The 133,732-nt window shown below is 40.7% G+C and overlaps 2 protein-coding genes and 1 pseudogene across 12 annotated transcripts; 1 reads left to right on the top strand and 2 right to left on the bottom strand.

Moving 5' to 3' along the window:
• The first annotated feature begins 25,122 nt into the window (after positions 1 to 25,122).
• Positions 25,123 to 26,754, top strand: LOC311490362 (E3 SUMO-protein ligase ZBED1-like; annotated as a pseudogene). The gene has a single exon. The product of its transcript is annotated as an E3 SUMO-protein ligase ZBED1-like (transcript).
• A 4,290-nt stretch (positions 26,755 to 31,044) lies between these two features.
• Positions 31,045 to 56,299, bottom strand: rubcn (rubicon autophagy regulator). 8 transcript variants are annotated; one of them, XM_084548746.1, is made up of 20 exons: positions 55,990 to 56,222; positions 53,790 to 53,943; positions 53,190 to 53,273; positions 51,502 to 51,661; positions 51,210 to 51,316; positions 50,741 to 50,954; positions 49,934 to 50,353; positions 46,301 to 46,393; positions 45,351 to 45,665; positions 44,967 to 45,074; positions 42,141 to 42,215; positions 40,191 to 40,251; positions 39,815 to 39,947; positions 39,528 to 39,673; positions 38,744 to 38,808; positions 38,267 to 38,505; positions 37,777 to 37,838; positions 37,515 to 37,668; positions 37,296 to 37,389; positions 31,045 to 34,394 (listed from the first exon to the last, which is right to left on the bottom strand). In XM_084548746.1, exons 1-20 carry the CDS (start codon positions 56,025 to 56,027, stop codon positions 34,258 to 34,260), a joined length of 2,859 nt encoding a protein of 952 aa, XP_084404872.1. In that variant the 5' UTR covers positions 56,028 to 56,222; the 3' UTR covers positions 31,045 to 34,257. The 8 variants fall into 8 exon arrangements, with proteins under 8 accessions (XP_084404872.1, XP_084404870.1, XP_084404871.1 ...); XM_084548744.1 differs by having other exon boundaries at positions 50,729 to 50,954; positions 55,990 to 56,221; XM_084548745.1 differs by lacking the exon at positions 42,141 to 42,215 and having other exon boundaries at positions 50,729 to 50,954; positions 55,990 to 56,221.
• A 15,580-nt stretch (positions 56,300 to 71,879) lies between these two features.
• On the bottom strand, positions 71,880 to 128,288 carry tsc22d2 (TSC22 domain family 2). Of its 3 annotated transcripts, XR_014699162.1 has the most exons (4): positions 125,423 to 128,288; positions 91,620 to 91,696; positions 74,402 to 74,453; positions 73,993 to 74,065 (listed from the first exon to the last, which is right to left on the bottom strand). XR_014699162.1 is itself a non-coding variant. In XM_084548315.1 (3 exons), exons 1-3 carry the CDS (start codon positions 126,997 to 126,999, stop codon positions 73,766 to 73,768), a joined length of 1,929 nt encoding a protein of 642 aa, XP_084404441.1. In that variant the 5' UTR covers positions 127,000 to 128,288; the 3' UTR covers positions 71,880 to 73,765. The 3 variants fall into 3 exon arrangements, 2 of the variants coding, with proteins under 2 accessions (XP_084404441.1, XP_084404442.1); XM_084548315.1 differs by lacking the exon at positions 91,620 to 91,696 and having other exon boundaries at positions 71,880 to 74,065; XM_084548316.1 differs by lacking the exons at positions 73,993 to 74,065; positions 74,402 to 74,453; positions 91,620 to 91,696 and adding an exon at positions 115,249 to 117,573.
• Positions 128,289 to 133,732: the final 5,444 nt, after the last annotated feature.

Genomic DNA, 133,732 nt, shown 5'->3' with positions numbered 1-133,732 from the left:
AATATCATTATGTTTCGGGGGGGTTGGGAAGTGTTTGTGTGTGGTACCGTGTTCGTTACCTGTTGCCCCTTGGTGACTGATGTCAACGTCGGTCTTGCACATGGTGCAGAACGCGTGATTAGGTAGTCTTGAACTGTGGAGACAAGGCTATCTCTCCCGATAGCTTTCGAGAAACTGCTGTGGTTTCCGAAGCTTTTTCTGAGGCGGTTCAGCCATAGCACGCAAGCCTGCAAGTTATCCGGCCAGCCTGGCTTGCGAAGCATTTGGCTAAGATGGGCAGGTGGGCGGAGGGTTAAAATGCAGCGCTCTGTTTGGCCGAAAGCTTTTCACTCCACTTACACGCTGTGGCTCAGTGGCAGAATCAACGTCATAGATTGCATAGAAAGTTCAGAAACTGAAACCGGCGAAATGCGAGGTGCAACAAAATGCGTACCAAGAGAGCAGCGAACCGTACAAGCGTACTTAAGGGTCAAAATGCGTGCCGAGTACGAAAAATGCGTACATGTTGGCAGGTCTGACAAAGAATAAATGCAAAAATGAATGACACAAAACAGAAAGAGGGAGATTACATACCTGTGCAAAAACACGTTAATGTTAGTACCGCAACTCCTTATCACAGGGATTAACATTTACACCTTCAAAAGAAAAGAGCAGAGCGCAAAACCTCTATGAGAAACCGTCTAGCTTAGCTTAACCAGAGATCGGTAGTTAGCATACTTCTTAAAAGTGCTGCACACAACAAAATACATCTACGTTATATACACACACGATAAAAAGTACTCCAACAATGTGCGACAATTTTAATTGCCCACGTAAGGTTTTTTTTTAAGCTCCGTAGAAGTGATTTTACATGTTTTACCCACTACTTTCAGGAGCATTAACGTAAGCTTACCTTTCCTCAGCGGAGCGTAACGCAACTGAGGAAAGTGGCGCTAAATCACTATGTGTACCAACATCCGTGACTGTCAAAATAAAAGCACATTTAACAAAATAAAATCCCCCCGAAATAAACTCACAATAAAGGATAAATATGTCAAAAAAATATGAACAAAGGTGGATTTTGGTGAAATATAAACACAATCTACACACCTGTTACATCCACCCCTCCTAGATTTCATCAAAATCCAGGCCGTACTGTACCTTGAGTATACCGATTAATACAGTCCCTGACAAAAGTCTTGTCACTTATCCATTTTGTAGAAACAACAGTTTATAACCTGACTTTTAATTAATCCATTGGTTTTAGAAATGGCTCATATGAAAGCTAAAACCCTCCCAAATTATGTTTGATATACTAAAATAAATTTGCTTCACTGAAGAAAGATTGATCATTTAATGAACACAGAAAGGTCAGATTTTGGCAAGACAAAAGTTTTGTCGCCTACAGAAAGTAATGTGAAAATTGAACAAATCATTTACTTCAAATACAAAAATATGATGCATAACATCAGTGAATTAAGTACTGGTGCTGTGAGATCCATATTTAATATCTTGTATGACTTCCATGAGCTTGAAGGACTGCATCCATGCGGTTCGACAATGATTCATACAATTTATTGATGAAGTCATCAGGAATAGCAAAGAAAGCAGTCTTACAAGAATAAGAAAAAGATTTGAAGAGACTGGAGATGTTTTTGACAAGCCCAGGTCCGGCAGACCCCGCAAGACAACTGCTCGGGAGGACCGTTTGTTGGCTCGAAAATCCAAGGCCAGCCCCTTTTCCACTGCAGCAGAGCTCCACCAGGCCTGGTCACCTCAAGTCCCCGTGTCAACCAGAACAGTTTGTAGAATCCTGTCTCGAAATGGCCTCCATGGTAGAATCAGTGCCCAGAAACCAGCACTAAACAAAAGGCAATTAAAAAAACGTGTGGCATTTGCCAAGGCCCACAGCCTGCTAAAAGGATGGACGCTGGAAAAGTGGCAGAAGGTGGATTTCTCAGATGAATCTTCTGTTGAATTACATCACAGCCGCGGCAAATATTGCAGGAGACCTACTGGAGCTTGCATGGATCCGAGATTCACCCAGAAAACAGTTAAATTTGGTGGCGGAAAAATCATGGTCTGGGGTTACATCCAGTATGGGGGTGTGCAAGAGATTTGCAGGGTGGAAGGCAATATCAATAGCGTAAAATATCAAGAAGTATTAGCTACCTCTTACATTCCCAACCATAAAAGGGGTCAAATTTTGCAGTAGGATGGTGCTCCATCGCATACTTCCATCTCTACATCAAAGTTCCTCAAGGCGAAGAAGATCAAGGTGCTCCAGGACTGGCCAGCCCAGTCACCAGACATGAACATCATTGAGCATGTCTGGGGAAGAATGAAAGAGGAAGCATGGAAGACGAAACCAAAGCATCTTGATGAACTCTGGGAGGCATGTAAGACTGCTTTCTTTGCTATTCCTGATGACTTCATCAATAAATTGTATGAATCATTGTCGAACCGCATGGATGCAGTCCTTCAAGCTCATGGAAGTCATACAAGATGTTAAATATGGATCTCACAGCACCAGTACTTAATTCACTGATGTTATGCATCATATTTTTGTATTTGAAGTAAATGATTTGTTCAATTTTCACATTACTTTCTGTAGGCGACAAAACTTTTGTCTTGCCAAAATCTGACCTTTCTGTGTTCATTAAATGATCAATCTTTCTTCAGTGAAGCAAATTTATTTTAGTATATCAAACATAATTTGGGAGGGTTTTAGCATTCATATGAGCCATTTCTAAAACCAATGGATTAATTAAAAGTCAGGTTATAAACTGTTGTTTCTACAAAATGGATAAGTGACAAGACTTTTGTCAGGGACTGTACATTAAGACAACTCACACAATACATGAATACCTGACAGGGTTAACAGAAAACTCTAAGCCTTCCCATCGGCTAAATAAGCCACCAACTATATAGGTTCAGGGGGAACATAAGGGTGATCATGCCTGAGTCCCTCTTAGATTAATATAATGCCTTGTACACCATACAAACACCCTGACAATCTCTAACACAACACATGCTACATGTGAAACCATACCTCGGTCGCTTTGTCTCTCAAATATATTTCCACTAAATCACAAGTACAGAGAATAAACAAAAAAACAGCAATGTGTCCTCTTAAAACAGCGTAAGAAGGGACTGAGACCTCCTGCTAACTGAACTTGCAATATCCCTCAAATGAAAAGGCTTTTGAAGCATGGATTCAATGAGTCGATTAACCCTTTTACTAACCTTGCAAGCCCGTGTTCTAACTACATGTTCTGCGTCTGAGGATGAGTGTGCCTGTGGGTTTGTATCATGACCTGCATCATTCAAAAGCACCTGGGTGTCAGTCTCAGAAACCAGGTTCGTTGGTTGTGATATGGTGTTCAGGTGCTCTGAAAGTATACCTGATACGAGTGGTGAACCTGCACCCTCTGTTGAATCTGTACTATTCAAGTCACTGTCTCTACTTGGATGGTTGCCATCATCGGGACGGAACTGACTCTGATCATCTTCGAACTGCTCCTCACAGTCCAACTCTGGATCTCCTTGACTCGATTGGTCCAGCTCAGACGAACTTCTGCACAGATCAACTTGACTGTGAGTTTTCTCTGATCCACTCATTATCCATGTACATGTCCTATCCTACGATTCCTCCTTGTCCAAGAAATCCAGGGAGTCATCTGTACTCAACCCCTTTTCCAACTCAGCATCACACGAGTCTACTACACCCGCCACGACAGGTAAGAAACTGATGTCCAAGATCAGGTTGCGATGTACTATCTTCGTGTCACCTTTACTGTCCTCCAGCTTGTATGTGTGTGTCTGTAGGTTTCTGTCTTTGACTGTGTACGTCGTTGGATTCCATTTGTCAGCTAGTTTCTTTTTTCCACGTTCGCCTTTATTCGCAACCAGCACTCAGTCCCCTATGTTCAGGTGAGTTCCTTTGACTTTGCTGTTGTAGCCTTTTGTTTGCTTGTCCTGTTCTTTGATAGCGTGTTTTTGGGCAATACTAGCTGCTTCATGTAGATGTGACATAAGTATTCTCGTGTAACTTTTGTAATTGACAACCACCGGGTCGTGTAGCACTTGCTTGAACATCACATCCACAGGTAGCCTTGGGACTCGACCAAACATGAAGTGGAAAGGGCTCTGTGAGGATCATGTTCTTTGATTTCTCCAGTGCTTTTAACACCATTCAGCCCTTTCTGATGAGTGAGAAGCTGCTCAGGATGGGTGTCAGCTCTTCCATTGTTTCCTGGATTACTGATTACTTGTCTGACAGGCTCCAGTTTGTGCGGCTGGGGGGCTCCCTGTCTGATACTGTTGTCAGTAATGTGGGGGCACCACAGGGGACTGTCCTGTCTCCATTTCTGTTCACTCTCTACACCTCTGATTTCCAGTACAGCTCTGGGTCCTGCCACCTGCAGAAGTTCTCTGATGACTCTGCAGTGGTTGGGTGTATTAGAGATGGACGGGAGGTGGAGTACAGGACACTGATTGCAGACTTTGTGGAGTGGTCCCAGACAAACCACCTACTCCTGAATGTGGACAAGACCAAGGAGCTGGTCATTGACTTCAGGAAGAAGAGGACACCAGTGGAGCCCATCTCCATCCAGGGTCTGGAGGTGGAAGTAGTGGACCATTATAAGTACCTGGGAGTCCACATGAACAGCAGACTGGACTGGAGGGACAACAGTGATGCTGTGTACAAGAAGGGACTGAGTAGACTCTACTTCCTGAGGAAGCTTAGGTCTTTTAACGTGTGCAGCAAGTTGCTGGAGATGTTCTACCAGTCTGTTGTTGCGAGTGCCCTGTACTTTGCTGTGGTTTGTTGGGGGAGCAGCACCAGCAAAAAGGACATAAGTAGGATCGACAAATTGATCCGAAAGGCTGGTCATGTGATTGGCAGTAAGTTGGAGACGTTTGTCTCAGTGAGGGACAGGAGGACACTGGACAAACTGCTCTCCATCATGGACAATCCGTCACATCCACTACACCAGACAATAGAGGGGCAGCGGAGCTCATTCTCCAACAGGCTGATCCAGCTCCGCTCCCACACTGAACGCTACAGGACTACTTTCATACCATTCTCTGTCCAGTTGTACAACAACTCACCTTTCTGTGACAGATAACTCATTGTTATTAATGTTAATGGATACTACTGCACCTTACACCTTACCCTGTATATATAATTTATATTTATATTCTTCCATTTCTTGTACATTTGTTCATATTCTAATATGATAATTTGTACATTTTGGCTTATACTATTTCTATTTTATGTTACTAGCTCTTATTCTACTTATTTTTTATTTCTATTTTATTTAACTTAATCTTTTCTTTTTATCTGAGGTTCTTAAGAGTGTGTTTTTTATGACAACTAAGCTACTGTAACCAAGCAATTTCCCTTGTGGATCAATAAAGTTTATCTAAGTCTATCTAAGTCTATCTAAGGAATGGAGCATATCCTGTGGTCTCATGTACTGTTGCATTATATGCAAATGTCAGAGTTTGTATCTGTTGGGGCCACTTATGCTTCTCTTTGAGGGGAAGGGATCGCAGCATACTTCCAAGCATTCGATTGAACCTTTCAGTTCCTCTGTTATTTGTCTTTCCCTGTAGGCTGAAGTTGGTAACCAGCACAAGGCATGCTTTGCAAACAAGGTAATGTTTATGTTCGTTTTTAATTTAAAGATGTATCCATTAAATTTAATGTTGATAATTGTCTATGCTTTTAACTGTATTTTTTGGTGAGGCCGATGATGCAGTTTTCTATGTTTAAAGGGATAAAAGAAATAACTATGAAGGCAAATGTCGTCCCTAACTGTTAAGAGATTAGATTAACTATAATAAAGGCTAGGCTATATATGTTGCACAGTTGTTTAGTCTTTTTCGTCAGAAAAATAGCTTAGTCCACAGCATTTAACAAAGATTGGAAAGGGTTCACAATCTGTGTCTTAAAATTTATAAATTACTTTATTTATTTTTAGCTAAAATATTCTAATTAGACATTTGGACTGCATTATTTGAGTGGTTTCAGAGTACTATTTTATGTCATCCCACAGGATCAAACACCTGAGACCAGTGAAGAGCACTGAGAGCAGTGAATGGCACAGAAGCTCTATGGTTAACGTTGATGTTGAAAGAAAGACGCTGAAGATGACTTTTGTTTGAATAATTGAGTGGAAGTGCATAAATGTTTGCAAAGATTTATGCACAGATTTAGCAGATATGCAAAGATTTATGCAGACATTTCTGGGGACGTGCCATGTGGCATATCTTAACTGTCATGATTAACTGTATCTCTATGTTTTGGGCATCTCCTGTTTTATTTTGTAAGTTACAAAGATTTATGCACACACCCATGCAGATGTTTGTATGTGTTGTTTGTATGCTTACAGTTCTGTTGCTGTGTCCAAAGTGGTTTGGAGAAAAAGACTCCTGTTGTGTGAAGAAGTTTATTTGAGTATTCTGAACTTAGTAGTTTAAGAGCTGTGTAAAATTATCTTTTTGGTTACAAACCAGTATATTTTTTGAGTTTACAGATGTTGATCAATTTGTATTGTTATTGACGCTGTATAAATAAAATTGAATTGAATTGAACTGAATTTACTCCATGCAGTGCCATCATTTCATTAACTAAAAAAGACTGAATACATGTCACACATACAACTGGAAATGTGAAAACACTGATAGCAGTGATACAGTGACATGTGGACAGATAACAAAATGACAAGTTACAAATACATCCTATGATGCTTCGCCTTCATCCAACTTGAGTGAATGTAGCCTTGGCCAGGAGGATTTGATGTTGTCAGGTGGTACCCATCGTTCATTGGGTGTTTTCGACCCTCATCCACAACACCCTCTCGATGGTGGGCCGGCAGTGGTGGCCAAGTCACTGCCCATCTCCTCCTCCTGGCTTCCAGCTTAACTCCTCTCTCCTGTTCCATAACCAGCAAGAGGCCCTTTCTGCTGCCTCCCCCATCCTGCAAGCTGCTGTCTTCCTCTCCTTCCCTGTCATTCCAATGGCTGTGAGCATTCTCCACACTGACTGGGCAGGGAATCCTCTACAGCCGACCTCGACTGGGAACAGCCATGCCTGCCATACTTTCCCCCTGCAGTCATGCAGAAGGTCTTGGTATTTGGCGCTCTTTCTTTCAAAGGCCTGATCACACCCCTCTTCCCATGGGACTGTTAGTTCGATGAGGATGATCTTCTTCGCGTTTTCCGACCACAGTACCACATCCGGCCTCAGGGTTGTCTGAACAATCTGGGGAAACTTCAGCCTTCTTCCCAGGTCAACCTTCATTTCCCATGCTTGGGCCTTTTGTAGCAGACTGGTTCTTATTGTTGCTGTGGTTGGTGGCTTCTCCCCCTCCCTTACAAACTGGATTGATGTTGTTTTCCGGAGTGGTAGGCATTTCTTTTTTCTCTCCTGCTCTAAAGTGTTAGCCAGTGTCATGAGCACCTTGTCGTGGCGCCACCTGTACCTTCCTTGGGTGAGTGCTGTTTTACATCCAGACAGGATGTGTGCCATGGTGCCCCTCTCCCCACAAAGCCTGCACAATGGGTCCTCTCTCAGGCCCGACTTGTACAGGTTTATTGGGGTTGGGAGTGTGTCATACACTGATCTCAGCAGGAAGGAGATGCGGAACGGCTCCAGTCTCCATAGGTCCGCCCAGGTGATCTTCCTCTTGGGAAGGTCCCTTTTGGTCCAGGCTCCTTGGGAAGCTAGCTCCACTGCCCTTGACCTTCTTCCTTCCTCCTCCAGATTCCGTACCTCCTCTTGAATCATGGCTCTTCTGTCACTGGTTCCTGCCTTCCTCCACTGTTGGAAATGGGAGGTTCCAAGGCCCTGTCTTCCTATGCATGGTGCCCCAATGATATCACGAAGCTTCAGTATGCTCTCAGCTTGTGCAACAGATGAGTCAGCTGCCCACTTGCGTCCTGATCTTGTAGTGACGCCTGCATGTCTGACTTGTTCATCCTGGGAGTCTCTGTATGTCATTACAACTCTGCACTTTGCCACTTTGTATTCCTCAACCATGGATGACAGAGGGAGTTGGAGTTGCCCTGATCTTATGTAGAGGCCTACTGAAGTGAAGCTTGGAGGGTTTCCCAACCACTTCCGGAGGTACTTATTGATCTTCCTCTCCATTCCTTCAACGCATGTAATCGGGACTTCATACACAGTCAGCAGCCACATGAGTCTTGGCAACAGTCCATGTTGATAAAGCCATGCTTTAAACTTTCCCGGGAGCCCTGATTTTTCGATCCTCCTCAGCCATTCCTCCATCTGCTTTTACATACTGCCGATGTTGTTTCTGTCAGTCAGTGATTCATCAAACCACTTTCCGAGGCACTTAATTGGATTCTCCTGTACTGATGGAATCACTTCCTCTTGCACATGCAGCTTGAACCTGTTGGTCACCTTCCCGTTCCTGATCACCATACTCCCGGATTTCTTTGGCTTGAACTTCATTCTGGCCCACGTTGCCATGTGGTCCAGAACAGTTAACACCCACCTCGCCTCCTCATGGGTTGTGGTCGTCACGGTAAGGTCGTCCATGTAACCTCTTATTGGGGGTTGCCGGATGCCTGACTCCATTTTTGGGCCTCGGGCTTCCTTTTCCGCAGCTGTTATTAAGAGGTTCATTCCCATGACAAAGAGGATGAGGGAGATTGTGCAGCCAGTTACGATTCCTTTTTCCAGGCTTTGCCACTGTTTTGGAAAATGGGCTGTCTTGAATCGTAGCTGGATTCCGCCAAAGTAGCTGGTGATCATTCCCTTGATGTGCTGAGGGATGTGGTAGTGGTCTAATGCCACATGGATGAGGGAGTGAGGGATTGATCCGTAGGCATTGGCCAAATCCAGCCAGAAAACAGTCAGATTGCTGTTGCTGGCTTTAGCTTCACGGATCACAACTCCGGTGTGTTCCAGGCATCCTGAGAAGCCTGGAATTCCACCTTTCTGGATAGCGGTGTTTATGTATCCATTCTCTGTCATGTATAAGGTCATCCACTTGGCCAGTATAGAAAAGAAGATCTTGCCTTCTACACTCAGCAGTGAGATTGTTCTGAATTGGTCAGTGGTTGAGGAGTTCTCTTCCTTTGGCACAAAACAGCCCTCTGCCTTCTTCCAGCATGATGGAATTGTGCCCTTTCTCCAGATCCTCTGGAACAGCTTCCACAGCCTCCAAAGGAGCATTGGGCATTTCTTATATACCTTGTAGGGTATACAGCTTGGGCCAGGGGCAGATCCTGTTCTGGCCTTCTTCACCACCTCTTGGACTTCCTTCCAGGATGGTTTGCTGATGTTGAGGTCTTTTTCCGAGGTCTTTGTGTTGTTGATGCTTGGGTTGGCATCCAGGGCCTGGTTTCTGGAGGCGTCATTGTGGGTCTCCCTCAAGAACGCCTCCACATCTTCTCTGGGGCTGGTCAGCCTTCCAGATTTTGCTTCACCCAGATGTGTTCTGGTGAACCTGAAAGGGTCTTTGGTGAACTGGGATATTTTGTTCTCCCTATCCTTCCTCTTCTTCCAAGTGCTTTCTGCTCTTCGGAGTCTGCAGAGACGCTCCCGGAGTTGACTCGTCAGATCCTTAATGCCTTCCCTTTCATCCGCAGAGGCTCTTTTGAACAGCTTGTTGAGATTCTTCCCACATAGCAGAGACATATGGGCCAGATCTGGCTTGAAGCCGGCACAGGTGGCGTTCACTCGGCACTGGCATACGGCATGTGAGCCGGACATGGCCCAGATGCGGCAAAGGCGGCACTGTCTTGACTCCGGCAGACAGATGTGGGCCACTTGTGGAGTGCCGAATTCGGCCCACATACCAGCTTAGACCTCTGGGCCACATATGTGAGGCCGGACTCATCCCACCCTTAAAGTTATTTTTCGATATTTTTGAGTGAGTTGTTGTTTAACATCACAGATTTAATAAAAATAAATAAATAAAATATTCTTGATATATTATCGATGTCAATCAAAATCAACTATCACCCTTAACAATAGCGTTCTTGTCGAAACAGGACAGATATCACAGTTGATCTGAAATTTTAAAGTTAAATCTTGCAACAGCGGACTTTCAACGGTCAGCCAGCTATCCACTTTTTAAATTCATCAGCCACTCAACGGAAGTAACGTAACCGTCCAGGTGAGTGACGCGACCGACGTCACTGTGGCCAGAGCTGATGGCTGCTCATGCACTCCGGTGAGACGGACAACAAAGACGTGGTGAGTGAAATGCATCAGTTTTATGTTTACGATAACGTTTGTTTTTGAGACAATGCGTTAGCAGTTGGTATACAAAGACAATTTCTGTCTAGAGTTTAGAATGTTAACAAGGGGCGTTAACGGTTAGCTATGTGGCTAATGTTTAGCTATGTGGCTAACGGTTAGCTGTGTGGCTAACGCGTGGTTAGCGTTAGCTAACGATTACCGTTAGCCTAAAATGCGGCTCAGGAAAGGATGGACTGCACTGTTTTGCTGTTAAACTTCCCTATTCGTTTTGAATAAATGATATAGACAAACTTAACACAGCGGATGTTTTGCCGAAGGGGTCGTTTTCTTTTTTTCACGTTTTTTCCGGCTAGTTAAACATTAGTGCTACTACCATAGCTTCTGCTAGCTGACCGCTGGCGTTTTTTCCGCTGGCCTGGCAATTGCAGATATATATCGTGGTTCAATCCAGCATTTAAAAAGGCAACTGTGGACTTGTAGAGTTTTATTTATGTATGTGTTATGTGTTTTTATTTTATTTTTTTGAGAAGACGCTTCACAACTCATCTGAGTAGCTTCTTCAGTTCTAGGGGACTGGTGGGAAGTTTGAGGTTTAGGAACTTATACTGAAACTATTGTTTGTAAACAACCATAAAACGGGTCGGTTTGAATGTTGTTTACAAACCTATAGACTCTATTTTTAAGAATCTTTTTATTGATTACATACTGATACTGACTACTCACAGTTTGTGTAACACTGTAAGTCCTTGTTTTGTACATAAATTAAACCAAGCAGATGTAGGGAAAACACTATCTGACACCAGAATATTGTCATGAGGATCAGTTTAATAGAATTACTGTAGCCATATTACCTAATGATACAAAAATGTTAATTTCCAATCATTTGTGCTTTGTGTGTATGTTTCAGCTGCTGTTGGCGTAACTGACTAACATCTGGGGCCACAGACCAGGAAATAGACTGGACCATCAAAAGATGTTTACATCTCTCTCCAGGTAGAGATGGTGGCAGACTGAAGAGGATGAAGAGAAAGCAGGAAATGGACAGCACCATATCTTAAACTCGTGCTGAGAGTGGGGAGAATACAGTTTTCTCTCTACTGCCATCAGGTCGGTGTTTCCGATGCCTGAGGACAAAGACTGAAAGGCTGAAGAACAGTTTCTATCCACATGCCATCCGCCTGCTCAACTCTGAACCTTAACCATACTTATACCACTGCACTTTACTCACATAGCTGCTCAATACCGTAAATGTGTGTATATATACAAACTACCCCCCCTCTAAGTTTACACTTGAGTTTTACCATCTATATTTTATTCTATATTACAGTCTATATTTTATTCTGTTTTTATCGGTGTACATTTACACTTATATTGTTTACCTTGTGTGTTAAGGAATTTGCAATTACTACTGTTTTACTGTAGTACTCATTTTTTTTTAGTACTGGCTTCAGGTACAAGAATACATTTCACTGTGCATTGTACTATATATAACTGCATGTGACAAATACAATCTTAAACCTTTATTGACATGTCTAGAATCATAAATGTACAAATTTGTTAGATGTTTGTTAAATGTGCAGGTGTGTGTACTGTGTTAACATGACTAAAAAAAATAAACATTTGCTTATAATACTGTACTTGTTTTTATATATATATATAGGCCTATATACATATATATATGAATAAATATGGCACATAAATATAGTGGCTGAGTTAAGGCTGACATCAGGAACCACTTCTGAAAATGATTTGGCCCACCTTAGGGCCAGATTAGGGCCAGCTCTGGTTGCAGTGTGGCTGAGATGTGGGCCTTATCTGGCACACATGTTGGATGCCGGATGTGGCCCACATAAGGGCCGGAATTCTTTCAGACATGTGGGCCGAGCGCAAGTGGGAGGTGTGGCCCAGAGGTGGGCCACACCAGTTTTGCTATGTGGGTTGATTTCTCCCCTCAAACGGTGAATTTCCCTTTCTCTTCTGCTTGGCTGGTATGCAGACTTGATGTTACCTTTCTTCTCCTCAATTCCAAACCGCTCCCTTGCCAGGTTGTAGGTTATTGTTGCGAGAGTACTGACTTTCTGCTCAGCCGTTCCTGCTAGAGTGAATAAGTAACAAAATCTGTGTATTTGTAATGAGCTGAAGAAGCTACTCGGCTGAGTGGTGAAACGTCTTCTCTAAAAGTCCAGTTGCCTTTTTTGAACCTTTTTCGGTTAATAATGTGAGATACACTAGAAAGAAATGCATACTGAAATACAAGATGCAGATGTACAATTTTTTTTTTTGATGTGTTAGTCTTGGACACCAACATATTGTTAATGTTCTGGTGAAACAAGCTTATTCAGTTGAAATAAACTATGAAAATAAATGTTACAAAAATGAGTAGCTCTCGGCCATTTTCATTTTTTAAAGTAGCTCTCAGAAGAAAAAAGGTTGGAGACCCCTACCTTAAAGTCATATGAAATGTTTCCGTGTCACCTGTAGCGCCCCCTGTTGACGTAATGTCACACAACTTGATGGCCGTCTACAAAATATGTTACAGTTCGTGTATGCCAAATTTCATGAAGTTGGCTATTATAGTTTTTGAGATATTGAAATGTTGCTTTTGGCCTACGATATTCCTATGCCTAAGGGCTGCCTGTGATTGCTGTACTGCCTCTTTTGGGTTCCACTTCCTCCCTGTCTTAACCGTGGGCACTGCTCTCCTAACCACTGGATCCTTCGACTGAGTAAGAGTAATTTCCAGTCTAACCTTAGCACACTTAAACTCCTCTATTAAGCTAGTAACTGGGAGCTCCAATATGCCTTTCCCATACAAAGCTGCGCCGTTTAAGCAGCGTGGGACACCAAGCCATTTTCTGATAGATGAATTAATCATCCTTTCTAACTTTTCTACCTTTGAAAGAGGAACCTCATACATGTTAGCGGCCACATTAGCCAGGGCAGTAAACCAAATTGCAAGCACCATAATTTTAACTTTCCTGGGAGTCCTGATCGCTCTGTGCTTGAAATCCCTTGAATCATATCCTGCCTCAACCATTCAAACTGCGCCTTATCACTGAGACTTGCGTCATACCATATCCCCAGACTCTTCACTGGCTTCTCTAGCACTGTGGGCACCACCTCATCATTTATAGCAAACTTCTTATCTGCTACCTTTCCTTTAACAATTTAAATACTTCTGGATTTACTAGGCTTCACTTTCATCCTAGCCCACTGCAGGTTGCTGTTTAACTTATCCAGCAATCTGCTGGTATAAGGAGCAGTTGATGTTGTAGTCGTCATGTCGTCCATGTAGGCCCTAATTGGAGGGAGGCGAAGCCCTCCCTGCAGCTTTTCTCCACCTACCACCTATTTGGAAGCCCTAATAATGACCTCCATTGCCATTGTAAAGGTTAGTGGAGAGATTGTACACCCTGCCATGATTCCTACATCCAGCTGCTGCCATGCTGCAGTGTACTCTGCTGTGGTAAAGCAGAGTTGTATGTCTAAGAAGTAGGCTTTGCAAGTATTTTATACTACCTGGGACCCTAAAGAAGTCGAATGCTTCCCATAACATACTATGTGGTACTGACCAAAAAGCATTAGACAGGTCTAAGAATACAACAGGCAGGTCTCTCTTGCTTTGCTAACTGAATTTGGTGCCAAATCATACTGGTGTGCTCTAAGCATCCCGAGAAGCTGGGATTCCAGTATTTGTGTGCCGATACATCAATCATTAGATTCATCGTGATGTGACACATGGCGATTCGATAACAATTCATTAATGTTCAAAAACGATTATTTTTCATCAAGCGAGACTGCGAGAAAGCAGGGATCCACGAGTGAAGCCACGAGCTGCCCGCAAGCAGGAATCCAGTTATGAGTTATGAGTTATGAGTTATGAGTTACGGTTACGGTTAGTAGTCGGATAGTTTTGGTTTGGATCCTCTAGCGGTCATGAGTTAGGTGCGCGTTACCCTGCCAAGTGAGATTCAGTATCACAACGCTACTCACAGTCTGGAAGAAAACAGACTTTTCTGTCTGCGATTAAAGATCTAAATATGGTCAGTTTTTTTCGTTTTTATACTGGCTGTAGGCGGAAACACATTAAGAGCATTGTGTTTTCTCTGAGACGAGAATGGCGCTTCACTCACACTTCACTCTCTCGGCAGAGAAAACGAAACTTAACCCTGTTCTCGGTTAAGCAGGGATCCAAGCAGCAGTTATGAGTCGGTTAAGTTTCGTTTCTCTGCATATTGTGCATAAGTGAATGAGCGGCTGAGTGCCTTAGTTTGCGCTGCTTGCTCGAGGTCAAGTACGCTTTGTTTCTCTGCTGAGTGAGATGTAAGATGTTTGAATGGTGCCGTTTATTGATTATATATCAATTGAACGTGGTAGGACTCAACTGAGCCAGTTAAATAGATTCCAGCCTTTTGCTCAGACGTATCAATTAGTCTGGGTTTTTTTTCCAAGTTACTGGACAACCTCTGTGCCACAACACTGAAGAAAATGTTCCCCTCAACATTAAGTACACTAACTGGTCCAGATCCGTGTATCATTCGTTCTTTCCATTTTCAAGTGGCAATCAAAAACTGACTGATTATTTTATTATTTGTTTTTTAATCTAACACAAAAAACAAAAAAAATGCCTGGTTTTTAATATTTCAATTTTAGGCTCATATCAAAAATACAAAATGGAAAAATGGGCCACAGAACTGAATTTAATATTAAATTGGTCTCGTTTACGTGAGCCAGAAGTTTTGTAATGAGCATTAACAAACATACGTTAGCTTGCTAGCCGCCCAGTCAATGTTGCTGCCACGATCGATCGATGGATCTTGGCGAACACTTCCACTTTTTAAAGCACGAGCATCACCTGAAGCTGGAATTCATGGTGTGGCTGATGGAGCTCTCTCAGGCTCCTTCCAACCTTCTCCTGCATGCAGCCCCAGTGTAGACAGATAGCCATTCATGAACTTTGTGCTTTAAAAAGTGCAAATTAAGCATATAATGACAACCACATGGATACCTCACGCGTGGGACTAAATTAACAGCTGAGAAACAGACAAACAACATTAGCCCTCGTGCTACCTTCTTGCATAATCTCTCTCTGTCTATCCATTCACTTGGGGTCCCAGAGACCCCAAGGGTAGCACGAGGGTTAAATATTCTCCTGAGATTGTTATCATGAGAAAGCAAATGTTTTGACAACAGCGACCCCTACTGATAGCTTTATATGAGTGTGGATAACTGTCTGTCATTGTCAATCAAACCTTAACAGTTATAATCTATCGACAGAATCTATAGCAATACAACTGTGTTTTATGTTGTGCTCGATTTTACAAGTTCAACTGTAAACATACAAATTTCCTGTTATTTGCGATCATGGCGGCTAGCAAGCTATATGTTATATCGTATGTTTGTTAACGCTCATTACAAAACTTCCAGGTCACGTAAACCTGACCAATTAAATATTAAAATCAAATTCAGTCCCATTTTTCCATTTCGTATTTTTGATCTGAGCCTAAAATTTAAATATGAAAAACCAGCCATTTTTTTGTGTTAGATTAAAAAACAAATAACAAAATAACCAGTCACTTTTTCATTTTTTGATTTATTTTTTTTTGCCATTTGAAAATGGAAAGAACGAATTATACACGGATTAAATCTAAACTGGTTAATTTCCAACAAGTCCCTCTCTTTGGGAATAAAAATCCCCCCTGCCCTGCACCATGCCTTGGGAATAACCTGTTTCTTCCATATTAACTTCATCAATTTCCACAGGAACCTCAGCGCATCTGGTGCACTCTTATACAGCCGGTAGGGGACCCCATTAGATCCAGGGGCTGAAGAGGCTCTTGCACGTCTTACCACCTCTGTCCACCTTGGTGGGCTGTCATCATACTGGCTACCTATTTTAGGTGGAATATCAGATTATTAATATTAATATTGATATTAATATCAATTTATGCACCTCGTCCTAATACTCCTCAAGCTTCTGTTTTGGTACTGCGAGGCTACTATTCTTTTCCTTGCAAATAGCAACTTTACAAATCTAAATGGATCCTTATAGAATGCTATTCTAGTCCGCTCTTTCCTTTCCTTTTCCTATTTTTCCTAATGTTCTCCACCCTTCTTAATGCTGCCAACCGCTCCCTCACATCTGCCTGTAAGCAATTAATACCTTTCTTCTCCTCATCTGTAGCTTTCCTCCACTGCCTCTTGATGACTGACGCCTAGATCTGACTACCTGTCCCTCTAGTTTCTTCCGTTTTTCAACCACACCAAATCTTTCCTTACCATAATCGTAAATGAGATCTCCCATTTTGTCCATCTTACTCTCCACCGTCCCTTTAAGCCTACCTAGCGCACTGGCCAAATTGTTATTGATGTCCTCCCACTTCCTACTTTCTGCTGCACCTGACCATTTAACCCTCGGTTTCTGACCGCTAATTTTCTCCCTCTGCTAGAACCTGCCTCAACATTAGGGGTGCTGATGTCCTGCGAACAGTGCGTTACTTCCTGTCGCTGGACTTCAACTGACTGACTTAATGCACGTCTTAGGAAGTAGCTATCAATGCGGGGTCCCTGTGTTTCCTCTGCCAAGCACTTTTTCCTCCCTTGATGGATTCTGAGGCTCTTTACCGTTGTTACCTTTGGCCAGCCACACACACAAACCTGCTGCTTCTTCTCACCTCCATCTGAACTAGTGGCTTCCAATAACATCCTTTGGGACGAACTTGACACTGAGTAGGCAGAGTCAAAAACCGTATCAGTCAAAGGTGAGTCATCTTCCACCTCTCGCTGACTCTAGGGGTATTTTATCAATATTCAAGTTTGTAGCGAAATACGTAGCCCATGGCTTATTAAAGTGTTTTTTTGTTTGTTTGTTTTTTTGTAATTTAAGTCAGGAATATATTTTATTTATCTAGAAGTATCAGGCATATCTAAACTAGTTGCAATGAAGCTTGGTATTGTCATTCATTATTTAAAGAGAAGAGGTGGGAGTTTATAAGTTATTCTTCTTCTCACTCCTTTTCGAATATGTATTTCTATGTTTAAATGTTTTGCCTTTTCTTTTTTATTTTGGTTTGCATATTCGAAATAAACACTTCAATCAATCAATCAATCAAAGCCTGGGCTACTGCCACAATGAGCTGCTAACCCATTGTGGCCCCTGCGGGGGACTGTTCCCTCTTCTCAGCTGTCTTTCCATGCTGTCACTAGGTCTTTCCCTAGTCAGCTGCACTATTCGCAACAGTCACTAGCCTAGGCTAGATATACTGTAGCATTCGTTAATACACAGGATTAGACGTTACAATCCCTTGTGCCAAGGTCCCAGGCAAATTCAAACCTTGTGAAATATAAGCTAACCAAATGCTGCTGGCTTGTATGGCCTGCTCAGGAGCTAAACAAACAAAGAAATATCGCTACCAACCAACATGAAGACATCAGGTACCTGGCCTAGTCAACAACAGTATGCAGCATGTCATTGGGGTTTTCAAGTGGGCACCTCCCTTTATGACCGCATGCGATCATTTAGTGTTTTTTTATGTGTCCATGCAACAACGTTGCAGGATTCCTATTGATTTTGTTGCAATTTTTATTCTTCTTCTTCGCCTTGTGTTCCTTCTGCTTAGCTAAAAGTGTCTGCCCAGGACAAACTGCTAGGGCAAAAGGCATCAAACCTGGTAACTTGGAAGAAGTCCTGGCATTTCACTTTGCCAAGGTGTCAATACACATGCGTACAGCTAGGTGGCGCTATAATAAGTCAATTTGCGTTTTGGCTCATATCTCGAGAACGGTGTGCCCCAGAAACAAAATTGCCATTTTGAAAAAAATTGTACTTCAAAGCAAAATCAGCTCCTCCTAGCCCAAGGGTTGGCAACCCGCAGCTCTTTCATCCCTCTGCTGCGGGTCCCTGTGGCTTTGGAAAATAAATAATGAGTATGTTTTGTTTTTTTTTAACGTAATTTTAAATTTAAAGATTGTGGTAATCTTGTAAAATCAAAATAAAATGGGTTAAATTTTTTTGTTACTCGTGATATAATAATAATAATAATATTTATAAGCGCCTTTCAAGACTCGCAAGGTCACTGTACAAAAACATAAAGACACAAAACAAGACAGAATAAACAAATGGAACAGTGCAATCAAGGTGGATAGGCTATCTGGAACAGGTGGGTTTTGAGTCTGGATTTAAAGAGAGGGAAGGAGTCAATGTTTCTGATGTCCGGTGGGAGTGAGTTCCAGAGTTGGGGAGCAGAGCAACTGAAGGCTCTGCTCCCCATGGTACTGAGGCGAGCCGAGGGGACAGAGAGGTGGATAGAGGAGGAGGATCTGAGGGAGCGGGAGGGGGTGACAATATGGAGGAGATCCGAGAGATAAGGGGGGGCGAGGTTATGGATGGCCTTGAAGGTGTGGAGAAGGATCTTGAAGTTGATGCGGGATTTGACTGGGAGCCAGTGGAGATGCTGAAGCACAGGGGTAATGTGGTGAAATGAAGGGGTTTTGGTGATGATGCGAGCGGCTGAGTTCTGGACCATTTGGAGCTTATGGAGGGATTTGTGGGGGAGGCCGAAAAGGAGAGTTGCAGTAGTCGAGGCGGGAGGTGACAAGGCTGTGAATAAGGATGGAAGTGGTATGGGGGCTGAGAGAGGGGTGGAGCCGATTTATATTGCGTAGGTGGAAATATGCAGACCGGGTAACGTTATTGATGTGAGATTGAAATGACAGTGAGCTGTCGAGGATGACACCCAGACTCTTAACTTGGGGGGAGGGGGAGATTAAGGAATTGTCGATTGTGAGGGGAAAACTGTCAGCTTTGGAAAGTGTGGATTTGGTGCCTATGAGGAGGAGTTCTGTTTTATCACTGTTTAGTTTTAGAAAGTTTGAGGTGAACCAGGATTTTATTTCAGATAAACAGGTGATGAGGGAGGGCTACTGCCACAATGAGTCACATCCGCCAATGTGCGACACCCGCCGGTGCGCTTTTCTTGAACTTTTCAACCCCAGGTAAGCCAACTATGGATAAATCGAAGAAAAGAAAAGTGTCTGAAGAAAATAGAACGTTTAATGCTATGTGGGCAGATTCATTTGCTTTCACTGCTGACGATACTGGTTTACCAGTATGCTTGATATGTCATGAGAAATTAGCAAACAAAAAGTCAAAAAGTCGCAAGACCTTTCCAGAATAAGCACGCAGCCTTTGCTCAAGAATACCCGGATGGAGATGGGAGAAAAAAAGCCGTTTCGGAACTGATGTGGACAGTTGATCAAAGCAAAGTGGATGAAGTCTGCAAAATCAACTATATATGCTAGTTTTGTGGCCGCTCAGGAAGTAGTCAGGCATGGGAAGCCGTTCACAGATGGAGAATACATGAAAAGAATCATTCATTAAGATTTCAGAACATCTATTTACAAATGGTAAATGGCCTTGCTTTTATACCTATTGGTACTCAAAGCACTTTACAGTCACAGACACATCTACCCATTCGCTCACACAAGCACACACCAGTGCCACGCACTGGGAGCAACTCTGGGGTTCAGTGTCTTGCTCAAGGACATTCGGCATGTGGCACATTCCGGGGATCGAACCGCTAACCCTCTGGTTCATGGACAACCTGCTTTACCTACTGAGCCACAGCCACCCATAACAAGAGTGAAATTGTGCAGAAAATCAGGGATATGCGTCTCTCCGCAAAGACTGTCAAAGACAGAACCATAAAAATGGCGGAAGACATCACTAAACAGCGAATTAAAGACATCAATTCAGCTGTGGCTTACTCAGTTGCCTGTGATGAGTAAAGATGAAGGTGATATCGAACAAATAGCGCTGTTCTGCCAATATGTAAATTCTGCTGGGCCACAGGAAGAAGTGACTGAGTTAATACCACTAAAAGGCCAAACACGGGGGGAGGACATCTGTGAGGCTGTTTTGGATTGTTTGAGAGCCAAAGGAATAAACACCGCCCACCTGGTGTCAATGGCCACTTATGGGGCACCGAGTATGACGGGAGCGCAGAAGGGCTTTGTGGCTTTACTGCAGAAGTCACTGGACAAAAAGCTGTTAACTTTTCATTGCATTCTGCACCAAGAGGCACTGTGTACGCAAACATTTCCTCCAGAATGCACAGAAGTAATGAATGTTGTCATTCAGATTGTCAAGAAAATAATGGCAAAAGGTTTAAATCACCATCAGTTCCATTTGTTATGGATGAGGTAGATGCCATTACCAACCAGGAGAGGTGCTGAAACGCTTTGCCGCGTGTCTAGAAGAAGTGAAAACTTTCCTGGGCAGCAAAGGGCTCATCCGTCCAGAGCTGGAACAGCCAGAGTGGCTGGAAAAGCTACACTTCATGGTAGACATGACAGCGCACAGTCCTGTGTGAAGACGAAGGTGACGTCATACAGCCCCGATGTGCAGGCGCAGTGCACTGAGGTTCAGGAGCAGGAATCACTTTAACCAAGTATGATATATATATATATATGTACGTATGTGTGTGTGTATATATATATATATATATATATATGTGTGTGTGTGTGTGTGTGTGTGTGTTAATTTATCGTCATTTTTATTGTTACCGTGATAAATACCAGAAATTAACGGGATACATTTTTTAGTCCATATTGCCCATCCCTAGTCTTGGGTTGCCCTTCATTTAAAACAGTCTCAAACTTGAAACTGGTCAGGAAGTCTTTGTGTTTTGTTACAAAAAAAGCATATTAAATCATGTCTCAGGTCCTTATCACTCTGTTGCCCTCTGGGTAGCCCCACTTTAATAGAGCCATCATGCTGTTTTTAAAACAAAAAAACAAAACAAAGAACATAATAACTAATAATGTTTATTCTTTTATTATTTAGTTGAGATATTGAGTTATGTTTTAAATAATCATGCTTATTTCTTCTTTTCGCCCATGCTGGAGTATGACTGTCGCTCTATGCTATCCAAGAGGGAACTTGTGTCATTATTCGCCAGCCAACAGTGGACTTGTGTCGTTAAACACTATTTAAGTGTGGACCTTTTGCTCTAATGTAAATTAACAAATAAAATAGATTTCTATAATTATAGAAGATCTGTCTATAAACCATTTTATTATTTTTTCCTAGGTGTTTTTCTTTTCTTTCCCTATTTTTAGATTTTCAGGTCCTTATCACTCTGTTGCCCTCTGGGTAGCCCCACTTTAATAGAGCCATCATGCTGTATTTAAAACAAAAAAACAAAACAAAGAACATAATAACTAATAATGTTTATTCTTGAATTATTTAGTTGAGATATTGAGTTATGTTTTAAATAATCGTACTTATTTCTTCTTTTCGCCCATGCTGGAGTATGACTGTCGCTCTGTGCTATCCAAGAGGGAACTTGTGTCATAATTTGCCAGCCAACAGTGGACTTGTGTCCCTTTTTTTTTTTTTGGTAATGTGTATGAGCAAATATTGTAGCCCTGTATGTGTAAATTACTATGTGTGAATTATTATTATAAATTGGAATCCAGGGCTTGTAAAATCTCAGCAGCAGTTTTTTGAGATTTGGATTAGACAGCTTTGAAGGTCTAATAAAAGTGATCAGAGTGATTAAAAATAAAAATAAATTATGTTACACCCGCCCATATTATTTGTAACTTTATCCTGGTTGTTTTTCCTTTCCCTCTTGTTTAGTTTTTTTTAAATGGTGACATCCTCTTTACAGTTGTGCCTCTTGTTGTACTAGCTCTGACAGAGATTGTAATTGATTCCATAGGAGGACAGATCAGATCAGGTTGGAAACATGTTCTAATGCAGGAAAGAGTGATTACTATATGCAAAGACAGATCTACCTTGGCTCAGCGTAACTCAAAATGACTGCCTATTCCACATCAATATATTATGGCTTCTCTTGCCTGATGTGTTCTGGCACATTTTGTACACAAATTTGGGAACATTACTACTCTGCACCAGTGGTTAAAAACACCCAAGATGAACTGCACACTTATGTTTAGTAACTTTGAGAATTATTTTTAATTATTATGAATCCCAGAGAAAAGTCAATTTTCCTGCTAATACTCCAGCACTTGAGATTAGTGCATGCAGCGAAATTACTCCTAATTTGAAGATAAACATTTTTTATTCTCAGAATTCCAGTGGCCATGATTATTTAATATTTGTATCACAGAGAAAGGTTTAAATGTTGATAACATTAAAGTTAAATTATAATTTGAAAGAATCAAAGGCTTGGCAGTAAACAGACACTCATTAGGTGAAACAATGGCTGCAGATAGTGTCACTGTAGCAGTGGGAGGTCCCCTGCTTGATAGGTAGAGATCGCTCAAAGATGCAAGTCCCCTCTTTGCTTTTTCTTCAAAAAAGATTAAAAAGCACATTTTAAGTAATAATGTGGTAAAAGGCCTTTAAAGTAAATTTTCTATGCAATTGTTTTTGTTTAAAAATGCCCAGAAACCCAAGTCCCCTGTTAGCCAATGAAGAATGGCAGTGCACTGTTAGCCTGGTTCACGTGTAGTGGTGTGTGTGTGTGTGTGTGTGTGTGTGTATATCAGGCTTGTGCACAATTCAGAATTGAATTGAGAATGACTCCTAAATTCCAATTCAATTCTTGAATTTGAATTGAATTTGAATTGATGTCAAAAACAGGATCTAGAATTACAATTCGAATTTGAATTAAAGGAAGCAGAATTGCAATTCAATACAAATTCAAAGAAATTCATATACATAAGTGAAGTGTTTAACAATGAAGCTTTACAATATATGTCAGATATGATTTCATTACATATTCTATAAATGATATTAGTTTGAACTACTTGTACAGATTACATTAACAGGAAATGTTTCCCCCCAGCAATGAACGTTAAAAGCTCTAGTCACAGAACACATAATTAAGTTTGATTTATTGGAATTGTAATTTTGTGGAACACAATGGAACGTGATTCCATATCCCAGAATGCTTTGCTTTAACCAAGTATTTAAAATGGTTGCCAAACAATTTGAGGTGGACATTTGTTTGAAAGCTTCTTTTCTACACAATTTGATGGTCAACACCGGACTTTTTAAGTTTCAGAAGTCCCTTACAACTTCAGATTACAAACGTTTATAGATTTAACACCTGTAATAACAGCAACATGGAAAATAATAGCAGGCCTAAAAGGTAATTTGTACTAGTTCATTTTGAAGAACCAATTCCAACAAGAACACCAGGAAACCACAGAGCCATATGCAAGCACTGCAGTGCTCCAGTCTGTGGCTCCATCAAGGCTACTTCAAATTTCAAAAGGCATCTACAAGTAAGTTAACAGACAGACAGTCTTTTATTTTGAAAACCATCTCTTGATGGTATTATGCTACTGATATTTGATATCATCAGTGTTGGGGTCACTACTCAAGAATGTGTAATACACATTATTCACTTAAAAAACATAATGCATTACCTTACTTGTTATTCTCTATGGATAGTAACTCATTACTCTACTCATTACAGTAGTGCAACACAGCAAGAGCCTGGCATATAGCTCATAAATGCCTTAAACACACCTTCAACTCACAACAGTAACATTAATGTGTTACATTACTCAGTTACAGCCAAATGTGATTATATTATGTTATACCCAAGTTACCCCCAACACTGGATATGTGTTTAAAATAGGGGTGGGACTTTAACGCGTTAATTACGATTAATTAATTACAAAAAAAATAACGCATTAAAAAAATTAACGCATTTGATAGCAGTTTGCATTCCAAACAATGCGGAACGTTTGTTAGTGCAAGATTTCCTGGTACACCAATTACACTGATGCACACGTCAGGGCTCGGCTAACGGCTACCAAAACGGAGGAATCGGATGAAAGCACATTGCCAGGACTGATGGAAGGTACCACCGAAGCATAGACATATATACAGACGCCTCATTGAGCGGGTTGGTCCGTTGTTGCGATACGTCAACGTCGCCGCCATATTGGGGGAGGCAGCTCTGTCCCGCGAACCAATACGAGTCAATGGAGTGAACTTTATTAAGCGTCTTCTACAAAGTGCTGTAAGTTAATGCCTCTCATTTACATGTTCACACACGAACGTATATATTGAGGAAACCGATAGGAACCAAAAACAACGTCTGTAACATTAACTACTCAGAATGTAATCAGACGTTGTTTTTAGTTCCTATTGGTTTCCTCAATATACGTTCGTGTGTGAATGTGTAAATGCTTATAGTACTTTGTAGAAGGCGCTTAATGAAGTTCATTCCATTGACTCGTATTGGTTCGCGGGACAGAGCTGCCTCCCCCAATATGGCGGCGACGTTGACGTACGGTCCAGCGCTCAATGAGGCGTCTATGTGTCTATGCCACCGAAGCACTTCAACACTACGGTGCCATCTAAATGGAAAGCATGTTGCAGTGAGCACAGAAACTGTCGGAGCTGTTAGCGCTAGCAATCCCCGTCCGAGTACAGACAAGACATGTTGGCAGCCCAAACTGTTTTTTTTGTTTGTTTGTTTGTTTTGTTTTTTAACCATTTAAAACCATTTCTTTTTCCACTGTTTTGAATTGAAATGCAATTAAATGCATTTTTCCAGACATCAAAAGAGCTTGAGTGTACAATATTCACGTCCGTGTCTATTATTTGATTCAGTCATCCAATAATATCCATTTAAATTGAAAAATGTTGGTTTTTGGGGCAAATATTGTTATGCGATTAAAATGCGATTAATCGAGATTAATTAATTACAAAGCCTCTAATTAATTAGATTAATTATTTTAATCGAGTCCCACCCCTAGTTTAAAAGCATGCAAGCACACTTTCTTTTTTCTTATGACTTGTTGTAAATTAAGAAAACAATTCTTGTCAATTGTGGAATTAATAGAAATATTTGTTCTCTTAAAGATTGATCTGAGGGACTTTTTTTCTACAGAAGAAACATCCGGAAATCTTGATGGACTGTGAAACCAACAGTTACACAATCCAGCCAAACCAGAGTGAAGATCATGGTAATCCTTCTGAAACAGCGAGTTCCAGCTCTAAGTGGTCACCAACTAATAGACAACAAGTTGCTCTGACTGACAGTGTTGTTACATATATTGCAAATGGTCTCCTCCCTCTCTACACTGTTGAAAATAAGGATGTCATTAATATTTTGCATTTGGCCCAACCCTCCTTCACAATGCCCTCCCGAAGAGCTCTCAGCCAGGATCTCATCCCTCAGCGCTCAGCTACTGTAAAATCACATCTGATTAATCTGATGGAAAAAACAGAGTATATTTGCCTGACAATAGATCTTTGGTCAAACCGATCAATGAAGTAATCTTTTGGAATAACTGGCCATTTCATTATAGATTTCATGTTACAGAGTGTAATGCTGAGCTGTCAGCGTTTTAAAGGGAGGCATACAGCAGAAAACATTTGTAAAATTTATGAGAATGTTCTTTAAAATTACAGTATTCAGAACAAAATCTTATTCATTGTGACTGATAATGCCTCCAACATGGTAAAGGCATTCACCCTCATCCCATCAATACAAGTTGCTGAAAGTGAAGAGGAAGAGCAGGATGACACATCTGATTTTGAAGTGGTGAATGTTGAAGAGGAGATGGTCTACTTCCCACCAGAGAGAAACTCATGCTTTGTCCACACCCTTCAGCTTGTGGTTCGTGATGCCATGGATGAGGCTGGCTCCATAAAAAACTTATTGTGCAAGGTCCAAAAACTTGTTTCTTTTTGTCACAAGTCCACACTGGCTACTGACGCCCTAGAGGGAGGGCACAAACTTCAGCCTGCAAATGCCACACGCTGGAATAGCCAGTTAAAGATGCTGAGGTCTGTTCTCAATGTTCCAAGTGATGTACTTGCTGAGCTCCATTGCCCCATCCAGCTGGCATCATATGAGCTGAAAATAATCCAGGAGCTTTGTGAAGTATTGGAACCCTTTGAGGAGGCTACAGACAGATGCCAGGCTGAGAAAATAGTAACCTCCAGCCTCATCATCCCTTGTGTCAGGGGCTTAAGGCATGCTTTCAAAAACATGAAGATGACCGGTAATAAAAAGTTTGTGTCAACTCTACAATCCTCACTTGAGAGCCGTTTAACAAAATTTGAAGAGATGGAATGCTTCCAGGTGGCTGCCACGCTCGACCCAAGGTTTAAGTTGGACTGGTGTATTGGTGAAGCGCAAAAACCTTCTCAATGCAAAAGTTGAGTCTGCCTCCCCAAAAGGGAATGCAACCATGAATGGCAGTGCTCAACCAAAGAAACGCCCAAAACTGTTTTCCTACATGGAAAGCCATCTGCCATGCCAGCTGACACAGCCCCACATGAGGTCCCTGTGTACTTCAGTACCCCTTGTCTTACAGAGGATACTGATCCTTTGGTCTATTGGAAAGAAAACCAAAGTCGTTTTCCTACCCTAGCTCAACTTGCATGTAAATATCTTGCCATACCAGCTTCCTCTGCACCTGTTGAGAGAATCTTTAGTGTTGCAGGAAAGATATTCAGACCAGAACGGTGCAGACTCAATGATAAAATATTTGAGGAGCTATTAAGAATTAGATGCAACAGTGTTGCTCAATGAGTTTTGCATTGGAATAAATGCATTTACAACGACTTTGTGTTATTTGATTACTTTGAAAAGAAAATAACATTTTGAACAAAACTAATCAAACATTGAGGGAGTAATTTATTTCAAGAATTTGATCATTATCTATATGTTGGAACAAAATGTATGCAGGGTTGAGGAGTGACTAGTTATGTGTAATGACATTATGCTATTAAATTACAAAATTAATGTAATTGTATGTGAGATTCAACACATTCTTTCTGTTGTATGACTGTGTGGAATTTCTTTGAATTGCCATGACTTTAATTCCACTTCCTGTCATTCCAACTCCAATTCAAATTCAATTTCCTGTGGGGTGGAGTCAATTCAATTCAAATTCCAACTCATGAATTGAATGGCGGCCAATTCTGAAATTCTGAATTGTGCACAAGCCTATATATATATATATATATATATAGAGAGAGAGAGAGAGAGAGAGAGAGAGAGACAGAGAGAGAGAGATACTGCTAGATTTGGTATCGATCCGATACCAAGTAAATTTGAGGCCAGTATCACCGATACCGATACTTTTTAATAATTACGGTGGATGCATTATCAGTCTGAATTCATCTAAATCTGAATGAATTTTCATGACATTTAAGTGTTTTTGTGATTTGCCTTTTAGATTATTAATCAGTTAAAATCCAGTACAGAATTTGGGCAAAGTTTATAAGAAAATAGAAAATACTTTATTATCTTTATTATATAAAAAAAACACAAAATGATCACTTGTGGACAAACTAACTACAAACTACAATACAACTATAAAACTAAATCTCTCCCTTCATTGCATGTCTTTCTGGATTTGGATGTACAAAATTATCACTCCATTACAAATATTATAAATAATGTAAGGAAATAGTGTAAATAGTGTAGGAAGTACAATACAATACAAAAATAAGGCAACAATTCTCCCCTTTAGTGCACTTCTTTCTTCTTTTCAGGGATCTGTCGGGGCCAGGGGCGTAGGGATTTTAAAAATTTCCATATGCTACAGGTTTGTTGTGTTACCCAAGCCTGAAATCTGGGCACGTGCCCACGGGCCCTTGGGCAGAAAAGGGCCCTTCACAATCCGAGGTTTTTTCTCCCCGAGGTTTAAACGTGACTTGTCCTTTGTGCTTGATTAGTACCTAATCAGGAGATAAAAATAGTTGTTTACAAAAATTCAGCCTCCCGATTGCCTGTTTTATTTGTCAGTTTGTTGACTGGACAGTAATGATTGGCAGCAGACTGCAATGCACTGTGTTGATTCAATCAACACAGTGCATTGCAGCCAACCTTTACCACTCGCCAATCAACTTGATTGCCGTGTGGTAAAGGTGGGCGGGCATAGAGCGGGTGGTACGTCTTGCTGGTTCAAGATCAGTTAAAGTGTGCGCAGAAGATGGATAGCGGTATTGACGGAAACCAAAAGCCCAGCGGGGCTGCAAAAAGAAAGAAGAAACAAGAAAAGGAGGAGAAAGAAGCGGCTGCATTAAAAAATGTCCCGCTAATAAGTAGCTTTTTCAAAAAAGCGAGAAATGAAGAGGAGGAGGATGTCGAATTAGACAACGTTAGCTCACCCTGCTCTAGCAGCGATGCTCAGCCTCAGCTAACAGCAACTAACGTTAGCGGGGATGCGGAAAAAGAGAGAGATGACGCCGGTCAGCAAACTGAACAAGGTTACGTGACTTCCTCAGGGTGTGGGTGATTGGGAGGGGAGGGGGCCCATGAACTTCAGTGACCAAAGGCCCCTGGGGGTACTGATCCGGCCCTGGTGTTACCACTGTATCTTAAAGCCTTTTTACAAATAGTACAACTTGCTATCGTTTCATTTTCGGCCAGAAAATATAACCAAACAGCCCTACTCTTTCTCTCTCTGTCCTGCTCCGTCTCTGCATTGTGTGTAATGCGTTGCTGCTGGTTGGGCCTGGCTGGTAGCGGTGAGCGGTGTTCGGTCACCTGGCGTCGCGGAGTCACGTGACGGTACAACAAACACACAAGGGGGGAGGAGGAGCAAAATGAGCCTGCTCTGCTCTGTGACAGCAGCAACATTTAGACAGAGTCAGGTCGCCTCTTAAATGAAACGAGAGAACTTGAAACTTAAGTATCGATCTCATTACATTGGTATCGATCAATCTCGATACCAACGTTGGTATCGATATTATCGATATTTGGATCGATCCACCCACCACTAAGTGAAATAGTCCTTTTATTATTCAGGTTGACAGCTCCAGTAAAAGGATGACGGCACACAGAAGAGGACGGCATTTTTGGTTTGCTGCTTTCGGCTTTTTTTTTTTTTTTTTTTATACATACAAAAAGGACTCATAGACATTGAGTATTTTATTGAAAGTAAGCTTCGACCCAACACCTTTTTTTTCGGAGTTCAAAATGTTTTTGTTGCATGGAGAAATGCAATTTCGTTTTCTCTGTAGCAGTTCATGGATTTCATAAATGCACGTTTATACATAGCATAAAGGTAAAAAACGTTATATGCGGTGTTATTTTTATTTTAAATGTCAAAAGGGTTTTGTGGCTCCCAGTGTTTACTTTTCTGTGGGAAACGGGTCCAGATGGCACTTTCAGTGGTTAAGATTGCTGACCCCTGTCCTAGCCCGTTCATCCAATTTTCACCAAACTTGGCATGTATCATTTATGGACAAAGATAATGAAAAGTTCTCAAAAAAACTTTAGCAGTGTTATTGATTACAAAGTTAATGGCTAAATAATTTTTACGGCGTGGAGCAGTATAACTCCAAAGCTCATATTTTGTTTAGTATATACCCAAACTTAATCAAACTTCATATCATTGATATTATTCTGTACAAGCACCCAACTTTTGTTACCCTTAGTCTCTAGGGGGCGCTACAAAAGCAACATTTCAATACGTCCAAAACTGCAAAAGCTAACTTCATGACATTTGGCATACACAATCTGTAACATATTGTGTTACGTGCGTGACATTACGTCTACAGGAGGCGCTACAGGTGACATGGAAACATTTCATATGACTTAAGGCCTATAACTTTTGAGGTATTCACCCAGTCCTTATGAAACTTAGCAACCATCATTGTAATATGCTTGCGTACAATCATGCCAAGTTTCGTGACATTCGGGCTGTAGGGGGCGCTACAACCACTAAATAAATGTCTAAATATAACAATAAAAATGTATACACATTACCATATTGTTTCCACTAGATAGCGCAAGGAGATTCAGGTATACACACCAAGTATTACACTTTGGAAAAAGCTTGAAAGGTCTCCAAATACACAGATTAGCCACAACATTAAAACCAGTTGTTACAGGCAATGCTTTGCTGAGAAATCTGGTCCAGTATTCATGTAGAGGTTATTTACACACATACTGCCCACCAAAACATTGTTGCCGACCTGGCACCCCCACCCCGTAGCGACGACACTCCCTAGTGGAAGCAGCCATCCCAGCAGGACAGTGTCGTCTCTCACAACTTCTAAAAAAAAAACATGAATAATAGTCCAAGCTGCTGACTCCGCTTCCAAACTTCCCATACCAGAAACTGATCGAGGGTCTGTGGGATGCTCTGTAACAAGCCTGAGCCTCAGAGGCCTCTCCCCTCAACTCATAGGTCAAAAGACTCCTCTACCAACGTCCTGGTGCCAGACACGACACCCTCAGAAGGCCTGTGTCCAAATCCCAATGCACCTGAACTTTGTGGGAGGAAAAGGGGAGAACTAAAAAATATTAGGCAGGTGGTTTTAATGTTGTGGTTCTTGAGTGTAAGCTTATAATACAAATGAATTTACCTGATTTGGAGGACTGCCAGTGATGTGCTGTCTCACTGCATTCTCATTGTAGAACATTCTGTAGATGTAGCAGAAATATTTTAATGGAAATCAGTTTCTAAAATGAGTGGAACCAAAGTGGAACCAAATACAGCTCATCTTTTAATCAAAGCAATTCTCATCAAAGTCTGTATCTTATTAACAAAAGTAGATTTTATGGTATAAAATGTTTTGCCAAGGGTTAATATATTTCTAATTAGAACAGATTCAAATTATGGTATCTTAACTTGACCTGCAAACAGTTGCCTTGATCACAGTAATAAAATAACAAGTTAATTCATTTATTACCTTCAATGATTGAAGCCTTTTTTCAATAACCTAGGCTCTCAAGTGTGAACATCTGCAGCTTTTCCTCATTTTACCTTAATTAAACTAAAGCCCATGTAAAAATGCTATATTACATGCTATATTTGCATCTAGAACATTGAACAACACAACTATGATAAATTATGAAATAAACTTTAATACTTTTAACTACAGCCTACCATTTTTTATTTTTATTTATTTATTTTTTTTTTTGCGGCGCCGGTTGAAGCCGGAAGCTGCTTGCAACAGCTCTTACTCTGTCTCTCTTTTTTTCCGAATTTAATTCACTTTTTGTTTCCCTTTTTGTGGAGATTACTTTTGTATATAGTTTTTCAGACAGCATTGCACTTTTTTAGTTTTGTTTTTTATTGGGACTCTCGCCATAGCCAAATATTTTTAACAACATCCAGACCGGCCGGCGTTACTATGCAGGAAGCCGGCGGCGTATGCAAGAAGCGGCCAGCGTGCGCATTGGTTACAGGAGGGAGCGACTGATCGCGCTGCGTGGCACTGTGGTGTTCCCTCGGGACGGACATGGGATCCCCCCGGAGATGCTTCGTGGGACCCGCCGTGGATGCCAAGCAGGAAAATAACATCGAGAAGAGAAGAGACGCTTCACTTCTCAGCGCTGTTCTCCCCTCCGTTACCATGGGCAACGTGAGATCACTGCCATATAAGACGTTCGAACTGGCCGCACTCTGCAGGCTATGTGGTGGCGTCGGCCATCCTGTATGGAGTGGTCTGCTGGAGCAGTGGCATAGCAGTGAGGGAAAGGAAGAAGCTGGATAAGATCATCAGGAAGTCCAGCTCTGTCCTGGGCTGCCCCTTGGACTCGGTGGGGGATGTGGGTGATGGGGGAGTTCTGGCTGAACTGTCCTCCATGCTGGACGATGAGTCCGGCCGCCCTCCATGGTGACCTGACGGGACTGAGGAGCAGCTTCAGTGAGAGACTGCTTCACCCTCGATGTGTGAGGGAAAGATACAGAAGGTCTTTCCTTCCTGCTGCTGCTGGGCTCCATGGCGAACACTCCTAATATGTGCAATATTATTACACCTTATGGTGTAATAACACCAGTCTGTGCAATATGTCTATAATCTGTTCTATCTCTGTCATTTCTGCATGCTGTTGCAAACTGCAATTTCCCCATTGAGGGACAATTAAAGGTTTTCTTATTCTTAATTAGCATTCAGAGAGAAAACGTCCCATTAACAGTGACACTTGTGAACAGTCTAGCCAGTCATTTATTGTCACGATAATTATAGAATCAAAACAAATGTAATAATCATAATAATAATTAACATTTTTAATAGATACATTAGTCTGTAGTGCACTTTAAACCCCATCACTCTGTGTTAAAGGCAGTCCAAGGAGGAACAGTGAGCTAAGTGGAGGTTTTTACTTCGTCGGTCAGTGTTTTTTTTAAAACAGTCGTATTGGGTTCATCTGACAAAGGTTTGTACACATAAATACCAGTTTAGAATAGAGCCTATCCAATTAAAATGATGGTGCCCCTTTTGTATCCCATCTGTAATCAATCTGACTCAGAACTATAAGATGACGCCCTAAAATCAGCCACAAAAATCAAGAGACAAAAGTTTCAAAATCAGAACTTCTGATTCAACAAAGTCAAATCTGAGGGGTCACCAAATCATTGAATGTGCAAGAATATTAAGTAAAATGTTCTGATTCTGTCCTCTCCACATTCATTGTATTATTTCTCTGAGATATTGTGTACTTTTTTTTCTCTTTGGGCTTCTAAAATTCCAAATAAAATAAGATGTAAAAATACTGTTTTGTTCAACTGCTCAAAACTCCATAAGCACTAGTCTGGAGCGGATGTTGCTTCAGTTTAAAAAAAAAACAACAACAACAGTTCAACATGTTAGGGAAATATGCTTTTTGTTTTTTAAGCCAGCTAAACAGGCTGCTCCCTCAAGACGTGAGAATGAAATTTAGTCCATGAAAGAATTTGGATAAGAATTCAGCTATACACTTCTTATTTTGGACTGAAGTCTCCTTCACAATGTTGTGCAACCCAGGTGATGGGAGCTTAATTAAAGAAACAGAAGGTCAATTCTCATGTTCTTATAAGGAACATCTGAAAATTCCCCAAAAAGTGAAATTATCCCATCCAAAAAGACAAAAAAAAAAAAAACAGAAAAGCAACCAAACCCCCCCCCCCCAAAAAAAAAAACACAGGATCAGTGCAATTAACCTAAACTCCATTATTTCAAAACAGCGTTAGAAAAAAGACAAGTGCTGATTAGTGCAAGCCATTTGTCCATGGCTGCACATCAGGCAGCTATTTACGCACGTGTGTGCACACACACTTAAGAATGCAGTTTCATTTATAACATTTCCAAAAACTAACCCTGAAACCTCTTTCTGAAGTCCAGTACTATAAAATCATCTTTTTTCAATGTAACTCCACTATCTCTGCCTGTCTAAGTTCTATGGTACCAAAAGTACACGCTAAATCAACTTAAAATGGACAGTAAGGAGCAATGAAGAGAAAGGATTACTCAGACATTTCCAGAAATTTCAAATTAAAACCACAACATAACTGAAGGTCTGATTCAAATACAGTATCTGCAATAAAAATCAAACAATAAAAAGATCTTAACAAATTTCCAGTTTCATTCTTTAAAACTCCTGTCATTTAAAGTCACAAAAACAAGCTTGAGCCAAGTGGCGAGTTAAAAAAATAAAAATAAAAAAATCACCAGAAATATCAAACCTGGAAACAGTCTGAGCAAATACTTTTTTTGTTGGCAGACAATCTTTGGCTCTTTTCAAACAGATATCCGATATCGGATATCTGTGTAAGGCAGACGGTTTTCTCATTCACGGCGATTCTGTTTGTATGGGAATGATTCAGAACTGCATATGGAAGGTGAAACAAGAAAAACTGTAAGAAAAGTTAGCACATTTGTTTGTCTAATTTGCTTGACTGTGAGAATTGTCTGGCCATAATTATAATTTCTTATGTACAAAGAAATAGAACTATCAAGTAGAAAACAAAATATAAATGTGCAAAACTGACAATGTTCTTTGAGAAAAATTATAAAATTGCCACATGATAGAGAAAATGCTGGGTATTTTTATATAATAATTATCAAACATACTTTTCAAGCAGAATAAAGTGCATGTCTGAAAGGGGCTTACAGAAATCTGGAAATCAACAGTGGCCATGTTCCTCTAGACATGTAGGAACCCCCCCCCCCCAATCTGGCACTATAAAAACAAAACAGCTGGAGGGTACTGTCACCCAGGTCAGAGAGGGTTGGTTGGAAAGAGAGATGCTCAGTGACTACAATCATGGTTGCGTTGTGCTCTTCTTTTCTGAGGTTTCTCCTGTTACCAGCACTAAATCCCACCTCCCTCATCTTCTTGTTCCTCCATATTTTTGCGCGCCATCCTCTCCCTCCGCTCTGCCAACCGCTGACACCGAGGGCAATCTTTACCTGCCTGGAAACAGCTGCGATGGTAACAAGCATGACAGTCTGCAAAAAGGAGACAAACATCACAAAAGCAAAAGTAAGTGGTTTAACAGTCAGCGTATTCACAGCCCATTGGTGCCAGGATAACCGAGAGTGCTGACATGTTCATAACAGTGTTCACAACCAGTTTAACCAGTTTACTAACAATGAGATGAGATGCACAAACTGTGCAGCCAATCACGATAAGATCTCAGGGAGGCCGGGTGGGAGGAAGAGGTATAAAAGGCACAGAAGTCAAAAGCAGCAAGGCAGAAAGCAGGAATGAGCAGCTATGGGAGACAGCTCCTGTCCTGGGAGACACACCCTACAATCTAAACCTGTTCAGACACATCCTGTTCCTCTAAAGCAGACCAATAGAGTTTCATAACTCTTCAGTCTTTTCTCTTTCTTTATTAAAATAAAGGGTAATAATGGATTAATGGATAATGGATTCATAAAATGACAGGAAACTCAAATTCAAAACTCAAAAGTGTTTATTCTGTGTTCACATGAAAATGGAACTTAATAGCAAGCAGACGTAGAAGCAATTAAATGCATAAATTACACATTCATTCTGCAGTCATCTCCGTTCAACATAAAAAAAAAATCTTCTTTCAGCAACAATCAAAATAAAAACAATGTGGCTTAAAAACAAATAGATGACGCAGTGAAAGAAAGTGTAAGGTTTCGTTAAACAATGGCTTAAATCACATCCAACGGTTTTAAACCTCCAATGGCTCAGACATGTGTGAAAGACTGCTGTGGCTGAAATCCATTACCAGAACATACTGAAATGTAAACGTTTATGAGCGATGTACCACATTGCAGTGCTTTGCCAAAATCTAAATTTTTACAAAAACAACTATTAGCAGCAATGTCAGTCTCTGTGACAAGCAGCCAAGACAGCAGAACTGCAGATATCAAAGTCCAAGAGAGGAAAGTATAGCACCAACACCAACAGAGACCAATGCAAAAAAAAACTCCAGTACTAGATAGCTAACCAGATAGATAACGAAATATCGATCCTCCACCAGCAGTGCAAACTGTAAGAACCCGAAACACACCACTACAGTGCCATGGACAATTGGGACAGGAGAAGGGTAGAAAAGCCTCAGAACACAATATGGCTGAAAGAGTGTAAAGAGTTAGTAAACTTGAAAATTTGAAAGGGATAATTCAACATCTTTGGTTAACATTTAGGAAATGGTTTAATTTGCCGGCTTGAAGAAAGTTAGATGAGAAGACTGATTTCAGCAAAACTGATATGGAGCTAAAGCAATGTGATCACCCATAAAACCACAAACGACCATTTTGTGTGTAGATTAAGCAAATGACATGTCATATGTTCATTTGGGAGCATTTGACATTTGACTTGTTTCCAAGTCTTTATGCTAAGCTAACCTATATAATCTGCAGCTTGTAGCCTTGCAGTTAACAGGTAAATGTCTTCTCACTTAAAGGGGAACTACTGTTTTTTTAACAACCTGGACCTTATTTCTAGCATAAAATACGATTGTTTACTCACCCATATAACAGAAGTAAAACAGAAAAGTCTCTCTTTTCTTTGATGCCACTTAATTACTATAGCACTACAAGTTAAGATAAACATTTGTGCCAGGATCTTGATAAAAATATTCAAAAAGTCTGATCTGTCAGGACTGTCAGTGTAGCTGTAATTGTGCAAAACCACAAGAAAGAATTTGACTGTTGCTTGAAGTCAGCTAAGGATATTGTCCAGATCTTCAGTCAAATAATTTTACTTGGGCAAATCTCAGGACACAGAAGTGCTTAATTTTTTATGTCCTGGATACTGCTCTTACTTGTGTCCTCCTCCTCCCTCATCACAACCATCTTTCTCAGCATTCTCTCCCCTACTCTTTGTGTCTTGTTCCATAATCTTATTGCCTCTTGTTAATCTCCTGGCTTTTCGAGTTTTACGACTTCTCCAGTTACTCTGGGCTACATCAGCTGGTTCTTCTTGGCCTTCCCCCTCCTCAGTATTCATCCCTCTTTTTCCATCACTCACACCACTTCCTCTATCCTGTTCTTCCTTGCTTCTCCCTCTGCAGAAAACGGACATCCACTGATGTGGCTGCCGCAATTTCATAGCTGTAACTTTGTCTGGTTCAGTTTTTACCATTTCCGCCAATGTCTGAACATTCCAACACTCCACTGTTCCCTCTCTTTTGTCCAGTGATTTTTTGTTAATCTCTTCACTGTCATCTTCCTCTTTCACTTCTGTTTTCGTTTCATCCTCCATCTCTCTTTGTGAGGAACCCTTAACCCAACTTGCAAACCCTGATATCTTTTCACATCCTTTCCTCTCGTGACCTATTTCATCCAAACTTTCAACACTGCTGCATGTTCCACTGTCACTGTCTCTTCTGTCTCCTTTTGCGAGGCTTTTCTTTAGTCTGTCTATTTGTAGAATCTTTAATAAGTTGACTTTTTCCCTTCTTGCATGACCATCTCCCCTGTCATTACTCTTTTCCCTCTCTTGGACATACTCCCCCTCATGTTGACCATCACCTTTCTCCTCTTTGTCTTTGTTAATCTCTTCCTCCCTCTCCAATTCTGTCCCTCCTGTCATCTCCCGCTCTTCCTCATTAATCTTACTCCTGAAAAAAGCTTTGGCCAGTTTTCCAGGAGTGAAAGCTTGAAATATGCCCCGTCTTTCATGTCTCTCTTCTGTTGTGTCCTTTGACTCTTCTCCACCCTCTTCTTGTGCTATACTCATCATCTCCTGATCTACTTCTTGCTCTAAATCCTCTTCCCCACCCTCACCCTCTCTCCTGTCTTGGGAGAGGGCCTTTGCTAGCCTTCCAGGCATGGAGATTTTCCAGTCTCTCAAGTACAGTGGAGTGGAGGAGCGGGAAAAGGGAGCTCTTAGGCTGCCGAGGCCTGCCATCAGTAGAGAGGGCTCACCTTCACATCGCTGGCACTTGCTCAGCTGGAAAGGGAAGATGATGTCTTTCTCGTTGCCGCAGAACTCGCAAACAAAGCCCTTCGCCTGGCACAGCTGGAGAACATCAGAGAAAAGGAGACAGAAAATTGTTAACATGGATTAAGAAACCTATGTATTTGTTGGTATTATTATATGAAAGTTGAATTCAAGAACAAAAATAAACCTGCTCATTATCTTACCACACAGCCAGATACATGCATGGTACCAAGTTTAAGCAGCTCCTTCATTTGCGGAGCCAGTTCGCCGTTGCGCACAGCAGTGAGGTCGTTGAGGGAGAAGAGGTGAAGGTCCTCGGTTAGGTGTCCTGGCAGTCTGTCAAACTGGTCCAGCACCCTAAGGGTCAGATGCACAGGGGGGACACACTGGTAATGTCTTCTTTGGAATTTTGTCCCCAGTGTTTGTGAAATAACTGCAGAGCTGAAAATATAAATTGCATCTTACTCTTTAGCAAAGCGACAAGTTTTGAAGAGATTTTTTATGTGGAACAGCTGCACTCTCAAAACCTAAAAAAAAATAAAAATAAATACTGGTTACTTCAGGGTACAATAAAAAAAATACAGTTATCCAGTGTGATGCACAAGGATTAGGAACAAAAGGCCAATGTCACTTGCCACTCATACCATCTGAAATGTTTAAGTAATGTGGGCCTGCCAGATGTATCAAGTCAGCTGGCAGCAAATTTCTCATTATAACCACTATGCAGCAACATTAAAGTTGTCAAATGTTTGGCTGCCTCTATTCAACCTTTTCTACTCAAATAGCTACTTGTTGGTTTACTATTTTAAAGTTTAGGTTACTGCATGCTCAGCACACTGCTGTAGGGTTTTGCTTCTTTGCAGCTGACTGAATTCAATGTCCTATGCCCTGTTAAAAAAACAACCACTCTAAAACTGGTAATTCATTTCCATCCTGCTGCTGCCTCTGAACTCACTCTAACAGACTCCAGTGCCTTGTTCTTCTTGTACAGGCCGCTGTTGATGTCATTGGGGTTGAACAGTGGATCTCCAGCTATCTTGCTCAGCAGATCCCGGGCAAAGTTGCTGACATAGTACTTGCTGAAGTCCCACTTCCTCAGCACTCGGCCGGGAACCACTGCCTGGGCGTTCTCGTGGCAGCACTGACAGAAGTAACGTCCGAGGTATTCACAGTAACGCAGTCGCTTAATATAGTCTGAAGTGTGGATAGACACAACGAGTTGGAATAGTTGGAAGAAATATGGTTTTAAGCATGAAACTTCTGCATGTTGCAATTGTGAAAACAATTGTAAAAACAATTAGTTGTAATTTAAATTGTAAATGTTTACAGAATAACTGTCTTGACACTGCTTATTTAACAGAGGAATATTTAAACTCATGTCAAAAATCTAAAGAAAGTTAAGCAAGAGAATTTTTGTGGCTGCTGGTCATACCTGGGTCAATGCGGGTGCCACATCCAGCGCAGCGGTAGTTCTGCTTAGCCACAACTATCTTCCTCCTGAAAGGAATGAGTCAGTAACAAACATTCTGCAGGACAAAGTGTGAGGACAGGGGACTGAAGTTTATTAAGGTAAAAAAATATGTGCACATTAGAAATAGCCATGGTAAATTTTCTCAGTATTTATGGTAGTTTTTTTTTGTTAAAAGAAGAAATAATAAATACTGTTCTGCACTTTACTTGGAAAAACAAACATATTTACAGACAAAAGGCACTTGAAGGTCCTCAACTATGAACGTGGCTGATAATATACATTAAAATCAATAAAGAAAGAAATTGTTTCATTTTGTAAACCATTGTTGCTTTATTTGACATACTCCATGCAGTAGTCTTGTTGTTAGTTCTGAAACAGAAATGTTGTAGGTTGACACCAATTCAGCTGTAATTTGCAGCTTCTTAAGAAACAGTTTTATCACTCAAGTACTGCTACATTTATGTAGGCAACAATAAATGAATGGCAAAAATTGTCACTGATGAAACTACTGTGTATTTTCTACACAGCATGTATGTATGTATATGTGTGTGTGTGGGTGGGTGTGTGTGTGTGTGTGCGCGTATGTGTATATATACACACACACACACACACACACACACACACACACACACACACATGCTAGATAGACTTATCTATCTATCTGTATCATATAAACAGCATAGTGAAAAGGACACAAAAAAACGAGGAAGACATTGAGGGTAGGCAAAACTTGTTGTGGACTCACTTGGGGGCAGGATGAATGTTGAAGATGATCTGTGGTCGAGGCGGTGCCCACTCAAGGTTACCTCGGACACGAATCCTCAACTTGTAGATGTCTGCGTGTTCGCCATCATCAGGAGAGATCGGCAGAGAGTCGGGTATGGGCAGCAACTGAGAGGTGGGCGAGATTAAAGTTTGGTTTGGTCTGTATGTGATACAACTAAAAGCACTACACACAAGTTTTTAAATGATGTTAATTAGTAATTGCATGTTGAGTGCCATGTGTAGTAAACTTTCTTATATGCCAAGTACTTTCTGCGGAGCGTCGTGTTCTGGGACCAGCCAGTCGAGCTCAGAGGCTGCAGGAAGTTGCATGCCTTCGAACTGCCTGAGTAAACCCATGGCTACTGACTCAGCTGAGTTAGACTGGAGGAAGGAGGGAGAGCTGAAACAAGAGAATATGTTTTAAATATGTGAGAACGGGTTACATTCAGGATCCTCTCTCTATTATTAACTATTAGTAATATGAGCCACACTAGGGATTTTATGTCAGTTCACTGTCAATATGTAAAACTGTAGAGGACAGCCCCTGGTGAGGTAATTTTTTCTGTGAATAATAAAGAAAAGACTAAAAACAGACTAAAACATATAACATATAGGATGATGGGAAAGAGAAAATGTTACTTACATGGACTCTGAGCTGAGAAAAGACCTGCAGCTAGAGCTTACACTGTGCTTGATGTCTGCATCTAGATGACAGAGCAATAGCACAGAAAAAGACGTTTGAAGAGAAGAAAAAAAAGGAGAGACATATACGTGGTAAAGAAACAAGCCATCATATTAAAATATTTGCCATACTTAAAATCCAAAATTTCAGAATTTTAAAAATGGAAGGAAGTTTAAGATAACAAAAGATGTCCAAAAGACAAAGATTGATTGTTTTTTGGCAAGCAATTGGCTGTTTTTCTCACCAGATGTCAAATAGCACTACTTTCTACAGCAAAGTAGTTGACAGGTGAGGAGAAATGATTTGAAATGGATGTGTTCATGAAAAAATTTAAGAAAACTTTGAAATATCCCTTCAAAATATTCAAAAATCAAAATCTGAAAATCTAAAATCCGATTAAATTCAATCATACAGTAAATCTAAGCAAGCAGGAAGCATGCAGTAAAAGCTACAAAGATTCAGTGACAGAACTCCACAAATAACAGCAAAAGCATAAGCAGCACGGGTTTGGTAGAACAGGAGACCATCTGCATGGATTTTTGTTTAACAGCTTATCAAGAGATTAACGTTCTCGTTTTTCCACATGAAGCACAGGTTATATTCAGACTTTCAGGGGTTACTGTTTTTAAAAGACTGCGGGAGAGCAGCAAGAGCTGGATAAAGATGTCAGTCAGAAGCCGAAATCCAGATATGAACTGCAATTATTCTGTGGACGAAATTAAGCTTCAGTGAGACCAACAATAATCATATTGGCACGAATGCAGTCTGAAGACAGTTCTGTTTCTACTGATAGTTTGGGCAGATTGCAAACTGCACAATGACACCGTAATCAGTGCCACATAGCAAAAAGCACATGTTAGTAGAAGCCTCGACAAATTATTTTTTCCATTTTATTTTGTGTCGAGAAAAGTGATGTGCAATCGTGGCACAGTTAGAAAGCTGATGTTATTTTGGGTAATGTTTTGTCACTGGTGTTAACTGATTATTTTTCTTCTCCAGCATTCCCTTCAAGCAATGTACTATAAATAAATCAAAATAAATGAGAAGCACTAAGACACAACACTAAGATATCTGAATGAAAAGACTAAATTCTGTGGTAATCCTTGACACACCTCTCTGCCAATACTTCCCCTTCTCGGTTGTAGCACACGCTCACTAAATAAAACAGACATGGTTTGGCCGATGGCATTGATGCAATTTCTGATATCACTACAACTTGATAACTTTAGTCTATAAAAAGTAAGACTGTGCGTATGACAACAATCGCACCTCATCATCCCTGGACACGTGTTGGACATAACGAATGATAGTTAATAAGTGACTGTTTATGCCTTACGTTACAGTCGCTGCTTGTTAACTCACTCTTCTCCTACACTCTAACAGCTACAGGCACATCCGTCTCCTGCACCACCAAAACCCTTAAGCACTGAGCAACAAGAACTGACACAAACAGCTAAGCACCCAATTCAACTGAGGTGAGGGGGAAGCTGGCTCATCACCAAACTGAGAAGTTGTGGGAAGTATTTGTAGGATGAATGAGAAAAATTTGCTTTTTCATTTGTATATCACAATCCACAAACAAGCAACTAAACATTATTTGGTAAAAAAAAAAAAAAAAAAAAAAAAGAAGAACCAGGCAGCTGATTACCAGGTAAAATAGGTTGAAATTTAAATATCTAACTAAAGCGAGATAAGTGTTTTAATAGTACATCAACCATTATGACTAAACTAAGACAGGAATAAAGGTATCAAATGTAATTGGCAAGAGTCACACTTGACACCTGTTTAAATTAAGGATGACAAGTGGAAATTGAAGGCAGAATTTGTAAGTTTGGAGTGGAGCCACAAGCTTCCTTTAAATGGTCTGTATGCAGCCGTGGAGCCTCGCCCTTTGATCCAGCCTACAGATACCTGAGAAGAGGGAGGCGAGTGACAGGGAGAGGCCGTTCTGAGACACCACCAGCAGGGACTGACCCTCACAGCCATCTGAGAGACAGAAACTAACACTCAGCACAACGGTGCCCATGCAGAAACATTTTACCGCAAATCACAGCTGTGTATCAACATCTCAGGCAAACATACATTATGTTGCACTGCTATGTTAAGAAGTGCATGTGGAAGTTGTGAAGTTAAACAAGCTCAAGGTACAACAAACTTTCTGATTACTTAGAATTGTACACATGAAATCCACAACCTATGTTAATGGTATCAAAGCATTAGATCTTAGAGGAATTTAAAGGTAATATGAAAGGGGCCTTCCGGATCAACCGCATCCTTTAAAATTAGTGTGACCACACAAATTCTTGATGTGCTCAATCACATCGCTGTAGCTAGAAACAACAGTTTGCACTGCAGGCTACCATTCAGTGACCTATGTACTCAGACCTTCAGGTTTATGGTGCATGGCAAAAACGTGACATGCTTGGTGACTAGACATTGTGGTGATGAGGTTTTGAATTATGACTGCAACAGAAAACAGCACTTTCATACTGACAATTGATAAAATCAACATAGGCTTCCGCTGCAATTTGACAATTTAAGTTAAAAATAGATGTAACTGTTTTGTTCAAAGTTAAAATGTCTTAATGTTGGCTGCAGCTGGAACAGAACCCTCTGGGGTCAAGGGTATAATTGGCCGTTTGGGATTTTATTTAAAAACTGTTTACCTTGCCTTATTTGGTGTCATTTTTTTTCAGCACAACCTCACATGTGAAACTTGTTATTTTTTCATTTTGACACCGTATTGTATTGACTGTATTAACGCATTGGAACGAAAATCACACAAATAAGAGCCGAGTATTAAAAAGTTTTTTTTTGTTTTTTTTTTTACTGTAATTTTTTTTAAAACACACACGTTTAACAGGCCATTTTTATAAGTTAGAATGCAAGTATAAGTTGTACATTTCCAAAACTTTGTACAAATATAGCTAACAATAAAGTTATTTACAATTATTTACATTACTATTTACAACTTTATTCCCTCCATTGGCTTCCAGTCCATTTTAAAATTGATTTGTAACTTTTAATATTTGTTATTAAAGCTCTTAACGGCCTCGCCCCATTTTATTTGTCTGAGATGTTAACCATTCGTAAGTGTGGTAGGACTTTGAGGTCGTCTAACCAACTCTTGTTGGTGTTGACCGAACCTTTTCATTTGCTGCACCCAGGCTCTGGAATAAGCTCCCCACTGACATGCATCTCATCACTTACCTGGGTCTTTTCAAATCAAAACTTAAAACTTAATTATTTAGAATGACTTTTAGTACCCGGTAGTGTGGTGACACTTTTGTTTTCTTTTTACTTTTTATCCACTTATTTATTGTTTTCATTTTTTAATCGTTGTTTGGTCTCTTGTAAAGCACTCTGGTTCACCTGTGGGTTGCTGTAAAGTGCTATATAAATAAAGTACATTTACATCTAAAATACAGACAATGCCTCAGCCATTTTTTGTACAACTATTTACAAAACAATTATGTGTCACAATAAGTGATGTCTAAATGTCACAAATCTTTCAAATCTCAAAACTCGCTGTTGCTCTCTCCTTCGCCACCGTCACTCCCACAACTTTCCCCTCCTCCTCAGCAACCAAATGTCATGCATTGCCATATAATTTGTCCCCAAACGTCATGAAAATATTCAGGAAAAAGCATGGCATAAAATGATTAGAGATGCTCCGATCAGCATTTCTAGGGTCGATCACCGATTACCGATCACCAAGATCATGATCTGCCGATTGCCGATCACTGCCGATCATAGAATGGCAGGGGAATGGGATTCTTTTATCTATAATCTAGCAGAGTTTGCACCATTTGTAGAAATGAAACTAACTATGAACTACATGTAGCCTATTGGAAAAAAAAATTTCCTGCCTGGGGGGTCGTATCGTGGATCAAGGCAGGTTAGCAGGCGACGGACCTGCTGTATGGTTCACGTCGTTTAAATGTATCAATCACAGTTGGCTGATTGAGGGATGAGGATGTTGTTGGCTTCGGCTGGTTTAGTTTCTCATACTCGGCATATTCAGTTGTATGATAGCGTGTTCTAAGATGCCTAATCATATTAGTGGTGTTAAAATGCCGTGGCTCGCTTCCACCTCGAGGGATTTCAGCAAGACATACATTACAAATGGCTAATTTTACGTCTTTATCGGACACTTTGAAAAACTTCCAGACGGGAGAACTCATGTTGCCACTGGCAAGCTCTGCTGTTGTGTGCCTGTGCGCCGTGCATGCAGGTGTGAAAAAGTCGCGTGAGTTTTACATCACGTGATCGGCTTTTTTGATCGGCGCTTTTGGGGTTCGCCGATCAAGCTATTTTTAGCCAATATCGGCCGATCATGATCGGTGGCCGATCAATTGGAGCATCACTAAAAATGATTTATCACAACAAAAACTGATATATAGTTTGAAGTCCGCACTTTCTACACAAGTCGAAACGGAGACTCAGCAAGGCTGTGTCGTGCTGGTACCATCAGTCATGTGATTTGGACATGCTGGCACGTGAGTCCAGAGAGTTAAGACTGTTGGGCATCATATCACTTAGTAGACTGTTCAGAATCAATAGAAAGTGGTATATTCATATGTCTGTTTCCAACAGGTTTGGCCGCAGTGATTAGCATGTTCAGACGCCATTCACTGCAACCAAACCTCCTTCTGCAGTTGTGATACTCAAAAACAAACCCAAAAAATATGTTTAATTCTCTGTTTTCCCTGATGTTCCCTCATTCCCTCTCTCTACCTCGTAGTTCGCACTCCTCCACCTCCTCAGCGGAGCCAGAGTCAGACAGGCCCTGGTCAGAGTCCCGAGAACTCCTCCTGGAGCCTCCGCTGTCAGTGGAGTGATAAACTGCAGAAGAAGACAAGAGAAAGCATAAGACAGACACCAATCAGTGTTAAATGTCTGCACATCTTTTACGAGTACGACTATGACCCATTCCATCAGGGAAACACATCCGGGTTTTTTCAAAAGTGATGCAAAAGTTCAAAGCACTTTCATCATTAACACACCATAATACAGTATAGTATAAAATGTCAACCAAGAATCACTGTAGCGGAACTTTGGGTTCTGTATAAATGATTGAATATTTTATCTAGCTACGACCCCCTACTAATGTTGTCTTACTGCGCTGAGAGGTTGTGCAGGGTGGCAGCCGACTGTGTCGGATTTGCTGCCTCCGCAGACGGATCTTCTGCTTGAGCTGCTGAATCTCAGAGTCACTGTCACCCTCCTCATCACCTTCCGCCTCCTGACGCCTCAGATTGTATTTCATCAGCTCAATAGCTGCAATGAGGGACTCTGAAATGCTGAAATGAGCGTTCTCCTTTTCAAGGTCAGCACAGCTGCCAAAGTCCTGCTCTGACAGGTAGCTGATGAGGCTCTGCCCCTCCGAAGGCTTTCTGAACATCCCATCCAGTACATTGCCATGTTGGGACCCATCTGAAGCAACCAGAATACACACAACTAAACACCAAATTACAACAGACCAAAACATTACAACATACGTATTTGTACATGAGTGTTTCGCTGCTGTGATTTTTACACTAAACACTTTACTACCATAGTTAGTCAGTATCATACCTGACATAATTTTACCATTGAACTTCACTGAAAATACTGTTTGTGCTCAAAACACACTTAACCTAGCCTAACCCTCCTGCAGACAGACCACGGTTTCATGTTTATAGCCCAGCTGATACAGAGATACAGACAGTGAAAACGCGAGGAACTTCTCCTCTCAACTTTCTTGTTCAGTTTCGTCCCACGTTTAAGTGTGATGTGAATACACAATAAATCCAAAATGCTGCTACGCATCAGCTTTATAAATCAAATAGGCTAAATCAATATTGGATAATTCAAATAGAGAACAATTTGAACATTTTTAATCCCAAACCTACTGGATATACTGCATATACATGCTTCATGTTTTTATGTTTTCCATTTTAAGTCATGAATATGTAATCTTTGTTTAGGAAAACAACCGAAAAGGCAGGTTACCTCTACGCAGTGCAACAGCAGCAACAACTGTCAAAGCTCGTTATTTATTATTGCAAACAAAATATCAGACAACTCACGAGACTCCATGTAAAGAGAACTTGGGGGGCAGGTGTCATTGCGCTGAGGTGAAAAAGGACTGTTGTCTTTCATGCGGTCATCACCTGCCGATTCTGACAAACAAACAGTACATGCCATAGCCTTTTATCATTAGAAGTGACTAAATTCAAAACTGAATCTTTCGAATGGATGGAAACATGCATCACAGCTGGTAGTGGTTAAATGCTTTGATTTTATTGTTGTCACTGTATTGAACAATCAACGCTACGAAGATGGTTCACTTGACTGCATGCAGAAACAGAAACATGGCTGCCAAATTCTAAACCAAGGTCTAAACCCCATTTAACCAATGAGTCGGTTAAATTGAATATGAGACGATTCAATGTTTCCCTGAATGATATGGAGGTGGTACACATATACCAATGAAGTGCCCGATTGGGCATGAAAAAAAAAAATAACAAAAAACATCAATAAAAGTTATCATTCATGGCTTTATCACAATGGTTTGAATTAATTAAAGTGCAGAACCAAAGCAAAGAAAATAAAAATAAGGCTGGGAGGGCTCAAGTGATTGAGTACAGTGAAACTGCACTGCCAACCTGCTACTGGATCTTCTATTATTATGGTGATTTTTCTGTGGCCCCCTCCTTTGCACAAACAGTAAATGAAAGAGAAAACAGAGAGAGAGAGGGAGAGAGAGCAGAAGGAGAGCAGGTTAAGTTAAGCCAAGAAAGGGAAAACCATCTGAGCACAAAGAATGTGTTAATTTCGTAAGTTTTAAATAGGGGTGGGACTTTAACAAAAATAAAATCAACGCATTTAATCGCAGTTTGCATTCCAAACAACGCAGAACTTTTGTCAGTGCACAAACAGTACACCGATTACACTGTTACACACGTCAGAGCTTGGCTAATGTGAGGAATCAGACGAAAGCATGTTGCTAGGACTGATGAAAGGCAAATTTTATTTAAAAAAAACAAAAAAAACCTCATTGAAACCTTGATAAAAGAGTTTGCATACCAAAACAATTCAACCCTACAGTGGCATCTAAATGAAAAGCATGATGCAGTGAGCATAGAAACCGCCGGAGCTGTAAGCGCTAGCAGTCCTGATCCAAGTACGGACAAGAACTGTGTCGGCACCACAAACTGTTCGTGTCTGTGTCTATTATTTGATTCAGTCGTCCACTAAAATCCATTTAAATTAAAAAAAATGTTGCTTTTGTGGCAAATATTATTATGTGATTAAAATGTGATTAATCGAGATTAATCATGATTAATTAATTACAAAGCCTCTACATAACTAGATGATCGCAAGCGATCATAAAGGGGTCCATGCCATGGCCAGGCGTCATCCCCAAGCGGGACGCAAAGGCATAAGTCACCAGTAGCACCCCCAATAGACTGTACTGCACGAGACTTGGTGGGCTTGTAAGGAGTCATCCACAGATTATTATTGTCAAATTTCAAGCAGTTTACTGTGGCGGTTTGAGATATAAACAGCTAGTCGTTGTAGCGCCCCCTACAGGCCGAATGTCTCAAAACTTTGCATGATTGCACCCTCAATACACATGCCTACAGCTAGGTGGCGTTATAATACGCCAATTTACGTTATGACTCATATCTCGAGAACCGTGTGCCCTAGAAACAAAATTCTTTCTTCCGCTGATTCCTTATACAGCCCTGGTTCTAATGGACTAGGCCACACCATTTCCGCCTGCAATTTGTTTCTGCCATTTTGAAAAAATTGCACCTCAAAGCAAAATCAATTCCTCCTAGCCCGTTCATCCAATTCTCACCAAACTTGGCATGTGTCATTTATGGTCAAAGATAATGAAGAGTCAGCAAAATAACTTTAGCAAGGTTATTGATTACAAAGTGAACGGCTAATTAATTTTTAAGCCGTGGCACAGTATAACTCATCATAGCTATTATTTTGTGAAACTTCGTATCATTGAATAATAATATGATTCTGTACAAGCAGCCCAACCTTTGTGACCCTTGGCCTCTAGGGGGCGCTACAAAAGCAACATTTCAGTATCTCAAACACTGCAATAGCTAACTTCATGAAATTTGGTATACACAATCCATCAAATATTTTGTAGCTGCCCATCAAGTTGCATGACATTACGTCTACAGGTAGCTCTACAGTTGACACGGAAACATTTCATATGACTTTAAGGCCTATAACTTTTGAAGAAGGGCGGCACAGTGGCGAGGTGGTTAGCACTGATGCTCTCCAGCCCTGTAAACCACTGCTTGAAATTTGACTATAATAACCTGTGGGGGATTCCACAGATACAATGGCTTCTGTGGAAGACTGCATACAAGCCAACCAAATTTCGTTGCTTTCGACCCGCCTGACCCTCATTCACTTGTCAGTCAAAAGGATTCCTCCGCTGACACTTTGACTCCTTTCAGGCTGTGTCCGACCCGCTTACGCCTCTGCGTCCTGCTCGGGGATGATTTCCCCATGGCATGGACCCCTTTATGGAGTTTATTCTTCTTCACCTTAATGTTCTGCGTACCTACAAATGTCTGCCCAGGACAAACTGCAAGGGCGAAAGACATCAAACTTGGTAACTTGGTAGAAGTCCTAGCATGTCACTTTGTCAAGATGTACAAATACACATACCTGCAGCTAGGTGGCGCTATAATAAGCCAATTTACATTTTGGCTCATATCTTGAGAATCGTGTGTCCTAGAAACAAAATTCTTTCTCCCTTTGATTCCTTTCATAGCCCTGGTTCTAATGGACAAGCATCACGACCATTTCCGCCTGCCATTTGTTTTTGCCATTTTGAAAAAACTGCACCTCGAAGCAAAATAAACTTCTCCTAGACTGTGCATCCAATTCTCACCAAACTTGGCATGTATCATTAGCAGAAATGGGCATGGCTTAGTCCATTAGAACCACGGCTGTATAAGGAATCAGCAGGAGAAAGAATTTTGTTTTTAGGGCATATGGTTCTTGAGATATGAATCAAAAGGTAGATTGGCTTATTATAGCACCACCTAGCTGTAGGCATGTGTATTGACACCTTGGCAAAGTGAAATGCTAGGACTTCTACCAAGTAACCAGGTTTGATGCCTTTCGCCCTTGCAGTTTGTCCTGGGCAGACACTTTTAGCTAAGCAGAAAATTACGGCGAGGGCGAAGAAAAAAATCGGAAGAAAAACAATAGGGATCCTGCAACTTCGTTGCATGGACCCCTAAAAATCGCAACAAAACCAATAGGGATCCTGCAACTTCGTTGGATGAACCCCTAATTAGATTAATTTTTTTAACTGAGTCCCAACCCTAGTTTTAAAACCTTCAGACAGCAAGTATGCATCTTCTATGAAAGAGTATATAACCACATCTTACAGAGCTACAAAAAAACATACATGCAGACTACACAGGCAAAGCCCCATAAAAGTCCCTCCTCAATTTTATGCAAGCACAGTGCAAAAAATCAATTATCTAATTAAAGATGATGACCAAAGTTAAATAAGTAAACTCCCTAAAAGAAAAACATGCAAACCAAGGCAGTCGGGTTAAGAAGATTATGCAACATAAAAGGCCTGAGGAGCAAGTGAATAAACCTGTAACTGAAGCTGAACTTCAGTAGAAACTATTGCAGACATTTTCCACAAGTCATCCCAAATTACTTACCATTCCTGTGTTTTTGATTGATCCCAGTGTCAGACAATGAGCGGGTGTGTCCTCTGGACCCCCTGCCCGGCCCCCTTTGGCCTTCTGAAAAAGATGAGCGTCTTGATGGGACTGAAACCAGGGAGATCCGCTTCAGGGACTGGTCCTTGGTCTCGCCCTGTTCACTGCTGTGGGTGGAGCTTCGAGAGTCACAGCGACAGCGTTGCCCCAGGTTACCAATAGCCAGATACTCTGGACCATCATCAGAGTCACCGTCGCCAGAGTCTACAGCCTCAGCCTGAAGAGAGCAGGGTGGCTCTGTAAGGGAAATGGAAGGGACCAACACTGGGCCAGGAGTGGGCATGACACCTCGCTCAATCTCCCCTGGCCTGGACACACACACCCAGGGAACTTCAGATCTGATGGCTGGAGAGGTAGAGTCTGCGACACAACAAGTAGAAAACATAAGGGGGCGGTTTGATGCTAAGGACTTAATAATAATAATAATAATAATAATAATAATAAAGATAATTTCATTAGCGGGTTCAGTCTAGGACATTTCTATAAGGCTCTATCAACACATTCTTCAGCCTCTGGCTTTGTCTTCAAACAATCAGTCCTCTGTCATAGCACTATACCCCAAACCCAGGCCCAGTGTCCTTGTATGTACTGATAACAAAATAGAGACAAATTTCTCTTCAGTTGCTTCACTCATTGTGCAATCTCAAAATCTATCCACGATTACAGAGATCAACATTTTAAGCACTACTTAAGCCCCAAACCCATTTCAACACATGTCATTCAGCCCTTTCTCACTTGTGATGCTACCATTTTGGAATCCAGCTCCTGCAGTGCCTGCAGAGTTGTAGCTGGTGGTGACTGCTTCTCGCAAAGAGCAGTTGGAGGTGGTGAGCCTGCGGTTTAGAGTTTCTCCTTTGGGAGCTGTGTCAGCGCCCCTCCAGCCACCACCAGCCCCTGGCAACACACACAGGCTCTGGCTCTTTAGAAGACCCAGACAAGGCGGGCCCTTCAGAGGGGACAGCTGGAGGACAAAAAAGTAAATGTAAACTGCATCCTCATTCTCCTGACATGAAAAAGAGGACAGGTGGCGAAATAATACAAATACTGTCAATGAGGCATGAGGGAGGCCATTACATAAGTTGCCCCCAAAAGAAAGCTGACCATATTACAATGTGACTCAAAGTAATGTAAACTCCAGCAAATCACGGTTTTATTCTAAAGCCAAAGGTAATATTTTCACGAAGAACGCGTTAATGTAAATTTGTCAACAACCTACACCAACAGTGTCTACTTGGGCCAGCAATTTGGGGTTATTCTGCTCCACAGCTTCTAAACACTGAAACATGGCCGTCACATGAGGCTCGCTTAGCAGAAAGGCATTATCTGTAACACATCGAGAGATAAGGAGAAGTGAGGAGAAAGATGATTAGGACACAAGTGAGGATGCAAAAAGAAACGTCAAAGAAGAAATACAGTTTCACAGAGAATTGCTGCTAGTTATCTGCTACTTATTTTAATTTAAGCAACAATTTAACAACAATTCTTGAAGTGGACCAATAATGACACACCATTGTAATATTTACGTGTATGTCCCAGATGCCGGAGCAGAGGTCGCAGCTGGGCTGACAGCATGTGAACCTGTAAGCTGTGAAGCAGCCAACGCTCAGCTTTGTAGCTTTCACCAGCACTTTGCACCCCACTACTCAGCACAGGCTCCAGGTGACTGAACTAAGGACAGAAAGTAAGAGGAAAGAAGAATGATATGAAATAGATGCATAATGTGTGGGGAGAACTAACTAGAATGGAAAAACACTATCAATAGCTTTTGAGAATTCATTTTTGGTGACTGGAGTGACAGACTACTTGTGAAAGTAGAGTGGGGATGGAAAATTTTCAGAACTTGTCCTAACCTGTCCATGCCCTGGGACTGCAGATGGAAATTAGCAATTTGCTAAATCTGGAACAGTGTATCTTCTCCTCTGTGATTAATGCACTTTGTACATGGTCCCTGTAAGAAATAAACTAAATAAACTAAACTAAACCTAATAAGTATATCTTTATGATGCAGCACTTTAAGTCTTCTAATTTCACCTGGTCATCAAAAGAGATGAAGACACAGGCCTGACATGGGTTGATAAGAACAACAATTGACAGCCTAAACAGAGTGAGAAAAACAAAACCAGAAGACATAAACAGCAAATAATCACATGATGATTACATTATGCTCTACACCCTAATGAGATTACAGCTACCCCATTTGGTGTTGCACAATCCCGTTAAAACTTGAGAGAGGGGACTAGGGTCAAAGGCCAAATGGCCTCAACAACACACCAATACATTAAAGGTTTGCAGTCCAATGCAAGTTGAGGTGTAGTAACTCTGCTCAGGTTCTTCTGAACAGTGTGGATATTTACTGGTTTAAAGGGCTCCAGACTGCAAGTGAAAATTTGTTTAAGATGGATGTGATATTTCTAAAAGATAAACAGATGAAACAATCACGTCTGTGGTCTAGCGTCACTTGAGGAATTGTATAAAGAATGTCAAGTAGCCAACTATGGGCATTCTATGAAGTATTCTGAGTTTTGCCACAATCTGGCACTGCAATCTAAAAGACTTGTTGGGATTTGTGTTATCCACATCAAATTTAATTTTGGAGGCCAGAACGCACACAACACAATACAGCCTGATTATGTTGCCATTACTTTTCTATCCGTCACTACATGAAGCCGAGCATAATGAATTTCTAATGATAGGACTCGTGACCAAAATTCCTCCACTAAGATTTTATGAGCTAGGGAACTTTGGGATGGCTTCCAGGCTAGTTCAGGTCCCAATTTTCCATTAAAGTCTTACTGCAAAAATAGAAAACTGATCAGTATTGGGATAATAAATATTGCCATCTAAGCTCTCTTAAAAATTCTTTAAAGTTAAAACAGAATTAAAACTTATGTAAATAAGAGTGAATAAATATAAAAATGTTCCACTCTGAGAAAAAAAAAAAAAAGATATTGAAAAGAAATGCTCCCCGCAGTCTGAACTGCAGGTTTTGAAGATAATTATGTTCCCTTTATGTGACACTGGAGCAGCATACAGTGATTTTTTTTCAGGCTGTGTTAAATTACATATCACAGCTTTCAGTAAAGCACAACATAAGGCCGCAATGTTTGAACATTTTCCTCCCATTACAAACTGAAAAGATCCGTGTGCCAGGAAAATATTTGCATTGCGTTTTGAGCTTGGATGGCATGAACCATACCTGTTCAACATGTGAGGCGAGGTGCGGGCTGATGTACCGAACACACCAAACAAATGGCCAGTAGTCTCTCTGCTTGTAGTACACCTGTAACGAAAAAACAGCTGCATGCATGATCCATTTACAAAGAATATCAGCTTCAATGAACACAATAAACCATTAAGGAGACAGAGAGACAGAGCACTCCTCACATTTTAACACAGTATTTTGTGTGAATTTTAGAAGATCAAATGATAACAATGCCTGTTTGACGAGATCAAAACTTTCTTTGTGATAAATATCTGTTACACTCTTTCCCGCCAAACTTTTCCTACTTTAAATAATTTCCTGCCAGAGACATATGTTTTACCATGTGAGGTTTTATGTTTGCTTTTACTATTAAAGGGGAACTAAAGGGTTGTTCTCTTCACAAAAAAATATAAAATAGTGTAGCCTGAATAATAAGGTGTTCAGTTATGTTATAAATCAAAAATCACTTAACTTGACAGATTACATGGTTTCTGTTGAAGAACCCATTTTGCAAGTCAAAGTTTAGCAAAAGGAAACCTGCCAGAGCTGACACTGGTCGTGATGTGGTCAATCAAGTGGACTGTGTTTCCTGACCTGCTCATTTCTCAGTCCATGGCTGAGGATGTTGTTCATATCCTTGTGCAGCCGCTGCAAGCCTCCATACCGTGACCACACATTGGGGTTGTTGGTGGATACAAGGCCCTCCACTGTGGTCTTCAGGCTGGACAGCAGCTTCCATTGTTCCCTCCTAGAAGACAATGGGCAGCAGAAAGGAGAGAGGCACAGCAAAAGGGGAATATTAAAAATTAGGAAGGAGGTAAAGAGGTGCTGGTTTTAGGAATGTGGTAGCTTATGTAAACCAAAATCTACTCTTAAGTAGGAACAAGGAGCTCAGTGACTCGCTTGGAATGCTGACCATCAATGAAAGTGTTAGCAGTGTCATCCAATCATCCTAACATAAATAGATACAATGGCCCACTTCCTCCCCCTCAGCAAGGTCCAGGTTCTAAGGACTTGTAAGCAAAACAGAAGTTAACCTTTTAACCCATACTTTCTGTATAAATTCTAACCAAAGACAAGACTTGACAAGACTCCGATCTGGACATTTGTGAAGTCTAATATTTTGTCCTATATTAGTATACAAGCTCAGTGGTTGATACGAATCCACATGATATGGATTAAAGGGGAACTACTGTTTTTTACAACCTGGACCTTATTTCTAGCATAAAATAGTAGCAAATTACAGGTAAACAAGCCAATCGTTGCGGGTGTGCGTGCCGCTCGGAGATAACATCGTCCAGGTCAGAAGACATCATCTGGGGTGTGTAGGTCAATCTACAGACCTCGGATGATGATAACAGGTAACTCCGGACTCAACGGGGAATAGCACTAGCATATCATAACAAAATACTGGTGAAATGAACGAGTGGCAGATAATGCGTTAATTAGAGGCTGCGACTTGATGCTCCAGTCACTCCTGCTAAATGGATATACGCTGATCTAATTATCTCCTGAAGGAGTGCAAATAACACAAAAGTTTTATGGGTGAGTAAATGATTGTATTTTATGCTAGAAATAAGGTCCAGGTTGTAAAAAACAGTAATTCCCCTTTAATGTAACTACTCGAGGCAGAAGACAAAATGCTGAACTGCAAAGATAGAACAAAAAACTGGGAACATCACTGAGTATACTCAAACGTGTCCTGTGCTTTTGCATGTGCTGTCTGATTAAATGATTTTTAATATACAAATCTGCCCAACTTTAAACAGTATCACAATAGGTTGTCAATACAACAGTTTGAAGGAATCCAGGATGCACAGGACAGCCAAATCTTTGGTCAAATGACATTTTCTTCTCTCAAAAGATTAAAAAGAGGCAGTCGAAGTGTGGAATTGCTGGTTCATAAATAAATAAAACCTTGAAGGAGCACATTCTTGAAGAACCAATGACGTAACATGCACAAACTGCAGAGTATCGGGCTTTTATTTTAAGAGGTGTGTGATGTATGCAAATTTCATCGAATGTGTGTGGAACAAATTCCTAATGACTAACAGAGGTTGTTGAGGTTAAGAATTAACCTTTGAGCTTAAATATTTTTTCTTTCTTTTTTTTTTTTTTTTAAAAAAAACACAATTTCAATTTAACTATGTTTCATATCTTCGACTGTAAATCCTGCTTTTCTATATGATGAAGCTACTTGACACCGACTTTCCCACGGGCTAAATAAAGTATCTATCTATCCATCTCAAGCTATTTTATTTATTAACAGGCAACCGTACTAGATATTTCCTTTAACAGTGTGTGACCATATGGTGTGTGACCAGTGACTTAACCAGTGACGGGTAGCTAAAAATGATTTGACAGCTAGCTTCAGCTTTTAGCACAAAAGTTAACTAGGAAGTAGTTAACAGTTAACGCTAACGCTAATAGTGTTAGCGAGTAAATACCTGGGTGGTAGCTGCCAAAGATATGGGTTATTTTATTGCCACCAAACTTACATTACACAAGAAGTGATCAGTCAGTTTACGTGAGTTATTAGACAAGCCTGACAGCTGATTCTATTAGCTCCAGAATGTCAAACCATGGCATTAGGTTAGCCTAGCCTAGCTTAGATTTGCAGTGTTCTAGCTAGCTTACTAGCTGTCATTTATACGCTAGCTCAATTGTAAGTGTTTCTGCTGCAGAAATCACTGCTGGTCGTTATTGCCTTTGTTGGTTAAGAAGTTAAATTATACTGTTTATATAACCACGGTAATTCTTAAATAAGCTAGCCGGGTCATCAGCGCTGCCCAACCTGCGCTCCTCCGCTTCTCCCTCCGCCGTGCTGTCCATCTCCTCTGGGTGGAATCGAGTGCCGTACAAAGCTGCCAGCTTCTTCGCTTTCTCCGGTCTTTTTTGTGTGAAACTGGGGTTTTAATAGCAATGTTAATGGAAAGTGTCACCCGGACATCCAATCTTCCGCCATGTCTCGTCCCTGCCTCTCCGAGCTGTGTATCAAAACAGTGGAGGCCAAACGACCTACTATAATCACAAAGTGGGCGTCGGTCTTGTGCATCGCTCTGACAACTTTGTAACCGTAAGAGTTCTGTTTGTAATTTAAAATAACTCTACAGTTTTTATAATTTTTTTTAAATAAATATCAGTTGCGTGGTAATAAGTTAATAAAGAGAAACAGTAGTAAACCTTGGCCTGTGAGGAAAGCGTTTTCTAGATAAACCATGGTAAATGCTACCACTTACTGGTACAAATCAGTACTGCAGTCATGACTGTTGTCCCCTCCCCATTGAACCATTATGCACACCCATGCTTGTATTTATGATTCACTGATTACGCCAATCCCCTTTCACCCAAACCTTATTTACTTGCTCAGTGATTCTGTGACCTTGCACTATAAATTTGTTAAACGTTTTACATGGTACTATTTACATTTCCCATAAGCCCATGTATTGAGTAAGCCATTATACTGAGAGTAAACTCGTTTCTCGAGTCTTATTTGCTTTTTCAGCTTAAAGCCTACAAGTGTACTTAAACATCTGCCCTTTATTGAGAAACTGACAATAAAGAAATCTTGAATCTCTTGAATCTTGAATCTCTATTAAAAAGCAAATGCTAAGCTGCATGACGTTTAATGGAATATTGACTTCGGCCCATGTATTTATTATGTATGTATTTATTTATTTTGCTTGTATTACTTTATAAATATACACATTATTCTCAACCTGCTGGAAGCCTTCACTGCAAACTTTTCTAACTGAGACACAGGAAGTTTTAATAGAGTGCTTTCAAAGATATTGATCATTTTAGCACCATTTAAAGAGCCTTTCTTCTCGCTGTATGACACAGTCAAATAGCCAGTTCAGATCTTGCAAGATCCGACCTAGGCAATCAGCTCACACAAGGCCAGTGCAAAAGGCTGATGTGAACCCCCAATTCAATAATTAACACAGAATCACACTCGTGCACTCAAAGTATAATTTCTATACTATAGTTAACAGCTTCAAGTACAGAGTATTTTAAAAGGCTGTCATTAGTAATGAATGTTTGTTGCTGGAAAAAATACAAGGTTAAACTGATGCACAAGATGTTCTCTCTATTTGTAATTAAAAAGAAGGAGAAATGTCCCACAGATAAGGCACAGATGCACCCAGTCTACAGCTCCTCTGTTGTAACTAGTTGATTTCCAACAAGCCCGTCTCTCTGTAAACTTATCTAGAGCAGGACCTACTGTATATGAGTGAATGTAACTTGACTCTTCTGTACTTGCTATGTATCGACTCCTTGCTGCAAGTAAATTTTTGAATGTCATTCTTGATGAAAAAATTCCAGTAACAACTTGGTCCTTCGAGCCAAATCCCAACATCCTTTCCTCCATCCAGGTTTTGGGGGCCGACATCGTGAACGAGGAAGTCTGAGACTCGTACAGAAAGACCTCCAACTGAATTGTTTTGTAAAAAAGCTGGAACCCGCTGGTAGGCGTGATGGGATCTGAAAGAGAACACAGCAGATTCACTGGACTCTCAGGTAGGGCAATTTAAGTGAAATATTGAGAAAAAAGAAAGATAGTGAAGTCCTGTTGAAAAAAGTGTAAGACAAAACGATGATGATGTTCTTGTTCAAATTAATGTCTACAAATATATTTAAGGACAGTATATTTCAGAATTAATGTAAGAATAATCAGACAAATAGGAGAGTTGTTAGTTGTGGGTTATAGTGTCTTTTAATGAAAGACACGGAGAGGGGAAACTTAACGTTGACAACGGAAGTGGTACTCTTCAAAATTGGACCAGTTGCTCGTGTGAACTCCATACAAACTGGTTGGCTACAACTGAGACAAAACAAAATAAGATAAAAACAGATAAAATAAGAAGGTGGGGAACTCACACTGTAAAACTTAAACAGAAGAATTAGATGGAGATGCACAGTACACAAGACAGAGAGATGCCAAGAATGTAAAAAAATTTGAAGACATGGAAAAAGACATATGGATTTACAGAAAAGTTAAGTGTGTAACTATACTTAACTAGCACAGGCAGTATAGAAGGAGTGTGGGAAGTCTAGAAAGAAAAGACAGGAAGATGGTCACTCACAGGCAAGACATTGGTTAGGGAGGGAAAGAAGAGGAAGGAAGGAGAAGACAGGAGAAAGATGTGAGAAAGAAAAGGAGAAGAAAAGGAGGCAGTGATCTAGGGCCAAGACCTAATCCTCCGCCTTATCCGAATAGTACCCTACCTGTGGCATCTGCTCCTGTTCCTGTATCCAGGAATTCCAAAAGAAATACCACCACTCGAGACACCTCAAAAGGTGTCTCCTGTAGTTTAAAACGAACAGGTGATCCAGAATTAACAGGCACAATGTGGGGTTTATGTTCTGTACTTAACCCATTTGCACCAAAATCCCATTTCCATACACATGAAAAGCTCAAAGGCTTCATGATACTCAGGTGATTGAGGGAGGACAAACTTGCATCATTGGTAGAGCCCAGACCTCGTAACCACAGGTCCCGGCTCAGTAAAAAAAGATTGCTCATTAAGCTGGATAACACAGGCGAATCCCGCTGTCCATTTGCAAGGAGAAACTATAAAAAAGAGAGTGACAGATTTTTACACTCACTGGGGAACAGGAAGAACAGCTCAAGAGCATGCCATAAACATTATGGTTACAAGGTACTGTAGATATAGGTCTTAAAAAGGAGTAGAACTAGTAAAAACACACCATTTGATGAAGCAGATCTGACTATGTTTGTAGATGGTTCTTGCAGAAAGAATCCAGATGGCACAAATGTTACAGGTTATTCAGTGGTAACACCAACAGAAGTGTTAAAAGCAGAACCACTGCCTAAACATAACTCAGCTCAAGCGGCAAAACGAGTAGCTAATTGTGTTCAGGAACCTCTCAAGGTGCTCAGGAAGTTTTACACCTGCACCATCGAGAGCATCTTGTATGGGAGCATCACTACCTGGATGGGAAATTGTACCAGGCAGGACTTCGTGGCCCTCAAAAGAACCCCTCTCCCCAACCTGCAGGACATTTACACAAAACGTTGCAGGTTAAGGGCCAAGAAGATCCTGGAACAGTCCAGTCACCCCAGACACTCTGTCTTCTCCCTACTGCCATCAGGCCGGCGTTTCCACTGCCTGAGGACAAAGACTGAGAGGCTGAAGAAGAGTTTCTATCCACATGTCATCCTACTGCTCAACTCTGAGCCTTAAACTGGACCTAAATACCACTGCACCACTGCACTTTAGTCACATAGCTGTTTTCAATACTGTAAATGTGTAAAAATATATGAGCTACCCCCTCTAAGTTTAGATTTAAAGTTTACACTGTAAACTTTACAGTCTACATTTTATATTACAGTCTATATTTAGTTATAGTTTGTTGCGATTTTTATTCTTCTTCTTCGCCTTTGTTTTTTTCTTCTTCCCTAAAAGTGTCTGCTCAGGACAAACTGCAAAGGCCAAAGGCATCAAAGTTGGTAACTTGGTAGAAGTCCTAGCATGTCACTTTGCCAAGGTGTACACATGCCTGCAGCTAGGTTGCGCTATAATAATCCAATTTACGTTTTGGCTTATATCTCAAGGACAGTGTGCCCTAGAAACAAAAGTATTTCTCCCTCTGATTCCTTATACAGCCCTAGTTCTAATGGACTAGGCCATGCCCATTTCCGCCTGCCATTTGTTCCCGCCATTTTGCAAAAAATACACCTCAAATCAAAATCAACTCCTCCTACCCGGTTCATCCAATTCTCACCAAACTTCAATTTCAATTCAATTTTATTTATATAGCGTCAATAACAATACAAATCGTCTCAAGACGCTTTACAAAAACCCGGCCTGAAACCCCCAGAGCAAGCCTGAAGGCAACGGTGGCAAGGAAAAACTGACTTTTAACAGGAAGAAACCTCGAGCAGAACCCAGCTCATATGGAGGGACCCATCTGCCTAAGGCCAGCCGGGTACAGACAGAAGAAAGAGAGAAGAGAACAGCAAAGAGAGAAGAGAAGAGAACAGCAAGATAAACATACATCTGTCATAGATACACATATCTGACTAAAGCGTACATGTGGAATCTTATGATACAAACTGATGATGTTACATGACAGTTTGGGACACACACAGCAGTAAACATTCTACATAGTAATAGCAAAGAATTGCATGACTAGTAGTAGATAGGAAATTAGAGGGCAAGAGCTCTGTGCCAGAGAAAAGAAAGTGGAGGATGCGAGAGAGGAGAGAGAAGAAAGAAGAAAGAAGGAGGACATGTGTTTGGTGCATCGTCCCCCAGCAGCCTAGGCCTATAGCAGCATAACTAAGGGATGGTTTAGTCCAGCCCTAATTATAAGCTTGATCAAAAAGGAAAGTCTTAAGCCTGACCTTAAAAATAGAGAGAGTGTCTGCCTCCCGAACCCAAACTGGGAGCTGGTTCCATAGGAGAGGAGCGGTCACACAACTGATTAGCAACAACTTTTTCTAGAATTTTGTAATAAAAGGAAGGTTGGAGATTGGTCTATAGTTGGCTAAAACATCTGGATCTAGAGTGGCTTTCTTGAGTAAGGGCTTAATTACAGCAATCTTAAAAGACTGAGGCACATATCCTGTTAATAAAGATAAATTTATCTGGTTCAATATGGAGGTGTTAATTAATGGAAAAACTTCTTTGAGCAATTTAGTTGGGATTGGATCTAGAAGACAGGTTGATGGTTTAGATGCTGTAATTGTTGAAGAGAGCTCAAGAAGATCTACTGGGGAGAAGGATTCCAGATATTGATAAGGTCTTACAAAAGTTTCTAATGTCACTGTATTTACATCTTTAACAGCTGTTGGAAGGATGCCTTGAATATTTTCTCTAATGTCAACAATTTTATTAGTAAAGAAGCTCATGAAGTCATTACTACTGAGGGCTAAAGGAATAGATGGCTCAACAGAGCTGTGGCTCTTTGTCAGCCTGGCTACAGTGCTGAAAAGAAATCTGGGGTTGTTCTTGTTTTCTTCTATTAATGATGAATAATATGCTGTTCTAATACTACTGAGAGCTTTTTTATAAGTTGTTAAACTATCTTTCCAGGCTATGCGAGCTTCTTCAGAATTAGTGGAATGCCAAATTCTTTCTAGCTTTCGGACTGCCTGTTTTAAACAGCGCAACTGTGAATTATACCATGGAGCTAGCCTCCTCCGATTCATGACCTTCTTTTTCAGAGGAGCAACTAAGTTTAAAGTTGAACTAAGCGATGCTGCAGTGCCAACGACAAAATAATCTATTAGTGCAGGGGTTAAATTGTGGTTGCTGTCGTCCACAACATTGGCACATGGCAGTGGGGTAAATAAAGAAGGAATTAATTCTTTATATCTAGTTACAGCATCATCAGATAAACATCTACTGTAATGAAATGTCTTTTCAGTTCCTGTGTAATCCATTATTGTAAAAGTTATGAGGAAATGATCAGACCAAAGAGGGTTATGAGTAAATACTGTTAAACCTTCAGTTTCTATGCCATATGTTAGGACAAGATCTAAGGTGTGATTAAAACTGTGAGTTGATCCGTTTACGTTCTGAGAAAAGCCAATTGAATCTAATAATGATGTAAATGAGGAGCTAAGGCTGTCACTGACAGCATTAACATGGATGTTAAAGTCACCTACTATAATGACTTTATCTGTTCTAAGAACTAAATCACATAAAAACTCAGAGAATTCAGCTAAAAACTCAGAATAAGGAGCAGGTGGGCGATACACCACAACAAAAAGAATTGTTTTTTGTATTTTCTGGTCTGGATGGGGAAGACTAAGAGTAAGACTTTCAAATGAATTAAAGCTCTCCTTAGGTCTAGGATTAATAGATAAATCAGAGTGGAAGATTGCTGCCACTCCTCCTCCTCTACCTGTGCTTCTAGGAATATGATAATTACTATGACTGGGTGGAGTAGACTCATTTAAACTAACATATTCATCATCCTGTAGCCATGTTTCAGTCAAACTAAATAGATCAATCTGATGATCAGTTATCAGATCATTCACTAAAAGAGATTTGGATGAGAGAGATCTGACATTTAAAAGACCACATTTAATTTTCCTATTCTTCTGTTCTACCAAACTTGGTATGTATCATTTATGGACAAAGATAATAAAAAGTTCTCAAAAGAACTTTAGCAGGATTATTAATTACAAAGTTAATGACTAATTACTTTTTTTTTTTTTTTTTTTTGTCCTGTCCAGCATCAAAGCAAGCAGAATAATGGGAGAAAAAGAGGGATACGCCAAGCAGCAACTGCTACACCTGTTGAGAAACACAACAAAGAACATCACCCGGCCTCGGCCGGAGAGCAAGCTGACAATCCTGAAAGGCACACAAAAGAGAAAGATTACATTGGAGTAGACAGCAACCATGGCACAAAAGTTTCATACACTCGTGTTTAAGTCTACACATACATGTTTGTATAACACAGCAGATAACTAAACCACAGTAGTCCTTAATGTTCACGGTTTGTGGTTTGTATACACGGTTTAAATGTTCACCAGAGGATGCAGTGACTGTGTCACCATGCAGAATGAGGGTGAAGAGTGTTTAAAGATGGCTGTGATGGTGCAACCGTCTTTTTACGGCATGGCACAGTATAACTCAAAAGCTAATATTTTGTGAAGTATGATAGATAGATAGATAGATAGATAGATAGATAGATAGATAGATAGATAGATAGATAGATAGATAACTTTATTGATCCCTTTGGGAGGTTCCCACAGGGAAATTGACATCCCCATCGCATACAGCACTGTCAAACATACGTGTACACGAATTATATAGGAAACAGTAAATAAACCCAAACACCAAACACCCAGAAAAGAATAATAATAATAATAACAAAAATTGTGACTGTACATACATGGTTGTTGCATGATCCATAAGCTACAACTGGTTCAAAACTACTCCGCACGTATCATCACTAGAACCCCCTCCATAAGTCACATAACACCGGCCCTGCAGCAACTCCACTGGCTTCCTGTCAAATTCCGCGTTAAACAACCTCGCCCCTCAGTACCTCACTAACCTGCTCCAAATAAACATTCCTGTCCGCACTCTTAGGTCATCCTCATCACAACAACTCACCATCCCACCTGCTCGCTTTACCACCATGGGGTTTAGAGCCTTCTCCCATTCAGCCCCCTGCCTCTGGAACGCCCTCCCGGAACACTTAAAAAATTCAGACTCAGTCACCACCTTCAAATCTCAGCTTAAAACTTATTTATTCAGACAGGCCTACTCCATTCCATAGTCTCAGTTCTATCTCCCATTCTATCTGTCATTTGTATGTAACTATATATTCTATATTATGCTTGTGTGTACTTTAATTGTGTTTATTTCGTGTATTTGAATTGTGTTTTATTTTAAATAATTTTGTACGGTGACCTTGAGTGTCGTGAAAGGCGCCTATAAATAAAATGTATTATTATTATTATTATTATAAATAGAAAAATACCAGCTGCATATTGTTATTGCACTTTACTATTGCACTCATGTTGTTGCAGGTTAGTTAAAAAAGTCATTCAGTCCCTTTCATTTTTGTCCTCCTCCCCCCAAGTGAGTGGTGGTTAAACAGTTTGATGGCACGGGGGACAAAGGAGTTCCTCAGTCTATTTGTCCTGCACCTTGGGAGGAGCAGCCTCTTGCTGAAGGTGCTTCTCTGGCTACTGATGGGCATGTGCAAAGGGTGGCTGGCATTGTCCAGGATACCCGTTATTTTTTTTTTTTTATAAGTATACACCAAACCTTAATCAAACTTCATACCATTGATAATAATATGATTCTGTACAAGCACCCCAACTTTTGTGACCCTTAGTCTCTAGGGGGCGCTCCACAAACAACATTTCAATATCTGAAAAACTGCAATAGCTAACTTAATGAAATTTGGCATACACAATCTGTAACATATTGTGTAGACGCCCATCAAGTTGCGTGACATTACATCAACAGGGGCGCTACAGGTGACACGGAAACATTTCATATGACTTTAAGGCCTATAACCTTTGAAGTATTCAGCCAATCCTTATGAAACTTAGCTTAGCAACCCTCATTATAGCATGCTTGCATGTACAATCATGCAAAGTTTCGTCAAATTCGGGCTGTAGGGGGCGCTACAACGACTACATGTTTATATCTCACAAACTACCACAGTAAACTGCTTGAAAATTGACAGTAGTAATCTGTGGATCATTCCTTACAGCCCACCAACTTTGGTGCTATAGGGGGCGCTACTGGTGACTTATGCCTCTGTGTTCCGCTCGGGGACGAATTCGCCACGGCACCCGATGATCGATAATAATAAAGGGGCGATCATAGTTCATATTATTATTATTGTTTTCATTATTACAAAGAGGGAGGACACGTTATTGTAGTCTGCTGTGTCATGGTGGGCCTCCAGATATCTTGCTCAGCCATCAACACAGTTGGGATATGGAAGGGGGTGCGTGGCTAAAAAAGTTTGGGAACCGCTGTCAAAGTCATGGTTTCGGTAGGTGGAGCAGAATAATATCTCCTGGTCTCTGTTGCAGTGACCGCGGCTCTGATGGCTCAATCTGCGGATGCTGCTACGCCCCTTGCATCAGTGGACTCATACAGCAATGGATTGAGACCGTCCTGACCCAAACCATGTACCAGCAGATGGAGTCCGATGATCACGACGATGCTGAAGAAATCCAAGCCTTTAAAAACGGAATCGTCCTGTATTTGGAAACAAAAGTACGTATTATTGAGCAGAAACGGGACGCACTTTGTCCCGTATTACCGTGAGAATAAAAATAGTGTGTAAAATGTCAATGGAATGAATGAATAAAAGGGCACTTTACATGAAAATATACAGTAAACTTATTCCCAGGCCGTCGCCTACTCTGTGGCCAATGAGCTGACAGCTGGAATCCCGCTCATCTCATTGGTCGAGGTACTGTTGCTTGCGAAACAGATACCGGAAGACAACAAAATCGTTTCACACACAACGGCAATCGGGTCGGCTGGCCCTGCCAGTGATTTGTCCTTTATTTATTTTTCGGGGAGCTGGCAACCCTACAAACAAGTCTACTTAGCATTGTGTTAGCTTTGTTTTTCAAAAAAGAAATCACTATGCATAAAGCCTATCCAATGCCCAAATTTCCCACGCGTATGATATAATTTGCAAGCGCAAAGTCACAATTCGTGACTTGTAAATTGGTATTTGCACAAAGGTGTAATGATTTATTAAAATGTTTGGAAACTTGCAAATTAAATCATACCAGTTTGTAAAAACATATCACTTCTCGCATTTGCATCTGTCTTGAAATTTCACTTGTGAGTCTTACGTTCCATGTGTGAAGTGTTGAATCTGCATTTGCAGATCATCCAACACGCACATTAATCCCTGCTTCCGCTTGCCTAATTTTGAGATATTCCTTTCGCCTTTTTCCAATCCGATCCATGTGTCTTAACCCATGCAAGAGTCCACCCCGCACCCCCAAAAATATTCCAGTAGGTTGCGGTGTTGATCCTCCTTTACTGATGTACATTCGTTCCCCACTCTATGAAGTGCTGATGGCTGCCCATGCACTCTGGTGAGACAGACAACAAAGACGTGGTGAGTGAAATGCATCAGTTTTATGTTTACGATAACGTTTGTTTTTGAGACAGTGTGTTGGCTGTTTAGCCTAGAATCTAGACGCGCCCCTAGCGGCAGCAAATTACATTTGCTTCCAGGGGCAGTCTAGTTACTCTCCGTTGACTTGAGATTTCGAAAAATCCAAGATGGACCGGGCCAATCACGAGTCGGTGGGCGGGCTTAACATGATGACAACTGACCTGCGACCTGACAAGTTCCGTGAATTACGCGTGAATTCCCCATCCTGCTAGAACTACCAGAGCAATGGCTGCTGCTAGCAAACAACTTTCTTTCGAATCGGCTTTGGCCGCCACTCTGAAAGACTTGAAGTTAAGCTGTTCCAGAGAATGTCTAATAGGAAGCCTAATAGGAATAATAATAATAGGAGTCCGTAGACGGGCTCTGGTTTTTCTCTGAGAAAGGAACCAGAGCCCGTCTACGGAGAGCCTTCCCACTCTCTATTAAGTCCCATTGTACCGAATTTTGGTTGCAGTTCCACCAGATTTCCACTGGGGGCGATCGCCATGAGTGCAACATGAATGGGACTCTATGGAGCTAAACGGCTAAATGTGTCTCTTTCACCCGATTGTCATTGAGAAATCTCAGATTTGATTGTAGGTTTTGCAAGTTCAACATGGGTTATAGGTCAAAAGTTGAATGAACGAGAACTTATGTCCTTTCGTTTTCTTACAGGTTGAGTTGTTGTTGCCCATAACACGCTAGCATTGTGCTAATGAACGCTGATTGGTCAGTGAAGGACTGATTACGACCAGATCCCGCTTGATCCTTGCAGTTTTTTTTTTCAACCTAACAACTTTTAAAACAACAAAACAAAAACTCTTCTAGCACGTGTATTTACCTGTGTCAGCTGTGTGTCCATGCCTCGAGAGAAAAGAAAGTGCAGAGCGCGAAAGCACCAAAGCAGTGACTGAAGGATTGCCGTAAAGCAGTATCTCTGGTCGTACGATGTGATTGATGTCATTGACATTTTAAAATACTTTTTAAAGCAAATAAGTGACTCTAAAAAATCTAACACCCAGCAATGTGTAATTTCTTTGCATCTCCTTTCAAATACAATATTCAAATTACTGCACAAAAAATTATATCCTGAGAAAATATGGGGCCATTATTGTAGCAAAACTATCTACAAATGTGTATTTCAATCCGTGTGTAACTACATTTGCAAATGTGTAAAAAAAAATCTGTGTGTGTGTAACCAGATTTGCAAATGTGTAAAAAAAATCCGTGTGTGTGTAACTGGATTTGCAAATGTGTAAAAAACATCTGTGTCTATAACTAGATTTGCAAATGTGTAAAAAAAAATCCGCGAATGCGTACATCGATCTGTATGCGTAGATAAACCTGTAAATGTGTGATCTGTAAATATCTGGCCTCTCCATTGGATGTGTTCTTACACGTGACTTTTGCTACACTTCTGCCGCGGCAGATCCGCAAATGCGCGCAGCGATTTGCAAATGCGTGTGGAGATTTGTGTGTGTGCTTCCGTAGCTATACAGCTACATACCACCAGTGGGCGCTAGGCTAGCACCCAATGATATTAGCTACCGGCTACCTGGGCTGGCTGGTACCACAGACTGTATGGCTGGGACGAACAGTGATCCCAATCCCGATGCAATGGAGGCTGGATGTCGTGCTGTAACTACATAACAGGGCTCTCAAATGACACACACACATTCAATAAGTTCACGCGCTCACACGCCACGCTGAGAAGTGATAAAATTCTTCTGCACTGTTTGGTTGTTAAACTTGCTTATTCATTTTGACTAAATGATATAGACGAACTTAAGAAGTAGATGTAGGGGAAACACTTGAGATCTGACGCCAGAATTGTCATCAGGATCAGTTTTAATAGAATTACAGTAGCCATGATACAAAACATCTGGGGCCACAGACCAGGGAATCCACTCGACCATCAAAAGATGGTCTCTCCAGGGAGAGATGGTGGCAGACTGAAGAGGAAGAAGAGAAAGCTTGTGGGAGCGTGCTGAGAGTGGAGAGAATCCAATGTATCCAGTTATGGACATGTGTAGAATCATAAATGTACAGTTTTTAAATTTGTTAAATGTTTGTTAAATGTGCAGGTGTGTGTACTGTGTTGACACGACTAAAAAAATAAACATTTGCTTATAATACTGTACTTTTTAATTTATATAAATAATCTGGATCAAATATGGCACATAAATTAAGTGGCTGAGATCAGGAACCACTGCTGAAAATAGTTTGGCCCACCACCTGGGTTGTGGGCCTTATGTGGCACACATGTTGGATGCCGGATGTGGGCCACATAAGGGCCGCAATTCATTCATGCGTGTGGGCCAAGTGCAAGTGGGTTGTGTGGCCCATCACTCGGCCAGACCAGTTTTGCTATGGAGGAATTCCGATGAAGGTCATATGGTCATACGATGAAGGTCTGTCATGTCTTTCTGTGCTGTCAATAGAGCAGAGAAAATCTGAGGAACGCTGCACCACCGAGGCTATTTTTATCTTACATCCCACACATGGCACTGCAGACTCACAACACACTTGGCAATGTGAATTCGTTGGATCACTTTATGCCCCCCCCCCCCCCCCCCCCCCCAACCCTTCACAGGACAAGCGGTTACAGAAGATGAATGAATGAATGAACTTTATGACAGTGATGAGTCAGGAGAGAGCTGCCCTTTGTTACAGTATCATCCGTGATAATTGTTAGGCGTGGCCAAGCATGAATTTGTTCTTGCCTAACACATACGTACTCATGGGATTGAATAAGACTTCCTTTCTCTGAGCTGTGAAACAACGAGAGATTATTTGACACTTTACAACCTGTATTGCGATCAAAATTAGACTCCAGAAAAATAATGTCAACAAACTACAGAATCAAAAGTGCTAGAAGTAAAAGTACTGGTTATGCCAAGTTCTTTTGGATACATTTTTTGGGGGGTGAACGTTTGCATAAGTATTTAAAAATCTATATAAATGTTAAAGGTTCAAAAAACCTTTTTTGAACCTTTTTTGGATATATAAAAGATCTTCTTCTCAGATGTTGTGTAGTAGAAGTATTAAGTATCATAAAATAGAAATAGTAGAACAAAAGTAACTTTTATTAGCTGCTTCCAATGTTTGTACAATAGACACTGACATGTTGAATATATGTTGTTAAACCTGTCATGTGGTTAAAAAGTATATCAACTGTCAGAACACGTCAGAACAAGTTAGATATTACAGGGTGGGGTAAATGTCTATTGAAGCTTTCATCTTTCATTCATTCAACTGAGTTTATGGTTGCGTTAACAGTGACGTTGATAACATTCCCCATTCTTACCACAACACTTACCTGAGCTGCAGTGACTCAGATACATGTTGCTGCATGAACACACAAGGAGTTTGGAAAATATGTGAATATGAAGATTCATCGCAGTTTCACAAAGCCTGGTTCCTTCACTGTCTTAGGCTGCATAATTGTGTCAGTTAGAGCCTTGCGTTTCCTTTGTAGTTTTTGCTTTTGTGTTCAGCAGAAAACTAGTGCTTGAACTGTAGCTAACATGTAGCATGTAGCATGTTCAGCACAGCTGAAGAGGAGTGGGAGATACATTCAGAAAAGCCCTTGCTGAGCATAAAGGAATTAAAGTCATGCAAAATCTATAAGCGTCTCAGCTTTCTGGAATCTGTTTTGTTCATATTATACAACACAGTGTTTAATCATTTCCAGGCAGGGAATGAGATGTTCAGCTAAAAGGAGTTCTGACATAATTAAAAAAAGGAAAATTAAATAAAACTCAAAGGCCATTCAAAAGTCAGCCAGGAAACTGAAGTAAAACTGGATCATTCGAACTTTCATTTGGCCTAAATGATCTGATTACATGTAACTTTGTAAAACTAAAAGGGAGATTGGATTCACATGGTGGCACCTGTAAACATAGAAGCCAGTATTCCAAGGAAGCTGGTATTTTCTATGGAAAACATCAGATAAGTACAGCACCCTGCTAACCACATTCTGAAACATTCATTTCTCTCTCTTTTTTATTTTTTTTTTGTTTAATAGCAATGTGTCTTTTTTTTTTTTAGACATCAGAATTCAGCATGACGTAGGCTTAAAAGTTCAGGAGGCTGTGAGCATGCCAGGATTTGTTTGCAAGAAGATGACAGCACTGAGATTCAGTGAAGTTGAAAGTCACTCTTTCTTAGGTAGGCTTGTTTTTTGGCAGGCTCTTAGTTTTGGAACCAAACTTCCCAACAACCTGAAAATGCTGCAGCTTTTTTTGTATAAACAGGCTGCATCAATTCAAAGAAAGAAGCTAAATATTGAAATGTGCTAGGTCATCTGTGCTGTCATATTTTCTTCTCTTATCAAATTAAGATGAAAAAATATTCAAATTACTGAAAATATAACAATCATTTCTTTGGTATTTTCAGACCTGCGCATTCATGTACTGACTATTGGCGGTGAATATCTAACGGGGAAATCTAACAGTTGTGCCAATATAATTTCATAACTGATCATAAGACAGGCAAACCGAGCATTTGTTTGGGGCATTGTGAGGAAGAATAGGGGAACCCAAATGGGTACCTTTTGGCATATTTCGCAATGACAACCATAAAACCCCTTAAACCTATGAAGGCCCTACAGTGCATCAACAATACTCACAACCTCTTCTGTCCCTCTTCTAACTACAAACAGATTTCACTGGTTTGAACAGGGACTTAACACATGTACCTCTTTGCCAGGGGTCCCCCAGAATCTAGCTAAACGGCTAGAATCACACTTGTGTTTTTTTTTTCTATTCTCTCCTCTGTATTTTTTATTTTTTATTTTTTCGTCCTTGCATGTTCTGCACAATCTATAATCAAACCACCTTCTTGGCGCATGTTTTTAATCTTATTTTGCTGTCAGTCTGTGAGGTCGCCAGTCTATTGCAGGGAAGTTCACTCTACTGAATATCACTAAACAGTATCTAAAAAGAGTTCACCTCCTTGAATGTTTACCCCGTTTATTCCTTTTTTATGAGTGAAATGGTCTTTATAAGTTTCACAAAAAAAATCTTTATTGTAAATGTGAAAAAAAACAAAAAACTGATGCCACAAGTTTTCATTCATTCATTCATTCATTCATCTTCTGTAACTGCTTGTTCCTGTGAAGGGTCGCAGGGGGTGCTGGAGCCTATCCCAGCTGCCATCGGACAAGAGGCGGAGTACACCCTGGACAGGTCGCCAGTCTATCGCAGGGCTAACACAGAGAGACAGACAACCATTCACACTCACATGAACACCTACGGCCAATTTAGAATCACCAATGAACCTAACAAGCATGTCTTTGGATGGTGGGAGGAGGCCAGAGTACCCGAAGAGAACCCACGCAGACACAGGGAGAACATGCAAACTCCACACAGGAAGGCCCAGTCGGCCCATGGATTCAAACCCGGGACCATCTTCCACCAATCAAATCACTGTTTAGTAGACAGTCTGTATGAATAGGTCTCAGTCGGGCTTGTACATCAGGACACTGTAATTTTACTCAGTTCTTCTTTGCAGAACGGCTCAAGCTGTTGCGTCACTAGTCACAAATTCTCTATTGCATGATGTTGAGGTCTGGGGTACTAATGACTATTACCATTGTTACCATTTTGATAGTTAATAGTTTGAGCTTTTATAAGCCAAATAAGCCAAATTACAATGACCATGCTTCCATTTATATGAGCTATTAAAGATAATACATCCAAGGAGGTGACTGCTTTCTGTACAGAACTGTACTATGTCCTCAAAGAAATGAAATAACTTTTACTTTGACCCAAGTTGGACTAATAACTTGTACCATCACGTTTGTGTTCATTACTGTGCAGGAAATGTCACGGAAGCAAGTTTTTTTGTGTGATACTCCATTTGAGGGAAACTGATTGGATATCAAAGGAAATGAAATGAGATATACAGTAGTTTGTTGTGTGCAGATGTGTAATTTAGGGTACAAGTATAATAATTATCTATGACAAACTTTTGTAATTTCATTGTTAGCAAAATGACAAAAATGGCACCATTTGTCACAAAAATAACAAAATCACACACACAAGAACATTCTCATAATAAAACAGTAATTTATTTTTGACTGAAAACTAAAAACGTCTGAACAGCACATTACAAGGATATTATTAAGATATTTTCTCCAAAGGCTCAGTGATCACTTTCATACAGTACATTTGGCATGTACACGGCATCTCCTTCAAATTAAAAGAAAAACAGGAGGAAAAAAAAGAAAAGCCCATTTCCAAAAAATAAGAAACTAAAGAAGACAGAAAAAAAGATAACTGATTGTACAATTACCAAGCAATTTGGTTTGATTCGAAGCCACAGAGAAAGAAACTATATCGCCTGACGACAGCAAGCGTCGGCACAGGTGGCACAATAACACAGGCGGGACATCCCATTATATGCTCATAACACAATCCAGCCTATGTGACATGTTTAATAGTTCCCGTCGCCAAGTGTTGGTACAAGTGAAATGCTGCATTCATTTGAAGCTTCAACAGGCCCTTTCATATGTAATTTATGTAATTTTAAGAATAATGGCTCCTTTCCTGACAAAAGGCTGATCCCTCCATATGACACCATTACATTTTTTGTATCATTACCATCAGGTACTTACTCCACCCTCTCTGCTCATTGTTCCCTTTCTCTTTCACAAATCCTCCCACAATCATTCACAGACTGACAGCAAAATAAGATTAAAAACATGAGGTAAGAAGGTGGTTTGATTACAGATCGTGCAGAACATGCAAAACGAAAAAAAATAAAATAAAATACAGAGAAGGAGAAAACAGGAAAAAAACATAAGTGTGCATTTTAAAATGGAAAAGGACTTACACAGCTTTGCGTCTTTGGTTATAAAGTAGGTCAAACAATTTTCACAGTTTTTCATACCCCCAAATTCTATTTTTCTAGTTTTGACAAAGAAAGTCCAGAAAAAAGTACATTAATAGTTTTCTTTATCCAAACATCCCATCACATATTTCATCTTAACAGGTGGTCTCCTGAACAAACCCCTCTTAATACTTTACATGTTACAAAATATACATTCACTGGATTTTCACCTAATGTAAGTTCGGCTTTAGTGTTAGCACTATTACGTATGAAGCAAAAAAAATGTTGTGGAACTATTGTGGAACTTATTGCCTACTTATTGCGATCTACTTGTTGTGAGACACTTCTAAATTTAATAATACCCGACAGATTCTAAAATACCAAAAGACCAAAAGAGAAAGGTTTCATTTTTGTTTTCAATCAGTATCTCCATAACATTGTTCATTTACATTATGAAAATAGCAGCCCTAAAATAAATAAATGCAAATACTAAAACTGAAAATTTATAATGATTCATGTCAATGTATGGTGGCTCTGAGAAAAACACTGCAAGCTCTTTGATGCAGCATATAACATCAAGCCGAGGCTCTCGAGGTGTCCGTCGTCCTCCCCTTGCTCAGGGAGGATGAAGCCTCTATCTCCCACTTCTTTCCCCCTCTGCACTCTGGCCTCCTCCAGCCCTGGAGTGATGTGAGGTGTGGATGCTGGAAGGACAGTCCCTGCTGGAGGCTTTAAAAGGAACCTTCACCACCACACTGGTCCCCCTTACAGGGTTACACCGCTGTCTTCCACCATTTTTTGCCCCCAACAAATCCTACTAATTTTTCAGCTCTCTTGCAGCAGAACAAAGGGCCAAAATAAGGGCTGGTAAATGTCTTGATAATGTGATGGCCCGGTGATGGCATCGTGTACACACTGAAACATAGCTCTTAGTGGCAAACAAAGATGTCGCCATTATTATTTTGTCCTCAAGTAGAGCATACAGAGCTAAGCCATTTTTGCTTTATGGGGTTACGGGGACAGTAGTAGTTGTTGTCTTTACTATTAGGATCTTCCGTTCCTGTCCGTGGGAGGTTTGTGTTTGATTGTGTGTTTAAAGGGGATCACGCAGAGGTGATGTTGGGCTGATGGGGGACGCTCTGACTCCCCTCGTGGTGAGTCAGAGAGGGTGTGTTGCTTGCGACAAGTTGTTGGTGGTGTTGGTGGTGCAGCAAAGGCGAAGTGCCGCTGCCCTGGTTGAGTTGACTGGTCAGCTGGTTGAGCTGCTCCAAGTTGGCCAGGGACTTCAGTACAGCGTTCTCACGCTCCAGCACAGAGTTCCTCTCGTACAGCTCTTTGATCTGCTCCTTCAGCACCTCCACCTCCTCGCGAACAGCATACATCAGGTGGCTTTTCACCAAGTCCTGAGAAAGATTAAACTAAAATTAGCACACAAAACAACACTCAAGAAGAATAGATTCCATTCTTAGACAAAGACAAGGGACATCGCTGTAGAGTGCTTTTTTGCCACATCAAGGTTTTGTGATATATTTTTATTTATTTATTTAGTTATTGGTTGTTCAGATCTACTAGTGCAAAAGCATTAATCTGAGTGGGTTCTATGTTCATCCTCTATTTGAAGGTTGCGTCAGTGCAAGCAGTGAAAAGGGCATTATGGCACAAATCATTGTACAGGCTGGCAGAGAATGTGCATGACCTGATCACATTTATCAAGACTTACAAATATATGTAAAACTCACCATTGCCTGCTCAATCTTGTTATCGATGGCAACCACATTTGCGCCGGACGCACTGTGGAGAGAAAGAATTTGAGTCACTACAAAGATATCCATCTCACATATCTATATTTTAGATTTCTATCAGCATTCACATTAACTACACTATATTACCAAAAGTATTCGCTCACCCATTCAAATGATCAGAATCAGGTGTTCTAATCACTTGGCCTGGCCCCAGGTGTATAAATTCAAGCACTCAGGCATGCAGACTGTGAAACAAGACATTTGTGAAAGAATGGGCCGCTCTCAGGAGCTCAGTGAATTCCAGCGTGGAACTGTCATAGGATGCCACTTGTGCAACAAATCCAGTCGTGAAATTTCCTCGCTCCTAAATATTCCACAGTCAACTGTCAGCTCTATTATAACAAAATGGAAGCGTTTGGGAAAAACAGCAACTCAGCCACGAAGTGGTAGGCCACGTAAAGTGACGGAGAGGGGTCAGCGGATGCTGAAGCGCATAGTGCAAAGAGGTCGCCGACTTTCTGCACAGTCAATTGCTACAGAGCTACAAACTTCATGTGACCTTCAGATTAGCCCAAGTACAGTACGCAGAGAGCTTCATGGAATGGGTTTCCATGGCCGAGCAGCTGCAGCCAAGCCACACATCACCAAGTGCAATGCAAGGCGTCGGATGCAATGGTGTAAAGCACGCCGCCACTGGCCTCTAGAGCAGTGGAGACGCGTTCTCTGGAGTGATGAATCACGCTTTTCCATCTGGCAATCTGATGGACGAGTCTGGGTTTGGAGGTTGCCAGGAGAACGGTACATTTCAGATTGCATTGTGCCAACTGTGAAATTTGGTGGAGGAGGAATTATGGTATGGGGTTGTTTTTCAGGAGCTGGGCTTGGCCCCTTAGTTCCAGTGAAAGGAACATTGAATGCTTCAGGATACCAAAACATTTTGGACAATTCCATGCTCCCAACCTTGTGGGAACAGTTTGGAGCGGGCCCCTTCCTCTTCCAACATGACTGTGCACCAGTGCACAAAGCAAGGTCCATAAAGACGTGGATGACAGAGTCTGGTGTGGATGAACTTGACTGGCCTGCACAGAGTCCTGACCTGAACCCGATAGAACACCTTTGGGATGAATTAGAGCGGAGACTGAGAGCCAGGCCTTCTCGACCAACATCAGTGTGTGACCTCACCAATGCGCTTTTGGAAGAATGGTCAAAAATTCCTATAAACACTCTCCTCAACCTTGTGGACAGTCTTCCCAGAAGAGTTGAAGCTGTAATAGCTGCAAAAGGTGGACCGACATCATATTGAATTCTATGAGTTAGGAATGGGATGGCACTTCAGTTCATAGAATGAGTAAAGGCAGGTGAGCGAATACTTTTGGTAATATAGTGTACATGTCGAAAAACTGGTCAAACGGAATCTGTGAGACTTCCTGCTCAACTTCTGAGGTAAAACAAACAAACAAAAAACCCTGCAACAGATTCCACAGAAAGAGATGAACAGATTTGAGATTTACTTGAGATATTTTTTTTCCAAAATATAAGGAAGACCATAAAACACACATTTTAGAGCATTTAATCATTCAAGCATCCATTAAGCCACAAACTTCTTCAAGCCCTCTTTAAATTGCTCTAAGTAAGGTCTTTTTCAAATCGTTATTTATGAGAACAAGAATAAAATCCATTAAAAGTGAAGTAAAAACAAACAGGTGTAGCTTTAGATACAACCAGTATCAGATAATTACATCATGACAATATAATGGTAGCCTACATATTAAAAGTTAGCGGCAGGGACTCAAGCTGATTTCCAAGCCTGTCGTGCATCTCCTCCAGTTTTATCTTAGCATGGCTCCGCCGTGATGACACAGGAGTTATGTTCCAGGAGGCGATCGGTTTATATCAAATAATTCTTCGCGCATCTATCATGATTTGATACAATGTAAAGCATCCACGTATCTTCTTTTTGCATTTGTTTAAAAAAATCTCCGAAGGCCACTTTAGAGGATCGCACCCTTCTTGTTTTCCATACCCCTCAAGAAAGCACAGAAAACGCACTTTAAAACAAGACGATCAGCTTCCACAACACAGTGACTGGAGGTTTCGCCGTTTCACTTCACGGATAAAAACAAACAAACGTGGTCTTATGTTCGTCTCAAGGGCTAAATGTTTTTCTTCTCAAGGGCTAAATGTTTTTCTTCTCAAGCGCTCTCTTGGCTCAATCTTCGCTCTGCTCGGATGCAAAACAAAAGGGAGCGTCGCGTTTTCAGGCTGATGGAGGGCGCTCTGACAGGAATCAGAGACGAGAGGGAGCATAATGTGCGGGTAGTCTCTAACAAAACTTTTTAAACTTTTTGGACACGTTTATGTTGTTTAACTAAATCACAATAAATCACAATTTAAATAAATATAGACCAGATTAAATCACTTAAAAAGTGTAATCCCCTTCCACTTAATAGAAGGTACATCACAGATACTTGAATTAAATATGAAATATGTTCCTTTACATAACATAATTAGATACATTCTACAAACCTCATTTAGCTGTTTTAGATCATCTATTTGTGTTTTAGAAGTCTAACAGGAAGAAATACGTTTTCATACGCAAAAGGGGCTTGGACTAATTTCACTTTAGAACATTAGTTAAAGCTGCTGCAGTCTAACTTCCCTTCCAAATTACATTTGAACAAATTGCGTTGCGTTGTGCATGGCCAAACTGTGGCCGGTGACATCACATGGAACTCCCTATAGCCTGTGTATCCTAAGTCTTGCGTGCTGGAGCGCACGTACGGCGCTATGCGTGGGGCCGGGAGAGGGGGGATGGGAGTCACACTTACTACAAACACACACCAAACACATGCCATACGTCTGAGAAATAAAAGAAACTGCTGTCCCACAACTAGAGAGTGGCGAACGCAATGCATACCAAACAGCTGCTGCTGGCAAAATACTTCCAAAACCAAGAGGGCGGACAGAAAAGACATCAAATGCATTAGACTTTTTATCAAACACTGAGCAGACAGAGTTTAAGGGGCTCGTATAGTAGTCAAGGCTGATTTAAATACGTATAACACCCCAAAAAAAATAAAAAATAAAAAATGATTATAAGCAGCAATCGATAAAAGTCAATTTACCTGACACATCTGGCTCTGTAAGTCATCAAACGCCCTGAATATGTGGGCGAAGTTCCCAGCGAGCAAGGGAGAGTGTAGCTCATTTTGTAGCGCATATTGCTCCAAGGGTTTTCTAATACACTTGTCCGCTGAGTGTTAAAATACAAATGCTTCTTGTTTGACTTGGAGGAGAGCGTATTTCTTAAAACCCGCTCGATCACATGGTGAGAAAGAGGAGGGCGGGGTTGAGCTTCTGAGGTTCTCCCTCCCCACTCTTCCTCATCTTGGTGCTTTATGTGTTTCTCTATACAACAAACTGACAAACGAGTGTGTCCAAATTTGTCCTTTTAAAATTATATATATATATATATAAAGAGCATTGAGGAACGTAAGTTCATAAGTACCATAAGAAGTCAATGCTGAGATCAACATAAAGAACAAAACATGTGAGGCAAAATAGGACTTTAAAAAAGCCACCTGATTTTTCAACCATTTGCATTCTTGTTAAATAACTGAGCAGCTGATGTTTTAACACCAGGTTATGCTTCTGCAGTTACAGTTGGGTAAATGAATTGAACTCCAACAACTGACTCACAAACAATGCCATGAGAAAACATTCCTCCCTTTGAACTAAGTATTTACACATCTGGGACAGTAAATAGGAAGAATGTCCAAGAGCTTTGGCTGGAATGTGTTTTTACCAATAACACAAAAAAAGAGGAGCAAAGATACGCAGGTTGAATTGAATTAATTTAATTCAGGACTTGGAGACCTGACATGAAAGTTGTTACTGCCTGGTGTCCAAGCAAAACAAAGTAAAGCGTACATTTTATTCAAGAGGAAGACATGTGGTGATTTATATAAGGGCCACTCACTGTGTTAACCTCAAAATGGGCCTTCCCTGCAGACTGCAGCAGTGCACACAGGCACTCATCAACTGCAACAAGGATTCTAGGACCACAAGGCAGCTCTGACTGCCTCCGGCTTCAAAGCCAGCACCTACAAACACAGACATGGGTCCATCGTGTCGGGACAACACACAGCTCTTCACTGACTATTAAGTCCTATAACCAGGTAATTTAGTCTTATACCAGCTACAGTCAGCATATTTGGCATATTTGATGCAGACTCTGATAAGACACGTGCAAGAGTGTTTTTGAGTTCATCACATGGTGATTTATAGCGTCAGAAAAATCCAATATATTCTCCATTAGGGCACAGATGCACCAGCACACGTCCCTGTTCCAAAGCAAGCAAACAAACACTGCTGGGGGGAGGCAGCTGAATAAATTAAACCTCAGCCTTACAGTAACCCCCCCCCCCCCCCCCCCCATGAGTGTATTTCAGAACAATAGCTAGAGGGTGGGGGCTGCTACAGCAGATGAGTGTGCTCACTGATAACTCATGGTTTTCCTCTTTCAGATACAAGCACAAGATTTTGCATCAGGGCTGTGTAGTAAAAATAGATGTAATTCAGCTGCGGCACCAGACGGGGTCAGCAGAGCCTCCAATTAACAGTGAAAAACAGCCTCAGGGCAAAAGCAGTTCCATCCTGACTTCTCTTATTGACCTCAGTGAGTCCTTTGTTATTGCAGAAATGAACGAGAAGCTCCGGTCTGATGAGAACATCCGACAAATTATCTGTCATATAAACTTTTTTACTGTGTTTTTGTTTTTCTGGTACCAACTTTGTATGCTGTTATTTAATGTCTAATTTATCAGCTGTTTACTAATATTCCTAGATTCATTGTTTAATCTATAGTGTATTAAAAAAGTGCCCTTTACAGTCTCTTACAGACCATGTTGATATCTTGATTTTGGGTTTTTGTGTCCCAGTCACAGCCCAAAACAAAAGGAGAGTCAATTACTGTTACAAACTTATGCAAATTCTCATTTGAAAAGTTGGAAACAAGAGAACATCTTATCTTTTACTTGAAAATAATTTTCTCTTAATCAAATCGTCGATATATTAAGACCTGAAAGTAGGATTCTCAATTTAACATAGGTAAAAAAGGTCAAAACAACTGTATGACCCAGCAACTGACCAAGATGACCTCTCGACGTCTGCTCCCCGAACAAGCGCCGTCTCTGAGGACAAACAAAGCTGTATTTCTGAGCGTTCTGTGCAGTGGACCTGTGAGCTCCGCATGCTTACCTAGCTAGTAAGATCAATCAGATTACGTCCACTTTTCCACAGAAACTTCCAACTTGGACAGGACTCAGTGAAATGATTGGTGAGATTAATTTATTATATGTCAGCCATGTAATATGTCAGTTCTAATATTATGGTTTATATCCAAAGTATGCCCATTTATAACACCAAAACACCAATTTCAGTTATTTTATAAATGAATAGGTTTATTTTGTATTTAGAGCAATATATATTTTTTGCCATATGAAAATATCCACATCCTTTGGCATTTTTAATTGAAGAGCTCTTAACTAAATAAAAATATGCAGCTACATTTTCTTTTACTTAAACAGTTTATGACTACTAAAAATCTCAACATCTAAGCCAAAAAATGTTCTTAAAGTGCCCAGACATTTGGAACTATAAACTATCGAACGACAACTGTGCAACCCAAGGAAGATGGTGAAATATGATAAAAAGCCAGCCACTAATCCAACCACTAAATAGTGATTTGATGGGACACTTAATTCATTTCCTGAAAAACTACCCCATTCAACACAATGTAACCCTGAACGTTTGTCGTGTAAACTTTGCAAGTTGAGGTTCAAACGGTGGCAACAATCACAGGATGCTGGAAGTATGTTAATATGCATTTGTGAAGCCGGTGGATTTTTTGAATTCTGTATTGTCGGGATGTGTTGTCTACGTGAGGGTTGGCTTGTGTTGACACAATGAGGACTAAATAAAATAAGACAGACCTCTGAGAAGTTTTATTTTTCTAGCATTAAATCAAAGTCACAAGTAGGCGTGTCTCCTTCCACCAAGCTTCAGGCAAAAGGAACCGTCCCACTCACACCCTTGCCTGCCTATTGCATAATCACTAGACTGGTATGCAAGCGACTCCTCGTCCAGCCTATGTGACCCACTAAGTCAATCAGCAGGGACAAGTCTAGCAGATGTCTTGGTGGATAAACCGGATGACAGGGAGCATGAGAAGTAGCCGCGTCCCTCAGGGGCTACATAGAAGCAAGGATAAGATCTGAATTCTTGGGACAGCGGATCAACTTTGGCCATCACTGTTAATTTAAGCAATTTGTGGAATGCCTTGTTATTTGAGCCTTCCCAGGGACTACAATAAATAGAAACTCAAAATAATAATAATAATAATAATAATAATAATCATAGCACTGAGTCTGCATTGTTAAAGGTACACAATGTTATTGCGCTGTTTGTTGACACCAAGTGCCCAGTTGTATTAGTGCTGTTGGATCTCAGTCATATCTGTCCAATAGAACCTTTTCTGTAATGATCGTTGACTTGTCTTCTTCTTGTGCTTCTCTCTCCGGTGGGGTCCCGCAAGGTTGCATTCTTGGCCCTGTTCTGTTTTTATTATACATGCTACCACTTGGGTCAGTTATGACCAGGCACAACTTATCTTTTCATTGTTACGCAGATGATTTGCAAATCTGTCTGCCATTGAAAGAGAGCACATCACTCCTGTCCTTTATTCCCTCCACTGGCTTCCAGTCCATTTTGGAATTGATTTTAAACTGTTAATGTTTGTTTTTAAAGCTCTTAACGGCCTCGGCCCATCTTATTTGTCTGAGATGTTAACCGTTTGTAAGTGCGGCAGGGCTTTGAGGTCATCTAACCAACTCTTGTTGGAAGTGCCCAGGTCACAATTTAAACACCCAGGTGTAGTTGCTGCACCCAGGCTCTGGAATAAGCTCCAAACTAACATGCGTCTCATCACTTACCTGGGTCTTTTCAAATCAAAACTTAAAACTATTTAGAATGGCTTTTAGTACCCGGTGGCACATTTATTTTACTTTTTATGCTCTTATTTATTGTTTTTAATTTTTAGCTTACTTTTACTCATGTACTTGGTTTCTGGTGTGTTTTTATAATTGTTTGATCTTTGTAAAGCACTTTGGTTCACCTGTGGGTTGTTATTGCCATTATTAGTGCTATATAAATAAAGTATATTTACATTTACAATACAGGCAGGGATGTTTGTAAATGGCTGCTTAGCCACTCTCTGCAGCTCCTGAAGAAATGATAAAGAGCCGCACTGTATCGAACCATCAAGTTACCACTGCAAACACAGTGGAGGATGCAAAGCAGAGGTCCTCCAGCCTTAAACCCAAGTAGATTAAAAGCAGGTCTGCAGTGTGCATCACTTGACTCAAGAAAACGAATGACTTTTTTCTGTGTTCCGGATCATGCCCCTAATTTGGCTCAATCTGGATTAGGACACCAATGGAATGTGCTGAGAGTAATAGCGTTTAATGGGAAAATCCTGGCACCTCAGCATTAACGAGGCTCTGTATTCAGCACAGCATTTATCATAGGATCGAGACTTATCACGGCTTCCTCTCTGAAGTAAAAGGTTTTAGGTCAGACTAATGTCATTAGGCACTCTTCTGTAAAAACACACTGGGGCTAATAAAAAGCCTAAGCTGCAGTTTATCACTGCAGCTAAAATCTAATATTTGAAAAAGCTTCGGCTTCAATCATGACAGCACAATACTCACTGTAGAAACAGCTGAAAGATTATGATTAAAAATTAAAAAACAGATCTGTGGCCAAAAGAGTGAAAACTGAGTTTAGAACTGTAATAATGAATTGATTTTCAAAATGATTTGTGATTTTATTCAGTTTTAAGGGAAAAGTATTGTTTTTCGGTTTCTAAAACACAACGACAATTCATTTTTCTATGTGATACCTATGTGATATTTTAGGGGTTTTGGACTGGTGCACTACTGGGCAATTCAATTGTTTTGGCATTTTACAGATATAAAAATTAACTCATTTATCAAAAGATGTTTAAAAGGTCAACTTTATAATAGAAATATTCTCCAACTGCCACACCTACTTTTGAGGCGACCATGCAGTCTGACAGTCTGCTGGTCTGTGGCCTGTGTGTGCTCAGCAAACCTTTCCTGGATAAATAAAGGTCAAATGTCAGCACAGTTTCTAAAGATAAAGTTGACGGGACGAAAATGTTGGCAACATCACACAGTGCTGTCACTGAGACACAAGGTGTGTTATGCAAGTGGTAAAAATTTTTAATGGTTATAATAGTCATCTATCAGTACCTCTCTGCAAGTAAAAAGGCTGGTTAAGTTTGACACTGGAACTCTGCGTAATATCGAGTCATGGAAAGCGCATGATTGGGTGAAATCCTTGCTATAACAAATATGGAATTATCTGGAGATTATTAAAGATGGAGTTTATTAAAGAACCACAAACAGGAATACATTTTTTAAAAAGCAAATAAGCAGATAAAGCAAAGTTTGCTCTACAGCTATCTCACATTCAACCTTCCTCCTGCTCCTTGCCTGAATAATGAATGTTTGCTTTTGTGTCATAAAAAGTGGCCACATACCTGGTCTGGCCCAAATAACTCTCAGTGGCTGAGCCAGTACCCAGTGATCAAGCCAAATATAAATCTGTCTTTTCTTTACTGTCCGTAATCATAAAGTTGATCATTGTGGATAATAGGCAGTAAAAGAGCTGCTGCTTCACTTGGGACTGATCACTACCTCACAATAAATCCATTCAGCAGACCAACAGATTGCTTTCCTGGAATGTTTACAGATGCGGTGTGTAACCTTGTGGGATCGAAGAAGGGTCAAAAGGATTTAGAGTTTGTAACATTAAAAAAAAAACACCGAAAAGCCAGGATTGTGAGGGCCAAAGACTGCCAAAGCCTGTGCACAAATTATGTCAACTGCATGTGCCACTATCAATTACTTTAATTTCTTTCAAAATTTCTTGTAAACTACAACATTTCCTAACACTACAAATATTTTCTCCACATTAACAATCTTGAATTTTGAAATATCCACAAAGCAAAAAAAGTTCTGAATAGTTTAGACCAGGGATTCCCAAAGCGTGGTGGTGCGCGAGCTCCCTCTAGGGCAGTGGTTCCCAAACTTTTTCTGCTGGGACCCCCTTTGGTACATAAGAAAATCTTCACGAACCCCTGAAGAAAAATCCTGTCCCGCAAAATCCCAAAAGAAAGACTCCTAAATCCCGTCCTGCTCCCTATGTTGTTATCTAAAGTTGGGCGCACTCACCGCATTGCAGCGTCATTTTTTTATTTAATCTCCGGCTCCTTCCTCCGTCCCGGTCCCGCCCGCTCCTGTTGATTATTTGCTCTATCCCGTCCCTATCACGTTACCAACAGTGAAATCGACTCCCGTACCGCGGGACTCCCGTGGGAATACCGTGACTTGCGGGACTCCCGAAAAATTGTCACCCTCTAATTCGATCCGCGCCCTGTGCCCCCCCTGCAATGGCAGACCTGCCAACCTTGAAGAAATTTTATGAGTACAACCCCCCACATTTTTTTTTTTTTACATCCTCCATCTCCGTTATGTGGACGCAGGTGAAGGCTACAAGCCACAAACGTTTTATTATCTGTTATTATAGTGTTCTGTAATATGCCGTGAGACCTGGCTTTATATGGTTCTGTTTAATAAATGTATTGTGCGGAAATCCCTCCACTTCGTCTCCTACCTTGTTACTTCATGTTGAAGCATACTACTAGCAAACGTGGCTAAGCTTCTCTCCAACTCCATGTTACAAAGCCAGCAATCATTAAACTTACATTTTGCCCATTTCCCAAGTTGACAACGAGGTTCATGTGACAGAAGAAGTCTCGAATCCAAAAGGAGGCAAAAATACATAACGCTAACAAACGTTACGTGGCGATAAAATCTCCCCGCTTCGCCTGCGCTGTACGACCGGACCATACCCGGTGCAGCAACACGTTCCAAACCGGGCTGAACACCGGATTCCACTTCCAGGTCTCATTTGTAGTTTAATTTCGGCGTACTGCTAACAGTTATATTTAATAAAGAACTACACAGAACACACGGAACTAACTGTGGATGCCACCGACGCATTGAACGAAATGCGAATGAAGCGGTAAATGCACGTAAAGATTTAAGACTTGACGAAATGTAATTTAAGACCTACAATGCATAATATGCTCGTATTTAAGAGTTGTTTAGGCCTTAAATTGGCATTATCAAATTTAAGACTTTTTAAGACTCGCGGGAACCCTGTATATATGGCACAATCTGTAGTTTCCCCAAAATTTAGCTGGTGCGGTTTATATTCAGGTGCGCCTTATAGTCCGGAAATTACGGTATGTTTCGGGGGGGTTGGGAAGTGTTTGTGTGTAGTAGGCTACCGTGTTCGTTACCTGTTGCCCGGCGGTTCAGCCATAGCACGCAAGCCTGCAAGTTATCCGGCGAGCCTGGCTTGCCTTAGGCACTGAATTGAACTGAACGCGCGAGGCATTTGGCTAAGAGGGGCAGGTGGGCGGAGGGTTAAAATGCAGCGCTCCGATTGGGCGAAAGCTTTTCACTCCACTTACACGCTGTGGCTCAGTGGCAAAATCAACGTCATAGATTGCATAGAAAGTTTAGAAGCTGAAACCGGTGAAATGCGAGGTGCAACAAAATGCGTACCAAGAGAGCAGCGAACCGTACAAGCGTACTTAAGGGTCAAAATGCGTGCCGAGTACGAAAAATGCGTACATGTTGGCCGGTCTGCAATGGCTCTGCGACGACCCTAGGGGGCGCGCCCCCCACTTTGGGAACCACTGCTCTAGGGGGTGCATGACATGAAAAATGTAATGGCGGAGAAGAAGTTATCTTCTTCTACACACTGTATATGCGCAAACAGCTTGTGGCCTCTTATGTCATTCAGTTTTGCAAATATGATCAAATGGTTTAAATCAGGGAAACTGTCAGGTGGGATATCTCAAGACAAAGTTAGTAATGAAGGACATTTATGTTGTGGGTCGTGTGTAACTTTATTGCAATTTAATTCAAATTACTGGCGTTCTAATTTTATTTTCATAACCGCTGTGCTATGATGACAGGGTTGTGTTAGCTCCACGGTCAGTTAAAGTAACTGCAATTTATGTTTAACGTGGCTGAAAATATTATAACATTTCCTTATCTGCTTTCTGCCTCTGAGCATGAGCCTGTCATCTATCCTCATTGCTCTTAAAAGTGGAAGCTTGTGCGTCACTTTATTGCATTATATTGAAAATTTTACAGTGTTTCAGTTTAATTCAAATTCATGATTATTTTGTTATATGTGTGTTCTGGTCATTTCAGCATGATTTAACATGCTGCCTTTAATATGGCTACAAAAATGCTTGTTGCATTTGTTTTTTTTTTTGTTTATTTGTTTTTTTAAAGTGTGGGGGATTGGGGGTGTGACAACCTGGTTGGGACATAGAAGGGGGTGCGTGGCCAAAAAAGTTTGGGAACCCGCTGGTTTAGGCCCCTTTTTGAGCTTGAGTTGCTACAGATGTAGCACTGTAACGGTAAATAGGCAAGCATGTTCTGATGCCCACAGTATAGCAGCAACTTCCACAAAATACCACTACCATAATTTTTAGGAATGCTCCTTTATGCCCTCAAACTGTTTGCGAGCAATCCCCACTTCGGTTGCAACAAGTCCAACCTTGCAGGAGAGCCGCGAAGGACAAAGGGAGGTGGAATGAGGCGTCTCCCCTTACGTGTCCTTGTGGTTAGTTGCAAAGTTCTGAGTAAAGCGCCTCTGTTACTCACAGAGGCCAGAGGCAAACATGAGCTGGATGAGGAACACACAGAAGCACTGGGTCTGGCAACAGCGGGCTGTGTCAGACACAATGCACAGCTGGCAACAATTACTTGATCTGCTACTGTTTGACGTAAACATCAGCAGCTCAACTGGACACGGTCATACGTTCTTATCCTCGCTGCAGTTCCTTACACACACACAATATCTGAATTAACAAAACAGTTTCTTCTGTTTTATTCTTTTATTTTTTGTCTTGGTTAAATCTCTTGTTTATAATTACTGGAGTGCTCATAAACTGCAAGCACAAGTTATTATTCAGCGAGTGATCTAAATCTGAAGTCAAATTACATATGCCTCAGCCAAATACATTTAAACTAAGTTAACTCATTTAATCCTAATAAACATTGCCTGTCTTAGGTCAGTTAAGATAACTACTTCAGAATAATAATAAAGTACTTCAGTTTCTGCTTCTTTCATCACATTTCCCGAATTGAAAGTTTCCATATAGTTATTTTGTAGCAATGGACTCAAAGAGTTTAACATGGGTCAAATGTTTCAGGTACCTTTCCTTTGGAAACAAAAACATAATCTGTGCTGTCTTAGTGTGGGAATCCATCATTTTGTCTGATGACTGATTGGCTCACTCAAGACAGATTGTTTACCTGCATGGAAACAAAGTCGGCTCCAATGTGACTGTTCTCCTACTACTACAAAATACAGCAAACCAGAGTGATAACAGTTATACAGTATATTAACTTTCACCTTCCTTAGAAGATTTCTGGAAAAGTAATTATTTCAAAGTCCTACCATTTTAAAATGTGATTGCATGCATCACTTGGATCAGATGTCACGGGCTAAATGGCTGTGCTCAATTTGGCTTATTAAGTCAAAATTAAAATCACGCTAATTTCCTTACAGATGCCCTGAGATCCACTTAAGGGTCCTTTTGTGCTTGAAGCACATGGCTCATGACATGACAAGTCAACCACAAGTTTAACATCAAATATTTAATGAAAACTGCACCTCAACTTCAAAGTTAGTTTGCAGCTCCCATGAGAAAGCATATGGTAACCTGAATGGTTTGTGACTAATGCGAACCACTGACATTTTTTTTTCAAGTGACAACAAACATTTTTCTGCTGAATGCTTAAACAGGTATCTACATGCTCAAATAATAACTGGCAATACGCTGATAATCCAGCCTCACATCTGTGATTTTGCGTTTAATAAAACAAAACCTTTAATATATTACCTCTGCATTTGTTCTGTACCGTAAGCAAACCCCAGATATCAAACATAGCTAAAAAACAAAATACTACCAACATTTAAATGCATTACAGTTAGTGTCAAACATTTTCTCAGGACAATATAGTCAGGGAAAAATGAAAAAGCCATTTCAGTCTCATCTACTAGTACTATTCATCACAGAAGTTGAAATTTATGTAGTGTAGTCATAATTAGGAAAGATGGTGTTTACTATATTTTGCTATTAATAAGCAAATATGGTAATGAGTACGATTTAACTTTAATGGCTTGTGCTCATTGCAATTAGAAATTAACCTGTATTATTTATTAGCAAAAGTTTTCTTAAAACCTCTTACAGGGCAACATTAATAAAAAATCTGTGTATTTCTATTGGACTATAAAGCCTGGATACATCTAACCAACCTTAAAGAACTACCAGCAACAAACACCAGTTGTGATGTTACCTCACAAATTTCCAGCCAGGGGTCTGACAACCGACAAAAACTAGCACCACAGATGCTCAACAACACGACACTGGCCAATGGATGACTGTTGGTATGGTGTCTCACGGCAACAGGTGCACAAATAAATTGCTTAAAACTAAGAAATGCGCTGCAAAGTTGCCATTCCAGCAATAAGAATCTGCTCAGCCCAGTAAATGTTTTGCAAACTTTCCAGTCTCGCTTCAGGCTTTTTGGTAATTTGCAACATATCAACATATTCCACGCGAATCAGCATATTTAAATTATCAAGTCATTGATTGCATTCTCATTGCAGTCACAGTCTTGATCAACTGTTTGGCGAATAAAAGATAAAGAGAAAATCATAAAAATAAACATTAGAATCAAAGGTGAAACTAGAACCAATATGATTTACGCCTTTTTGCTTTTTGCATTTTCAACATAAGAACTGACCTGTTAAGTTAATTTGATTTAGCTCATAGAACTAAACTCTCTGGCTACCAACCCCCTCCTCCTCCATAGCACCTACAACATCTCCTGAACCACCCCCACATGACCCTACCCACTGACACCTCTCCAACCTTCCCCCAGCCTCTGCATAACACAGGTCCAGACAGCATCTGCTCCAGACTGCTCAGGGACTGCGCAGACCAGCTCAGTCAGGTGGTCAAGTACATTTTCAACCTGAGCCTTAGGGCCCGTCCACACGGAAACGCAAAAACGCAGAAACGCAGAAACGCAGAAACGCAGAAGTTTTTCATCGTTTTGGCCATTCGTCCACACGTATCCTGTAAACGCATAGCCCTAAAACGCACTTTTCTGAAAACGGGTCCCAGGGTGGAGAAATTCGAAAACGCAGCTTTTGCGTTTTCATGTGGACGGCGACTACGGGGAAAACGATGTTATCGCCACACTCCCGAGCAGCCTTCCACATCCCGCGAGACGTCTCGTAACAACATCAACAACAATGGCGGACTACATGCTAGTTTTCATGCTGGAGAAGATATTGAGCCTATTAGGGTTACTAGGGCAAAATATCACGCTCCTGTGCCACCACGCTGAGCAAAAAAGGCGATTTGTAAACAGCGCTGAAGATTTGTGCGCATGCTCCGCCTCTTCCTCTCCGTTTTTGGTGAATTTCTAAAACTGAAACAGCGCCACCTATAGGCCTGGAATATGAAGTAGCGTTTTCGGTCGTGCTGAAACGGACCTGTGTGGACGCGAATATTTCTTGAAACGATGCCCTCGAAAACGGAGAGGGAAAAGATCGTTTTCGTACGTGTGGACGTGGCCTTAGTCTGGAGAAAGTTCCTGTACAGTTGAAGACTTCCTGCGTAATCCCAGTACCAAAGATAACACACCCCAGGGAGCCCAACCACTTCAGACCTGTGGCTTTAACATCTCACCTGATGAAGACCATGGAGAGGCTTCAGTCCCTCAGAACTGAAGAAGCTGCTCGGATGAATGGTGAAACGTCTTATCAAAAAACTCGACAAGTCCATCTGCCTTTTTTAAACCTTTTTTGGATACATGGAGAGGCTGATCCTGAATCACCTCCAACCCCTGGTGAGCCTGAAGCTGGACCCCCTGCAGTTTGCCTACAAACTGAGCATTGGGGTGGATGACGCTTCCGTTACAACACAGACAGCTGCCACAGAAGTTCTCGGACGATACAGCCATCGTTGGACAGGTAACGGACGGGAACAACCTGGAATACAGGAAGGTGGTCGAGGACTTTGTCAACTGGTGTGAACACAGTCACCTTCACATCATTGCCACCAAGACAAATGAGATGGTGATTAACTTCCAAAGGAAGGCAACACAAACTGCACCGGTGAACATCCAGGGATTGGATATAGACATCGTAGATGGATATAAATACCTGGGTGTTCACCTGAACAATAAACTGGACTGATCGGACAACACGAATGGCCTATACAGGAAGGGACACAGTTGCCTCGACCTGCTGAGGAGATTAAGGTCCTTTGAGGTGTGAAGGACAGTACTCAGGACTTTTTACAACACTGTGGTTGCATCGGCAACCTTCTACGCTGTGGTCTGCTGGTGTGGCTGAGTCACAGAGAGGGACAAGAATAGACTGGGCAAACTGATCAAAAGGGCCAGCTCCATCCTGGGCTGTCCTCTGGAGTCAGTGGATCAGGTGGGGGGGGGGAGGACGTTGGCTAAACTGTCAAACATCAGGAACAACAACTCTCATCCCCTGTATGAGACAGTTGGGACTTTAGGAAGCTTCTTCAGCCAACATACACTACCGGTCAAAAGTTTTAGAACACCCTTATTTTTCCAGTTATTTATTGCAATTCAAGTCGTGCAAGTCCAATAAATAGCTTAAAATGGTACAAAGGTAAGTACTGACCAGCCAGAGGTTAAAAAAAAAAAAAGGTTTGGAAAAATAATGTACATTTCAGAATTATACGAAAAGGCCTCTTTCAGGGAACAGACGTGGGTTAACAATTTAAAGCTGTTCCGCAGCAATGAAGGTTGAATCAGCCTTGAAAGCTGGTGCTACTAATTCCTACAACTTTTCTTGGTTACTTACAACCCCGTCTGTCTGCATAAAAGCAGTGTTGGAACACACTGTGGTACCAGACCCTCATGAGCATCAGGTGAACTGTAGAAAGTAGTGTGTTGCTACAAAAATGGCGAGAAGAAGGCAATTAACAATGGAAGAGAGACAGACCATCATAACACTTAAAAATGTAGGTCTTTCCTACCGGGAAATTGCAAAGAAAGTCAAGGTGTCAGTGAGTACAGTTTTCTTCACCATCAAAAGGCACTCAGAAACTGGGGGAAACTCTGACAGGAAGAGGTCTGGCAGACCCAAAGCCACAACTGAATCAGAGGACAAGTTTCTGAGAGTTAACAGCTTGCATGATAGGCGGCTCACAGGACAACAGCTTCAAGCACAGCTTAATACAGGGTTTCTGCAGGTTTGAGAAAGTGAAATTTAAGACTTTTTATGACCTTTTTAAGACCATTATAGGTTAAATTTGAGACCTACTCGAAGTACAAAAAATAAGGAAAATCAGAGACCCAGAATTACTTTCAAAATAACAAAATGTATTGTAATTCAACTATCAACCACCCTCTAGATGTGATTTAACATGCACTGAGACATGTCCCAACTTCCTCCATCCAATGTGCCATGCATAGTTTTGTAATGTATTTCAATGGAATTCAATTCAATTCAATTTTATTTATATAGCGTCAATAACAATACAAATCGTCTCAAGACGCTTAACAAAACCCGGCCTGAAACCCCCAGAGCAAGCCTGAAGGCGACGGTAGCAAGGAAAAACTCCCTTTTAACAGGAAGAAACCTTGAGCAGAACCCAGCTCATATGGAGGGACCCATCTGCCTAAGGCCAGCCAGGTACAGACAGAAGAAAGAGAGAAGAGAACAGCAAGATAAACATACATCTGTCATAGATACACATATCTGACTAAAGCGTACATGTGGAATCTTATGATACAAACTGATGATGTTACATGACAGTTTGAAAATGTAAGAGGAATCATAGGCAGGTTGGAGAATTGTTCATTCAGGTAGGAGTGGATAACTGCAGGATTCCATGAAGACTGGGCAGGCTGATGAGACCACGACAACAGATGTAGTATAGAGCTCCACAGGAAACGCACAACTCCAGGCCAGAGATACTCACAAGAAATGGCATTGAAACACATCGCTGTAGACCGTCACATGACTTTTTTTGTTGACACCGGCATATTGGCAGGAAAACTGAGGAAAAATTTATAGAGCCAGTGGTGATTTCAGGCCGTCAGAATTTACTGCACACTTTAAACAGATTATATATCACGGATCCTTATCATGCCCCAGGTGTGCTATTTTCGAGCACTGAAACAGCCGGGGGGGGGGCTTCCCACACGTCACTTTATGATGATGAGGCAGCAGAATCGGTAGAGTCTGCAGTTCGCCTCATAAGGATTGTTCGGCACACGTTTCAGCTAATCAATGAAATCATTTCGTTCTAGTTGTTAACAGCCAGAGTATTACATGGAGCATTACCAGTTTACGCCACACGGCGGCACCTCCTTTGTTTTCATCACTAAGTTCAGCAGGTGTCACTCTTGTTGCATCTGTCTCTTTTTTTTTTTTACGTCCTCCATCTCCGTAATGTGGACGCTGGTGAAGGCTACAAGCCACAAACGTTTTATTATCTGTTATTATATTTTGTAATATGCCGTGAGACCTGGCTTTATATGGTTCTGTTTAATAAATGTATTGTGCAGAAATCCCTTCAATGCCAACTTCACATTACAAAGCCAGCAATCATTAAACTTACATTCTCCCAAGTTGACAACGAGGTTCATGTGACAGAAGAAGTCTCGAAACCAAAAGGAGGTCAAAATCCATAACGCCAACAAACGTTACGTGACGAAAAAAATCTCCCCGCTTCGCCTGTGCTGTATGGTCGTACTATACCCGGTGCAGCAACACATTACAAACCAGGCTGAACACCGGATTCCACTTCCAGGTCTCATTTGTAGTTTAATTTCGACGTACTGCTAATAGTTAGATTTAAAAAAGAACTACACAGAACACACGGAACTAACTGTGAATGCCACCGACACATTGAACGAAATGCGAGTGAAGCGGTAAATGGACGTAAGGATTTAAGACTTGACGAAATGTAATTTAAGACCTACAATGCATAATATGCTCATATTTAAGACTTTTTAAGGCCTTAAATTGGCATTATCAAATATAAGACTTTTTAAGACTTAAGACACTATTAACAGAAACCCTGTTAATAGTGGTCGTAGTAAGCAAGTCTCAGTTTCAACTGTGAAGACTTCGAGCTGCAGGTCTGACAGGATGAGTTGCAGCAAGAAAGCCATTGCTAAGATGTCAGAATAAGACAAAGAGGCTCGCCTGGGCCATGACACACCGCCATTGGACTACTGAAGACTGGAAGAAGGTATTATGGACTGATGAATCAAAATTTCAAATCTTCCGTTCATCACGCAGGATCTTTGTACGCCGCTGAGTAGGCGAGAGGATGGTTCCACAGTGTGTGACATCAACTGTCAAACGTGGAGGAGGAAGTGTGATGGTCTGGGGCTGTTTTGCTGGATCCAGGGTCGGTGACTTGTACAGAGTGAGAGGCATCCTGAACCAAAATGGCTACCACAGCATTCTGCAGCGCCATGCAATACCCTCTGGTATGCGCCTAGTTGGTCAGAGGTTCATCCTACAGCAAGATAATGACCCAAAACACAAGTCCAAGCTATGCCAGAACTACCTCAGGAAAAAAGAACAAGATGGTAAGCTTGAAAACATGGAGTGGCCAGCACAGTCTCCAGACTTAAACCCCATCGAGCTGGTTTGGGATGAACTGGACAGAAGAGTTAAAAAGCCAAGCAACCTACAAGTGCCACACATTTATAGGAACTTCTGCAACAGACTTGGGAAGAACTTTCTATTTTAGAAAGAATGCCACGAGTGTGTTCAGCTGTTATATCAGCCAAAGGTGGCTACTTTGATGAGTGAAAAGTTTAGAATACATTTTGGTCTATAAATTGATTCCATGATTTCTTTTTCAACTCAAATTGCTTATTTATTCTATGCTTTCATTTCAGAGTGCAATGAGACGCTAAACTGAATAATTTTCCAGTAAAAAAACTGGAAAAAGTGTGGTGTTCTAAAATTTTTGACCGGTAGTGTATAACATTAATTTTTTTGGTTTTAGGATGAGGTCTTCAAAGCTGAGAATGAGATTTAATAAAACTCTACCAACAATCAGTAAATCCATGTAGATAAATACCAGTTTCTCATCTGAACCTACGTGACAGGCTTAATATATGAGTTTAAATTACACAACCTCTTTCATGCTACCTTAGTGTGATTTGCTATTTGCCGTGGTAAAAACCCAGCACATGTAGTAGGGATGAGATATACCTGAACACCAGGGGCAGTATTCCTAAAGATTCTTAGCGCAAAGAGTTGCTCCTAGTGGCCAAATTCTAAGAGAATTCTTAGAATCATGATATTTTCTAAGAATTTCCCCTCAAAGAGTAGATCCTAAAAGGTATTCCTAAAGAATCTTAGCTCTTAAGAGAGCTCCTAAGGTGAGATCTGTTAAGAGCAGGGAGGAGGACTTTTAGGAAGCTTAGGAGTTTCTTAAGCAGAGGAGAAAATGGCTGAAAGAAGAGGCAGGAGAGATATTCTCCAAACACTGAATGACAATCAAGCTTGTTGCAATCGCAATATCACCGGAAATGAAAGTCATCACAATAATGAGGTATTTAGCAACAGGAAAAACGCAAAAATGCAACAATGCAGCAGTGATGACTTGGGGCCAAATCTACGTCTCAAAACACTTTTATTCTCATTGACCAGTTGAGCCAGAAGCAAACACTGTTCCTCTGTCCAGTTGGGTTTCCTACTTCATTTCTTCTCCATTGCTGTTCCGTTTGTGGAAGATTTGAACGCCAACCAGTACTGCTTCTTCCAGGTCGGTTAGCAATCACAGAAATTGATGAAAGCTGAGCCATTTTACCCTCGTTAATACCAAATGGATGAAGGGCAAAAATGACCAGCATGGTAAATGAATGTAAGCAAATAAATAGAACTATCAGCATGTGAATACTGTGCAAGTTTTCACATATTTTGTAGGATCATTTTATATTGTATAGCTTACTGTTTATTTATTATTATGTAAAATATTATTTATAATTACTTCATAGAGATTAGATTCTATGATTAAGTCTATTGATTTGACGGTCCATTCTAGGCCACTTATCACCAAAAGTGTATTTTTATCTAGCTTTTAGGATCAACCAATCACACCTCTTGAAATAATGACTCATACCTAGCAACGGGGTCAACCGCACCTCCTCACTAAGATAAGAGTTTCTGTCCATTCCTTGCTCTGAGTTCTCTGGGAATTTTCTGGAATCACCCCTAAGCTAAAACTCCTAGCTAGGAATTTTTAGGCAAAGTTAGGAGCTCTCTGAGAGGATTCTCAGAATCTTTAGGAATACGGGCCCAGATCTTCGTGATTAGCAGAACAAAAATTGTAACAGAGCCGGGAAATGCTTCAAGAACTAGAAAGAAACATAATGCACCCTGATGCTTCTTCCAGTGCCATGCTTTGTGCATTCTTTACACACTTGTAACTGCTGAAACGTCCAACTTCACAAGACTTTTGATTCAGTAGCCAGAAAATTACGTTTTTCTTTTTAAAGAGAGGTGTGCCAGTGAATTAAAGATTCATTCATTTAAGTATATGACCGTGACTGTAATGTTGTAAACATGTTTATGTTACAAGTTTGTGATAGTACACCTCGTCCTTGCACTCAAAATATGTATGACACAACATCTGAAATATAACAAGACACTTATTCTTTGCTCTAAATGTGTTTGCGATTTCAATATTATGGTGCATTTAAATATATCTGCATAGGGGTTTTTCAAGATGGCGGCTTGGAGGAAGACAGCGTATAGCTGGTGCTGGTTTACTATTTCGTTTATTACTACATTATCTGACCTAGTTTGCAGATCAGTCTAAGTTCTTACAACTCTATAACTTTTAATGAGCATTAGTGCCTATTTTCCGAGGCAAGGTGACAACATGGCATCCAGAAACAAGAACACCATGTAAAGCTCAGAGGAATCTAGCCAGCAAGCTAACAAAGCTAATAGCACTGGCTCGCTAGCACCTGCGCTGTGAAATTGTAACGAAGATCACAGCCAATATCTTGAAAGTCATCAATGACAAGCTGAGTGCATTGTCACAGATATTGCAGAGTCACTGTGGGGAGCTGCATACTCATGACAAGCACGAAGGGGAGAATATCTGCGCTAGAGCGCTAACTTCAGTGTGGTTCGGGCTGACGATAGGATGAAGGTGCTTGAGCAACAAGTGCTAGAGTTATCTGACCATACTGATGACCTGGAAAACAGGGGCAGGAGAAATATATAGCGCTTTTCTACCTATTGGTACTCAAAGTGCTTTGCAGTCACAGATGCATCTTACTATTCGCTTACACAAGTAAGCACACACACATTCACACACCAGTGCCACGCACTAGGAGCAACTGGGGGTTCAGTGTCTTGCTCAAGGACACTTTGACATGTGGCACATTCCACATGGATCGAAGGTGATCAACCAACACGTTTTTTCGAGTCCTGCCTTCCCACTGTACTGAACATTGAAACTTAAACGGATCAAACTCGAAAGAGCCCACTGCTCTCTAGCCCCTGTGCCAGTTGCTTCCCAGAAACCGAGAACTGTACTGGTAAGATTCCATAACTACAAAGACAAACAGCGTGTGATGAGTGCTTCATGGGACATGACGAAGAAGAATGAGCCACTGAAACACAGCAATTCAACAGTGATGATTTTCCAAGATTTTTTGCAAACGATTCAATGAAGTGAAGAAACGCTTGAAGGCCATCAGAGCAACCTAGTCCCAAGTCACCTTCCGCAGAAAAACACAGATGTTCCAGGAATCGACCACCGTGGACCACTACATCAGCTCTTTGGGTATAATGCCTGAGGAGCTGGACAATCCTGGGAGTGAGCGTTAATGATTATTCTCCCCGCTCTGCTTTTCTCCCCACAATGTCATGCTTGCAAAAAAAAAAAAAAGTCACGACCAAAAAAATATTTTTTATATTTCGTTGGACTGCCTTTAGCATTGATAACAGCACACATTCGCTGTGGCATTGTCACAAGATATATTTCCATCCAGTGTTGCATTCATTTTTCACCAAGATCTTGAATTGATGATGACCACTGCCCAAAGCCTTCTCCAGCACATCCCAAAGATTCTCAATGGGGTTAAGGTCTGGACTCTGTGGTGGCCAATCCATGTGTGAATGCATGAATTTACTACTACTGTAAATACTTGGCAGAAAGGATTTGTAGAATAGGGAGTGAACGTCAAACAGTAGTGGTTTTCATGACACAGTGGCTGAGGGGAGATAATATTACAAGCCACATAAAATATTTATCAGCATTTGTTGGCACATGGTGTTAATAATAAACCAAGTTCATAACACAGATAGACTGCAAATCTCAGCTGTAGATTGCGTAATTTAAAATTATTCTAATGATCTTAATAGGATATTAAAGTAGGATTAATTTATAGGTGAATTTTTGTATCTTCTTTGGTTTTTAGCAGTATGTCACTACAATCCTCACAATTCAATCTCCATTTTTTTAATTCAGTTTTTAGTGTGTCTGTATTTTATGTCTTGCTTTTGTCTTTTACAGTGTTTAAGTGTCTTTAAGTGTTCAGCTAATTTGAAGCATTTTATTACTCATTATAAAGTATGAATTAAAAATAAATAATTTTGTATTCTAGGGTAATGAAGGTGAAAGCAAGCAGCATGGCATTTATATTACCAAACTGCTTAAACCTTTGACAGTTCCTCTCTAAGATATAACAGATATTAATTCAACTTAAAAACAAACTTCAGTGACACAAAACAACAGCCAAACAGAGGTACCTTTACAAATGGCACTTTACAAATGGTGGCGACTTTCAAGCATGATTTACTGCCAAGTTTCCCTATCTGAGCCCATGACATATTTATCTCTGCCACACCCCACGGACAGCAGCTCTGGACCTCTGACTTTCCTGAAGCAATTGTGAGGTATTTAGACACTAAGTTTAAAGAGCTCACAACATTCTTCAAGGGAGTAGCTGAGACTGTGACATACCTGGTTTTATTGGAAAGGGGAGAATATGTACACAAGAGGAGTTCATACGTCAGGAAGTACAGACATCTGAAGTGATGTTGAGTGAAAAGGTATAATTTCTGTCAAGATTAAAAATTAAGGATGTTGAATAAGGGAAGAGTGACGGAAATTTGGGAATCATGACATAGCACTTTTCAGCAATCATGCCTACTGCAAGAAGTAGCCAAGTCAGTTTTTCAAAAATTAACCCAACATTAAAAAAGGCACAGCACCAACTAGCATTTGGGTGGCATTTTTGCAGGGTGAGCCAGACTGAAGAACACACAAGTATATATGGCTCGCACCGGCGCAGGGTACATGCGGAAGTTATGACGTCTATGTTCTGCAGTCCTCTAAAAGAGCCTTAAGAATCAACAAGCAGCTTTTTCTGATAAGGAACCAAAGGCGTGATATGTACCTCTTCAAAGCTACCAGACTCTGTTGACAATATTTTACTTTGCAGAGTATGGGAGTTGCTGTCTATCGTCTCTTTAAAGACCCAACACATGGACTTGAAGTGTTTGTGTTGAATAAAGGATAGAAAACTAGCAACATTTTTTAAGAACATCAAGAAGATTTTAAAACAGACAAAAGGGCGACAAATCTATCATGAACTTTCTTTTGTTGCAACTTTGCTGTACTGATTCAGACATAAATTAAGTTATCAATCAATGAAGTTAATTTTGTAATATATTCTGTAAATAGAAAGTTGGTTTGTGGTCACTTTCTCTTCATATGGAGCAACAGTCTATCTGGGCTTCTCTTCAGTCACAGTACACAAAGAAACATTAATGGACAGTCATGTACTTAAGTCACTAAGACAAACATTGTGTGAAGCAATAACCTAATTAAAATGAACCGCTAAAATGTTTTTTTTTGTTTTGTTTTTTTCAAGTATATGAAACATCAAATGGTTGTCACTTTTCACATGTGAGGAACTGATGCTTTTCTGTGACCAAGTGACCAAACTATCGGCAACTAAGGACTGTGACATTCCCATGTACCGTCTATCTCTGGGCAGAAAATTTGCATGTACACACGCTACAGTCAACAGTCAGCAATACGTTCTGCATGAAATTAAATATTTATGTATTTGAATCTTCAGATTACATAAAGAAATTAATCGACCAAAAACCCACCAACAGGGGTCCAACTTGTGGCAACGATGCAGGACATACACTGGCTCAACTCCACCAAAGAGCTAACCACCGTCTTGATGTGTCATGGTCCTAAAGGTTTAGACTGCTGTTGGGACAAAAATAAGATATCTGAATGCGACACCTGTCATCTTGGGCTCTTGCAACAGGATAAAGATGTATCTTCATTTTCTGACATTCCTTAAAGACAGCATCATGAAAATAAATTCTATATTAATCGCAAATTAAAATAATCGTCGGTAACATAACATAAATCTTGTAACTTCAGTCATGTTGCAGCCGTAACAAATTTGTGCTTGCTCAACAGCTAGCACTTCTGTACCTGCTGGAGGCAAATATTTAAAAGGCTATAGTCAAATTAAATCCTTAACGTGTCAAAACGTAGAGAGCATGCAAACAAGTTTTTTATTCCGGCCTGGCTGACCTACAGCCCCCAGCAAGAATACGTGATGGGAACTCTTGTGCATCCTTCTGGCCTTCATTTAGAAAGCACTCATCCTGATCTGACTGATGTGCACATGACGAGACTTGACCTCAGAGTTGAGTTTATGAGTTTATGTCACTCAGAAATGCAGTGTGGGGGGCGCTAGCAAGATGAGAGCAGTGTAGACGTGTTTTTTAGAGCTCCTCACAGCACGCCAAATCTTACCATTCAAAACCACTTTTTTGAACACCTGAGTCGCTTTTCTGCCGTCCTGCATTTCTTTTTTACACCACCATTAATTGGAACATAAAAATGTCTTATAAAACTGAACGAGGTGGAATGGAAGCTGGCCGCCTGCTAGCCGACACCGCAGCTAATGCTAGCCGTGATCAAACTAGCAAGAAATCACCAGACAGGTCACCAGTTGAAGACGAAGATGAGCTTTCACTCGCTTGGCATAAATTGTCAAATATACTTTTTAGGGGTGTGCCATCTAAGGCACCTCATGATTCGATTACGATTCGGGGTGCTACGATTCGATTATTCAACGATTATCATGATTACAGATTTATCTCCATTATCTTTTATTTAGGTAAAACCACCAAATGATCCAACATATTTTCCACCTTGGAACCAACAGGAAAATAGTGTGCTTTAGCAGTGGCATATACAACAATTCACAATAAATAAACATTGTCAGTCACCTTCCTTAAGTCCAAAACAGTTGCTGTATTGAAAGCAATACTTTTAAAATATAGAATTCTCTATTAATAGTACAAAAAATGTATTTCGGTGGAATGAATTCCATTTGAATCCACATTTTCAGGAAAACAAATAACGAAGTGCCTTTAGAAATAAATAAGGCCTCTTTTAACCAAAATCCTTGGAGGTTTTCACAGATTTTTGTACTTGCAGGTCTTTTACAGAAAACCCCAATTAGCTTATTCCGTTCCATGCGCGACTTGTGTTGTTCCTGTCATTTAGTTATTATTAGCGGTGGAAAAAAGATTTGGATCTGCCTTATATAACCGGCCAACAAAGACGACTCAAGAATCATGGATCTAGACGTCTATTTAACCGGTGCAGTTGAGTCCTACCACATTTGACTGATATATAATCAATAAACGGCACCATTCAAACATCTTACATCTCACTTGGCAGAGAAACATAACGTACTTCACCAAGCAGCGCAAACTAAGGCACTCATTCACTTACGCACAATACACAGAGAAACGAAACTCATGTTAAAGCCACTCAACACAGGAAACTCAGGGCTAATTGGATCTCACAGGTCTATCAGTCACCATTCACATCAATGATCAATGGCCCGAGGCGTTCCTATTCTCTTCCGGAAGACTGTGCCTTTTCGATTTCAATCATCTACAATTGACCCAGATTCTTAATTGTAACTGGCCATATCAATTCATTTCCTGTTACGGTAGTGAATATATATGGGCCAAACACGGATGACCTGGCTTTTTTTCGAAAGGTGTTTGATCTTATCCCAGACGATGATTCAAGTCACATAGTGATAGGGGGCGTTTAATTGCTACCTAGACCCATATTTGTCTTTTGCCCCCTCACCTAATATTCTTGCTGTACAAACCATTAACAGTTTGATGAAAACAAAGAAGATGGTGGATCTTTGGAGACTGCAGCACCCATCTGATCAGGATTACCGTATTTTTCGGACTATAAGTCGCACTTTTTTTCATGGTTTGGCTGGCCCTGCTACTTATACCTAGGTGCGACTTATATATTAAAATATATAATTTCACGTGTTCGTTATTTTCACACTGACAGCCGCGAGAGGGCACTCTAGGCTTGTGTGCCAGTATCTGCTACTTCTTTTACTCCTGCGTAATAGCGGCGGTGCGCCGTCTACCTCCGAAGTTCGCGGAGCTGCTTAGAAGTGACACAGAGGATGAAGAATTCAATGGATTTAGTGCAGTGGTTCTCAAACTTTTTACACTTGGTACCACCTGAGAAAATACTTGGCTCTCCAAGTACCACCTAATGACCAACATTAAAGTACAGTAGCGGAGTAGGCCAAAGTTTTCATGAAAAACATTTTAAAAGTTTTATTTAACAAGTTTATTTAATATTGTTGGCCACGGTAACAATCATACACAGATGGAACACTGTGTTTAAAATTGGAAAATCATAAACTTTACTTAAATAAAAAAATCAATTAAAATGCACTGCGTTTTTTGCTAACAGTAGCAGATGTTGTGGTGCTGGTACTGGCATCACTGTTCGCGCTTGTGCTCGGCTCACACACGTCCTCCTCTTCGGTTGTTGTTATCTCCTGTTGCACGTCTGTCTTTGATTTAAGCCACGACAATAGTTTTGTCGTACGCTTCATTTTTAAAGTCCTTGTTATTACGGTAACTAAACCATCTTCCCATCACAGCCCAGCTACAAACGGCGCCTGTAACGGCGGGAATATTACATATATCGGCTAACGTTACCCAGAAACACTTGCGGATTTTTAAAATTATTAACTTATTTATTGTCTTAATTTCCTTCCATTTTTTGTCATCGGTTGATAGTTTTTTTTTTCATACATTCTCATATATTAAATCGTGTTTCACCTTTTAAATGTATTTTATTTTATTTTAGTATAAGTATTATTTTGCGTACCACTAGAGGGAGCCCGCGTACCACTAGTGGTACGCGTACCACAGTTTGAGAAAGGCTGATTTAGTGATTTGGAGTGAGATCGAGAGTTTGGTAAACTTGTTATGTTATGTTGTTTATGCTATAGTTATCTGAATAGCTGTTAACATACCAGACACCTATTCAGCCCATTATTCTATTGTTAGTACTATAACTTGCCTTTCAAGATGAAATGTGTTCTTGGTCTCCGATTTTATCAAATAAATTTCCCCCAAAAATGCGACTTATAGTCCAATGCGACTTATATATGTTTTTTTCTTCTTCATTATGCATTTTTTAGCTGGTGCGACTTATACTCCGGAGCGACTTATAGTCCAGAAAATACGGTACTCTTTCTACTCACACATACAGAGATTATACACACGGATCGATTATTTTGAAGTCAATTCCAGATGAATTTCTTACATTAACCACACTAAATATAACAACATAATAACATCTGATCACAGTCCTGTTAATCTTAATCTTAAATTGTGCTCCTCTAGACAAGTCTATAGTTGGCATTTCAATCCCTATCTCCTTGAGGATCAGGCTTTTAAAACACACATCACTACGCACATATCACAGTTCCTTGAGACCAATGACAATGGGGAGGTGAACGACAATACTGAGGGAAACTCTCAAAGTGTATATTAGAGGACAAATTATTTCTTATGAAGCAACACTGAAAAGGACTAAGCGAGGCAGACTGGACGAGATTGAAATAGAGCTACAAACTGCTGAACAGTTCTACTGAAATTCACTACTCCAATCATTACAGCACAATTCTTAAAGTACGAGTATAATACCATTGTAGGAGACCGAATAGGCAACTTACTATTGAAACTTAAACTGAGGCACTTTGTAAACACTACTACTGGGGAGTAGAGTTGTCACGATACCAAAATGAGTAACCAAGATACTATACCAGACAAAGTATCACGGTTCCGGGTATTATCGCGATACTGCAGCCTTTTTTATTATTATTATTTTTATGAACTGCAATGTATTTGTACAAGTTATAAATACTTAGTAATTACTGCAGACTATTACGGCAGACTCGCTGCTCGGGCCCGGTGCTTCTGCCATGGTGAGTGTGTTGTCTCATGTTTGACTGTAAGCCGTGCGCGCGTCTGGGCAAGACAGAATTTTAGCTTGTTGTTAGTTTTGAAGCGAATTTCTATCGAAGCGGAGCTGTCTTCATGGAGTTCGTTCTTGCTGGCAGAAACACACGAACAGCCAATCAGCTAACAGACGGGCGGACCCAGCGTGCAGAAACAGCCTATCATATCCCCGGACGTCACCGGTAACAGGCAAACAGCCAATCATTCAGCAGCTGTGTAGTTCAGTTGCAGTAGTCGCCATGTGGGTTTGTTTACAAGGGAGTAGCATGCATTGAGAAGCCGGGAGGAGAGTAGAGCCGGCCGCTATGTAGCGGAAACTGGCACCGGTATATAGTAATCCACGGCAGTACTGTCATGTAGAATTTCTAGTATAGTAGGAACCTTCACGATTTGGCACTGCGGGGTACCGTGGGTACCGTGGGTATCGTGCAACTCTAGTCACAACAGGTAGCCACAACGTGCTTCCTTTTCAGGTGCTCGTGCATCGCAGTTGTGTTGCCATGAAAGGCAAGTTCTGTATTGCATTGAATATGCTCCCACACTTTTGAGCTCCGTTGCCGCCGGGTAGCCATGATACCAGAGCCCGTCTGGTATAAATTCCGGTGACATCACAACTGACCCCGATTACCACTACTGCGCATGTGTGTCAAGGACAGAAAGGCAGACGCGGCAGTGGAAGGTGCCACAGCAGTTTTGAGAGAAAAACAAAGATTAAAAAAAAAAAAAAACGGCGCGTCGACTATTAAATTAGTTGTCGACGATTTTAATAGTCGACATAATCGTGACTAGTCGACTAATCGTGGCAGGCCTATTTGAAATGTATGTGCTGAAAGTGTGGCTTGACTACACTGCCATTACCGCAGAAGCTCAACTACAACGTTGCAGAGAAGCACGTCAAGGAGAGGCACGTCGCTGCTGCAGCAGCTTGACTATAACATCATGGAGAAGCATGTCGCCACCGTAGTTTTGTAGATATAGGGCAAGTTATTTTCACTTGCCAGTTAATTAGGTAAATTTTCATGTAAGTGCAAGTAAGCGGCTTTTAGGCCCATAGACCCTTTTTCAGCCAACGTCATATAGTATACAGTCATGGACGAAAGTATTGGCACCCCTGGAACTTTTCCAGAAAATGCACCATTTCTCCCAGAAAAAGTGTTGAAATTACAAATGTTTTGGTATACACGTTTATTTCCTGCATTGGGACAACACAAAAAAGCAGAAGAAAAAAGCCAAATTTGACATAATTTTACACAAAACTCAAAAATTGACTGGACAAAATCATTGGCACCCTCAACTTAATATTTGGTTGCACACCCTTTGGACCTCTCAACTGGAATTTTGGACCACTCTTCTTTTGCAAACTGTTCCAGGTCTCTCAGATTTGAAGGGTGCCTTCTCGCAACAGCAATTTTTAGATCTTTCCATAGGTGTTCTATGGGATTTAGATCCGGACTCATTGCTGGCCACTTCAGAATTCTCCAGCGCTTTGTCTCCAACCATTTCTGGGTGCTTTGTGAGATGTGTTTTGGATCATTGTCCTGCTGGAACACCCATGACCTCTGATGCAGACCCAGCTTTCTGACACTAGGCCCTACATTAGGGGCCAGAATGTTTTGATAGTCTCCAGATTTCATGATTCCTTGCACACAATCAATGCACCCAGTCCCAGAGGCAGCAAAACAACCCCAAAACATCTTTGAACCCCCACCGTATTTGACTGTAGGTACCGTGTTCTTTTCTTTGTAGGCCTCATTCGGTTTTCTGTAAACAGTAGAATGACGTGCTTTGCTAAAAAGCTCTACCTTAGTCTCATCTGTCCACAAAACATTGTCCCAGAAGGATTGAGGCTTACTCAGGTATGTTCTTGCAAACTGCAGTCTTGCTTTTTTATGCCTCTGTGTCAGAAGTGGGGTTCTCCTCGGTCTCCTGCCATAGCGCTTCATCTCATTCAGACGACGACGTATTGTTCGAGCTGACACCGTTGCACCCTGAGTCTGCAAGACAGCCTGAATTTGTGTGGAAGTTGACTGAGGTTGTTTATCCACCATTCGAACAATCCTGCGTTGCATTCTTGCATCAATTTTTCTCTTTCGTCCACGTCCAGGGAGATTTGCCACAGTTCCATGGGTTAAAAACTTCTTGATTATATTGCGCACAGTTGACAAAGGAACTTTAAGATCTCTGGAGATTGACTTGTAACCTTGAGATTGTTGATATTTTTCCACAATTTTGCTTCTTAAGTCCTCAGACAATTTTCGCCTCTTCTTTCTCTTCTCCATGCTTGGTGTGGCATACACAGGCAAACAACACAAAGGTTGAGTCAACTTTTATACATTCCAACTGGCTTCAGTTTTGATTTCTATATTGCCAGCACCTGTTACTTGCCACAGGTGAGTTTAAATGAGGATCACATGCTTGAAATGAAATTATTTACCCAGTTTTAATAGGGTGCCAATGATTTTGTCCAGTCAATTTTTGAGTTTTGTGTAAAATTATGTCAAATTTGGCTTTTTTCTTCTGCTTTTTTGTGTTGTCCCAATGCACGTAAAGGAAATAAACGTGTATACCAAAACATTTGTAATTTCAACACTTTTTCTGGGAGAAATGGTGCATTTTCTGGAAAAGTTCCAGGGGTGCCAATACTTTCGTCCATGACTATGTGCACACATTTCGGCAACGGAAGTGGTGTTGTTTTCCGGCAGCTCTGACTGACAAAGACGAGGTAGCAACTGGTTAGCAAGCATTTACAAACTGTTCCTAGCATCAACATGTCTGGCTGTTGCGTACACGGTTGTATGAATAGCTATTGAATCACCACTGGCAGACTAAAGTTTTATAGGATTCCGACAGGATCACGACCATTTCAAAGCAACTGGCAGCGTCTGTGGCTGCAGGCGATTAAACATGAGGACTGGAATGAGGACATAATCAAAACTGCTTGCGTCTGCAGCGCCCACTTTATATCAGGTAAGGTTATCTATCTAGCCTACTCTTTGATTTTACAGGAAAGCCTTGTTTACATTAGTGATTGTCTGTATGATATAGAATAATAATCAAATGCAGCTAAAGTTTGATAAGCTGGCGTTATGGGGCGTTCTATTTGTCCACCGAACTCGTTTTCCGAGTCGTTTTCCCGAGTTACGAACCGGAAGTTGCAAATAGAACGCCCCCGAGGTCGTATATACAAGTCGTCAACTCGTCGAAGCTCAGAGGACCCCGAGTTCAGTTTCCAAGATGGCTACCACGAGCGTCACACGTAGTAAACATTGTGGTTTTCTACTATTTTAAGCACTTTTGTCTTTGTTGTAACCAAATGTAGAAGTCGTACACATAGCAGTGTATACGGTTACCTAATAGGCATGTCGCTACAGCTAAATACCGCTTAATAAAAGTTATTTTGTAGCTTGTGCAGTTTAAATTGGCTAGAGACGCTCCATGTTGCTATGACAACAATGCCGAGTCTTGAGCAGAAAGCGGAGCAGTTGCCTATCGTTAACGTTAATCAAAACGGAATATTCAGATATCAAACTGTGAAATATGTTTGTGTAATATGTAATGAACATGTGAAATCCGCCGTGGTTGCACTGTAAACAAGATAAACACTATAAACATTTTTTCTCCGACCTGTCATGTTGTGTACAAAACAGAACGCAAAAACCCGCTGTAACTTGTTTTCCGACACGGATGTGACGTCACTCCCGAGTTGCAAGTCGCGCTTACAAGACAAATAGAACACACCATTAGATTTGCCTAGTAGCTTGCTAGGCTAAACAAACATGTTTGTGTTTTATTTTTGCAGGCGAGGCGTCATTGGACTCTCGTAGTCCTGATTTTGTGCCATCAGTGTTTATGTACACAAAACAAAGCCAGAACTCAGATGCAAAGATAGACATTATGATTAGAGTTGCCCTCCTCTCAGTTGTTTTTTGTTTTGTTTGTTTTCCTCTCTTGAATAAGCTTTGGTGCCTACAGCTGCTGTTTTGAGATATGGATTAGTCTAACTGTAAATTTCTGCATCATAGGAAAAGGAGGAGAGATGACAGACATGACACTGCAGCAAATCAACGTGTTCCTTCTGAAACTCCAGAACAAGAATGCAGCATGGATCATTGTGCTGGTATGAATATATTTATGAATATATGAATATATGATCTTACAATTAACTGACTGATTGTCTGGGTTCCCACCCTCACCGAAAGAGTCAGTGTGCTCCTAGTGTGTGTGTGTTAATGCAAGGCCCACTGCTCCAATTGCTATGTATGTCTGTGTGTGATGTGTACACTGGCCCCTGGTTGGGTCAAATGCAGAGGAAAAATCTCCTCCTGGGATCAATGATGTATCTTCTCTTCTGTCATGGAAAAGTTTTGAAAATTCATTGGTAAAAATGTGTGAGAACCCCTGGATTGTGGACTTGTTTGCATTGGTTGCAGCACACGATAATTTTTCACTTCTCTATATTAAAGCTGAAGAGGTAATCCCAGTTGCAAAGAGAAAGTACGATGATCTGAACCTGAGATACAGTCAACTTCAGGAGGACTATGTCAAACTGCGACAGGAGTTGGTGTACACGCTTGGTTTCTCAATTAAATAGGTATATATATCTGGCCACTGTATATTCGGCCACTTGCTAACGTCATTAACCCACTCATTAATAGAACACGGATCTGGAAGTCGGACACCATTTGTCAAAGTCAACTTAAGGTAACATTCACGATCCTGTGTTGATAATCCTCTTGCATAGCTTGACAAGCTGTTTATCTCCGCCATACGTCCGTTGCCAAAATGAGCATGCATATGTTCTACGTCATGAATGTGTACAAAAAGAAAAAGGGTCTACTGGGCATGTTGAATTGGTGGTGGAGGCTGACGTTAAGATCATTCTGACAGGCTGTTCAGCTTAGCTAACACGTTCACGAGAAGACACAAAGGAGAGCTAAAAGTAAGCAAAAACAAAATGAAGAGGACACTGAAGGCTCTTCATTGTTTTACATCTTCGTCTTATCTAAGCATTAAAATACGCAATTTTTTTTTCAACAACATGGGCATTACAAATGTAAAAGCTGAAGACTGAACTGAACAGCAGAATTCGGGAGACACCAACCCTGTACAACAGTTTGTAACTCTTCCTAGCTAACCAGCTCTTTCCCATTCAAATGATGAGGACCGACTGCTGGCATGTGTTGGTATGGAACGTTCCATACCTACATGAGCTAGTTGGCGGTTGTAGTCTTTGTAGCGTGTCCAAGTGTTTTTGGCTCAGCCAAAGCTACAGTGAAGCTGCATTGTCGCTTCTTCTTGGCTTTAGGGTCATGACTAGGGATGGGACGAAATATCGTTTGGCGAAATATCGCGATACAAAACGTGACGAAACGCATCGAGTTCGAAAAAAATGGATCGCGAAATAAAGACTAGATGGCACTGCTGCATGATTTGTGTAGTATATAAATAATTTAGTGTATTATATGTGTGTGTGTGTGTATGTATGTGGGGCAGGCATACAGTCTATGGTGGCAGGCTGGCAGAACCATCTGCTGATCAAGCAGGGTAAAACTAAATGAAAAAAAAAAAAAATTATATCCGGGGAATGGTGCAGTGCGTCGTCACGTCAAGTCACAGGTCACAGCGCGTGTTGCAAGCGCTATCCTACTCGACAAATTTCGGACCGGTACTCCGGGGACTGTAATGACATGCTGCAGGAGTGCACAGCGCTTGACCCACGATTCCGAAGCCTGTCCCATCTGAATGATGAACAACGCGAGTCCATCTATGCCCGAATACGTGAAAAAGCTTCAGCACTTCATGAACAGCGCAACCAGGTAGGCTAACTTTTATTGAAAAAAAAATTGAGGTGTCCTGCGCGTGTGTAACTATGTATATGTAGGCCAGAGCCTGAAAACTTATTTCTCATGGTTTTTTTTTTGGTTTTTTATTAGTCGATCCGAGAGAGAATGTCTCTGTGTGCGTGTGTCTGTGACTGTGTGAGAGAGGGAGAGAGGGAGAGGGGGAGAGAGAGAGAGAGAGAGGGAGAGAGGGAGAGAGGGAGAGAGAGTCTGTCTCTGTGCGTGTGTCTGTGTGAGAGAGAGGGAGTGAAGGATTGAAAGACAGAAATGTTTGAGCTAGTTTTTCTATTTATTTATTTTTTTCTTCAGACCAGTTACACTGATGAAAGAACCACTAGGGCCAGTGCTTCAACATCAGGGGCAGCAGCAGAGCAGGCCAGGGTCATGGTTGAGGCAGCACAGGGTTGTTATTATACAGTAATATTTTTTTCTTTTTTGATATCGTATCGTGACGTATCGTTTCGTGACTCTGACATATCGAGGTGCATCGTATCGTGAGTTTAAGTGTATCGTCCCATCCCTAGTCATGACACACCGAAACTGACATCAAAGACACCGTACTGTCATATCAAACATACTGTTCCTTTGTCTCATGATGTGTGCTTGACAGGTGATTTAGCGGTCAATGCTCCTATCAATAAAGAAGCTATTTTAGTGGCCAAACCCTGAATCACATGACAAAAAATGGCTTGCACTTCACCAGTGCAGAACAAGACATACTGTGATTGATAACAGCAGTTTTCTCATGCTATATACACTACAAAATAAAAATAAAATAAGCATGGAGGTTTGATGATGGTCCTATTCAAAGCCTCGTGTTATATAGGATATTCTGCAAGCCTTATTCCTTTAAAATATTTTAAAATCAAAAGGTCCCAAGAGTCATGTATTTTTAAGGTCAGGCAGAAAGACATAAGCAACCAAACAACTGGTTTTCAGCAGGTATTTTTTCTGTGCATTTTCCTGGTACTGACTCTTTGATGTTGATTTCCACACGAGACTACTCATCTTTATCTATACATCATGGTACAAATTACCCCCTTGTTCATGTTATAAAAGCATTTTGCTGAGGCCTAACGTAAATGGGGGTTCTGAATTAATTGGATGGTGGGATCAGATGTGACCAAGCTATTGGAGGAGTACTCATAATGCAGTGATTAGGAGCTTTGGGAAAGAGAGGAGAAGGCTCATTGACAAACAGGGACGTGACCCTCTGCCTGGGGCAAAGCCTGCAGCATTACCAGACTCAGGCAAAGTCCCCACGGTGCAGCTAACCACCACTATCAACACAACCCCGCCCACTCTCCTAAGGGAGAGTACAGACCACAGAAATGGTTTGTGGGGGGTATTTGTGACTCAACCTTTAAAACTTCAGTAAATAAGACCACAGCTCAGACCATAGCAAGGTGAGGCTGAGGTGTTTCAGTAAATGTATATGTAAAGTCAGTGAAAAATACACAAAGATATGTCACACTGACATGTGCATTCTCGTAAGCAGTGGGTGTCACTTTCTGCTTGAGTTACAAATAATTGTTACCATGAGTGTTGTTGAGTCATTATAATTCACAATCTGGCTCATACAGCTGGGTGCCAACTGATAGCATCAGCCTGGAGCTACAACTACTGTTCTCTGTCTGGAGAGCTCAAGTTCATTGACTTCACTGGTTTAATAAAGTGTGGAATTGGTTCCTGAAGCATGACGCTGGGCCACTGAACTCTGCCACACTGGCTCTCAGGTCTGTTTTTGTCTCACTTGCCAGCTATACTGTAACAACACTGACCTGTCACTCTCTGGTGTCTTTGTCCTGAGGTTAAGAAGGAGGCCCAAGCCACTGAGCAGTACATATCTGGCTAGATGTACAAAGAACATGTGGCGTAAAACAGCAGGGGCAAACTAATTAACGCCATCTTCTCTCTAGCTTTTTAAGCAGCAGTATTGTAAGTATGAGAATGGGATATATCTTTCTGCATATTTGAGCATATCCACAGAACTAACACTCCCACACTAAGGAGCCTTACTTCAAGTGCAACTGTTCAATACAACACTTTCTAAGGTCTTTTATCCAAGGTCTCCACAGCTGTTGGATAATGGGCTGCCTGTGCACTCACTACATACAGTCAATGATATCCCTGTGCATATGAAGCAGTAGTAGATCCCTGTGACAACCAACTCCTTTTACATACCATAGTCTGGGTGTGTCTTGTGGGCAGTTACACTGTGTGCCCTGAGGTAAACTTCACTCAATCTGAATCTAGTACATAATGTACAAGTGTAAACTACCAAACTTCCTGTTACAAATCTATGAACCAGCATTGTCCGGAATAAAAGACCAACACTGAAAGACACTCAGTGTGCTATCATTTAATGTATTGCATGCTGTGTTATTGTTTTCTAAATTTAATATTATTTTCTAATCTTTAATGAACTCCAAATAAGTTATCAATGGAGGACACCTTAGCAACACCTGACATCTTTGGTAAATTGGATGAAAAGTGAAAAGAAACACTGTGAAACACTGAACTTTATTACATGCCTTAGAGTATGTAATAATGTGGGTGAAATATTTTAACTTGTTAAACACAGAGGCTGGCTCAGATGAAAAGTACAGACACAGGACGGTGTGAAAGTTCAGTATGAGACAGTCATCTCGCCTCACCAAAGTGCTGATCAGGAGGTCAACTTGTGTAATGCTGGTTAAATTCTTCTTAAATGTTGGCAGACTAAGTCTAAAAAAGGATGAAAAGGCTTGTGACAGTCATAGCTTGAGTTTTTATAGATTGAAATCTATCTAGATTAGATAGATTTGAAGATTGGATTCACATCAGCTTGAAGTTCAATAAAGCATTATGAAAAAACTACTAATTCATAAAGTTACACACTTGCCTAAATATATTTAAGTTGTTTGTTGGAATCTGTGTTAAGAATTTTTTTTTCATTTGGATAGTTACACTGACTGAAAAAGACAAGTTTAAACACTTGTTACAGATCTTACCAGATTACCTGATAAGTCAAGGTAACAACAGTTCAACACCACTGTTGAATGAGTGAACAAACTGTTCAGTCTACCCTGCCACAATGACTCATATCCGTTTCTGCAAAACCCTGGTCATTGTAAGAATTTGGAGGAGGTGAGGGCAGGGCAGAATGTGATTCAATGCTGACGAAGGGAGACACTCAAAACAAGCCTGATTCAAGAGAAAGAAGGGGAAGGAGTCGACAGAGGAAGCATTTGACATCATTTGAAAGCGGACATCAAAGCATTGGAGGAAACTGATGTTATTATAAAACCTGCACATTTCTCAGCTGACGATAGGATATAAAAATCGCTTTGCTGACTTAAGATGCATCCTACAGAACAGATTCGACCTTAGGTGGCCTTTAGAACAGATCTTGGAATATGAATATAGGCTATAGCTATGTGTACATAAAATCATATCATTCATAAATAAATCCAATAACTCAAGTTATAATTGAGGAATCATAACATCTTCTATGTTCTATGTGAAAACAGCCCCAACCAAATGAGTTCCACACGGTCACCAGCAAGCCAGATCAGTCGACAAAACCAACTAAAAGCAGGCGGAAAGCTCAGAGAGAGGATGAATGACTCAAATGCAGCTGCTTGCAATGCTTTCCACACATCCTCATTACCTATTATGCAGATTTCTTGGGCTCCAGGGAGCCTTAGGCACTGAAACCTTGTTGTTCAAACTTTGCCTCTCAATTCTGAATGACTTGACACATTTTTTACAGCTGGTCAGCTATAGATGAAAATATCCCAGGACTGCTGAATCATTGCATTAACCCTCTCAATAATTTGTATATTCTTGCTTCTTCCTTTTCTCCTTTGTTTGCTCTGACAGATCTTTTTCATCCATGACCTAGATTTATCATTGGTCATCACTAGCATTATTATTACAACAAATCAGAAAGATGAGAAGAAAGGGAAAGTCCCGACCAGTTCTGCCCAGTGGCTGTCCAGAAATTAAACCATCTCACACTTGCAAAACAAAACTATCCATGAATAGACTGATTTTTTTTTCTCTCCTTTTCACTTCCTTAATTTTGTATCAGAATATCTCACTTTTTAGTAACAAAAAAAAAAATGGCAGAAATGTGTGAGATAACTTTGAAGGGGACGATGAAGAAACACAGTGGGCAGTGAAATGGGCAATGTCTCAATGCCAGAAAGTCCAGTATGATTTTGTTCTAACCACACAGTGAAAATTGTTTTTTTTTTTACTGTTCCTCTTACTCTGTCAGCACCTCCACTATATAAGATGCAATGGCATCAAATTTTTAATACATCCAGACCTCCACAGTGTGTACCATGCTTTGGATTATCATCAAGATAATCAATAATAGACATAATTTGTCTTTTGATGGGTTAGAGATACACTGCCTGGCCTGCCTGGATTTAACTAAGCAAAGTGGTACGAGCCTCCTATTGGATAATTACTGCATGGGCGATTATCTTTTAGCTGGCAACAAGTTATTTAACCCCTACCGATGCAATGAGTAGCTTCTCATTTCTTAAACAACCATGACGAAAGACACATCCCGTGGTCGTGGAAAAGATGTTAGTCTGTTTGAGAAGGGTCAAATCATTGACATGCATCAAGCAGAGAAAACATCTAAGGAGACTGCAGAAACTACTAAAATTGGGTTAAGAAGTGTCCAACGCATTATTAAAAACTGGAAGGATAATGGGGAACCATCGTCTTCGAGGAAGAAATGTGGTCAGAAAACAATCTTGATTGATCGTGATCAGCGATCACATAAATGTTTGGTAAAATCAAATCGGAGAAAAGCAACAGTAGAACTCAGGGCTATGTTTAATAGTGAAAGTAAGAGCATTTCCACATGTACAATGTGAAGGGAACTCAAGGGATTTTGAGTTAACAGCTGTGTAGCCTTAAGAAAACCACTGATCAGTGAGGCAAATCAGAAAAAAAGGCTTCACTTTGCATAAATATTGAACTCTGGATCAATGGAAGAAGGTCATATGGTCTGATGAGTCCAGATTTACCCTGATCCAGAGTGATGGGGGCATCAGGGTAAGAAGAGAGGCAGATGAAGTGATGCACCCATCATGCCTAGTGCCTACTGTACAAGCCTGTGGGGGCAGTGCTATGATCTGGGGTTGCTGTAGTTGATCAGGTCTAGGTTCAGCAACATTATGTGTCCAAAGAATAAGGTCAGCTGACTACCTGAATATACTGAATGACCAGGTTATTCTTCCCTGATGGCACTGGCATATTCCAAGATGACATTGCCAGGATTCATAAGGCTCAAATTGTGAAAGAGTGGTTCAGGGAGCATGAGACTTCATTTTCACATATGGATTGGCGACCGCAGAGTCCAGACCTTAACCCCATTGAGAATCTTTGGGATGTGCTGGAGAAGGCTTTGTGCAGTGGTCACACTCTCCCATCATTAATACAAGATCTTGGTGAAATAAATCTTGTGACATTGCAGAAGCTTATAGAAATAATGCCACAGCAAATGTGTGCTGTAATCAAAGCTAAAGGTGGTCCAACCAAATATTAGTGTGTGTGACCTTTTTTGGTAGCGACTTTTTTTTTTGGTCCAGGCAGTGTACAATAGCAAAGCCTCATTCCCAAAAACGTTGACAACCTGTAAAATAAGCACGTGTAATTGCAGTTCTTTGGAAACATGAAAACTATAAAGTCAACAAATGTGGGGAAAGTGAAGGAAATAACCATACATAAAAACTAAAAACTGGTGAAGAGACTAGTCATTCCAACGCATGCCAAGGTTAGCATAGTTTCCAACGTTAGACTAGAAATAATGTGGAGGCAGGAAGGCTATCTTATTACAGGGTTTACATTTTTTTCTATAGAAGAGACCCTTGCATGACTTCTGCTTGTCTAATCCAGCAGCAGGAAAGCCTAATTTACAGTACAGTGGGACGCTGATGGCCTGTCTACTGTGTAGGGGGTTGCTGTGCACTGGTGTGTCTGTATTGTTATGTAATTACACCACCGAAATACTAGGCAGTGACTGGCGAGGTGCATTGAGCTTCACTCTGCACTTCACAGCTCATACTGGAGTTGAAGTTAATAAATAAAAGTTTCACTAAAATCAACTGAAGTCAACGTGCCCCAGAACTATAAATTGTGCATAACACTGGAAGTCGGGACTTGGCAAAGGGTAGAAGAGAAAAAACTCTTGCTGGAGTCAACACTAATAAATTTCCTAGTTAACAAATAACATCCACACAAAAGGCAACAAAACACAACAACATTTCAGAAAACACATGAGTGTTTTCTGAAATGCTGTTGTGTTTTGTTTTCTGAAATGCTGTTGTGTTTTTTGTAATGTTGTTGTGTTTTGTGAAATGTTATTGTGTTTTGACCTTCAGGGCCACTGTACAAGTGTTTCTAACATGCACCAAAATAAACATCCATAAATGAGCAATAAAAGCTTTAACAGTCTTCTCAAGATTGAGGAAAAAGGTGAACAGGAAAAACGACAATGAGGAAACAAACTAAAAGAAACACTTACATTTGCCTCAGATTTAAGGCCAGATAATGATGAGAAAAATAACATGTCACTATAAAATTCAACTTGAGCTTCTATCACTGTTATGTCAACATTTGTATATGCTTCCGTTTTTTTCCAAAATATTCAGAAATATTCTTCCTTAAAGCAACTATGGCAAATACAACATAGTTAGTAGAGCCCGACCGATAAAGGATTTTGAAGGCCGATACCGATACAAATATTTGTTGGTTTTAAAAACCGATATATCGGCCGATATTTATTTTTTTCAGAAACGCGCAACAAAACATTAACTGATTTACCCAACATTAGTTATTTGTAGTTATTTATGAGTTTTAACTAAAATAATATGATAATGCAACCCTTTACCTGCACTTTTTAAATTCTTTCCATCAAGCTACATCAAACCATTTTCAATCATCAGTTGTTGCCTGCCTTCTAAAACCTACTATTTAGCGATCTAAATCCATTATGTGACTCGTTAATGCTGCGGCTGAACGACAGTCTGCAACGCACACTCGTCATTGGATTTCACACACGTGTAAAAGAAAAGCTAACTTTTATGCACAAGCTACGTTTGATACTTTTTCTCTATGTCTAAATGTTCACTCCTCGCAAGTCTAACTTACATTTTACAATGCAGGGACTGTAACTAGAGATATGCTAGTTATAAATACAGTAATCATTACAGTACTTTATTTAGGCAGAATAAGTTCGTTGTGGTTTCCAAGCTCATTAATGTTAACGTTAGCGGTCTTCCACTGATAGTGGCATTAGCTAGCTTTGTGGTTAGCTAGTCTATGATGAGCCATAATTTAGCAATGGATAACGTCATACTGCAAATTGTAAAACATACATTTTCAATATAACAGGCCAAGGAGAGATGATACGTCTCATTGCTATAACTGTCACGCTATTAAAGAAATACTTCAGTCACATTGTCAAAAGTTAAAAGGACAGTCAGTCAACTACACTGTAACAACGTAACGTAATTAGCTAATTCCGCTTCACTCTCGGCTTATTTAACAGCAGCAAAACTGGACATGATAGTCACGAATTTTGACATGCTTATTTGAGTTAAGAGAACTGATGGGGATGTTCTTTTAATTGTTATTCAAGCAATGTATGTCTCGTGACCAACTCACCATGAACACACTTCACCGATGATCTTACTCGCGGATAACTGGTTCTCTCTGCCCGACTCTGGCTGGATCAGCACGAGTTATACACGAGTGTTGCCAACAGGGACGGTGTAGAGTGCCCTCTGGTGGACAAACTAAACTATACAACGCCAACACTAATGACATGGTTGAAGGGTGTTTCGTTTTTATTTTATTTTTGAAATATTCATTATCGGCCATTATAAATGCCGATACCGATAGTTTTGAAAATGCCTAATATCGGCCGATAATATCGGCCGGCCGATATATCGGTCGGGCTCTAATAGTTAGCTTAGTGCTACGCTAAGACTAACCACCCAAATAACTACTAAACTCCAACTTGGCTTCAAGTCAACCGAGTGTTAATTCATATTTATGGTGAGCTGCTTCAAAGACTGCTGTCAGGATTGAACGAAAGTTCACCAGGATTTCACAGCAAATGCACCTCGGCTGGAGGTGGATGAATCATGATTTCCACCAAACTGAACCTTCATACTCACTTTGCACCTGAACTTTCGTTAAGCCTTTAATCAGATGCAAGTTTATGCAAAAATACTTAGGGCCATACAATCTATCTTTTCACAACCTATGCAAGACATTCAACTGCTACAATATTACAGACCATATTAAAAGCATAGACAGTATAAAAATGGAAGGCAGGAACAGCTCCTCAAAAGTGAAGCCAAAGCAAGTAGAGCTCCTCCTGGTGACTGGCTGCAGTATAGGTCATAAACTCCACCTCCTCCATGTTTGTGGATGGGACTTGGACCCAACTAAAACACTTAAATACACGTCAAATACATTTTTCTACAGTGTTTTTTACAGTACAGTGTATAATCCAACATTTCCTTGTAACTGGTGGAAGTAGAGCAGAGCGTATTAATTAAACGAAAACATGAGTGAGTCTGGATGAGGTGCGGTCGGGTCATTGATAACGCGACTCCCCATGGCTCCATTCTCGGACCATACTGTGCAGACTCTGGCTCCAAACTCGCCAAGTTGGCGCTGCCCGCATTGCTGGGAAAATAGTGTCAGTTTGGCCAATGCAAGGAAGTGGGGACGCGCAGTCCATATTTATACAGTATATGGTCAAAAGTCACAGAAACTGCAATTAATCTTTCACCAGTGCCATTTTTGAGGCTTCACCTTAAGTAAACCTGCATTTTTAGCCCACACTTAAAAACATCTAAAGAGTCTGCCAAAATGACTGGGCCTCTAAGGAATGCCTCAAGAAAAATAGCAACCAACAGTTTTGCTGAGAGCAGAGGGAGGAGGAGGGTCAAACCAACAGACAAGAGGCAACTGAAAGCAAAAGAGTGTCGTAAACAGCGGTGTCAAACTACATAGGGTGCTCCTATTGAAAGAAAACCAATTTGTCCCGGAGAAAGCTTTATCACTTTATTTGGAAAAGCTGCAAAACTCCAGCCCCACAATGCTTTGTTTAACTTTTGCGATGCACACTAATTTAAAACAGAACAATAATACTTGGAACAGATTCCCCAGCGAGACCAAGCTTGTACGCACAACAATGCACCTTTGCCAAGAGGAGAAAACTTGAAAACCCTGCATCCCATCATACTGGGGTGTGTCTTTAGAAATGTTTTTTTTTCTCTCTCCTGACAGAGATTTACTAGCCTGGCTGACGCGACTGCACATCTCAATGAGATGCTGGTCTGGAAACTACGTGTTTATTTTCTCGTATTTGAGGCGTGGTTTTACAAATGCCTAGAGCCGTTTATTGGGCGCTACGAATGTATATCAAATGCGCCTGGTAATTCCCATGCTGCCTTGCGCGCGATTCATAGCCAAAGCCTGTTGGTAGCAGAGCAAACACATCCTTCTTGGCAATGAAGTCTTTCAACGCCAAACGTTGCTCTTTTTTTTAAAATAAACTTGCGTTCTAAGCTACTTAAAACACTGTCTAAGGCTGCATCGAACGGTAACGTTAGGTCCGCTGCCATGTTGGATTAACACACTACAAGCTTCGGTGTCGCGCATAGACGTCGTCATCGTCTTGCTGCCCCCCCCCCCCCCGTTCTGTGATTGGTTCCCTATCTCAGGAGAAAATATGGGCGATGGTTTCCAGACTGCTTTTGCAGCGAGAATGAAATCGCGTGCAAAGCAGTATGGGAACACCCAGGCTAGAGATTTACAAGAATATTATGACTTAGCAAGCCATTTTAATAACAACCGATTATAGTTAATATTATGCATATGACTGCCAACTTGCTTGTCGGCCCCACAACTTCACTCACAAATGTTTCAGGTTTACCAAAAATCAATATGTATGTGTATATTAGGGATGTGCGATATTTCATCATTTACGATATATCGTCAAAAACATTCCCCATGGTAAGAATATGTCATCCCGCGATAAAAACGATTCCCATTGATGACGTATATATGTGCGTGACACACTCACAGCCCAACACGTGTGGAATATTGACAAACTGACAATGGCGGAAGGCGGACCAGATACGCCGGGCCATAGACATGTATATAGACGCCTCATTGCTCGTTGTTGCAATACGTCAACGTCGCCCTGTCCCGCAAACCAATACGAGTCAATGGAGTGAACTTTATCAAGCGTCTTCTACAAAGTGCTGTAAGTTAATGCATCTCATTTACATATTCACACACGTACGCATATACTGATGGAACCGAAAACAACGTCTGCCATTAACTAGTCAGAATGTAATCAGGCGTTGTTTTTGGTTCATCGGTTTCCTGAATATATACGTTTGTGTGTGAATGTGTAAATGCTCATAGTACTTTGTAGAAGACGCTTAATAAAGTTCATTCCATTGACTCGTATTTATTCGCGGGACAGAGCTGCCTCCTCCAATATGACGGCGACGCTGACGTACGGTCCAGCGCTCAATGAGGCGTCTATGTATATGTCTATGTGTATATATGTCTATGCGCCGGGCAACGAGGAGCTCGTTCCTAAACGAGGCTCCACCTCCATTATCTGGAACTGGTTTGGTTTTAAAAAGTCTGACGCGGAGCAGCAAATTACAACATGCAAGGTTTTGCAAACAAATAGTGCATACGAAGGACAGTAACACTACTAATTTGTTCCACCACCTCAAACACAAGCACAAACCAGAATATGAAGAAAGCCAGAAAATGCGCAAGGATGCAGAAGCAGCGTCGACTTCATCCAAAGCCTCAGACTCAGACGAAACTTGCCGATGCATTATAGTCAAAAAGATTAGGCTGAATTGGTGTTTATTTATCGTCATTTGTATCGTTACCGTGATAAATATAAAAAATTATCGGGATAAATTTTTTAGTCCATATTGCCCATCTCTAGTGTATATATGTAAATATAAGTCTTTCATAAGAGGAAAAAGTAGCAACAAACAATATAGCATCAAGCAGCAAGGAATAAAGTTAAAGAAGTTTAAAGATTTGTAGCACTGATACATACAGCAGAGAACTTGAATGTTTTAAATGTTTCACTGATTGTCGAAACTGTGCACCTTCTGTGATCCACTGGTATTGGAATATTGTGAATCATTTGCTGAAAGATTTGTTCAAAGATTTGTTGCTTTCTCCAGTATGCAGTATGGTAGTAAGTGTGGTGCATATTGGACATTAGAGAACTATTTTGGGAAAACTGTAACAGTCACTATGAAACCTTCTATGATGATGTTTCCAGAAATGAAAAAAAAAAGGTCAAAACTTATTGTATATTCTAGACTAGTTTCATGCTTGGTTCACAAGTCAGGTGTTAGCAGAAAATTGTATACTGTAAGAAATAAATGGAGTAAATCTTCCCATTCAGAGTCAAACAAGAGATAGAGATTAAAAATGAACAGGTCTTCCATCACGTGAAACTGTAGTGTGTCAAATATAAGATTTAGCAACTCTGAACTGCTAATATAGAGAAGATGATGTTTGATGCTTATTATGTGAAAACAGTTCAATCGACAAGCTATTAAATGCCAAGTGTATCATATCCCTTATCATTCAGAACAAGAACTGCAACTGGCATAATACAATAGAATCAATGGCTCTAATCCATGTCCCTATTGATCACAAACTTGAATATATGACTTCCGATAATAAAAGTTGAACAACCTTATCTGGTTAGTCTGGAACAACAAGGGGTTAGTGCGACATGGACAGCCCCAACTATGCCGGGAGTCTGACAGACAGAGCATAAAGAAGTGATCGCCCTGCTGATTCAGTCTGGCCGTGTCATCGCTGCCACAGACAGACAAGTGTACGTGTCTGGTGTGCGTGTTCCCGTCTGTCTGTCATCTCCACCTCCCTGACACGTCCTGTCCTATCCCTCTGCTAGCATCACCATAGCTACACACTGATGTCAACTCCTCTTACACATACATTTGTATGGCTATCTTTGTGAGGACATTCATTGACATAATGCATTCCCTAGCCCCTTACCCTAATCCTAATCATTGCAGTTAAGTGCCTAACCCTAACCCCATTGTAACCTATACCCTAAAACCAAGTCTTAACCCTCAAACAGCTTTGTAAAGAAGCGAGGACTGGCCAAAATGTCCTCACTTTGCACAAATGTCAGACAGACAGAGATAGAGAGACAAAGACAGACAGAGACAGAGAAAGAGAAATTACTGGGAAATGTATGGGCACACACTGTACCTCTCATAAAATCAGGCACAACACACACTGTTTCTGTCCTCCACATCTTTGCAAGTACTGGGACAGAGGGCGATAAAAATCAGGACCTCCTAAAACACACACAAAACTCCTCTGAATGTATCATTCATAATAAGCACAGAACCACATCTCTCCTCAGCTCTCAGTATCAACACTGGCTCCCCTCAGGGCTGCGTGCTGAGCCCCCTCCTCTATACCCTGTATACATATGACTGCACTCCCACCCACCCTAGCAACGTCATCATAAAGTTCGCGGACGATACCACCATAGCAGGACTCATCTCAGGGAGTGAATAGACTGCGTACAGGGAAGAGGTGGAGAGACTGTCAGAATGGTGCTCCACGAACAATCTCATCCTCAACACTGCCAAGACATAGGAGCTGGTAGTGGACTTCAGGAGGAGGAAAGCGGACATTCAGCCCATTTTCATTAATGGAGACAGAGTGGGGAGGGTCTCAGACTTCAGGTTCCTGGGCACTCACATTGAGGAGGACCTGTCCTGGACAACAAACACCACGGCACTGCTGAAAAAGGCACAACAGAGACTCTACTTCCTGAGAACGCTCAGGAAGAACCATCTACCTGAGAAACTGTTGGTGTTTTTTTACTGCTGCACCGTGGAGACAGTGCTGAGCTTCGGCATTTTGCTGTGGTTTGCCAGCTGCACGGCAGCAGAAAGGAAGGCGTTACAGAGGGTCATTAACACCGCCCAAAAAGTTTCCATCACTGCTTCCATCTCTTGAGGATATTTACAATACACGCTGCCTCAAGAGAGCCCACAGCATCCTCAGAGACCCATCCCACCCTGGTCACCACCTGTTTGAACTGTTGCCCTCGGGCAGGCGCTTCAGGGCGATCAAACCCAAAACAAACAGACTGAAAAACAGCTTCTATCCCAGAGCTGTCATTGCACTAAACTCTGAATAATCTTGAAAACACTTGAACATTCAAAGACACTAATGTGTGCAATATTTTTAACTCTGTTACATATTATTGTTTTAATTTAATTTAATTTTTAACTTTTATAGCTACAGCACTTTTAAATCGTACTGAATGTGGACAATTGCTACCTCAATTTCACTGTATGCTGTACAAAGACAATAAAGTGATTCTGATTCTGAGAACAGAACACACTGAGGCCAACATAAATAGAGGACAAACTATGCACAAGTGTGTGTGGACCATAGACTGTATGTTAAAGATGGATGGACAGCTCCTCAAAACTGAAGCCAAAGCAAATAGAATCCCCCCTCGTGGCTGGAGGCAGTATAGGTCATAAGCTCCACATCCTCAATGTTAGTGGATGGGACTTGGGCTAAAATAAAACACTGAAGTACGCGTCAAATAACATTATTTTTTTCCAAGGATAGTTTTGGTCATTTTAGGTCAGGGTTGCCCTTTACGTCGATCACAATCGACCGGTAGATCGCAAAGGTATTGCGGGTAGATGGCGTGCCATTGAAAAAAATGTTTTAGATGTTAGTCTAAAACATTTATCTGTTGCACCTCCAAAACAAACAGCAAGACAAATGTTCATCGTTATTTATTTTTACTTTATATTTGCAACATGCCCTCAGTTCAGCGGCACACAGCCAGCCACGCACAACTCAACAACTCAAGACTACTGTACTTCTTAAAGAGACAGCGCTATTTTTCAAAAGGTTCAGTGCACCAATTTTTCTTGATAAAAATAAAAACAAAGATAGATAGAGCTTTTAACACTGTAGCAACAATTAATATGACTTAGGATACATGTACATACATACATATACATGTACATACATATATATACATACATATACATATACATACATATACATGTACATACATATACATGTACATACATATACATGTACATACATATATATATATATATATGTACATACATATACATGTACATACATATACATGTACATACATATACATGTACATACATATACATGTACATACATATATATATATATATATATATACATATACATATATATATATATATATATATATATATATATATGTACATACATATACATGTACATACATATACACACACATACATATACACACACATACATACGTATACATACATATATATACATACGTATATATATACATATGCATACGTATACATACACATATACATACACATAGATATACATACACATACACATATATATACACATATACATATATATACACATATATATACACATATACATATATACACATACATACATACATACATATACATACATGTATATACACATATATATATATATACACACACATATACATACATACACATATATATATATACATACACATATATATATATATACATACATATACACACACACACATACATATATATATATACACACACACACACACACACACACGGGTAGATCACTTTGACTTGGTCATTGTAAAAGTAGCTTGCAAGCCAAAAAAGTGTGGGCATCCCTGTTTAATAAGTTTAATAAGTTTAAAATTATGAAAATATTTATTTAGCACATACCAACAATGCACAATATAAAATAAAATGTTTACCTTGACCCCACTCATGTGTACATTAAATAATAATGGAAAAGAAGCTTTTTCAGCTGGAAATCAGCATTGATCCACTGTGTGGTTAGACTGAGCATATTTGTTTTTATTTTTATTAAGAAAAATTGGTGCACTGCACCTTTAGAAAAATAGTGCTGTCCCTTTAAGAAAGACTTAATTGAAGTTGCGCATGGCTGTGGATGTGTGCAGCTGAACGGGCATGTTGCAATAAGAAGTGAAAAAACAAAACAAGAAGATGAACGTTTATCTTGCTGTTTGTTTTGGAGGTGCAGCCGATAAATGATTAGACTAACATTTAAAACATTTTTTTTTGCAAATGGCACATGATCTACCCACACTGCCTTCAACGTATTGGGCACCCCTGCCCTTTGTCTTGGCACCATCACTGGGAAACTTCCTTGCTTGGATGTTTGGATTTCAGGTGATACATTAAACCCGACATGGAAACACGCTTCTTGAAATTTCAGCATTACACGTTTTGCAAATCGCTATCAGTGGGTTTTATATAATATTTATATAATACTTTATATATTGAAATATGTCGGCCGTGTTGTTTCGGTGATAAAAGTCTTCGGGGCCGAATATTCCGTGCATCCTTAATGACTACTAGTTGTCATGCCAACTGCTCTGTGAAGCGGTCCCTTAGGAACGTAAGAATAGGAAAAAAGAAATAAAAAAAGTACAGTGTATAATCCAACATTTCTGTAACTGACAGAGGCAGGGCAGAACACAGTATTAATCAAACGAAAACCCGAGTGAGTCTAGTGAAAGAGTGTGTCACAGGTAATACGGCTCCACTCTCGAACCATACTGCGCAGACTCTGGCTTGAAACTTGGAAGATGGTGCCATATCTAGCATCAATGTGGCCAATGAAAGGAAGTGGGGTGACAATGTTCATATTTTATACAGTTTATGTTGTGGATGCCAGCTCTCGTTTAGGTTATTTTTGGCTAAAATGTCAGCTCTTCGGCAACACCGCTTGCCCGGAATGGCATAGAGTGGAGGTTTAAAGCTGAAGGACTGGGAAAACGCCCATGGTGAATATACTAACCGCATCTCCTAAACAGACAGGAGAACAAAAACCAGACGCTTACATTTGGAGAGCTACTGCATGTGTTGCAACTTATCCAAGGGCTTGTTAACAAGACCATAGAGAAGCACTTTCTATGGCTAAATGGAAGGTTGAGGGAGGAGGTTGTGTGACACATCCCTATTCAGCACTTGGTGGGTTGCCTATTACTGACAAAGACAGAAAATTCCTCCCATCTCTGCTACTTTAATTTGCTCTCTATCCTCTGATCCCACATTCCTTCTAATCTACAACACAACAAAAATTTGTGTTATTATTCTTTGAGTGAAACCAAACAAGAATTATAGCACGTTTTGTTTAGGCACTGGTGAAAGGAAAGGTATGTTGAGTATGAACACACAAGTATCTATGCATAGTATGTATGCAAATTTCCAACTAGACACAAACTGCTGCTCCAGTTGAGCCCCTTTACCTTTTTCCCCTCATGGTCTTAGGAAAACATATATCCATATTATATTTACTGTATTCTGTATTTTTTTGCATTAGTAATTGCCCAAAGTTTGACTAAGAAAAAGTAAACAATATTAATATCCCACATTTTTGCATTATACCCTCTTACCTGTCATCATCCACATTCATGGTAATACTGATACCAAACAGGCTGTTGACAGTAGGTGTTGGCAAGTTGAGGCCTTCGCTGATCAGAGGCTTTACACCATCTTTCCCAGGAAGCAAACGAATGCTGTGCTGAGGTAGAGCATCAGTCTTCTTCCCACTATCATCAGTCTTGTTAACAAAGCCAGGAGAAAAGCCTGTTGTTCCTCCATGAGCGCCCTGGGGCTGGACATGTCCTCCTGTGCCAAGCAACTGACTTGGAACATCTGGAGGGGTGTTGGTTGAACTGGGCACTGTGGCAGGCACATTCTGACCACTGCTGTGGGAAGTGGTGTTGGTGACGGAAGGTGCAGGAGGAATGCCTAACCCTAATGAAGACTGAGGCTGACTGACTGGCTCCTGTCCACTTCCTGAAAGGATGGAGGCCATGGCTGATGCACTGCCCACTTGCAGCAGGAGGCCCTGGGCTGAGGCTGCCTCTCCACATAGCCCCTGTGCTCCTGGACCAGCAGGGGGAAGAGGTGAGGGTACGTGGTTGGCTGAAGGCCCTGTGGCAAGGGAAGTTATAGGAAGGTTCTGAGTGCTTGAGCCGAAGTGATGCTGATGACAGTCTGGATGAGTAGAATAGCCAAACGGTTGAGACTGTGTGGCGGGAGGTATAATGGGAGACTTCTGTTGCATGGCACCTTGGTGCACACCATTGAGGCTGTTAGAGAGGAAGTTTTGAGGAGCAACAGGCTGCATATTGACCTGAGCCTGTGGTAGCTGTGGTGATGACGCTGTATATCCTGTGGGCTGGAAGGCACTTGCTCCGCTCCCTATCTGAAGAGGCAAGTTGTAGCCTTGCTGCACAGACTCTGAGGGGTAAGAGTGGGAGGGGTGCCCAACAGAAACAGAGTAGCCACTATCCATATTCTCCAAAACCTGTGCAGAAAAACTACTGCTGGTAATGAGAGAATTGCTAGTGGCCCCCAATCCACTGTCCCTGTCAATACTGTGATCAATGGATAAAGTTGGCTTTATGCTATCCACAGTCCGACTGATATTTGAATCTGAATCTCTGTCATAGAACTCAGTGCATGTCCACCTTCCCCGTCTGAAGGGCTCTCCGGTACCATGGTCAAGTTTAATGACCCTGAAACGGGAACTGCAACTGGTGCCCACAGGAGCTGTGTAAGCCACATTTGTAGAGACAATGGCAGCAGGGACTGCGCTGGTGGTTGGATTTGGAACAAAGGACTGAGCAGTAGCAGGCACAGGCACTCTTCCTCCTGCATTATGTGGGGTGACACAACCACTGCCTACACTTTTATAAGGGAGTCCCCCATTGACAGGATCCATGTGAGGCAGCTGCCCCTCTGAAGACTCTCCTACATTGTTTAAGGCTTCCTCGTCGGATGAACTCCTGTCACCCACCTCCAAATCAGCCCGAGAAACATCAAATATTTCTGAGGACATGTCTTCTGTCCGAGACTCATCCAAGCTCTCTGTGTCATCTGGGATGATGCTGGCCGCCACCTGAGCCTGCGTGACACTCGTGATCTGGAAACAACTTTTTTTCTTTGCTGGCATTTTCGACATGTTAACTATCTGAGTCAAGTCTGTCAGCTCCCAGGTGAAACGAAGTGCTGCACTAATGTCTTGCAAAGTAATTCACAGTTGAAGGATATTATACAGACACGTACCGTCACAGGACATTTCCATACTGTTCCTCTTTCTCTCCCATGTCCAAGAAAAGTGTCACAATCAAGGCCAAACCCTGCGAAACTTCCGAAATGTCGCGCGGTGTCCGCTCACAGCGCAGAGGCGAAATACGGTTCTCCTCCTCCGGCCTCTCCAACACCCGGCCTTCCTTGTGGCCCGGCGGCGGAGTTGCAAACAGACCCTTGTCAAAGTTTTTGTTCAGCAGCTGCCACCGTACTTTAGTCTGAGGCGGGCCCGGTCTCTAAGTCCACTCTTCTCTCCTAGTTATATATGTATGTCTCACCAATTTGCCAAGTAAGCTGGTATTAGGTGTTTTTTCCTACCTCGGTACCAGCATGTACGACATGATGTAAACACATTCCTAGGCTTTCCAAAAACAATGTATAATCCAGACGCGGACAGGGAAAACGTCTCAAAGTTGGTGAAGTTAGCCGCTCGTCGAGTGGACAGCTCACTTTTGGCAGCTGGTACTAGCAGCTAGCTGACAGAAAACCACTTTACCACAGCAGCAGTAAGCTAACGGGCAGCTAACTCTTGCCTGCCGCTTTACTAAACCAACCACTCGACAAGATGGCAAGAGCGAAATGCATCATGGGTATGGAGGTCAAACTACTTTTCTGTTATTTCAAAAAATATATTCAACTATCAGAAGCACCAGAAAAACATATCTTCTGTACCGCCTGTTATGTCAAGGATGCCAAGAATTTTGAAATTGCTAAATTAATTTTACGTGGCTACAAAAAAGAATGTTTCGTCATCGTCACTTCCGGATAACGTCAAAACCCGGTAGTGACAGAAAAAAAAATTAGGAAGCCGGCGATAGATGTAAGTTTTGGGAAGAAGTAGGGTTTCAGCTGCCACTTTTACAATGTAGAGTATCATTAACTGTACATTTATGCATATGTGTCTATAATATTTTAACAGCATTCGTTTAAATAGTCCAAACCTGTCCGAAAGGAGCAATCGTAAATCGTTAAACGAACTCTTTCACATATTTCCGTTTCCGTTTGGGATTAAAAGATGAGACATTCATTCAGTAAAAGTTTAAAGCTACGACTTGTTCTCGATAAACAGCTGTGATGTGTGTAGGGTTGCCAACTCCCTGAAAAATAAATAAGGGAGACTTCATTGGCAGGGCCGGCCACCCCGATTGCCTTCACCCTTCCCGGTGTGTTGAAAAGTTTTAGCCCTTTTTTGTGTGTGTGAACCGATTTTTTAAATATTTGACTCGAACCTGAATTGAATTAGAGGCATATTTTTGAGTGATATGAATAAATGGAAAACAAATTATTATTCAACAATTTATATTTAATACAAAATAACAAATAACAGAATAAAATAAATATCTTACTTAAACAGAAACCTGTCCTGCTTAACGTAAAACTGTATACATTAATATAAAACAATACAAAGCAGAACATTCCTCTTGTAATACTGCAATAAGAAAGTGCCAATATAAAGTGTGAGAAGTTGTTGCTTTGTTGTCTTCCGGTATCTTCTTCACAAGCTACAGTACCTCGACCAATGAGATGAGCGGGATTTCCGTTGTCAGCTCATTGGTCACAGAGCAGGAGATGGCCTGGGAATACGTTTACCGCAAATTTTCATATAAAGCGCCCTGTTATTCATTAATTCCATTGATATTTTACACACTATTTTTCATCCTCACAGTAATACGGGACAAAGTGTGTCCCGTTTCAGCTCAATACGTACTTTTGTTTCTAAATACCGGATGATTCCGTTTTTCAAGGGATGGTTGGCAACCCTAGATGTGTGGTTTGGCTCACCAGGATTGATTATTATTTTTTAACTTGCTCAGAAGATTAGAGTTGTACAATTACTGTATCTTCCATCAGCTGAGTTTGGTCCTGCTTTGGAAGGATAAAAAAGAAATGCCACCATACTTAAATTGTTAACTTCTGTCTGATACTTAAACAGTGGTTGTTGTCTTAATTTTAGAACAACCCACAGACTGCATTACACATACACCAATGCACAGCTTTGTCTTCTTTTGATGTAATCTCAGAGCTTTAGAGGCAACATGTGTTAGAAGCAATGGGACAGGTGGAGCGGGGTTGTGACACATCTTGTGTTTGGACCTTGTATGGCATTTCAAACATAAGTATGCCAAAGTGATTTCATAAATCACACCCTAATTCATTTGATTCAGCAGCCCTCATGTGACTTCAAGGTAGGAATGACACACAGGTTTAAATTATATGCCACACCATTAGTAAATTGTAATTTACTGTAAGACAAGAGGACATGTTTTGTGTTTAACTTTAAACCATATATTACCTTATTTAAGAGATTTTAAGACACACATAATTAATAACCCAATTGCGTGATTCAGTTGATGACTATATGTTATGGCATCAACAAAAGCAGTTAAAGGCTTATGCTCAATGGTGCACACCATTGAGGCTGTTAGTAACTGCTGAACAGTTTGTCATAAGATCGACACACGATACACAGAAAAAGAAATGTGTCACTGTTGACCTATGTGGAAGTGACATGGACTGTGATCGTGGTTAGGACAGCAATGCCAAAAATGTTACATTTTCAGACCTGTATCCAAACATTTTCAGTAAATCATCACTTCTCATTTGTGCACAACCAGATAAAGATATGTGTTTCTTTCATTAAAATGACTATTTTTGGTATAGAAGTAGTGTCCTACTTGCATTTTTATTCATTTTTATCCATTTCATGTCAGACCTTGAAGCTTTAAAATTTGGCTTCAGCAGCAAAAGAAGAAGGAGTGAAGAAATCTGTGAAAAATAAATCACTTCAGGAGTTTTTGTTTCACTCAAACCCATTGGTGACAGAAATCTTTGTCTTTTTACTCAAATAAAAATAGTAAAACATCAACTGGGAAGCATTATTAAACAAAATACCTCCAAAATATTGTGTTCTTAGATGTATTATCAGAAAAAAAAATGTTATACACTAATCAGCCACAACATTATGAGACATTATAAGTAAAAAACATTATAAGTAAAAAACATTGACCGTCTTTTCACTATACAGTGTTCTGCTGGGAAACTTTTGGACCTGACATGTACCACCCACCTAGACCAGACCAGGCACCCCCATCCCATAGCAATGACACTGCTTGATGGCAGCAGCCATCCCCAGCAGGATGCAGCCTGACACAGGCACACACACAAACATGGTGTAGGAACAACTGAAAAAAACATGAAAAATATCTCAAGGTATTGACCTGGCCTCCAAATTCACTAGATCTCAAACTGATCAAGTATGTGTGGGATGGACTGGAATAAGTCTGATCCACAGAGGCCTTTCCCCTCAAGGTCCCAACTAATAACATTCTGTTGCCAGACACCACAGGAGACCATCAGATGGCCCATGTCCATTCTGTGACAAGTCATAACTGTTCTGGAGGCACAAGGGAGACCTACATAATATTGTTATGCCTGATCGGTGTATAGTCAAAATAAGAACAAATTGGATGCTCAAGTGAAGCACAAGTACCTCAGAGTTGTATGCTAGTACATCAATTAATTGATTGAGTTTGACTTTCCATCACTGTTCAAAACAACATCTGACATTCTTTGTTTAAAGAAAGTTCACAGCTACAATTTCCAGTGTGCCAAGTTTTGAATGCAATACAAAGACATTTTTTCAGACTGTATACATCTAACCTCACATCACTTTACTGTGCGTGAATCAGAAACATAACTACATATTTTCCAAACATTTAATACATGGATAAAAAACAAAGAGGTTTAAATAACTTTGCTATATTTTTCCATCTGACTAATTATTGAATCATCCAATTACATAATGTCCAAGTGCAAACTCAGAAGTTTTTGTCGGAAAAAACAATTCCATGCAGTTTTCAGATAAGACAGAAGAGACGGTAAAACAGCTCAAGACATGAGCTAATACACAACAACAAAATGCACAACTAGATTATTATTCCTACTGAAATTTGCCAGGGGTAGACAGACTGATAAAATACCATTTTAAGTTCTGTAAACACACGAGTATAAGTAAGATTGTTGCAGCCCTCACAGCAGCAGCCTTTAAGTTGTTTCAGTATTGTTTTTATTCAGCAAACACTGCTTTTTACTCCTTGGTGGAGCCATTTTTACTATTCACCTGAGTGCTGCTGTGGGGGATAGTGGAAGGACATTTGAGGTACCCACTAAATGATTCAGGTGTGACGCACAGGAAGTCTTTTGTTTTTGACCGCAGGTTGGCGGGAGTTTTTGAGTTCTTTGTTAGACCGTTGCATGCTTTTGTTTTGCAAATTATTAAATGGATTGACATATCCAAAAATATTTTTTGCCTACAAGAGTATTCTTGCGTGTGACTTAATGGAAGTCACAGGAACAAAGAAGAACCTAACAGCCGTGAGTCCATAACAGAGCAAAGTTGCGTCACCACTCCTCTCTAAATGGACCTGGAAACAACTCCCTGTAAAAAAACAATATTGCAACATCAGCCCCAACAAGTCGTCTATACTTAAATGCCCTCCTTTAGTAGCGGACTGTGCGTGGGCTTTCCCAGCTCCAGTAAATGTGTTAGTGTAGCTGGTTGTGTTTATTTACTCTGGTCTGAGGGTGAAGACTACTGTGTGGTGCTTGCGGTGTATCACAGTCCAACATGCTGGGTCCACTTTCAGTGTGCCACCACAATAACAAGACAGACATTGTGTCATTTGTATTTTGAGGCCTGGTCAGTGGTCGCTTTCAGCAGCTCAACATGAGAGACCTCTGGTCTTTAGCAAAGCATTGTGGGGTCTGAGAGTGCATGGTCAACAAACAGATTGACCAAACATCACTCGGTACTTGCTAAAAAAAGATTTCCCCAGAGAAAAGGGCACAACGGGTTGGTTCAGGGCGACTTGACCATCCTGAAACTGAAATACTGAAATATGCACGTGATCCTTATGCATGGTTTCAGATTTATTGGGCTCCATTTCCACAGAAACACACTTTGGCTTGTTAGTCTTGACCCATGCCATGTATTTCCCCGTGTCTGACTGCTAATAAAAGTAAGTGTTAAACAAAGTTAAACTGCCACCACAAGTATGTTTTTAAAGGTGCAGCTCTGTCCACATAAACCGCCTGTGAGTTCCAAGTGTGATTCACTCTGTTCCAAGTGTGATTCACACATCTGACTTTAACTGAGTTAAAGTCAGATGTACTTTTGGAGATCATTAGTTTTCTGTTGAGCTAGGCATGTTCATCATTTTTCACTACCTCATGAATTATTTCAGAAGCAACTAATTGGAGGGGTCAATTATTATATTATATTATATTATATCCTGAGATTATATGACGCCATATGTGAGCTAGGGGCTGAACGATTTCAGATTTTTTAAAGTCAGCTAATATGTGGTGAAAGTCGAGTCGATGTCGACTAGTCGATGACGTTACATATAAAAACACGGTAGACGGTAATGCTTTACAACAATGAAATGTGTTATGTTCTTTACCTGCAGACATACTGTAGCGTTTCACACAAAAGAAGCTATGGAAGCTTTTCTGAAAGTTTACTGAAGTTTGAACACGAGCCACTGTCGGCTGTAAACCATGTTAACACGATAAACACTGTTTATCTCGCTAGGGCAAAGCGGCTAGGCTTAAAAAAAAAAAAAAAAAAAAAAAAAACACGCTCTACAACCACAGCAACAATGTCAACTTACAGAAAACACCTGAACTGAACATAAACACATGCGCTTATTAATACTGTCTGCTGCAGATATGAATTCTCTATATAGATCGGCACCATCAATCGCATTTAATAAATGGTAAATGGCCTTGCTTTTATATAGCACTTTTCTACCTATTGATACTCAAAGTGCTTTACAGTCACAGACACATCGCTCACACAAGCACTCACACACCAGTGCCATGGACTGGGAGCAACTGGGAGTTTGTAAAGTTGCCCATGTTAAAACAAACACACAATTTTTCCCACATTTAGCTCCAAAAGCATTAAAAATGAAGTGTAATTTTTTTATAGTCATTTTTATATCACATTTACATCAAATTTATGCATTTTACCTATTTACTGTTCTTGTAAAATAAATATTAAATGTTAAATCTAAATGTTATGTTTTTAATCTAAATGTTAAATGTTATATCTAAATGTTAAATGTTATACCTTAATGTTAAATGTTATATTTAAATGATAAATGTTAAATGTTATACCTAAATGTTAAATGTTAACTATAAATGTCATAGCTAGCGCTTGGTGAAACAAAATATTTAGCTAATATGCTAATTCATGCTGCCTCGTCAGCGGAAGTACCAAAAGGAAAATGAAAGCTTCATTATGAGCAACTAGTGGTCAGGCGGTGTGACTGCGCGCTTCTTATTCTTATCTCACTTTTCTTATTGCATTATTACTAGAGGAATGTTCTGCTTTCTATTGTTTTATATTAATTTATACAGTTTTAAGTTAAGCAGGACAGGTTTCTGTTTAAGAAAGATATGTTATTTTATTTTATTTTCAAAATAAATTGTTGAATAATAATTCATTTTCCATGTGTTCATATCACTCAAAAATATGCATCTAATTTAATTCAGGTTCGAGTCAAATAGTTCAAATATAATTTCACACACACAAATAAGGG

The sequence above is a fragment of the Chelon labrosus genome, assembly GCF_963514085.1.
Source record: "Chelon labrosus genome assembly, chromosome: 7".
In the NCBI taxonomy this organism is placed as follows: Eukaryota; Metazoa; Chordata; class Actinopteri; order Mugiliformes; family Mugilidae; genus Chelon; species Chelon labrosus.
Note: the sequence above shows the minus strand (reverse complement) of the source record. Positions and strands in the feature narration are given on the sequence as shown.

Excerpts from the sequence above, each read along its gene's own strand:
- rubcn (XM_084548739.1), bottom strand. The coding sequence starts at position 56,027 with ATGGACAGCACGGCGGAGGGAGAAGCGGAGGAGCGCAG. Across the intron at positions 51,662-53,189 it reads TCGCCTCACATGTTGAACAG|TTCAGTCACCTGGAGCCTGT; the intron begins GTATGGTTCATG and ends TTCTGTCCTTAG. Across the intron at positions 50,354-50,728 it reads CCAAAATGGTAGCATCACAA|ACTCTACCTCTCCAGCCATC; the intron begins GTGAGAAAGGGC and ends GTTGTGTCGCAG.
- tsc22d2 (XM_084548315.1), bottom strand. The coding sequence starts at position 126,999 with ATGTCGAAAATGCCAGCAAAGAAAAAAAGTTGTTTCCAGATCACGAGT. Across the intron at positions 74,454-125,422 it reads ATGAATGTGGATGATGACAG|TGCGTCCGGCGCAAATGTGG; the intron begins GTAAGAGGGTAT and ends TTCTCTCCACAG. Across the intron at positions 74,066-74,401 it reads ACAAGATTGAGCAGGCAATG|GACTTGGTGAAAAGCCACCT; the intron begins GTGAGTTTTACA and ends AATCTTTCTCAG.